Here is a 131239-nt window from a genome sequence, read left to right on the forward strand (position 1 = left end):
TACAACCTAAAGGAGAAAGCTAGGAGTTTTTCCATTATAAGCTTCTGACCAGATATAATGGAAGTAATGTAAAAATATTCTACATTGTCTTCATTCATAATTTCAATATGATATCCATTTTTGCGGATATCTTTAAAACTGAGCAAATTTCTTCTGGATTTGCTAAAATATAAAGCGTCATTTATATGGAATCTAGTTCCATTTGGCAACGTTATGTTTGCTATTCCAGAGTCTTCAACTAAGTTTGTAGTACCAGATATGGTACTTACATTAGCTTTTATTAATGTCAATTCGAGGAAATATCTTTTATCTCGAAGAATTGTGTGCGTGGTCGCATAGTCTACGAGACATACATCATCCTCATTCATCTTGAGACCAAATAACACATGGATTTCAGATATAACAAAAAAAAAAAACAAGGCATAATGTAAATAACAAAGAAAATCAGATGTAAATATAAAACATAATAATATATTATTTCATATAAAAGTAACATCAATCAATGTTAATTTTCTCATCATTTATCAAACGATCTGTTTTTTCATTGGAACCTCCAAAGAAATCAATGTCATAGTAGGTTAAATCCACTTCATCACCATTGGTAAAGTTCATCTCTATCTCCTTTTCTTTTGCTTTTATTGATGCTTGGTAAAGGTCGACCAAATGTTTGGGCGTACGACAGGTACGTGATCAATGTCCCTTCATACCACATCTATAACAATTATTCTCATGATTCTTAGGAGGTTTATCTTGTAAACGCTTCCCATTTTCTTGTTTTGTCTCAGTATTGTTCCACTTCTGGTGGTGCAATGAAGCTTTCATTTTCTGAGAATTATTACTATAAGAACCATGGTATTGGGGATTTCTTCCACGACCACGACCATGTCCTCATCCTCGTCCAAGTCCACGAGTTTGGGACGATATTGCATTCACTTCAGGGAATGGTTCAGATCCAGTTGGACGAGACTGGTGATTTCTCATCAAAAGCTCATTATTTTGTTCAGCAACAAGAAGACATGATATTAATTCAGAATATTTTGTAAATCTACGCTCTCGATATTGCTGCTGCAAGAGCACATTCGAGGCATGAAACGTAGTAAAAGTTTTCTCTAACATGTCTTCCTCTGTGATTTTTTCTCCACACAACTTTAATTGAGAGCTGATTTTGAAAAGTGCAGAGTTGTATTCACTAACAGTTTTAAAATCTTGCAACCTTAGGTGCATTCAATCATATCGAGCTTTTGGGAGAATCACAGTTTTTTGGTGGTCATATCTTTCCTTCAAATTACTCCATAGAGTAAAAGGGTCATTTACCGTAAGATACTCATTTTTTTAAACCTTCATGGAGGTGATGGTGAAGGAAAATCAATGTTTTTGCGCGATACTGCAGGGATGCTTGATTTCCTTGTTTGATCGTAGCTCCAAGGTTCATTGCATCAAGATGTAATTCAGCATCAAGGATTCAAGATAGATAGTTCTTTTCCGAAATGTCAAGTGCCACAAATTCGAGTTTTGTGATATTCGACATTCTCAAATAACTTCATATATATGACAAAACAATATTGTTAGAATCAGTTATAATAACTTGATAGCATTGGTATAACTTTGATTATAAACAAAATCAAATAATTTGTTTATAACTTTTAACAATATGTAACAAAACAAATCAACAATAATATAAATATGTAAAATTTCATTCTATATAAATAACTTCAAGTTTAAGATACGAGAATTACCTTCAGAATAATTCGAACTGATAACGTGTTGTAAAACAAGGACAAATATAAATCAAATCAAAGTAGTAGAGATAAAATATATCTTACTTTAATATATAATATGTAAGAATGAATCAAATAAGAGAATTGAGAAAGTGAAAGAAAGAGAGCAAGAGAATGAGAGGAGAAATTTTCTTTCTTTTCTCGGGATGTATATTATAGGAGACAGAAAGCCCTTTTATAAGCTTTCCAAATGGCTTCCATTAATATCCCCATTAATGAATATTAATGAAACTCATAAATAACATTAATGGTTTCCATTAATGAGTATTAATGGAAGTCATAAATAATACTTAATTAACATTAATGTGGTGACATTCATTACTACAATTATAACAATAAAATAATTTTAACTTTTATAAATCAGTTTTATCTTAATTTATTTAAAAAATATTTTAAAATACATGAACTTTTTCATAATTTAGATAATTATTTCTTTAAATGACATTTTATTTGTTAGGTTAATAACACAAATTGATATTTTTTCATGAGAACTAATTTGAAAACAATAAAATAAAAAATTTTAAAAATTTAAAATACAATTAAAACTAGAAAAAACTTTAAAGTTAAAAATATAAAAATAAAATATTAACTTTTACTTAGCTAAATCATACTAATAGAAAATATAGATTCCAAAAAGAGTTTGAAACACGATGAGAATCAATAGTTTATATTTTCAATTTGTAAATTTTTTGGATTTAATTGTATTTATTTTTTAATTTTTTAATTTTAATTGCATTTTATTTTTTAGTATTTGAGTTTTAGTTGTATTTTAAATTTTATATATTTCTTATTTTATTGTTGATGTCTATTAATAAAAAAATTATTCAATTTTATTAAAAGGAAAAAAAATGAGAAGATGAGTGAATTTATATAATACAGGATATAAAATTATTTTTAATTTGAGAATTATAAAGATTTTACTTATTAGTCGAGAAGCATGGAGAATTTTTGCAAAACGATTTGTATATCATACTATATAATAAAAAAAAATTATAATATATTTATTTGTAAGATACTTTTATCAAATTAAAATGATAAATTAATTTTTTGATCATTTAATTTAAAATTATCAAATAAAAGGGTATTTCAAGGAATTATTATAAAAGTATATATATTTTAAAATATTTTTAAATGAATGAAGATAAAACTGATGTATAAAAGTTGATGTTGCTTTTTTATATGTTTTCAAATTAGTGAATCAAAACCCGTTTTTCTCAGATTTATTGATTAAGAAGCAATTTTTCCACTTTTTTTTTTTTAAAAAGGAATATTGAAGATAATTTTATCCTTAAATATGTTTTCTTTATTATTTATAAATAAATTTGAGATTATCAATTATATGGGGCTCATATACGATGATAAGTACAGGAAATCAACTGTACATTTCTCAGGCTGGAAAAAATTGTTGTTCACTTTTGAACAATCAAGTGACTGTTTAAAATTTACTATTTTTTTTTCAAAAAAATTGAGATTTTTTAAAGAACCTTGTAAAAAAAATAATTTTCAATATCTCGTAAATAAAAATCATATCCTAATGTTATTATATCGTTTTATATATGGAACATACAATTAAAAACTTTCCAACCATGATAGAATGAATAATTATTTTTTATAAACAGTTAAGCACTCATCAATTGAATAATATATAAATATTATATTGACTAGCACACACCTATTAAATGGAATAATTCACAATTATTCATTGGGTAATATGGCATGTGAAAAAATTAAACAAAAATAAATTAAATTATGTTGTAATATATTGTAATGATAATATATTTATATTGTAAGTATAATGCATTTATGTCATACCTATATTTCATTACAAAAGTAATAATTCTAAAAATGTTTATTCATACCACATCATATCAATATATTAACAACATTCATTTAGTGCATTAAAAATATTTAATAATTTTTATAAAATAAAAAAAACTACTCGTGAATTCAAATTAGTATTTCATTTGGTTTCATAAATTATTTATGATATAGGTATGTTGTGAAATATGGTATGATCATACAAAATTATTATTTTTATAAAAAATTTAAAACTTTTTCTAATTAAGTTTTATTGTAATGTAAGTGCATTTATATTGTAATTATAACATATTTTTATTGTACCTGTATTTTATAATAAAAGTAATAATCTTGAAAATCACTTTTTATACCTTATTAATATTCAACATATCAAATATATTAACATCATTCACTCGATGCATTGAGAAATCTTTTTTTATGAAAATTAAGAAAAAAAAAACACTTTGCGAAGGAAAGAAAATCATATAAATTTTTTAAAATTATTTTATTAAAAAAATAAAAAATGATTAAACATTCTCCATCATTTTTTTTTTAGATAATCTGAATGAAAAATTAAACATTTTATCTTATAAAAACATAATTTATCAATTTAAAATTAATATATATATATGAAAAAAATCATCATTTTTAAAATTGATAAATTATGTTTTTTTCTTAATAAAATTAAAAATTAGAATAAAAAAAAATGTAAACAAAAACAATAAATGATATTTTGAAAATATTTTTGTTTTAAATAGTAAATTTAAATAATAAATTATATATAATTGTAAGGGTTAAACCAAAATTTTGATTTAAAATTTGAATGTCAATAATTACAATAAATGTGGGACCCATGCACCATAAATGTCTTGACAAATCAAGTGAAGTGCTTTAAATGTTTTGAATTTTAAAAGTTTTGGTTAAATGACAATTTTAGTATTTAAGTTTATTAAAGTCCTCCCCAAGAATTATTAGAAGAGACCACCCTTTTCGGTAATTATTCTAACTCAGCCCACCCTATTCGGTAATTTTTTTTTTTTTTTTTTTTTTTATGGTTGATTTAAAAATTGATGGGATAAATATGAAAGAATAATTGAAAAAAAAAATCATATATAAAATTTATTTTTAAAAACATAAAAAAAACCAAGTTGAAATCATTGCATATTTTGATAGGGACTTTTGTTTTAAAAAACATTAGAAAACTATTGTCAAAAATGGTTCTCAAATACTATTTTTTGAAAATGATTTTAAAAATTAATTTCTCAAAAGTATCCTTAAGTTATGTTTAGTTTTTGGAAAACATTAAATATATATAAAATTATCAAGAAAAGTTATTTTCCTATATTTGATTGTATTATGATTAAAATTAGTTAAATTTTTAAAAGTTAAAACAAATTAAATGAATTTGAAATAAGATATATAAATAATTAATTAATTTTAAATCTATTTTTTTATATTTTCTTTTCCCTTTTTCTTTATATTTTCTTTCAATTTTTTCGAAAACCATGCAATAAATTTTTTAAAAATCTAGAAAATTACTTTAAATGATCCCAAATTATCTCGGATAATTGGTGACTATTCAAAAAATCATTATTTATTTATTTATTTATTTTTTGTGATATAACACATTGATAACTGATTTGAAGTGTTTTTCTTAAAAGTACTTTATCACATTGACTTTACTGACAAAAGCATATTACAATCTAAAATCGCTTCAATCGTAATCATTCCTGATATGATTTGATGTTGAGAGGGTTGGTTTGAGGGGGCCAGAAGGGCATTTTGGGAAGAACAATTCGATGGTAAAGCTTTAGTCTTTCTTGTAGGGCATTAAAGTTGGGCGGCAGGCCGGCGGCTTAAATGATAATTAATTAGGGTTGGTTGTACCTAAATTAGGTAAATGTGATACCGTAGTTTATGGATAAGATGAATCTATAAATCACCATATAGTGGTAAAATATTACACGATATGCCACTACCGGTCTGTGAGAACTCTTTGCATTGACTAACACCTTATAATGGGGAAAAATAGGAAAAGTTAAAGGGGGAAAGACTTTTTTTTTTTTAATCGCATGTAGAGAATTCAATGGCTAAAAACTATTTTCGGGGGTAATATCATAAAATTATTTTTAAGAATAATTTTAAAAAAATTCAAATATGAAAATATTGAACTCTATTTGAAAATTGTTTTCGAAAATAATTTTATATTTTTTATGACAAAAAGTTAGGTTGACAACTAAAAAATATTTTCTAAAATTACCTTATTTTCTATTTGTTGAATATTGTTTTTTTTTATTTTGTATTACTCGATTGAATATCAATTGCTTCACTGATAGGCTCACTTATGTTAGGGGAACATTGCTTCTCAGTTCTTACCAACCTTCGGTGTGTAATCGACATGTTGTTAGCTTCAACTCGGTTGAATAAGAATCATTGATTCTTTCTATTGTTCATTTTTTATGCATTCAAGGCGCTCGATGGATGCTCCTTGATCAAACCAGAATTACTTTGAATATCAAGGAAGATAAGGGAAGACCACTTGAGCGAATCAATAGAAGGGACTTGACTTATCTGAACCAAACAATAGTAGCCTAAAGCTAAGCCTATGAACATAGGTGTTTTCAAAAAATATTTTTTAGATGTTTTCATTTGTTTTTTAAATATAGTTTTTAAAAATAATTATACAAGTACGTAGAATGATTAAAAATAAAATATTAAACATAAAAATTATTTTTAAAACATATTTAAAAATATTAAAAACAAGTTAAAAACATTTTATATTTCTAAATAAATTTTGATCTACAAAACATTATAGCTCTGTTTGGTTGCTGGTTTTGAAAATTGTTCTAGAAAACAATTTTTTGTGTTTTAAAAAAAAAAAATTGTGTTTAGGAACTGAATTCTGAAAAACAGTTTTTGTTCTCAAAAAAAAAAACATGTTTGGTTGAGTTAATTAAAAAGTTTTTTTAGAATAAGTAAAACAAAAAATATGTTTGGAAGTTATTATTTTTAATTAATAAAGTGTTTTCTTTCATTAACTTGATATTATAAATATATAAATAATTTTCATATGCACAATTCATTTAAATTTAAAAAAATATTCAAGTTTGAAATTTTTGCATCAGTTATAATTTTCTTAAACAAATGATGACTTTATCACCATATGTAAATATATTAATTTCAATAATTTAAGGAAGAAAAAAGGGTTTGCGGGTGAGGTTGTTTGGTTGAAGTTCACCTTTGTGGAAATGCAAAAAACAGCTAAGAAAACACAAAAAGAAGGAAGATAAAACACGAAAAACAATTTATTCTTTGAACAGTGAAAAAACAAGGAAAACATCTTTTTATTATTTTCAAAAAAGTGGTTTTTGAGAACACAGAAAACACATAAAACAAAAACACATCCCCTTCCCCAAACAAGTTTTTTGTATTTAAGAATAAAAAACAGTTCTTAAAAATAGGAACCAAACATGCTCTAAATATCAGTTCTCAAAAATTGTTTTTTTGAAACTATTCTCGTAAGTAGTCACCGAACAAAGTCATAGTCTTTTTGACATGTTTTTCATCAAAATAGTTATTTTTCATGAAAATACTATATATTTATGAAAATACAAAAGTTTTCTGAATATTCTTCATATTTTTCATTGTTGTTTATAACAATAAAAAAAAAACACCTGAAAATACCTAAAATTTATTCCAAAAAGTAACATGTTTTCATAACAAATCGGTAAAAAATAATATTTTATTCAAAAAAATATATGTATATTTTCAAAAATAGTTTTCAAACAAGTCATTTATTTTTGTATGATAGGTATCGCATCAAAGAAGAAAATATAAAAAGATGCCACACAAAATAGGTGGGAATTAAATTTCAAATTGAAACTAGCTTTTTCAAAGGCCTATCATCGTGTTCACATTATCAAAAGCACATCACATGTTTATTTGTAATCAGTGAGCTATCAACACTTGATGAAAATTGACATTGTTATAATCATTCTGGTGAGGGTATAACATCACAGCAATTGTCAGGCAGTTGGGTATAAGAAGTTAGAGAACTGATTTGATGAGAATTTCACCCCAATAGCATCATACTAATTGTTTTTAGGTAAGAATAAGACGATGATGGAAACCAATCAAGCATTAGTTGTGATAAGTCAAATTAGAAGTACATCATCTACACTAATTTATGGTCAGAAACATGGAGATGCACACAGAATCAATCTCCTTGTGGCGTGCTGATAGTGAAGTTTTGGTTCAATCCCAGGCCGAGCGTTGTATAACAGTATAAGATAGTCCAAAGTAGAAGTACATCACTTTCACTAATTTATGATCAGAGACATCAAGATGAGGGGCGATTGGGAAACTTTGGCTCAAGGCTAAGTCTTCATCTCCTTACTGCCTTTGCTTGTAGGTCAGGCTTAAGATGTCCGTATTCAATACCAACTACAGCTTACTCTTCAATGAAAGGCCATCAAGATGTGTCTTGTCTCATCTATTTTTTGTAGGCTGCACTATTTGGCCAACTTTTGGATTGAGCCATTCTAAGATTTTTAGAAATTTTAATAGTTTGGCTAACTTCTGTAAAAATTTCAACGAAAATCTGAATGGTTTTAGCCAAATGTTGTGAAACTAAGGCTATAATTTTCTCAATTCAGTTGGGTCCACCTGGGTTCTCTGTTCATCAAATACTTCTGAAATATTTGACAGATCTTAGAAACAGTGGCAGCAAGGAGGGTCTCCTCAGGTTTCCAGGGTGAAAGAAGAGGGTAAAATGTAACATTTCCAATTCAACAACCCCAACTAAAAGAAACCATGGTCTTAAGGTGGTTTCATCTACCTTATGTTCCTAAGGTGGAAGTCAAAGCAGTTGCTTTCTCAATTAAACACGTCCCACTATAAGTTAAGTGTGACATAGAGACCAACAGGTTCTTTATAGATACAGTTGAGAATAGCTTGGGCTGTGGCCCCTCAAATTAAATTCCCCAGCCCCACTCCCACACCCCACCTCCACACCCCTGCACATCCCCAAGGATAGAAAAAGGTCTGAACTGTTGCCTACTATATCGGCAGCCCACTGAATGTAAGTGAGGTCCTTTATAATTCTAGTTGAGAAGAGCTAGTGGTGGTTGGGAGGGTTGAATCTTCTTAAGATGGGGAGATAAAGAATCCAAAAACAGAGGAAGGAACAGTCTGGACTTACATAAACTAGTCACAATTTTGATAGAGATATGTGTAATTTTAGATTTTACTGACTTGGATGTCAAGTTATGGGCATCTCTGAACATGATACGTATGAAGTAGAATTTGAACATCATAAAGTATATGTAAATAGGAGAACATTCAAGAGACCGAGATAGATAAAGAAAGCAACCAGTTCTCATCTCTGTTTTCTTTTAATGATTATGATCATACATTAGTCTCATTGATAGCAAATTGTTTTGGACTGTAAGCTCTAGACTGGTCTTTTTTCAGTCGGAACATAATGGAGAGAGAGTTTGAATGCCGACAAAGATGGTTTTAATAATTTCTACTTTGCTATGTGTAAGAAAAATGATACTTACACCACTAGTATTAAGTCTCTTACACTTTTCTAGTAGGTGAAGAACAAGGAGGTAAGTTTTAAGTGATTATAGAGGATAGTAACATTTACAGCTCCAATGCCTATATTAGAAGTTCCACAGAACACACATCCACACTCTCCTCACACGCACACATGGAGCTCCTCTTGGCAGTTTTTCTGCTTCCTCTATCCTATGCTATTATCCTCTTCTGTAAGAAGCTATTGGCATGGAGAGACCAACGGTGCTATATGGTGCACTATGAGTGCTTTAAAGCCAGTGAGGATACGAAGCTCAACACTGATACTTGTGCGGGTATAGTCCTGAGAAACAAGAATCTAGGACTTGAAGAATACAAGTTTCTCTTACAAACCATTGTCAGTTCAGGCATTGGTGAAGAAACTTACAGCCCGAAAATCGTCCTTGCAGGCCAAGAAGACTCTCCTTCTCTTAAAGATTCTCTTTCTGAGATAGAAGAAATCATGTATGATACACTCGATAAGCTATTCGCGAAGACAGGAGTCTCTCCATCAGAGATCGACGTACTGGTCGTGAATGTGTCCTTGCTCTCCCCCTCTCCATCTCTAGCAGCTCGAATAATAAACCGTTACAAGATGAAGGAGGATATTAAGTCCTATAATCTCTCGGGAATGGGATGCAGCGCAAGCCTTCTCGCCATTGATATCGCCCGCAACATCTTTAAGTTTCACAAGGATGCATTTGCAGTCGTTGTGAGTACAGAATCCATGGGTCCAAATTGGTACTGTGGTAGAGAAAAATCCATGATGCTCTCCAATTGCTTATTCCGCGTAGGTGGCTGTTCAATGCTCTTAACAAACAAAAGATCTATGAAGCATCGAGCACTTTTCAAATTGAACACTCTAGTACGGACCCATCTTGGCTCCAACGACGAAGCATATAATTGTTGCATCCAAATAGAAGACAGTCTTGGCTACCGAGGCTTCTGCCTCACCAAAAAACTCACAAAGGCCGCAGCTTTATCTTTCACCGAAAATCTAAAAGCGCTAGTACCTAAAGTGCTACCACTATGGCAACTACTTCGGTATGTAATATCATCTCGCTTTGGGAAAAAGAACGACACCCCCGTTCTAGAATTAGTGGCAGCAGGTTTGGATTTTAAGACTGGGGTTGAACACTTCTGTATTCACCCTGGTGGAAGGGCTGTTATTGATGGAGTGGGCAAGAGTTTAGGACTCACTGAGTATGATCTTGAACCAGCAAGGATGGCGCTTCACCGGTTTGGTAACACCTCGGCTGGTGGCCTCTGGTATGTTTTAGGTTACATGGAAGCAAAGAAGAGACTCAAGAAGGGCGACAGAATTCTGATGATCAGCTTTGGAGCAGGTTTTAAATGCAACAACTGTGTTTGGCAGGTAATGAAGGACTTGGAGGATGCTAACGTCTGGGAAGACTGCATAGCCTCTTATCCTCCAAAATCCATAGTCAACCCCTTCATAGAGAAGTATGGTTGGATCAATGATCCAAGTGCAAGCTTTGTTAAATTGGACTGGAACTGAAGTTCTGGCCATCTCTTATTTTGAAGCTTTTTTTCTTTTCTAGTTTTCAGACTTCCATAGGAGTATTGATTTCAAACTTATTTATCTGGACGTCTATTATTGTGGCAAGTGTGCAAAAGCTCCATGTATTTCATAGACGCATATTATATTTACTCCATTTAGTGCTTGGATAAGGTACCTGTAATCTCTGCATGATTCTGATTTGTACTCGATCTGGTTATCAATAATCTACAGTCTCTAAATTAGCCTTTCATTCATTGCCCTCTTGCTTGCAGCAATCGACTTTTGATTCGTGTCAAACATACCAACCTAGTCCACATGTACACCAAGTTAATATTGCTGGCAACCAATTCATCATGACATGGAAGGACACAGTCCGAACTTCACAATCAATGGTCATGATGCACTGACCTTTTTTTTTTAATACGTTTTACTCTTTGACATTTTCCAGCAACCAAACGGGGCCTAAAGAAACAAGAAACAAGGAAAACAATTCATACCATACAACCTCTCCGTTCCATATTCCACCAACTTAAAGGTCTTAGAAGTTGGCACATTTATGGAATGCATTAATCATGAAAGTGCCATGTCTGGTGCGCAATCAATCGTCACTACAGAAACCACCAAAGATTCCCAAGTGTTGGCCCAGCTAAAGATATGGATCAAAGCTTCAGGTGTGAACCAGCTAAAATATTGCTGGACCTAAAATTGAAATGTCGGGGGCTCCTGTATGCTCTACTTATCCCAAAATTCAATCAAAAGAATGCCTAGAAGGAAAAAAGAAATAATAACAGCAGAAAATGAAAACAAAAAATCCAAGCCTAAGACAGATTAGACAACCTCAATCCAAAAGGCCAGTCTTGTTTGGGGTTTGTACTTGGCTTTCTACACAATCTTTTACATGATGCCCTTTGTGGCTCATGCTAGGCCCAACCCGATAGTTCCTTTTCGGGCTTGTACTAGGCTTTCTACACGATCTTTTATATGATGCCCTGTGTGGCTCATGCTAGGCCCAAACCCCTACATACCCCTTGCTATCCTACATTATCAATCAGCCCTAGAGTCGATGATTTAAGAATTTGGTTCTTGGAGGAAGACTCATGCGTGATCCCCTAAGATTTTTCTTAACGTGCTTTCTGGAATGGCATGCCAAACATACTGACCGGAATTTATGGTCACTAAAAGATCAAACATCTACCTCCACTTGCAGTTCTGGGTGGGCTTGGGCTCTCCCACACCCCCTCCTCCCCCCACGCTTCAATATCTTGAAAACCTCATTTGGAACTCTTTTGATAATGTGTCATCAGTTCCTCCAAATTCTTTTTAGACATATTTTACAAGTATCCTTTTATAGAAATAATCTATCCACATCAGCCCCCAGAAACCTCACCACCCCAAGTAGAGCTTTGACAGGATTTCAATGCATTGAAGAAGGGACTTGGACCAATTATTTATGAATTAACTTTACCAGACCTATAATACATCAAAGCCTCATGTTTCTTAGGCCTCATATTCCATATCAAAACCAAGCAAGCAGCTATTGTCTACTAGGGCATACTATAAATCTCATATTTACTATATAGAGGTTATATACGATGATAAGGAAGAAAATGAATGACCAAATCTGACTTTCAGAAAATTCTTTGTTTAGTATAACAGCAGCTAGAAAGACTCTAGTTTGAGCAATATTTTGCAATAACAACTTGACATTGCTAACATTTCAAAAGGATCAGAAACCTTTTAGCAGAAACTTGATGTCTCTACATCCAATAACCTATACCATGGAATTCTAACATGGATGATACCATAGCAGCCAAAAAAACATGTGTAGGTAACAAGTTGTTAATAGTTTCCACAAGAACAAGTCAAGTCTTTAAAATGGTGGGACAATGAAATATCCCACATTGGTTTCCCATTCCATTCCATTGCGAGTAAAATGTACTTTAGTCTTGTCATGGTAACACTGCAAGCCCAAATGTTCTTTTGGTTATATATGGAAGCACTCGGGCTTGTATTTAGTTCAAAGGCAATAGTCAAGTTCCCAGATGGTATTAAGCAGTTTTTTCATCTTTTACACAAACTTTCAATTGGTGCAATGTACTTAGTGTTGATATAGCAAACAATACTCGATACTTAGCTCCTCTTAATCTAGTTTAAAGAGTGAGGCACCAAAAACACTAATCTCCCAGCTCAACATTCATCTTTTTGAACAAAATCCCAAGTCACGTTGAGCCAGCCAACTCAATAAAGAAGGTTAGTCGCGGTCCCATGATGGCTAACTTAGCAATATCAACCAACTTATCCAACACTCCTCAGAAACAGTAATTGATCATTAAAATCTATATTGGACGTACCCATCAATCACTGATTGCTATGAAATTAATCAACTAGTCGTCTATTAACCCAATCAGAGTCCCAACATTCCAGAGTGAAAAGAAAAGAAAGTATATTCACAAATGACTCAATCACTCTAACCAATTCTCATTGCATATCCACAAATCAATTCTCATGCACTCCATGTCTACATAGGCATAATTGTAATCATCATCATCATCAACATCAAATCAGGCCTCTAGAGTTTCCTTCACATCTATAAAATCAACTCCTATACTCATGTCAAGAACATCAAAACATAATCAAACCAAATCTCTCTCAAGCATTTTTAGCAAACATCTTACATGCATTACCATTCACCTACCAAGTGTCAACCGCGTCATCCCAAACGCATTGCGCATAGATGACACACCCATTAGAGATCAACTGGCCATGAATCTTATTCCTCATTCCAAATCCCAAAGCCATGTTCCTCATGATGAGAGGAACAATATGGTGCAAATTTTCACGGATGAAAAGAGGCCAACAGGTGTAAGATTGTGAAAGAAGGAAAGGGATGCTTTAGTTTAGTGGAAGATGAGAGTGGTGGAGCAAGAGGGTGGAGAAGTTAGAATATTTATTTGTGTGATGAAAAAATTGCAAAGAAGTTCATGATTTGAGGTAAGAATGTTTTATTTTATTTTATGCAACTATAAAGTTATAAATGAAAAAAATTATATTTTATTTAAATTTAGTAAAAGAGTAAGTGCAATTTATTTTATGTTATTTCATGGAAATATTAAGTTCTAACTCAAAGATTATGTAAAAAATAAAAAATAAAAGTTCAATAGAGTGTTTACTAATAAAAATTAGAATATTAATTCATTTATTTATTTAAAACAGCATTATTAATTTCTTTGATTAAAATTAAAGAAATACATTTGATTGTAATTATGTTGTTAATATTTATTTTATTTAATATATATTTCAATTTTTATATGGAGAGGGTCGGGTGAAATAAGTATTTTTTTTAACTAGCAAAACATTACAATATTAAAATAAATTTGACTATAGATAAAAATGTTAAAAAGTAAAAATGTGAAAATATTTTTTTAGCATGTGAAAATATTTTTTTTAGCGTATGAAAATTATAGGAAAAATAAATAAAAAGTATAAGTAAAATTTATGATTACAGTAAAAAAAATATAAAGAAGATATGAAAAATATGATGAACGTATAAATAAAAGTATAAAAAATATGAGAAATATATGAAAATAAAATAAATGTTAGTGTTAAAATATGGACGTATATATATGTAACACAATTCATGATTATGCTATTCGTCTTTTCTGTATTTGTTTTGTATCGGTTTTCTACAGTATGTGTCACCTTATGTGTAGAGCCTAATGTCATCACGGGCCTTAGATGATGAGCCTAAGACTCGTAAGGCCCGATAGTCAAAGGGTATGATCCATAAGGTAAGAGGGTATAAAACCAAAAGAAAAATAGTTGTTATGGATGATCAGAACTTTTGAAAACAAAACTTGAATCTGTTCTCTCCCACTTCCCATTGTTAGAGAGAAACAAAAGAAAGGCGATGTCCTCCACAACCTTAAAAGATCCATACATCTTTATCAAATACATAAAATGGATTCGGGTATGTTCCATAAAATTAAGGCTTCCACGCTTCCAACATCACTAGTCGATTCCTACTCTCACATTATAACTTCCATTACTTGCTTGGAACATACACTTCGAACCTTATTATTGACCTAGAGTCCCCAAAGGTCACAATCCCTTCAATCCCACGTTTTGGGGTAACATCACCCGCAAGCTCGATTAGGTAGACATGGGTTAAAATTTTTGTTCCAATATTATTAATCTATTTGCATGACAGAATGTTGGGACTTGGTTTGGAAGCAAGAGAAGGTTGCCATGAGCCATGAGAGGTCCAATGTACCCAACACCTTGTCCCACATTGAAAAAGAGAAGAGAATTCCAACCTTCGCACTCTTATATATTGGAAAACCAGCCATTCTTCCAACCGTGGAGCCATGCGGTGAGCACACAGCGAACTATTCTTTCGCCTTTTACTAAAGAATACCGTGTGCTCGCCGTTATATGTGGCATACGCCAGTTTTTGGAGGGGTTGATGTGTAATTAGCCCCCTACCATCGATAGTTCTAATTATTTATCTTTCTTTTACTAGCTGCATCATTCATTGTACCTTTTTCTGACCGCCCATATGCCGATTGAGTCATAACGTTATCTTTTAGGGCAAGCTACGCCGGTGCTAGACTTCGTTGTCTACTTTATTTATTGAAGTAAAACCAAAAAAGCAGCCCAACAGATGTTATAATGACTTTAGGTACAGTGCTAAAATAAAGTTTTGTTAGGTTCAATTTTCCATTTTAATACCGAGGAACGTTGCAATTGGTCGTCAAAATAAAGGTTTGTTTGGTACAATTTTCCATTGTAATATTAAAAAATGTCTATTTCCTCCCCGTACGTACCATGGGTCAATTTCACTCACGATTTGATTAAATATATTTAATCTTTTAAAAATATTTTTTAAATATAAAAAACATGATTTATAATCAAAAACCATTTTTTTTATTTTTTATTTTTAAAAATAAAAATATAATATTTTCAAACAATATATTTTAGTTATTTAATTTATTATAATTTTTTTAAAAATAATTATATAAATATATAAAACGATTAAAAATAAAATATTAAATATTAATTTTATTTTTAAAAATTATTTTTTAGAATGATTTTTTTTTAAAGAAGAGGGGTGTAAATTATTTAGTAATGATGAATTTTGGACATAGTAGTAAATTATTACTTAAAAAAAAAAATAAAATAGGCAATAATCGTGGTCGAATGTCACAATCAAGTGATCAACATTATAGTAACCGTAATTATTTTCATGGTTAAATGTCATAATTAACACGTTTTCCTATTTGGTTTGACCTCATATACGGTCTAGACAGTGGTTGTAGTTCATTCGTGCACTTCTTTTCCTCCTCCATGGACTTCAAACTTGCAGAGGTCCTTTTGGTTTATTCTTATAAAGAAAAATGTAAGAGCCAAAATCGGGGCGGGAAAATTAAAAATAATAATAATAATAAAAAATTATTTTAATTCTTCTTTGTAAAAATATAGAATTTTTAATTATTTAATTATTTACAAAATTTTCATATTAAAATCAAATATAATATATATATATATATATATATATATATATATATATATATATTTTTTTTTTTTTTTTTTTTTTTTTTCAAACAAAACATAGAACCACATATTCAAAGTTCAGTCCACGTGGAAGGCATATCATGTGGGGAATAATTTGAAACAAAAATCCACACACCTTTTTCCGCCAAACCAGCGGCCTTCGCTGCAGCTTCCTTTTCATTTGTCGTTTTCTATTATTCTTTTTAACTTTAATTTTAATTTTTTTAAAAATCATCGTCATCATTCCATCTACACAAATCTGAGTTCTCACTCCTCACCGAAATGATTTTTTAGGTTTTCACGCCTGTTCTGGCTAACCAAACATGGCTTCACCTGTAACTGTAAAAGAAGGTACTCTCTCAGTCTCGGTTTGTTTGGCTACCGTGGAAATTGAGGAAACTTTCTTAAAAAGTATTTCTGATGCTTTCTGTTCATTTGTCTAACTGATTCAATTTCTAGAAGAAAGTTTCAAGATTGGGGATTTTGATTTATTTATTTTATTTTTTTTAACTAATCTTGACTTTGATCGGTTTGTTCAGAGATGGAGAGGGACTTGGAAAAGGGACTGGTTACGCCAGCACCGAACCAGAACCCTCTGGCAGAGCCATCGCCGTCGCCGTCTCCGTCGTCGACTGCCTCAGCTCCGGCGCTGGTGCTTTCGAGCTCCAGCAAACGGATCGATCAGGCGGGGAAGAAGAAGTATGTGAAGCAAGTGACCGGCCGTCACAACGACACAGAACTCCATCTAGCGGCGCAGCGCGGCGATTTGGCTGCCGTGAAGCAGATTCTGGACGATATTCATTCGCAGATCGGTGATACCATGAGCGGTGCCGAGTTCGAAGCTGAGGTTGCTGAGGTGAGAACTTTGATGGTGAATGAAGTGAATGAGTTGGGAGAGACGGCGCTGTTCACTGCAGCGGAGAAAGGGCATATTGATGTCGTGAAGGAATTGTTGAAGTATTCAAATAGAGAGGGTATATCGAGGAAGAACCGGTCGCAGTTCGGTCCTTTGCATATAGCTGCTGCTCAGGGACACCATGGTAATATTTTTATGTATTATGTATTACCATCTTTGACTGCTTAATTTCTTAAAGAGAAAATTGAGGTAATGAGAAGGAAAATTCAATGCATTTAATAGCTGCATAGATTAGATAGAATTATGTTTGGTTTGATCTTAAAGAATACTAAATTCAACATCTTAAATTCTTTTCTTTTTATATGTTTCCACAGAAAATGAAGTGCAAATTACAATTCTGAATATTGCTGATTGTGTTGAGATTCTCTTTATGCTTGGAAGATTGACATTGGTTTCTATGGTGATTGGGGGTGTTGGAGATGTAGCATAATTTAGGTGTGCTTCATAGTATAATTGTAATGAATTGTGATGCCTTTGATATGTTAACTGCCTTTATCTTAGGTTGATTTTTTCTTTCTTTTTCTGAGTCATTTACAAAGTTTTTTGAGGCCTGTGCAAGGTAACTGCTTAAGTAAATGTGTTTATTAGGTATTCAAAGGGGTAAAATTTTGTACTGAAATTGATTAACCTCTAGTCCAACCGTGCATTCAAAAGGCAAGTTAATAGTTTTTTTTCACAAGTATATATTTTCAAGATTATGAGACTTATACTGGGGAATCTGCCAGCAGAATGCACATAGGTGGAGAAAGATATGTATATATTAATAGTAAAAGAAACATTACACCAAAGTAGAAGAACATATGCATTAGGCATGAAAGGCCAATCTATAAAATCAGTCAAAGGCATTGAGCCTTCTCTTATGTACATGCTAACCCAAGCTGAAAGGTTACAAATGAACAAATGTTTCAACTTTTGATCAATCTATTCCTTGTTTTCAAATGCTCTTCAATTTATCTCTTATCATAAAACCTATTATTGTAAATTATATGGATTAATGTAATCTAGCTTGTCCGCATGCAAACATGATGCACGTGGGCCTAAAATTATATGGCTTAGCTTATGGGAACAGTAAGCAGGTTGTTCAGTTATGAGTTTTGATAAGAAGCTTACAGCTTGATGCAGTATGGATTCCAAGTCAAAAGCAACAAATGTTTGTGCTTGATGGTTTTGGCTAAATTTTGACTTATGCTTGGAGAAGGGATTAACTTGAAAGAGGTGCAAAGTGCTTATTTTTAGGCCATAAATCCATATGTTTTTAAGTAGCTGCTGGTATCTCTGGAATTGGAGTTACATTTTTTATTTCTTATACATGGTAAGAACTTCACAATTAGTACCTATATTAACATGCTTAGTGACTTGACTCCCATCATACATTGTGATCATGGGTAGCATGCTAGATATCAATGGGCTACAAGGGCCCGTGGTGTCATTCTTGGTGTTGTTTATTTTGTCCCTTGCTTAGCTTCAAAACTTTTTAATGTTTCTAAATTCCTTTTGGTTTGCTAAGGTACATGCAAGACAAAAGTTGAAGTTTGGTTAGGGTTTTTGCTAAACTCTGAAAATGAATTGGTAACATAATAGGCTCTCATGCTTGTGGATGGGGGTGCAGAAAATGATATTCAACGATTCCTTTCATCTATCAAAGGAAAACAATGTCAAAGTTTATGAGTTGGTAACATAATAGGTTCTCTTGCTTGTGGATGGGGGTGTAGAAAATGATACTCGGCGATTCCTTTCATCTATCAAAGGGAAACAATGTCAAAGATCTATTACTTCTAGGGTTTCAAGATATCAAACTTCCATCTTATTCTGCTTTAAATTTTGTTGGTCAAAACTCCATAGATTTAAAGTAAATCTCATGACAGGCTTGCCACGTTACTTCTTTTAGATATGTTCAGTCACATAATTTCATGGTAAGCTAATTATATTTCTACAAAGAAAAGGACTAGAATATTCATCATCACTCTTTTTGTTACAGCCATTGTCCAAGTTCTGTTAGACTATGACCCAGAGCTGAGCAAAACAATTGGGCCATCAAATGCAACCCCCCTAGTTTCTGCTGCATCAAGAGGGCATACAGCAGTAGTTATTGAACTGTTGTCAAAGGATTGTAGCTTGTTAGAGATTGCCAAATCCAATGGGAAAAATGCATTACATTTGGCTGCTCGACAGGGTCACGTTGACATTGTAGAAGCATTACTGGAAAAAGATCCACAGTTGGCACGAAGAACTGACAAGAAAGGACAAACTGCATTACACATGGCTGTAAAAGGGGTGAGCTGTGAGGTGGTGAAATTACTTCTTAATGCAGATGCCGCTATTGTTATGCTCCCGGACAAGCAAGGTAATACAGCATTACATGTCGCCACCAGGAAAAAGCGAGCAGAGGTATGTCTTGTTTTTGTATCTTTTATCAGTTTTGTTTCTTTTTTTCTCTTTTCTTTTTAAGGATAGACATAGTAGTGATTGGTGATGATGCTCTTTTTCTTTAATTTTATACCTGTTGAATTGTCAGTGGCTTACATAGCTTTTGAGTGCTCAGTGTTTTAATTTCACTTTAGCATTGCATACCAATAGAAAATTTTTAATCAATTGGCAATAATTACTAAATTCTATCTTTGTTTGTCTTAATATGTGACATTCAATTAGAGTGCCTTCCACCCTTTCTTGCCATTTCCAAACAATACATTTTTGAAAGAACCTTAATTGGATCTGTGCATAACTTATTTGATTTATAAAGGTTGTAGCTTGACTATGGAGTTCAGTCAAAATTTTCTTCAGAACTACCTGTAAAGATTCTCTGGTGATATTTTTTATTGAAGGCTTCATCTAATATGGAGTAGCTATGAATCTACCGTGGGTGCTATTTTTTTATTTTATTTTTTTTTCTTGTTTCTTTTTGGTGGGGCATCTTATATCTGTAATCTTCCCCTTTAGATGCATTCTAATTTAATTTATATTTGCCTGTCCAAATTTTTTTTTTTTTTTTAAATCCTTAATTCAGATGATATTAAATTAGATGCAAAACAAAATAATCTATACTTCATTTTGGTAGTTTTCTAGTGTTCACTCTCAAATATTTTCCATTAAGCTTGGACATTTTGTTGTTCAACATTTTAATTGTTTTATCCTTTTAAAGTTTCGTTGTCCCAATGGTTGGCCACTTAAGGCTTGTAGCTGTCTGGTTTTAATATTTTCAAGGTGCATGATGTTAATCTTTGTCAGCTTCTCATGATGTACCATATCCATACATGTAAAATTTTGCTCTTGGATATAGCTATGTTTGAGATGAACTTCAACTTCTTACTGTCTCTTCTGGCTGTGAATGCAGTGTATCTAATCCTATTCTGTGATTGCATCAGCATTTATTTGGTTTCTTTAGGATGTATGCTTTGACTGTTACTGTTCCCTGCATATTTGTGCACCATTACAAAAAATGAGATTTATGGTGTTTTTACCATTAAACTTTTTTCTTATTCATATATGAATATTTTCTTTAGGCTATATTTGATTCTTGAAAAGTATTAAAGAAAGAAAAAAAATGATAAGTAAAATGATTTGCTCATGTTTAGTTTTACCACGGAAAACTAGAAGGAAAATCAAATATAGTTAAAAGTAGTTAGAAACTTATACATTTTTAAATTATTTAATTTTTATGTAGAAGAGGAAAAATAAGTAAAATAAGTTTGGAGTAACATGTAAAAATAATTTATTGTCTTTAAATCTAATTTTTATTTTTCTATATTTTTTCTTTCCTTCCATGTTTCCTTTCTATTTTGTTTTCCTCACATTTTCTCTCAATTTTTTTAGGAACCAAACATGGCCTTAGACTATGTTTGGTTTTAGAAAATTTGAGGGAAAGAAAACGAAAAGTAAAAATATAAGAAAAGAAAAAAGTAAGGAAAATTTATAAAATTTTTTCTTATTTGTTTGCCTATAGAAAAGTTGAAAGAAAGAAAATTGAGTCTTGTTTGGTAATTTTTTTTTAAAACAGTTTTCTATTTTTCATAACAAAACATAGGAAAACGTGATTGGCAATTAGAAAACATGATGTTTTCACAAAACGTTTTTTAGTTGTTTTGAATTGTTTTCACTTATTTTTTTAGGGTTATTTTTAAAAATAATTATATAAATATGGGGAATGATTAAAAATGAAGCATTACATATAAAAATTATTTTAACATATTTAAAAACATAGAAAACAGGTTATAAATATTTTAGGTTCCCAAACATACTTTTATTCTATAAAACATAAAAGAATAATTTTTGAAACCTGTTCTTAAAAAGTGTTCTTCAAAATTATTTTGGACAACACTTTCGAATCAGATCCTTAAATTGCTGAAGAACGTACTTTTCTTAAACTTTCCTCACTCTTAAATAAGAAAAATCTTTCAACATTTTCCCAACTCTTTTCCTTAGTTTTTTTTTTCCTCACAATTTTCTATGTCATCTGAATATGAGAAAATCATTTTCTTTAACATTTATTTTCCCTTTCCTCCGTGCTTCCAAGAAACAAACATGGTTTTCCTGAAATTTAATATATCACAAATATTTCTGATTTCTGTGTGGCTGTCTGTATTCTTAGTTTTCTGTTTTCTTGGAGTCTGCAGGTTTACTGCTCATGTAGTTTGCCCCTTGCTGTTGATTATTTTCACATACCATATAATCTATTAGGATTATAGCTGGAACAAGAGTATTGAACCTTCCTTTTTCCTTTGCAGATAGTGAATGAATTGTTGCGCCTCCCTGACGCCAATGTTAACGCACTGAACAGAGACCACAAAACATCTCTTGATATAGCTGAAGACCTTCCCCACTCTGAAGAAGCTTCAGATATAAAGAACTGCCTTATTCGCTATGGTGCTATCAAAGCTAATGAACTAAACCAACCAAGAGACGAGTTGAGGAATACCGTGACTCAGATCAAGAGAGATGTCCACACTCAACTTGAACAAACCAGGAGAACAAACAAAAATGTCTATAACATTTCTAAAGAGCTCAGAAAACTCCACCGAGAAGGGATCAACAATGCCACCAACTCAGTGACTGTGGTGGCTGTTCTATTTGCAACAGTTGCCTTTGCCGCCATTTTCACTGTGCCTGGTGGAGATAACAACAAGGATGGGACAGGGGTGGCAGTGAAGAGTGCTTCTTTTAAAATCTTCTTCATCTTCAATGCCTTAGCACTTTTCACATCCTTGGCTGTTGTGGTAGTTCAAATTACTTTGGTCAGAGGGGAGACAAAAGCAGAGAGAAACGTGGTGGTGGTGATCAACAAGTTGATGTGGTTGGCTTCTGTGTGTACGTCAGTGGCTTTTATTGCCTCCTCTTATATAGTGGTTGGCAGGCATAACGAATGGGCTGCGATTTTCGTTACAGTTGTAGGAGGAGTAATAATGGCCGGGGTCCTTGGCACCATGACTTACTATGTGGTTAAATCAAAGAGGATAAGAGCAGTGAGGAGGAAAGACAAGAATGCAAGGAGGAGCGGATCCAACTCCTGGCATCACTCCGAGTTCTCCGATTCAGAAATTGATAGGATTTATGCCCTCTGATGCAGAACCTATCAGAATTTGTAGAATCGTAGAGAAAGAAGAAGAACAACTGATGCAGGATAGCGAGGTGTTTGGTTGCACTTCCCCAAAAGCCCTGAAGCTCCAGGAATTAACAAGGATACAATTGACAGCAAGCGTTCTGCAGGGGTTGGCTGGCATGTTGTCTATATTCCTGCCATTGGACTGTAAGTCTGTAACAAACTGAAACTCTTTGACCTTAGGCCTGTTCTATTGATGCCCTTGTTTAGCTAAATATGAAAACGGAAAAGGGGAGGTTGCTTTTTTGAGCGTTGGTTCTGTACATATACAATCCAGAAACTAAAAGGATTTCATGATTCGAGCAAGAGATGGTGAGAAACATGGGGGACTTGAGTTCTCCAATTCTGGGAAGAGGGACAGAGAAGGTAGTGAGCTTGAGCTTGAGCTTGCTATGATTCAAAATTGGTTGGATAATTTATCCTTAAGAGCCAAAAACTGAATAGCATGAAATGGCATTAAGCCTCTCTATGTTGGTCCGTGGGGTCACACTCGTGAAGTCGGTTCAGTTTTAGTTGCAACAACAATTTTAGAAGGGTAAAATCGGAAGTGAAAAAGAGCACTGAGTTTTGAAAAAATAGATTTCAGAACTTACCAGGGCTGTTAAGGAAAGTTTCAAAAGTAGTTCTCATGTTTAAAAACAATTTCAATTGATTTTAGAAATAATTTTTTAGGTTTTATTAAAATTTTCAAAGCATTCTTTTTTTTTTTTTTTTTAATTCTCGTTTGGAATATTCTATAAAAAAAAATAGTTGGTCTTAAACCCGAAAGATGGGAAATTTGCAAGACACTGCTCCTTATATCTAATTATCTAGAAATCAAATAATTAGATATTCTTAAATTCATGAGACTAGGGGTCGGATCGAACCAAGCCAGAGGGCCTGGGCTGGGCGGTTTACCCTTTACATGCCCTATGACCGATTCACCCGTTCTTTGCCAACTCAATTTTCTCCGGGTCGGGGTATGTTTGATTGATTGGAATAACATTGAAATAAGATAAGATAAAATTAAATAAATTATTTCATTATTTATCATATCTTCAATTAAACATAAGATAAGAGAGATGGTGAAATATTTTATTTATTTATTTATTTATATTTTTTCTAAATGAAATATATTAATTTGAAGTTAAAATATAAGATATATATATATATCATGTATCATAATTCATTTTTTAATTAATTTTTTTTATATAACTTATTTGGTAAAATAAAAAAAAATTATAAAATTAAATTTATGTTTAAAAAAGAATTCAAAAAATATTTATAAGATATATTATAAAATAATAGTAATATATGTGTTATTCAAAATATATAAATTATTTGTATATATTGAATAACATAATATAAAAAAATTATTTATAAAATTTAAATATTTTAATCATAAATATTATTAAATATAAGAAAATTTTTATATTTTTTAATAACAAAAAATAGTAAAATATAATATAATTTTTACTTTAAATATTAAAATATAACATATGGTTTATTTTATTTTATAAATTAAATATAAGTATGACATAACATATTCCCGTAAATACGCTTCTTTAAGATATCACATATATTAAATTTAATATTTAAGAATATCATATTTAATTAAAAATAATATTGACATTTTTATCCAATAAAATATGATATTTTAGAATATACATATGTCATCTTTTATCTTATCTTGTCAACAAGTTTAAGGTAATGTTTGTTTTTTGGTTGAAAAAAAAAGTTAAAACATTTGATTTTTTTTATTTAGTTAAAAGTAACTCATTGACATCAACCAACATAATTAAATTAAACTTATTGATAACAAGTTCTCTTCAATTATGTTTTTTAATATCAATAAAATACCTTTAATTGAATGAAAAAAAATCAAATATTTTAATTTTTTCTATTCAACCAAAAAACAAACATCATCTAAGTCGTCATAATTAGTGCACTTTTATCTCTTCTTCAAGTTTTTTTTTTTTTTTTAAAGTTAAACCTATCATATTTTTGTTAGTTCTTCCGTTTTACGTCTTTTTTCCCATTTTCTCCGTCCCTTCTTAAAACGACATCGTTTGCCTCTTGCTGTGTTGTTGCGCGTCTTGTGACTCGGGAGTTGTGAGCTCCCTCCTTCAATTGTTAATTCTGTAATCTTATTCCTTTCAAAATGAAGTTTTCTCTTGGAGTCCTACTTCTTTTTTTCATTCTTCATTTTTTTTACCTCATATTTCTCGGTAACCAAACAGAGACGCCTGGTGGTTTGTCTCTAGACTCTCTCTAGAGGTACGCTTATGTTTCCATTTTTGAGATTTAGTGTGTTGACTGTTGGTAAATTTTTGTACACTGCTTGTATTTTCTTTATCCTCTGTTTGGTCACTGAGAAATTTCGAAAATGAAAGAAAGTAAATTTATGAATATTGAAGTTTTCATTTTTCCTACTCAACTGAGCCTACTACAACATGAGAACATGAGATTCCAAATTTGAATTCTGAACTATCAAAAGACTTCATGGATTTCAAGAGGACCGTGAAAATCTTAGTTAGGTAGATAGAGTTGAGGTTTAGAAGTTACCTGCAACCTTTGAATATCTCATTGCTGAGTCAGCACAATCTGGCTAAAGATTGTGAGTAGAACATTTTATTTAAATACAGCAGTGCTCACATCTTCTTCGGGAATTTCTTTAATGCTTATTGGATTTCAGGAATTTGGCTCCCTTTCAACTCTATAGTGAGTCCAGTCATCAGTTCCATACCTCTTGATTCTATTCAATTATTTCTTGTAATTATTATTGTTTATAGTTTTAGTCTGGAGACTGAAGGGCCTAAATTTTGGTCATTCTAGTTTTTGAACCATTTAGATGTCTAAGATGGGCTGCATTTATTGTCGATGCCTTCTCTTTAATTGAAGAATACTTTTATAAAAATGGATTATATAGGCCATGTTTGGTTACCGAAAATTTTGAGGGAAAGCGTGAGGGAAAGAAAATCGAGAGGAAAATCCGAAGGAAAGAAAAAGGGAAGGAAAATGATTTAAATTCAATAAATTATTTTTATATACTACTGCAAACTCATTTAACTTATTTTAACTTTTCTATATAAAGATTAAATGATTTGAAGATATATAAGTTTTTAACTAATTTTAATTATATTTGTTTTTCTTTTCTATTTTTCATAGTGAAATCAAATATGAGAATATCGTTTTCTTTAACAATTTTTTTTTTTTCTTTTCTTAGTACTTTCTTGGAACCAAACATAGCATAGAGTTCCAACTCAATGTATAGTTTCCGAAAACTGTTTTAAGACTAAATAGCTTTCCAATGTATCCTGCAATTATTAATCTGGGGAGATATATAGATGAACCCTGCCTAGATCTGTGTTTAATTGCCAACATGAGGAACTATGGCTGTGGTTCAAGAATTTAGAGTTGGCATCTCAGAGTCAATTTGGTTGGAACTCCTTTTCATCTGCCTTTTTTGGCTAACAAATTGTTGTTTCTAATACTTTGGAGGCATTATCTTGAGATTGATATCCAAAGTTTCATATACACACATTGCACGGTTTAGGAAAATGGATGAAACTCATGCTATTACACTTGTTGGACTTAGAATTTCTTTAACTCAGTTTTGGTGGGCAGGGAAAGAACTTACAATGAATAGACAGTCGTGTGATTATATTGTAGAAAAAAAAAAAAAATGAGCCATTTATAATTTATATTGTCTGATATTCTTTTTGGGGAAGAGATTGTATATCAGTCTAATGATGGATGTGGATTGTAATGTGTATGGTCACCTGATTCTCTGCTTGCATAAATTTCTTGAGAGTAACAGTTATTTCAGACTGATGAAGATGGATTATCTGTTACATACTTACATGAAGGTACTCCACTCTCAAGCAATTCATTATTCTAATGCTTGCCTACTAATATGTAATGTAACCTCCTTGTTTTTTTACCTTGCTGGTGTATCGACCCAAAGAAGACTAGGGGTACAATAACAAACCTGTGCTGTACTTAGTAAAGCCAAGCCCTCTCCTCAGGATTCCTTTGTTTTTATTTATTTTGTTTTTTGTCATTAGTTTTTAGTTTTAAGCAATTTGAGAAGGAAAAGATTTTGACTTGTGTGCGTGTGTCTACCATATCCATCTATAAACATAAGAACAGGAGAGACTCCAAGGCATTCATCCCTAACAACAAATGGGCTGGGTTTTGATTTGGGTGGCAATTTCTCTGACAAACGAGTACACTAATTGAGGATTCAAGTGTTCATTTTCTTTCTATATGCTTAGACAGCATCAGGAGCAATCATCCATCCTGTCAGACTACTGGGCCTGTAGACACAGTAGATTCACTTCCTTCACTTTAACAATATTACAAACAAAGCTCCAAGCAATAGTTTTTTATCATGTTTTTTGGAGCATGTTAGAACATAGTTTAAAAATAAATTGGCCTGTGGACTCCCATTTCCAGGCTCTTCTATCTACCAAATAGTTTGCTAACCCTTGCTTCTTCTAGCCCATCCAAGAATGTGGCTCAAATTCTAAGAGTTGACAAAGAGGAGGAAAATATAAACAGAATGTTTAGTTTCAATTTGAGACACATGGAGTTCTTTTCTGAGTCTTTTGGCCCAATGTCTGAATGGACACTCTGGGTCATGTAATTTATCCTCAAAGCTATTTTTTATAAAATGATTATATTAATATTCTGAAGAAATATGTCTGAGTATATCCATGAGCCAAAGCCCACAATTCTACTGCAGTACAATTGTGAAAATCAGTGACTGCAACATGTGGGAGATACTCTCGAAAGATTACAAGTGCATTAGCTATGTATGGTGCTACATATATGGTCTCAAACAAGCCAAAGGGTAGACCTGTTGATAATGTATCCTTCTGCTTTTTCTGCAATCTTTTGGGACCATCTTGAAAATTTAAATAACAAAGATAGGATGATTTAGATGCAGTAATTAAAAAATTCCAGGATTACCAGCTGGTGTAGAAGCTTTCCTTTTTCCTTCTTTCTCCCCACAATCCGCGGAAGTTGAGTGGGGAAAAGGTTTCTTGTTACATGGTTATCAGTAATTTGTAGTGCTTAGTGACATCAGAGAAGTCATTTGCTGACTTTAATCTGTCATAATCCTGGCTGACATGTTCATCTAGTTTAAGAATTAGTACATCCACTTAGAAAATTAAAAGAAGCAAAAGATCCACCTGGAAGGCTATTTGCCCACACTCGGAGATTTCATGTACTGTATTTTTATTGTTTATTCAGAATCATCTTGTCTTAGAGGAAAGTTTTTAGCATACTAATATATGCAGGTGTCTCTTAGAGGCTCTTAAGAGGCAGACAGGTGGGTATTTGCAATCATACTCATGATTAGTTCTGTTATTAGATGATTGGATGGGACATTTTGATATTCTTTTTGCCAAAAATATGTCCTTACACAATTTTCTATCCTTCAAGTTTTGGTGAAACTGGCTCATAGTATTCATGGTCCAAAAATTAAGAGTGAAGGAAGCAGTGTTCAATTAGTAATATTTTGTGATGAGATGACTTTTTTTACATTTTTCTAGTCAACATTCAAAAACATAGCCTACAAACTGAAACTCCTCAAGACCCTCTATCTATAGTCTTTAGAATTGCATTATGAGAGCTTTGGGGGATTGTTAGATCCTTAGATTTGGGTACACAAACACAGATCTTTCTGATTTTTCTTTTTGTTTTGGTTCTTGCCTAATGAAAAGTTAAAAGATTGTATTCCTCACTGCCTTGAAAGAAAATATATGTATATATATATATCTTCACTTTAACAGTCAGAATCTGATCCACATCATTCTTAGTTATGTTTAGATGGGTGAATAAAACTTTATATTTGCCTAAAACCTATATCAGGGTATGAACAGGGCAATAAAACACTGTATAGGTACCAGAATATCTACATGTGCAATATACCAGAAAGATGGAACTTGATGGCCAAGTATTGTATTGTTTAAGAGCAGTAATTTTTAAAATTCTTTTTGTCCTGGTTTTTTTATTTCAAATGCTGTATGCTCCTTAAAAATTGTGTTTTGATAAATAATAGTTTCTTGAAAGTTGTAATCAATGATCATGACATTTGAATTTTGCTAGCTAATTGAACCTTAATCAGGATTTAAATTAGAAAAACAACTGGGAAAAGGAGTGAGTTTTCTTAAGAGAATGCCTAAATTGGCTTTTGAATAAATGGAGCTACGATATTCTTGTAACTTGGAAATTATTGTTAACGATTGACAAAGCGGATATCAATGTGAAAATTGTCAGTCAACTGTCATTTTGATCATGAATACCAACTTCTTTTTTGTTTAAGAGAGAATTTTATTCTGCATTTTCATGAAATTTTCATATGATGAACAGGTCTATCAGTACAGGAGAGCCATGCATAGTTCTGATCTTGTACTGAATCAGAGCATGCTAATCATCAAAATTTTGAAAGGATAAAAAAGGAACACAATATACCAATCAAACTTCGTACTTTGTCCTTGTTGTCCTCTCTCTCTCCGTCTCTCTTCTCTTCAGCCTCGGCAAAGAACTGGTCTTTCTTGGTCATCACAAACTGCAATCCTGGAAGCTGACAATGTGCAAAACCCAACTTCACTAACAGTCTTTCTTGATAGGAACAGCTGCTGAGACTGTTTGCAATGAGCGATTGCTCCCTGAATTGAGCACTCAAACTCTGAGTTTGCGCTGCTACTTCTCTTGAGAAACTGGAACTCATGAGACCCATTTGCATTACTTGAGCATGAGGACGAAGAAGATCCAGATGAAGATAAAGAAGATGAAGACTTGGTTATTAAATGCCGTTTGAAAGCTCCTGAGAATGACCTTCTATGGTGACCCCCATCCTCATTGATCTTTTCTTTGTTAGAGCTCCTTGTGTCACTAGTTGACATCTGGTAACTGTCCTTCTGAAGTCCAAATGGGTTTTTCTTTGCCTTCATGTACTTACTTAAGGACTCCTTGGCTTTTGAACCTGAAGCTTCATCTACCGTCCTTGCAGGTGCCACACAGGACTCATCTGAGCAGCCGGGTTTACCAAACAAGGACTTGAGATAAGCCCGGGAAGCCTTCAACTTCAGACCAAATGAGGACTGCTTGATGAGCTTAAACTTTTTCATCCAGGACTTTTTTGGGTTGTCACTGATGAAACTGCTCATATCAGTTGAGTACTCCAAGAAATACTCATCTGGATTGAGTTCTCCACTAACCCGGCAAGATTCTGAAGGTGAGATATTGCAGGATTCGAATGGGGTACTGGTTGTAGTCGGTGTGGTGGCAGTGGTGGTTAATGGAGTGCTATAGAAGTCTCTGAAGGTATCAGTGTTGTCATGGAAAGCAGAGTTGGAGTTCTGGAGGAGTGTTTCCACCATTTGCAAGCGTGGAGGAAGGTGAAGAGGAAGGAGCTTCCCTTTGTAGAAGAGCTCATCAGCTGGGGAAGTTGTGATTTCTCTCTCAAGAGAGCTTGATGACATGTGGAACTCAAACTCTCTGGGGTGTGGAGGAGAGCTAATGGAGTGACAGAGGAAGTTGGAGTATGAACTGACTTCCATGTCTATGTAGTCTTCATCTGCATCATCACATAAATGAAAGTCTATGGCCATTTCTGATATCTCTCTCTCACACTCTCTCTCTCTGGAGTAGCTTATGGGGAGCTGAGCTCTGTGAAGAGGGGAGGAAGGGAAGACCATCCTTTAAGAAGTGGCGATGCTGCCAAGTCATGAAAAGAAGCAACTGTTGGAAAATGTCAGAATTTTGGAAATTCTTGAATCTTCCAAATATAAAATTCAGAACATTATGGAGGAGTTTTTTTTTTTGCCCCAATGGCCCAGCACTGACCCATGTCTGTATTGTTTTCCTGAACTAAATATTTTTTGTGGTTCATTTCTCATTGCCTTTCGTCTTTCACATTTGAATTACAGGAGTCCTGTCTTTTTCTTTTGCTCTCTTTTTTCTAACAAGAACAAACTAAAAGAGAATCATTACTGATTCTAGGTGGATTACACAGTAATGCTATCATCTCTCTTTTGGTGGTGCAGGTTCTCTACAGAGCTTTATGTTTGACATCATTAAGAGTTAATTGTCTGGTGGGTGGGCCAATATGCTGATCCAATGATCTGATGCATTCTAACCCGAACACCCCACAAGTTGGATGATTAGGATCTCGATGGCAGAAAGGATTATACGGCTGATTCCAGGTAATTGAGACTTTTAGATAAAAGCTTTGATTTGTTGATTTGTCTTAGAAATCAAAGTTTTCAATGCTGGAACATACATTGATGGAACATTTTAGTTTGCAAAATATCCCATATTTTGGACATACATATAAGTGTATATAAATATATACTGACACACATATATAAGGAAAAAATGCACTAGAAATAGGGATTGAAATAAATAAAATATCTGATATGGTTAACAATGTATCTCAGTGGGAGTAAAGGGATAAAACCCCACCGGCACCACCTCCTTTTGATCTCTCTCTCTCTCTCTCTGTAGTGAAATAAATATGAATAAATAAAAGCATGTATGTGCATAATAAATAAATAGGTATGCAATTTTCTGTCTCCTCTTATTTGAAACCAGCACATATCCCCATATCTCAAAACCTGGTTCTCTGCACTCACAATATATTAATTCATGTATATAGCTCTCTCCCCACAGCTCTCTTTCTCCACACCCTAACTAAACCAACCATTGCCTATCAAAAAAACTAATGAACCAACCTTGAAAGGAAGCTCCCAAGCTAAATAAAATATTAGTTAGAGATAAAGAATCACTTTATATACTTTACTGGTTTTACTCCTTTTACTGGATTCCTGGGTTTTTTTTCACTTTCTTTTCTGATTTTTTTATAGAGAATTTCTCCACGGCTTTTTCATGGTTGTCTATTTCTTTAATGAACTGATCTACATGTCTGCATCTTCTCTCATCTTTCATCTTTATCTTTATCTTCGCCACAGTTGTTAAATTTTGTTTTCTTTTCTTTACTTACAATGATTCAAAAAGAGTTAAGAGACAGGGGGAAGACAGAGAGTTGACCTCACTATTATTTGATAACCAACACTTGATCCGACATTTCATTGTGGGAAAACGAAATTCTGGAAATGATGCCTGGGATGCTCGAGATTTTTGTTTGCCCCCATCTTCTTTTTAATGATACCCCATGTTTTTTTAACTCTGTTTTCTCTTTTTTAAACCACTAGCAAAGCTATAAGACTGATACTTCCTTTTCCAAAATCTAAAGCAAGTTAATTATAGGCTTATAGCTACTTTGTTTTGATACAAAGACCATTAGAAAAATCATATCCTCTATTATTCCTTGCCAAGCAAGTCTTTCCTGTCATGTTCAAGCCATCGTCAGGTCTATTGTTCTGGTTGCAAGTTGCCTTCTGCTGCAATCCATGAATGGCCACACAAGGTCCACTAGGAAAAGATGATTCTTCAATCCCTTAAATTTAGAATTACTAGTAATTGGATCATCGTGTTTGGATGCAATAAGGAACATATCATAGCTAGGGTCCGAGAAAATTACAAGATAACCATACTTGCCTAGGTGTAAACATGTGATTTTGAAGTTACAAAACCTTATTGTGGGTTCATAAGGTTAGGTATTTCTGGATTTGTGAAGTTACCGACAAATAGGCACAATATCATTAAGAAGGAAGTTACAAGGAACCACATCTATGGTGACTCTACACAACAAGACTAAGATTATGGGAGACAGTTTCTTCCAGCAAATCAAGCAATAGGTGAGAAAGGATAGCCATAAATGTATCCATCTGAATGACCCGTGAATTCAGAAAATCAGGAAGCCAGAGTTTTTTTATTGGCTCACATAGAGACGGGTGAGGGGTCTCCGGTCTGAGGAGAGGGGCACCGGTGCCGGGTATACCGCCGGCAACCCATTAAAGTAGAAAAATACAACAGCAGCTAAACAGTTCGGAGAAAGCCTTTTGGTAGTCATTTTAGAAACTAGCTTTTGAAGAAGAGGTTTGGGGTGGGGGGGCTTCAATTCCACTACCATCTGTTCCCTGGAGTTGAAAGCCTGGCCGGGTCCTGCAAAATGATGATGCCTCTCAAAAGATGAAACAAATTGGTATTTCTATATGTGGAAACCTTTTCAGTCCATCAACATAAACAAAGATCTCAAAACCCCACCTTCCTCCTGTCGGCTCCTCCATTTCTTAGATAAGGAAGCATGAGGGCTCCCTTTCAGAATCAACTTTTGGTGCAAAGAAATATCATAGAGTCCACATATTTCTCTTCCAAAACTAGGGCTGTGTTCTGGGATCACACTCTCATTGTTTCAAAACCTCTTTTTATTACATCCAAACAGAGTCTCTCCCCTACATCTGTTTTTATCATTGTCATATTACATCATTCAGACAAGTATGAGAATTTACACAAGAATAAATAAATTGAACTCCCCCATCCATGTTACAGAGAAAAGCTCCTGATCTTTAAATGAAGCTATGAGAGAGGTCGGAAACTGTAACATCATCCTACTTAGTATAAATTCGGGCTTGGTTATTAGACATGTATAATAACAGCGTATAATAGGGCAGTATAATAGGGCAGACGTGTGGTGGTTCGTTTTTTATTTGCTGGGAGCTGTATCACCAGATCTCAACTCCCTCTCTAGCTCATCAAATTCCCAATCCCCAATCTCCTCTGCTGAGTAATCTCGACTAACGTTCCCAAACTCTGACTCCAGCTTTGCCAGTTCTGCCTCAGGGTCTAGCACCTGCTCTGTCTTCACTGCAGGTGACTTGGGATGCTCATCTGTCACGGCATTCTGTGTCTCCGCAACCTGCACTGTGGATTGGGATAAACTTCCCTGCAGCTTGGCACCTGATGGAGACTCTGGCCCCCTTGGGGTTGGAGTCTCTATTTCTAGAATTGGTCTCTCAATGGATTCGAATTCTGCTCTTAACTTCTCAAGATCATCAAACAGCCCCTTCACCCTTGGATCATTTTTTCTGGATTAAGAGGGGTCAAAATGTTGGAATAGATCTACACAAAGCAAGAAGTAATACTGTTTAGGAAAAGAAATACATAATGACATAACCAGAACACCAGACCTGGAAATTTTCCCTTGTTGAGCATAAAATTGCTCTTTCATGTTATCAACTACACTGAAGGTGGTTATTATCTGCAAAAAGGGAAAAAAAAAAAATCACTAATCATCGGTCATGCCAATAGGTAAGACAATAGAATTTGTGTATTGCTATGTGTTGAATAGAATTAACAAATTAGTTTATTAAAGAATCATGAGAAAAAAAAGATTGAGAAGGTGGGGATTAGAATCCTTTTTTTAATAGGACATGGTAATATGGTCACCTAGAAATATTGGAACTAAACACATACCTTGGCTTCATGATCCTGGTACTGCTGTTCGAGACTTTTCCTTGGATTCAAGTCCTCATTATCTGCAGCAGCTTCTGTCTCTGACCTGTCGTATGACACGGAAAAAATATCAGAAACCTTTTTTGATATGGGGTAAAATAGAAACTTGGCTGTAACCATCAAGTGCTACAAACTACATTACCCCTGGCTTAAGCTCTTTAGATTCTCCACAAATTTCCCAATACGACTGATGGAAGGCTCTAGCTCTTTCTGTAAAATATAAAAGGTTGCATCCCAGATTGAACAGGAAGTAAGGCAAATTTAAATCATAGCATACAGCATGGAACGCTATCTCCAAATTTAAGACACTGGAGAAAGAATGTAATTGACAGTTTGATACCTTGTAAGAAGAAAGGAGACCAATGGCCAAGTGTACAAAATAGTCCTCATGTTCCTCCAATTCATCACTTAAAAAAAGAATAAAAATAAATTAGGAAAGAAAGAAAATAGAAAAAAAAAAGGCAGTCAGCAAAAACCACTCCAGGGAATATAACTACCAATACGGAAGTATTGGAAAGTACTGGCAAGTGAGGAGAATTGAGGGGCAAAATGGCACTTGTGGTCAAGGTTATACCGTGTGGACACTGTTCATTGTAACCAAACAGATGCTGAAGCTCGCATATTTCAGTCTAATATGAATAGTTATACAACTTCTTTGTTAATTTAAAACTAACAATGATTTTTTGAAAACATTAACTCATCTAAATTATTAAAAGAAAAAAAAAATTATTTTTAACTTTTTATTTAGATATATGTTGAATTTTAAATTTTCTAAAATTTTAATTTTGATATATTAAATTTTAGAATTTATGTCACCTTGATTTTTTAAAATTTTATTTATCTAAATTCAAAGAATTTATTTTAAATTATTTTTATACTTATTTTTTAAAAGATAAATGCTGAATTTTAATATTGTCTTTTTAGGATAAAAATTTAGATAAATACAAAGCACCGCATTATGCGATTTCTTTATTTTTTCAATGATGAACATGTTTTTAAAAACATAAAAGGCGCGTTTTCATGATGAAAATTGAAACCCCGTAAAGAAAAAGCGGCTTCGTTCTTTGATGAAAAGAAAAAATAAAAAAAATAAAGCCCATTGTTGTCAGCAGATATTTTGTATATTGAAAAACAACTTAACAAGGCCCATATCTTATACCATCTAGGGGCATTAGGTCTACTTGGACCTATGAATCAAGGGCAAAGGAACTAAGGGTATAGATAAAATGGAGAACCACTTACTCGACCTGCTTCTCCTTGATGTCTGCATAAGAGCATTGGAGGACCCAAGTATCTTCTAGAAAATTGATCCATGTATTCAGTACATCTGCTTCTACTTTGGATGAGGCAATGGTTTTCAACAGCTCATCTTCCTGTATTTAAATAATAGAACTTAAATGAAACAGTTCAGATGAAGATCCATATGTATCCAACAAAGCATGGAACAACATCGTATTAGAACTGAGAAAGAAACCAGGACCTTTGTTTTCAAGTGTGTGACAATCTGATTGCTAGCTTCATCAAACTGGGACCTCTCTTCCCTCATATTGTGAAGGCGTACATTGGCAGCAGCCAAGGAGATATTAACCTGTGTTTTAAGACAGTTGCAATCAGAGAATATATAAAAACACTACAGCTACAAAGAAAGAAAGAAAGAAAGGTCAAGCACGATACTACAATTGCAATGTCATTTTTAGGGGGGGAAATGTCAACTGTTAAGGAATTTAAGGACAGAAAGTGCCATAGAAAAATATACAACCATCACTGCAACAGAAGTCACAAGCCTAATCCCAAAGAGCTTCTCCAACCACATCATTCACAAGCTTCCTTGAAAACCACAGGCATAGGAGGTGATTTATCGTTATCCAATGTGCAACCAAACATGCTCATTCTTCAGATTACAAAGATTTGTCATGAAATATAAGCATCATATTTGTTAGGATATCAATCCCATAATAAAAGTTTTCAAGCAGATATTATTCCAGGAACTGTTCCACTTGTTGCCAGTTTTAGCCATCAGACTTAGAGGAATGCTTTTATAGGTTTTTTCTTTAAGTGGGGCTGTTGGAGCACGCTTTTTATGGACTGTTAACTTGTTTCAGTTTCTTTCAAAATAGTACATTTAAAGAGGGGGTAACAGCAAAGTTTCCAAAGAGGAAGTGCATTTTGATCAGTCTCTCAAATAGTTTTCCCTCAAAACTAGCTTGCTTTCATTTGTCCAAGACTCCTTGGGGTTTGGCAATCCTACTCTATCCTACTCTTTTGGATTTTTTGATGACTTGGACAAGTGCAATGGGGTATAGCCCATTGTGTTTTCTTTCCTATTCTTTCTTTCCTATTCTTTCTTTCCTTCGCCCTTTTGTATTCCCCACATATATCTTGTGTACTTGTGTTGCATCCTTTTTTTGTTAGGTGCTCGTAATCTATTATTTTTCTTATAAATGTACACTTTTTCCAAAGAACACTGAATATTTTAAATTTCAAATCAAGGCAAAAATAAACATTTCTAGAACCTGCATCCACATTGTATTAATCATATGAATGAGCACCTTCCAACTGAGCCTGTTTTATCTCTCCACCTCCACATTCTTGGAGGTGTTTTTGTTTTATTCAATAACTGAGCCCTAATCTTGATAAATTTTCTCATTGTGCATTTTAATTTAAGTGTCTATCAAAGGTGTTATCATATTCGTAAGGGTTTTATGTATTTGTAATTCTCAATTTTATTGTTATATTACTTCCCACCAATATTATATTTTAAGATACTTTTTGTGTCTCCTGATATTTTTTAGAATGGGAAGAATCTTCACTCTCTACTATTCCTTGACCCATAGATGGTAAATACTAAAGGGTCTCAACCGAAACCTCTTCAAAAATCATCTATGGTGACCCACAACAACTACGAGAGAACCTGCTCCCCTTCATCATAGATATCGATCTTCATCTTTGTTTGAGATTACTTGAAAAAGAACTGAAATCAAATTAAACAATGGCAACCACGGCATACAAGAATGCCTTAGGGTCACAATGTCACTGGTTGGATGTGCACTCCCTCATATGATATTGGCTGTGTAGACATTATTATTAGTTTTTCACATCTAAAGGTTTCAGAGTAGGTACTCTGCATGACGCATCCTTCGAAAAAGTTATCAATAACGTAGCATCTAGAATTCTGGAGAAGAAAAGGAAAGAAGGAACTAAATATTTCATAGGACAATCTGGAAGGAAAGGAATTTGTTAGCATTTGGTGATGAGGAGCTTTCACTCCAAAGATTGAAAAATTCTTTTATATGTAATCTTTGGTCTTGGGTTAGGGTATCTATAGTTTTGAGCCCTTCTTCACTTGTAAGTTTCTTTGATTGGTTAGGCTCTAAGTAAGGACAGGTGATGTTTTTTGTATCTATCCCTTCCCCTTCAGTTTGAGCCTTTGGGCTTCTTTTGTATACTTCCTGTATACTCTGAGGGCACTGCTTTTGGTGCTTCCTCTTTTCTTTTTTTACGTCTTTTTTATCTATCAAAAAAATATTTCATAGGAATACTAATTGGAAATAAACTATCTGCACAGATCTACATTTCATAATAATTAAAAAAATGGAGGAGAAATACCCTTTTCAGTTCAGCTTCAAGTTCATCTCTTTGTTTCTGCAATCCTTCAATCTCAGTTATTAAATCCTGGAAATAGATAATAGAAGCAAAACTCAAATTTCCCACTTGAATCAATGGAGACTCAAAAATGTTTTGTGCATGCTTAAAGTAAACAGGCAACTATTCAACCATGAAAATAAAAACAACTTGTCATGGGGTGTAGTTCAGATGGTAGAGCAATCGCTTAGCATTCAAGAGGTATGGGGAGCGATACCCCACATCTCCATTACATTTCATTATTTATCACAAAAAAAAAAAACACAACTTACAGAGATCAAAAACCAAAAAGAAAGGCATTTCTTGTAATTGATAGAGCACATGGCAATCTCATTAATAAGAGACAAATTTCTATATTACATACAACCCTATAGCACCATTAGCATGAATATTAGGGAAGGCATCATTAGCATGAATATTAGGGAAGGCACCATTACCATGAATATTAGGGAAGTAAAAAAAAAAAAAAATCTCCTGACATTCTAATTGATTTGAAACATAAGTGATGAGCAAAAAAATTTCTTGAATGGTTTCATTAAATGTACAAACTGCCCCAGGGTCCCTCTGCCAAACTTATAAAATGGGAAAGCCATGGTGAAAGTGACTGCCAAGGGCAAGAAGAATTTGAAGATATTAGTTACAGTATGTAATTTGAATTTGCCATGCACATGAAAAGATTATAGAGTTGAAGAACCTCACAACCACATAAGTCACCAAATGTATAGGAAGTAAAATTGAGAAGTTAACTTTGAAGATATTAGTTACAGTAGTTAATTTGAAGATATTAGTTACAGTATGTAATTTGAATTTGCCATAGCCATTTGGCATACTTTTCTTACAATACAACCAGCTCGAATTTCATATAAAAATGCATAGGTTATAAGGAAGTTAGTAGTACATGAGAAAAGCAAAAGTGTTCCTTTTTTTTTTTTTCTCTAAATTTACACAGATTTAGCATTAAGTTTATAATTGCAATAGAATATAGGATCACACAAAGAAGACTATTGCTTTTACTAGAAGCATAATACCTTTTCCACTTCACTAACTTCACTTGCTTTAGAAACCCGAAATTTTAATGCCTCCTCTTTTTGAGATCTGCCAAAACAAGGAATGGGATTATTCTACAACCTAACATCAGCCCAATCAACACTTTTATGAAGTTAAAAAGTACAGAAGTTGTTGAGCAAAAACATATTTTATACAACTTAACACCATTGATAATTATTGAGACAGTAGGCATGTCAACATTTCTTCATTGGAAGTGGTTCCAAAGAGGATTGCTAAACAAGTTAACATATATTTCTTGGTAATTCCATAAATAAGGATTTCATAAGTGTGCATTGAGAAGTTGTGGTTTGACAACTAACTGTTAAAAAAAAAAAAAAAAAAGAAAAGAAAACCATCAATAATTTTCTCAGAGTTACCCACTCAATAAATACAGACAAGAAAATCTTAGAGTCTCCTTTTCAACAATGATCATTTCCATCGCCTTTCCTCAAACTAATTTTGTTTGAGGAGCCAAAGCTCATCCTTAGGTCAAACCTTTGGCTAGCAAAGATTAGAGTCTCCTAACAGAAGCTTTTGTAAGGGATATCCTTCACTTTTGAGTGATTATTGAATAAAACTCTGGGGGCTCTCCCCCTGGTTCCTTGGTTTGCACTTATTATCACATTTGGTTTCAAGGATAGCTCATCCTTGAATCCCTTTTATCTTTTTGGCCATGAAATGTTTGTTTCCTATTAAGAAAAACCTTAGAGTTCCAAACAAGTTCAATTCAAATCTCCTAAGATGTTGAATCACAACTTTGCATGAGGCACAATGATGTAGTGGAAAAAAAATTAAGTCGACTAGATAGATTCTGCTTAGGTAGAGGGAGTTTAATATCTATGCCTATATAATGCCCCTGATGAAACTATGCTCCTAATTGTTGCACAATCACTCTAGTAATTTGGACAATCTAAACTAAAATTTATCTCAAACATTATACATTGAAAAACAAAAGAAGATTTGAAAAGGGCAAGAAATAAATTGCTGAATCCCACTATCTTATCTCAGGTACATGAAGCCGAGAACCCTACTTATCTTATGAACTATGATTTGACTCCACATCCAAACAGGAGGGAAATGTAAAACGAAAGAGAGCATTAAAATGTTTTAACTGCAGTACTTTCAAAGACTCCCAGTTTAGAACTAATAAATACTTTAACACAAGATGGCATCAGGCACAAGGGAAAAAAAAACTAAGTGACTTTTTCAGAGACTACTTGAAGTCGAAGACTTGGATCTCTTAGAATAAAATAACCGGCTGATTAGAGAATGTCAAATATAGGAAACAAAAAAGACAAAACATTTCTTAGCTTTAGATTCATACCTATGATCTGCAATGCGCTTTTCAGCTTTTGTGGAGGAGTTAGCAAGAGATTCTGACAAAACCTTCAACTTATCAACCTGCTTATTTTATACATATATAAAGATGGCATTAATAATCAAAAGTTCTACAGCTCTAAGGCAACTCAAAATAAACTGATTGAAAACCCAGAGAAACCTCATTTAAAAAAGAAACCTTTTGTCTATAACTTGAAGTAGGAACTAGTAAATGAGGACAAAAACAAATTATGCTTATTAAGAAACTAACAGTTTGAATAATTGGTGTTGATGTATTAATTGGCAGTTCTGGTAATTAAGACAAGAATTTTCAAATAGGATGTTCAGCAGGACTGTAATCCTCATAAGTTCCAATTTTTTTAGTTTCACAATCCCCATCTCTTTTCTTTTCTTCCTCTGAATTCTTGTGATCCAGAAACATTGACAATTGGATCAGCAAAGGCATGACCCTGGATCTGAATTCAACAAATAAAAGGAGTGTCTGACAACTGCTGATGTGATCAACAGCCTGCGTGAAGTGTGATGCCACATTCTCAGGCTCTCTACTCAGATTTATTAGAGAATTCTGTGTGGATTGGAATTAATTAGATGCATTTCAAATAAATTCCATAACAGCGGCAAAGATAGGACCTCCAATGATTTCCTGATGGTTTCAAGCCACAGAAGGATCTTCGCCACTGTGATTATATTAGTCTATCTGAAATTTGATTGCTCCTTCTTATGGGGTGTTTAGAGAGACCAATATAAGAATCACATGGTTTTGATAACCTTTTTCACGTATATACGTTGGCAGCAATGTTTTGGCATTATAACAAACCTACAGCAATGTTCTTAACCTTCTTTGAATGTAACAAAGAGCATCACCAATACAAAGATGCCTTCATAATATGTAACAAAGGAACAACTCGACAGTAAGAGAGAAACATACCTTTTGAGCATGAACTTCCGGTGAGTCTCCACTATTTAGAAATTTCTTCTTCAGTAAAAGCCCTTCCAATCTGGAACAAACTCGAATTTGTACAATTGCTTCTTTTAAAGCCTGCTGGAAGAATTGGGTGATCAGATTCATATTCTTACCCTTCCACTTGGTGCCTGGCTGATAAGTTGAAACACTTTTGAAAACCCTTACCAGTATCAACAGCAGTCTCCCATGTCAAAATTTTCTATATTTTACCAGTTACGGCTCCAAATTTTAGTCTCAAATGAACATTAGAAGTTCAACAGCAAAGTTAAGGCATACATTTAAATTTTCTTGTCTCCCAGAATTAAATGCACATGCTATATTATATATTTATAGACAAACATGTGGATTAGCACATTGAAGAAAGCTAGAGACCTCTTAAAACTTTGAAAGCTTAAAAAAGTATTCCAGCGCCAATTCTGAAAACTTAAGTTATAGCTGTTACTCCCTATGATGAGAGCTGAAAACGTAGACATCAGTTTATGAAGAAAAGGTAAAAATATATGAGTTAATTTTTAAATTTCCAGTCTCACTTCAGATTTTGAAGAGTTGTTGAGGTGAATATGTATTGAGTCTCAGACAAGTAACAACTTCAATACACCTATGTCTGTACCAATATTTCCTTGTTTCCATAAGCAAATTAATCCACTAATAAAAAAACAATGGCTACATTGTTAAGAAAAAATTTAGAAAACAAGGGGCTATACTCCGCTTCAAAGTTGGAAACCAGTAGCACACATGACCTCCTCACATTTACAGAAATTTGGGGAAGCACATTTATAATTATTCCAACACATTTATCAAACAGAATTAACCTCAATGATACAAAACAAAGTTATCCTCTTGTTATTTTTTATTGTGTTTTTCCTTCCTTTTACATTGTATTGCCCATGTCCTTTTGGAACTCTAACATTCATTTTCCATAAAATGAATTTGTTAATGTCCATTTGCGTACACTTCTTGTTTTTTGTTTTTAAAATCAGAAAATAGTAATATCTTTTCCATAGGATACAAGAATTCTTAAAAGACTTTCATTGAAAAGATAAGGGTTTTAAAAACTTTAAAAAAAAAATTGAGGTATCAAAAAATTTTTACTACCTCAAATTTTAAAATTTTTTGAAGTGATTTTTAAAGACATAAAGTAAAACTATACTTTTTGTATCAGAGGTTCCACTTTTTATATAAAATTTATAATTATTTTCTACTTTTTTTAAAAAAAAAAGATGTGTATCCATACAGATACTTGGTTTCTAATTTTAAAATAATAAAAAAATAAAAAGATAGAAGGAAGAGAAAAAAACAGAAATCAAAAGGAATAAAATCAATGTTTTCTATTCGGCCCTGCCTCAAAGCTAACTGAGTCAGCACATACATAATATAAATTTTCTGTCCTCGGTGACTGAAATATCCACGACATCCAAATAATCACAAAAACCACGAAACCCAGTAATATTTGAAACCAAAATCATTAAAATAACCAAGCTCACCTCTATTGTTGCAATAGTTGTTTCTTCAGATGTTTCTAAATGACCTTCACTTGAAGGCTTCCCAGACAGAGACATTCCATCAAGTTTTTTCTTTAGACTAGAGGCTTCAGCGTCTATTCTGTGGCCAGAAAACAGATCACAAAATGGGTGAAACATCTAACAAGCACTTCAGATATCTATCTGAATAAAAATTTATGTAGGAAGATATGTGATCAATGGCAGCACAACACCCAAGAGAGCATGGAAGTTTGTTTCCTATGTTTACCAAAGCTAAAATTTAACTTGATTATGGAACCGGCCAGTTAACCTACTCTAAAGTTGTTGGTTTTTTTTTATTTTTTATTTTTTTTGGTTCATGGGGTAAGAGGAAGGACGTGTAGACAGAGCAAGTTAGCCATTTACAAAATTGCTGATAAAGCAGAGCTAGTCCTCTACAACTCCATTATCACAAATTGACCTTAGGGGTCTCTCTCAAAGAGGGGTGGCAGGAAGGACTTGTGCAACTTTAAAGAGACAATCCATTTACCCATGTGGTAGTGTACTCATATGTAGGTTCATTAAATACACATCAGCATTGCCCTTACCTACAATGCATTTAGGGTTCTAAAAGTTCGTAAGTTAGAAACCTTGTATTTTGGTCAAACAAAGGAAAAGCAGTGACAGGTAAAAGGATTCATGAGGCCAACCACAAACCTTATTCTCTACCAGGTTTTTTAGTTTTTATTTTATTTCTTATTTGTTTGAGTCAGATAATCTCTGCAAAATTTTAAGGTTCAAGCATAAAAATTAAAAACCCACCTTCCAAGGTCAGCATTAATTTTCAACCCTGTTATGGCACCTTGTGCAAATTGGAGCAATTCCTCTCGCTTCACCTGGAAGGAAAAGATTACCACTTGTTAATAAACAAAAAAGCTTTCATAGCAACAAGTTTGGCACAATCAATAGATAAATTGTATCCTATCTATACTCTTAAGCTTAGAGAATCATCATGGAGAGGAATCCTTGTTCAAATGTAGAACTCCACAAACAACCTAAGTAGCTAGAGCATGGAACAGTAATCTAAGCACAAGTGAGAGGTGCAAGTTGATGCACAAGTGGGAGCATGAGCACAAGTGTCACAGATAATTCAGAACACAAGACATACATATAACCGCAAGATATGCTTGTGTGTGTGTTTGTGTGTGTGTGTGTGTGTGCGAGAGAGAGACAAAGAGAGAGCATGATAGTTTAAAAGAAAGAAGAACGGTTGCTCTCTTTCTTTTTTTGCCTTTTTGAGTACCCTATTTTCATCAAACAATAATGTATTTCATTAGAACTATAATCCCTTGAGTGTATCTATTACATTGATGAGCTTAGTAGATAAGAAGTTTAGAAAAAAGTTAGAATAAAGATGTTTCCATTTTGAAAAAACCTAACACATTTGATGGTGGTTCCTGTGAGAAATGAATCTCTTAGAGATGAATCACCACACTAGATATCATGCCAAACCTTCACCATCTACTATTAACCACATTGAAAGAGGTTCTTCTGCTAATGAAGCCTCACCCACTCCTAATGGCCTTCCACAACCCAACTCTATAACCATCCCTACTTTCCCTAGTATACCATCCCCTCTCCTCCTCCCCATACTTCCTAACAATAATCCTCTTCCAAAGGGACTCATTTTCATATGCAAACCTCCGCAACCACTTTCCTAGAAGTGCCTTAGAGAATGGAAAGCTTTCTAATACCAAGATCTCCATCAAATTTATTCCGTACAAGCAATATCCCTTTTTAGGGGTTTTTTCCCACTTCTTTGAGATCTTTATATTTGGTTCCGTACAACCATCTCACTAGATACAGTTTTTTCTTCGAAGAACCCCCACTCAACAAGAAATCCCTTTGAAAATTTCCCAAGCCTTAAGCTTACTCTTTTTGCACAAGACAAAAGGAGACATTTGACGAATAGAAACCTTGAGAAAGTGCTTTTTATAAGAGTAAGCCTCCCACCTTTAAAAAGATACTATCTTTTCTACATGACCAACCTCTTGTAGACTCTCTTTTCTATTGAATGGCAACACATCATTGATTTTTTTTTTTTTGATAGGTAACACATCATTCATTTATAAGACACCCTTGAAGAGAGCCTCAAACACACAATAGGAAGCATCCCCTTCCTATAACCCATCTCAATCACTCTATCATCCACATTAGGAATATATTGCCCATCAGAATTAACTTGCACTTCTCCAAAATTAACCTTTAACCTTAATAAGGCTTCATATAAAGATTCACCTAAAGTAAACTACTTGATCATGGTTCGCTTCGCAAAAAATAAGTGTGTCATCTGTGAATAAAAGGTGAGACACCTCATCTCCTTCACCTCCCCTACTAATTATCTTAAACCCTGAAATAAAACCTCCCCCCTTTGCTTTCTTCAACAAAACATTGAGTCCTTCCATAGCTAAAACAAAAAGAGAATCCCCTTCCTTAAACCCCTAAAGCTCCGAAAGAACCCAGTTGAAGTACTGTTCACCAACACCAAAAAGCTAGTTGTAGAAATGCAACAAATGATCCAACCAATCCAGTTTTTGCTAAAACCCATTTTTTCAGGGATTCTAGCAAATAGGCCCAATTAATATGGTCATAAGCCTTTTTATCTGTTTATATCTTCTATTGATGTGACAGCAAGCTTTGAATATTGAATGATACTTTAGCAAGACCATTCTCTTTATTTTCTATATATACAGCCAGTTATTGGAGTAATGTATAGGTTCATCTCACCATGTGATATGAGTTGTTTAATTCCTATCTATAGTATAAGGTTATCAGTTGGTGAATCTTTCTTGTTATTTGTAGTTGATTGCTATGCCAGTATCTAATAATGCTACTGAGACAATGCAGGTATATAATTTTAATCCACACAAAAATTTTCTCATGTATACCATAGAAAATGCGGTGGATAAGGTTGTAATAACAATGAAAAGTGCAAAATTCCATAGTGAAAGAAGACATTCCAAAACCCATGGAGGATTGGCAAACTTTTCCTCTCTTGCATATGATTGTGTATGAATTGGGGTTGGGGAGAGGGGGATGAGAGGAGAGAATGGAGGGAGTCAGGAAATTTGCATGGCCAGCCATTCAACAAGTAGATATCTCTTGCAGACTTCTATTTAAGTGTTGAGTGAGAGAAAAAATAGTGTCTTATTCTTCAAGGAAAGGGTACAAAGCATATATATTTTTACAAAAAAAAAAAAAAATTATTAAACTACCCCTTACTAAATAACTACTAAGAACTCTTTAACAATATGATTATTCCCTTTTGAAAGAACAACATAACATTATTGCATCCTCAGCAATTTAATCTTGGCTGGGGTATTCAAGTTTGAGCATTTGTTAATGAAATCTTAAAAGTGTAGTCATGAGGTTCGCATCTTTACCAGTACTTCATCTTCATATCTTGAAAAAGCCTTTCCAAGGTCCTGTATACTGCTCACTATGGCATTATGAACTTCTTTTCCTCCAGTAAGACAAAGCCTGCATGTATCAAATTGAAAGAAGAGGAAAAGATACGATTCAAATTGAGCCAAACTATTAGCTGCTCACAACATATATCTTCTTTGGAAAAAGGAACCTGATAATTTTCTCTCACAAGAGTATCAAGGAAGTAGCTCAACACCCAACGTGATTTAATAGAACCTATAACTATACATAGGCACTCAAAGACTATTATTTTTGTCTCAGTAGATCAAAAGAGATCTTCAAGAAGATGCAAACAAACTCAAAAATAAGATAAAATATACTCCAGCATCACATTGAAACTAACTAATCCCAAACTTCCCATCTAGAATTGTCCACAACAATAGAAAGCAATGAAGTTCATTCCATCAAAACTCCACAGGCAATATGATACTTTCAACCACCATCAGGTATTATACAGAATTATTCTAGCAACCAAACTTACTCAAACATCTCCAGGAGAAGAGAAACTTCTTCCTCGTTTGGTGCTTCAAGAATCTGAGTCACAGAAAAAGTTAACCTGCGGTTAAACTTCATGATCAGCAATTACAAATGCAAATGAAAAGTTCATTTAATATCACAGCATTGTCAAAGGTTGAAAGAAAGCATACTTCCATTTCAAAATACGATCCAAATATACAAGTTCTGTCAAGATAACACTCTTAATTTGATTCAATTTTATTTTAAAGATTGAAACACATAATAGGCACAGAAAGCCAATCATATTACAAAAATGTGAACATAATCAAATATTAAATCCTAGTAGCACAATTTATAGGTTTAAATCATAGCATTTGGAAATAAATCAATTTCAACTGGCATTATTCTTTACAAAATAAATGACTTGAAGTTTCAATCATGCTTTTGGAACTAAATCTCCTTCTTTTCTTTTTTTTCTTTCTACTCATGAGTCATTTGAGAACTTAACAGAAATAAATGATCTTAACCTACCATCCTTTTTTCATTTTTTTTGGTGATAAGAAACATAAACTTGATGGACATTAAGGAAACCTAAAATCAAGGATGAGTTGCCCTTCAAGGTAACCAAATATAAAGATCTCAAAGAAGTGGGAAAAAACCCCTAAAAAGGGATCAACAAGGAAAAATAAGGGAAAAAAAAACAAAAGGGAAAAAAAACAATAAGCTCAGCGGGGCAGAGTCCAATGATAATTTTAGTGAAATATATGACTGTATCATACTTGAGGTACCATATCATAGGCAACTCATTTCCTATCAAAAAAGGCAGAACTGTGAAAATTTTCAGAAGCTGTCAAGTATGATTCCATTATAGTAACCTATCAAAAAAAAAAATTTTTAAATGATTCAAATATAGTAACAGTAACTAAGCCAAAAGGGAGAATGCACCTAAAAGGAAAATGCTCCATGCTGAAAATGGAACAAGAATGGCAGCCAATAGGAATATCAAGGACATCAGAAATAACTACAATACATTCATAAGAACATTGTTAGGACTGCCTGATGAGTACTGGGTAGCATGCTCCTAAGTAAGAGGCCTCATGCATGCTGAAGAAGGATCGTACAAAAATTTATCTTAAAAGAGAAAAAAGGTGTTACACATGCAAAATTTGTTCTTCATTTTTAAGATCTTGAGAGCTACGCCTTTCACTTTGGCTCAATAAATAACTCACCTCAAACTTATGCTTTCAGAAACACTGATGAGAAACTACACGTTCAACACATGTACATCAATCATAGCATAAATAATGGAGTTCTGGAATGGAAATAAATATGTTGTACTTCAACTAGTTGAAAATTAGAAGTTAAATGTCCGCACAAATAAGAGATTAGTTTAACATACCATAGACAAAGTTATGCCCTCGAGAGCTTGACTGTGAAGAAACACATCACGAAAATTCACTGGTCCACCCCCCATATCAGAGTCATAATACAAAACCTATCAATAAAGCCAAATGATTAGACTATTGATGCACTACCGCCTAGAAAGTAGCGAGAGCGCTTCCCTTTATAGAAGTCTAACACTGATAAAAACTTCCATTAACATATCAAGGCATTCAAACAAAAATCCATGCGGATCAGGCATAAGTAAGGATTTAGACTCAATTGTGTAACTGAAGCATGAGAATATATATATAAATATAATTTTTTTTATCAGAAAAGGATGAGGAAATAGTTGAGAAATGTGTTTTCTCACCATAGATGATTTTTTTGGATTATCCCTCGCTTCATCAGTTGTGGCTTGTTGCTCAGAGTTCTTTTCTTTATCTTCAAAGGGCGCTCCAGATAATTTCTCGATTTCTTTAAGCACAGCCAACCATCTTTTCAGCAACTGAATTCTCTCAGGCCCCCTGCAAGAAACAGCAGCCTCCTCCAATCTTTTAACCGTCAGCCTAAAGCTTCTGTAACTCCGAGCTCCCTATCAATATACGCCATTGAAACAAGTCAAAATAATGTGACACATAATAGGGGAAATTCTATTAGGCTAGACCAGCATTTTCATTTTCCTCCCCTTTTCCTTCTTTCTTTCTCCCTTCCCTTTTCCCAATAACCAACGGAACCTAAATGAAATTAAGGAACCATTCCAACTGAGATTAGCACGAATACTCCCAATTACAGCAGAAAACATCTCAAGAAATTCCAAATTAGTCCAAATTTCCGGTTCAAAATCAAAGAGAAGCACAGAAATAACGCAAATTACAATGCGATCTTGAAGAATTTTGGCGCCCTCAGCAACGGCCTGACCGGCATGTTGGACGACAGAGTCGGCGTAGTTCTTAACGGTGCGAGTGAGGTTGTTCTTGTTGCCCACCTCCACGGCTTTGCTCACTGCAGATCTCAACCACGACATTTTCCTCCTTCGATTCCCAAGAAAATCGAGGCCAATGAAAACGAGAAATCCAGAGACAGAGAGTGGAGAAATCGCGCTAGGGTTTTCGTTTTGGAGAGCACGCAGACGATTGGAAAATTGGAGAGAGTGGAACGGAGGTAGTCAACTTCTTGAGCTGTGTGACAACTGACAAGAGATTGAATGCCCGATGGACTCAATACGGCGTCGTTTAAGCTTTTGACGGAACCAACCTAACAGTCCACGTTTGTCCTCACATACTTGTTCATTTAGGAGTCTTAAGACCTTTAGACCCATGTAATTCATGTAATTGATTTTAATTTTGGAATGAAAGTTGCATAAATTTAAATCTAGTTTTAAATTACATTTTATTTATAAAAAAAATTTAAAAACATTTACGGTTTATTTGGTAACTGTTTTAAAAAATAATATTTGAAAACTATTCTCTTATTTTTTTTAAATAAAAATCTATTTAAAAACTTTAAAATGTTTGTAATATATTTTTAAATATGTTTTAAAGTATTTTTTATATCTAGTATTATATTTTTAATTATTTTATATTTTTTATAATTGTTTCTTAAAACAATCTTTGAAAAATAAATAAAAATATTATAAAATAATTAAAAAATGTTTTCTAAAAACACTATTTTTATGTTTTTAATAATGGAAAACATAAAAAGTTTTTTTTATTGTAAAACGTGTTTTGTTTTTTGTTTTTAAAAACAAAAAACTATTTTAAAAAATAATTCCCAAACAAATCCTTAATTTTTATTTCTACTATCAATTTTTGGAAACAAAAGGTAAAAATATATTTTGATTACAATAATTTTAAAATTTTTAATTATAAAAAATATATTTGCTATAATCAGTTTATTATATAGTATAAATATATGATTCAGATATTTGATTTTACAAATAAATCAAATCATGTCCTCATCAAGCAAGTTCTCATTATCTAAATTAAAATTTATATTATTAAAATTTCAAAATTTGCTTATAATTTTGATTAATTCAGTGAGAAATTACAAGTTACAAGTGCCATTTTAAGCTCAAGCCCAGCATAGTTCTGGGACCGGCCCACCTCCAGGGCCTGATATATCTCCAACTTCCTAGGTGTTTGGCGACGGGGGAGAAAGTAAAATCAAAATATTCAAAACTCCAATCCAATCATCCTTGGAAAATATTGTTTTTTATTTGAAGTTTCAATTTTTTTAATAGAAATTAATGAAAAATTGTTATTCACATAAAAGTTATAAATTTTTTAAATTTATAAATGTTTTAGAAAATACTTTCCAAGATCTTAGCTCTAATCATCATCCAATTTAAAATTAAGTCTCTCTTAAAAATGATATTATCCTTAAAATCCAAACAAACCTTTTAAAAAACACACCTTAATAATTTTTCAAAACCTAAAATTTAAAATAAAATCTTACCTTAATAATTACTCATATGTTTTTAATCACCTTGTAGTCTACGTGTCATACCAAGATTGGTTACTAAAATTGACATGATCCAATCTCTACCAACCAAAAATTGAATAGAGATAAATGTTTGGGAGTTAAAAACGATGTTTAGATAGCAATTAGAACCCAATTTTGAGGAAACACCATTCTAGAAATATATTTATAGAGAATAAAATAATTTTTTTTTTTATAAAGTCGTATAATTATATAGATAAATATTATAAAGAAGGAAAAGTAACCAAAAAAAATAATTTTGGTTCACCTTGAAAAATTTGAGGAAAAATAATTTAATTATTAAAAAAATATTTCCCTCCACTTTTTTTTGGTGAAAAATGAGAAGAAAATAATTTACTACTTTTATAAGGACTACCTACTCATAATTATGTAGATATACATACACTAGTCATGAGACAAAATAAACTCCTACATTTAGATAGAAAATCGTCTTTAATACTATTTATAACGACTTGATTCTAATTGTATAAATATTATTCATTTTGAGTTCAAATATGTCTTCACAATATTAAAGTACATCTACATGGTTTAAAAAAGTTTATACTTACATAACATTAGAAGCTTTCTATTTTATTTGATGTGAGGCATGATAATTATTTTTGGTATAGACATAACATTTTTATTATGTCTTATGAGATTATAGGATCAAATAAATAGATACTTCTTATGGGCTCAAACAAATCTCAATATTGGGGTCACGAATCGAATTTGATACAATTTTATAACAATCTATAATTAATCATATAAATGTGTTTTAAAGTTATAAGAGCTTTTTTGGACTCGGAGCAGATAATATCTATAAGGTTGAGTGCGATCATTATATATTATTTTTAAAGTTTTTTAGTATTTTAAATGATATTCTAATTAGAAAAGTATTTTTTCTACAATTTTGTTTTGAATTGTATTATAAGATTGTGGAATATTTTATTGGATTTAAAAGACCATGTAAAAATGCGAAATTTTATTTAAATAAATATTTAATAATTTGAAATGCCCTGAAAGTTAAAAACATCCTTAAAAAGCGCGTTAAATCTTGGAACGAGAAGCCAAAATTCTTCGAACGGAAGGAAGAGTGATGATTGGAGGGGTTCAGAGTAGTGGGGCCAGTGGACCAAAAATCATCGTCTTTTAAGTGAACAAAGTCTTGGTTCTTTGATTAGGTCCTTGGTAAACTCCACGCATCTTGTCATTTCCGCCCAGATCTCACTAGAACCACGGCCGTCGGGGCCAGGTCCGCCACCGATCTGCGATCAAGCCACCGCTTCAGAATGGCTAGGACCATGGAGAATCTCCTCGTCGCCGTGACGTTCCTCTCTCTCATGGTCGCCTCCGTCGCGGAAATTAAAAACCTAAAAATCACATCCGACGCCCGCCACATGATTTTGTTCGAGAAATTCGGCTTTACCCACACCGGCCAAGTCTCAATCGCCGTTTCCGGCGTGTCCGTCGAAGCCACCTCCGCCGCCACAGGTACCCCCGCCAACTCCCGCATCGGATTTTTCCTCCTCTCCGACGAGTCCCTCCTCCAAGTCGTCCAAGAATCCACTCAAAACCCTAATTTCTGCGTCCTTGACTCCCAATTCACCATCCACCTCTTCACCTTCCTAGACCTCACCCCCAATCGGATCGCCTTCAACCACACCTACCCCGTCAAAATCCCCAATGAATACAGCCTCTACTTCGCCAATTGTAATCCCGAATCTCTGGTCACCATGTCGGTTCATACCGAAATCTATAACCTTGACAACGGCGTTAAGGACTATCTCTCCGCCGGCCAAACCCAATTGCCGGCGCTCTTCTTTCTCTTCTCCCTTGCGTATTTCGTTTTTCTAGGGTATTGGAGCTACTACTGTTCCAAGAACAAGAGGTCTGTGCATCGGATTCACCTGCTCATGACCGCGTTGGTGCTCATGAAGGCGTTGAATCTGTTATTCGCAGCAGAGGACAAGCACTATGTGAAGGTCACCGGAACGCCACACGGTTGGGATGTATTGTTCTATATATTCCAATTTATTAGGGTTACCCTGTTGTTCACTGTGATTGTGTTGGTTGGGACTGGGTGGTCGTTTTTGAAGCCCTTCTTACAGGAGAAGGAGAAGAAGGTACTGATGATTGTGATCCCACTTCAGGTATTGGCTAATGTAGCATCTGTGGTGATTGGTGAAACCGGACCCTTTATTAAGGATTGGGTTACTTGGCAACAGGTGTTCTTATTGGTGGACATCATATGTTGTTGTGCAATTCTCTTTCCTATTGTGTGGTCAATTAGGTCACTGAGGGAAACATCGAAGACAGATGGGAAGGCTGCTAGGAATTTGGCAAAGTTGACCCTTTTTAGGCAGTTTTACGTTGTTGTTATTGGATACTTGTACTTTACTAGAATTGTCGTGTTTGCGCTCAGGACAATTGCAGCATACAAGTATCAGTGGGTGAGTAATGCAGCTGAGGAGATTGCTAGTTTGGCTTTCTACTTGGTGATGTTTTATATGTTCAGGCCAGTTGAGAAGAATGAGTACTTTGTTCTGGATGAGGAGGAAGAAGAGGTTGCTTTGGCCACCCTTCGTGATGAAGAGTTTGATCTTTGAAGTTTCACATTGTCTGTACACTTCTTTGGCTGCAGGAATTTTCGGGAGTTTGCCCTTTTGGCTTCTAGGTAAACTGCTTGGATAGCTTCTCCCATTTACTTCTTACTCGTAATAAGGACAATTGTTTTTGGAATTTAATACTTGAATTGTGGTAATTTTGAATTAGTGTAATATGTTGCTGCTATACCAATTTTAAGTTACAAAGTAGATTTTGAACTTGTTCTGTTTTTGTATTTGCTGTACCTGGTTTTGCTGCAACTTATGAATTGTACTCTTTAGCATTACGGGATACTTTTGTGATTGATTCTAATGTTCTGTATGATTCATTATTCATTCTTATAAAATGGTTTGTTGTGTATAACTGTCCAAATTATGTGCTTGGTTTAGGCTGTTGATGTAACTGTTTAACCTAACTAGGTAGTTGGTTGAATAGTGGGGGAGAGTTTTGTGCATTTTTTGGAGGCATAGGGCATATTGTATAGGTGAGGTTGGCTTTCCTTTTCTAGTTTCTGTTTGTAAAGTCCTTTCTCCATGGCATGCATTGTGCTTTACTCGTTGAGGCGGGTGGGTTACTCCTTTGATCCAATTTTAACTTGTTCCAAACTTTTATAACTTGGGAATGTTCTTGTTTGATTTTCGAGTTTCAGTGGACCAAGTTGCACCACAAGCCTCCAGCTTGTATGATTGCATGGTAAAAATAGGTGTATGGAGATAGGACATGATTCTTCAGTAGTTAGACCATTAGATAAGTTTTTTGTCATTAAAGAATTAGTTGCTCGATAAGAATAATTAGGAATTAATAGTATCCTTTCACTGCTTGGTGGCATTGGTGATATAGTTGAGTTTGAGAATTCTACAACCTTTTTTTTTGGGGTGACTAATGAGAATATATTTGGTATAAGATATCATTTTGTCATCAATTTTGTATGGGAAAAGTTGTTGGACATTTACAATATTAGTAGTCATTCTCTGTGCATGAGAAATTGATGTTATAACTGATTCACTAAATTTTATGTGAGGATAATATTGAAAGAAAATAAATACTGTGGTGCAGTATCCTTGTAAATATGGTACTTTTTGATATTCCATTTTTTTTTTTTTTGATAACCAAGGAACCTTCTATAACCAAGCCCTTAGGACTCTTCATGGGGGCCCAAACCTCAGGGTGCTAACCACCCCGCCCATAGACATTTGTCATTCTTATAGTTTTCTTTTAATGTTCAATAATTCTGTTGCTTTATTATTTGTTTTCATTGATGTAGAGTGGCCATCTTTTTAAGGTTAATCACTAGTGCTGGTGAAAAATTAAATGAAGATTTTCATTCTTGAATGAATACATTACTTAGATGAGGTTCATTCATTTTACAACTCAATCAATGAGGTCTATTTATTGGGGAAGGGCTGCTTTCCCTTTTTGCTTAAGCATGGGTTTTTTTTAACTCCTTTGTATGGTGCAAATTTCTTTTCTTTGTTAGCAATTTGGACACATATCTAGGATGGCAAATCCACTGGCTTTTTTTTTTTTTTTTTGGTGGTTTGGTTTTCTATTTTGACATGGTTTAAGGCCATGAAATTGTTGTCTCTGATACAAGTATTAGGAAGTAATAGTTGTGGCAAATAGCTTTTTTCACTCCACGGGATGTGGCATGTGACTTAATTTTTAACTGAGTTGAGGGTTCATCTTGAATCCCTGCATCTTCTCACTGTTCTTCCTCAGTAGACTAAATCGTGTCATCTTTCAAGGATGTTAATTTTTACACCATGGCATTTTTCATTCAAAGATTTAGTCAGCATGAGCTGCTGCACCATCCACAATTCAGATGTATTTGTTTCACAAAAGGACATTGTTGTATAAATAAATGCTAAAGAAACTGTCCGTGCATCAATGTAGACGATGTAGGATTCCAGAACCATGGTATTGAGGCTTTGATGCATTCGGCTTATGAACCAAATATAGATTTATTTAGTTCATGAACTTTGGGTGAAACACATGTTGTGAGTGATATTGGTTGTCACCTGTCTCCCATGTGGGATAAAGGCTAGGTTTAGTTGAGTGCAAGTTCAACTTGAGTTTCTATCCCCCCTCTGAAACTCGAATGTGCCTGCTAAGTATACTCCATTTAGTGGCAACAATAGATTTCCTTTTGTTGATAGTGTACGATTTGCTACTCTCGAGGATCTCTCTACTCACCTACAAAGACAAAACCATTTGGATATTTTCAATTCTTTCATTTTTCTTCTCAGATACTCTAAAAAAAATGTGCTAACCTTTTTTTTTTTCTTCTTCTTTGATAGGTATGCTAACTTGTTTTCTTTTGGGATAGTCATTATGTTTATAGTAGTTTTTAGCATGTGTGGCATCAGTGGTAAGTTGAGTAATTACCCAAAGTGGACTTGGGATGGAGCACTGGACCAAGTCTTTGCATTTGGGATTTTGGTTGAATCTGAAGCTTCCCTTGTAGTTCAAACCTAAGCCATTCATGGATTTGGTAACCTTAGCCTGCATTATCTAGATTGCCTTTTTAACCAGGCTGCATTCCACTTGCACCAAATCTGAATTATTAATGTTAGAAAGGTTGGAAATGTCATCTTGTCTTGCCTTTGGGACAATGATAAAAGTAATTATATACTAAAGTTTGTTGGGTATCCAAGTGTGTCATTAGGTATAGGTATCCATTACGTGCCACCATATACGTGTTGCGGAAGATTTGGGACTTGTGATGCAGGGAGATTGCCTCTTTTCTCCTCAATGTAGGGTTGGGTTGGACTATGCGATCCTTATATTTGAGCTTGGTCCGTATAGTTCAATTTGGGGTTTTAGTGATAACCATTGTTTAGAAACACAAACAATGAAACTAGATCGTACCCTCAACCATCAGATTCCCAAAAAAACCTTTTCAGGGATAATCACGGTCTTCAATATGTTGAGCATAATGAAAATTTAAAATTGAACAATTGGCTAGTTTATTCAAGACCTAATGGATGATATCCATGTAATAATGAAAAGCTCTAAGACATCCCTTCTGTTTTTCATGTATGTTGTTCTTATATATTCTTCCTATCAAAGAAGATAAAATGAGTTAGATGGGCAAATATCTCCTCCTATAAGCATCTGCCCACAATATCAGGGAAACTGAATGGATCTTATTTAAATTTTACATTTTTCTGATAATGAGCTATTAAATATTATTTCCTTATACCTAAATAAGAGAGTTTAAATCACACAAATTGTGGTGGTAAGCCCTCTAAAAATGGGACGGTAAATCCTCTAAAAATTACATTATAACATGTGGTAAGTTATAAGATGAAGAAATTTTCTTATGCGCCGATTGATTTTATGGAATGTACATTGATCCATGTCATTCTTCATAAAACCAAATGAATAATTAGCATTCATTACCTGTTAACCAAGTGATTGTTCCCATTTGTGATAAACCTTTTGGTTTTTTCATGTAAACCTCTTTCCGTAGGTCTCCATCGAGGGAGTGTGTTGATATCTATTTGATGTAGCTCTATATCAAAATAAGCCACTAATGTCATGAATATTGAATCATTCCTTGAAGCAAGGGAGGGCATAACACAATATTAAATTCCTTCTTTTTGAGTGAATCCTTTAGTTACAAGTCTTGTTTTGCAGAGTCTTTTTTAGTTTTAAAGACTCATTTACGGTTGATGATTTTTACTCCTATGGGCAATTCAATGAGATTCTAGACTTGATTATTAGCATTGAATCTATCTCATCTAAATTTTATTAGAGATCTAATTTTTTTTTTAAATAAAAATTAGAGCGCTTATTTGAATTACTGTAAAATAGAATCTTAATGACACGTTATTTAATCGGTATACACCAGCCTCACATCGAGGCTTCAACTACACCTAGCTAGTGACCCATGAATACACTACGTAGCTTGTGTTGTTTGGATGATGTGTTCTTGGCACACGGAAAGTGATGTCCAATCAACATCGACACCCAATCACCATTGAAAATGTGGTAAAAAAAAGTTGTTGGTATTTTGAAAGCGGTTCCGGTTTCTATTTTCTTTTTAATCTACTCTTATTTCTTTGTTTTTAGCAGCCATGCCTATGTATTATTGTCTTTCTTAACTCTAATTTCCATATTTAATAATAAACATTAAGGTTCTAATTCAAAGGCTTCAGTCCTAGCTTAGCCTTAACCGGCTCCACCTGCCAATCCGCTTGATGATGAGGAGAGGTAAAAGGATATGACGCATTCAATGGTGCGGCCGCAAGTAGATCATTGATTAACGTTTCTACATAGATGACAATATCTGACGTTAAAAACAAAAACCGGGCAAAACCCTTTGTTTTTCCCTACTTGGGCGTACAACCGCAATAGACGCCGCGTCACCGTCGGTCCCCGTTTCTCTTCCACTTCACCCGCCTGTACGGCCGTATCAATAAGTGCTTATGAGGACGGCACCAAAGCACATCCAGGCCCAACGAATGGTCTTTTGTTGATTCACAAACCCAGAAAGCCAAGAATGGTGCTACGGGATAAGCTGTGGGACACCACTTTGACTGCATGTCATGAAACCAATTTTAATTTCATGGATAAACCTAACATTATTTTGTTCAATAATAGACGCAAAAATTAATATATCAAAGCCATATGAATGGGATTTGTTAGCTGAAAGCTGCTCCAATAATGTTTCCAAGTCAATTTGCCACCAACCCATTGTAAATAATAATGGAAGACAAATAGTCAAATAAAATATATTTGATTTCAATTATGGATTAGTTGGGATTTTGAAGCTTTGAGTATCCAGCTTTTTAATAGGTCAAAAAATGAAAAAGAAAGATGAGCATGCCCCGGATATGGCCTTAACACGAGGCTATGCATTTACTTTTGTACGTACATGTTGTCTAGAGGGGTTTGGACCTAAGAAACTGTTGTGCAGTCGTACAAACAAGACAATTTATGGGTTGAGTTGATAACTCAATTGGATTTCTTTTTAGCAAATTAGATTTTTCATCGAGTTATAACCTTGTTTGTTTTCAAAGAAAAATGATCGCCAAAAAAGAAGGGGAGACCCTTTCTTTTTCAAAGCCAATTTGCCACCAACCTATTGTGAATCATATCGAATAAAGTATATTGACTTTACATCAAAGTGGGTTGGTTTAAAATATCAAGCTCTGACTCTTCTTCGGAGGCCTCAACTCGAGTCCATTCATCTACTCCTACTCCCGTACGTGTATTTGGGCCAAGCCGACCTTGTGGACTGCCGGTACCCTGAGGCAGACATCACATCGAAGAATGGGATTGCTATTAATTATTTTTCTATTTATATTTTTATAATTTTTTCCGAATTGCAAAATTTGGTGAAAAGATCTACTGACTTTTTTTTATCATCGTCGGTTTCCACAATTCAATACCAAATGTTCAATCTCGACTGTGGGTTGGCTCATGGAGAAGGTGGCTCCACGCTAACCTCTCAATCCACAACGTGCCCCCATCTACCCTTTCCTACCTGGGAAATTACTCAATTACGCATACCTACCACCGTTTCTTCCATCCTCATTTTCCTCCTATAAAACGTCGCTGTCCCTTCTCTTCCATTTAACTACGATTTCTTCCTCGTTTCTCTGCAGCCATATCCCCGAAGATGTCTCCAGTGCCATCAGTCACCGCAGTTCAGGTAGAGAACGTCCTATTTCCGCCGTCGGTGAAGCCGCCGGGCTCCACCAACGACCTCTTCCTCGGCGGTGCAGGGGTTAGTCTCCGGCGCCAAACATTTTCGTTTCATTTCTTTTCCTTTGTTTTGGTCGGGTTTGCTGATTTGATCCGGTCAGGGGTGAGAGGTTTGGAGATCCAAGGGAAGTTCGTGAAGTTCACAGCCATCGGAGTGTACTTGGAGAGCAGCGCCGTTCCTACGCTCGCCGTCAAGTGGAAGGGCAAGACTGTGGAGGAGTTAGCGGATTCGGTTGACTTTTTCCGAGATGTCGTCACAGGTAATGGAAAAAAATATTTATTTATTAATTTCACTGGATTTTGGCGAGATTTTCCGTAGTGGGTTACACGTGGACAAATGCAAATCTGCCAACAACTATTTTCGGAATGAAAAAGGAGAAAAAATTGGTAAAAATCTCAGGGAAATGGTAAATTTCAGCATATAGGTTGGACACGTAATCGTCATTAATTTTTTTTAATGAGCCATATTAGTATTTTAATAGATCAGTATTAACAAATATTTTTAAAAATCTAAAAAACAAATATTTTTAAAAATCTAAATAATTACTTATGAAATCATTTATAATATTTTTTTTTAGGATTATTTTCAAAAATTACTTTCACTTGTGAGGAGTAGTCGAGTGTTTTATTCATACTGTCAATTAAAAAAAAAGAAGTCCAGACATAATAATTGAGAATGAAATTGAATTCTTGTTCTCGTTCTCTATTCCAATTTGGTTTGAGAGATAGATTGATATCTTGTCCTGATTTGATATTTAAGAATGGATATGAGAGTAGTAGTTGGAAGATCGAAGGATATAATTTTCATGTTTCCAATCACAATTTCCGCTATATATTGATAGGCCCCTTTGAGAAATTCACAAACGTAACAACGATTTTGCCTTTGACGGGTCGCCAGTATTCAGACAAGGTGTCAGAGAATTGTGTTGCCTTCTGGAAATCTGTTGGAATTTACACTGACGCAGAAGCTAAAGCCATTGAGAAATTCAATGAGGTCTTGAAGGATGAAACCTTCCCACCAGGCAACTCCATTCTTTTCACTCATTCTCCCCTTGGAGCTTTAACGGTTAGTCTCACGGTCTTGCCTTCTACTACCTTATGCTTCGATGATCTTTTCCATGTCTTTCTAGGAAGTTATCAAATAAAGTACTGAAAAAGGATAATTGCCACTCTTTGCCTGGCTACAGATGAGCTTCTCCAAAGATGGGTCCCTACCAGAAGTTGGGAATGCAGTGATAGAGAATAAATTATTGACGGAGGCGGTACTGGAGTCCATCATCGGCAAGCATGGTGTTTCCCCTGAAGCGAAGAAGAGCTTGGCAGCAAGATTATCGGAATTATTCTGCAAGGAGGCTGGGGATGAGAAAATTGAAGCTGAGAAGGTTGCTCCGGTGGCTTGTTAAGGCGGTTGAAGGAGAGATGGGAAGAAACCATGAAAGATAGGGGAGAGTATTGACCCTTTCATGATGCTGAAGTTTATTTGTGTTGGTTCCTCTTGTTCCTGTATGTTTTTGATGAAATAAAACACGTGTGACAATTTATAAGGTAATTCAGAGACTTTTATTTGTAGTGTTGTTGGTGCACTCCATTCCGAATGAGATTTGTCTGCCCACAATCAATTCTTCTCTTTTCTTTTAGGGTAACACTGAAAATAAACGGCCAAGTTTGGACAAGGGTGCACTCTTCATCCACAGATGTGGCTCCCATATACTATGAAGCCATTTATCCTACTCCAGCAGGATTCTTTAATTTTTGTTTGGCGCAAACCAAGGATGAAGAGGTTCTGTCGGTGTGGTGTATTTTGCATCCAAAGATGGAAGAAAATGCATCCTTTTATCTAGTCACTAGGACCCATATGGGTGGCCCTCGACTCAGGTGCGTCACACTTGTTTAGCCCTCAAGAATATGATCAGGGTCCCAACATCAGACAAAGGAAAAGGGAGGTTCCTCTTTGGCAACTTTTTTCACAAAATAATCTAGAAAACAAGTTTGAAAACAAAAAGAAAAAAATATAGGATATTTTCAAATAATATTTTACATATTTTTCACTTATTTTAAAAATAATTATATAAAATATAGAATAATTAAAAATAAAGTACTAGATATAAAAATTATTTTAAAAACATATTTTAAAATATTAAAAATATTTTATATTTTCAAATATACTTTTATTATATAAAACATTATAAAACAATTTTCAAAAATTGTTATAAAAAACTTTTTTTAGAATTGTTTTTGAAAATACTAACCAAATAGGGCCTTAATACTACTTTTTAAAAAATAATTTTTATTTTTAATGTTTTTTTGAATTTAAATAATTATTTTTACAAATGGTTATAAAAAAATAAGTAAAAACAATTAAAATATGTTCGATGAATACATCCAATTTTTTATTTTTAAGAAAAAAAATTGTTTTTTATTTTCTAATGGTCAAACACGTTATTTATTTATTTATTTTTTAAAATTTTGGAGAGTAGAAATTTATTTTAAAATACAGTTATCTAACGAGACCTTACTACTCTCCATTCCTTTCAAGTTGCATAAAAAATGACATGCCTATCTGAGTCTGTGACCCATAGTTCACCAGTTAATCGAGCAGCCTTAGGCCCATTAAAAAAAAGGGGAAGGAAGGATAATGCTCAGCTAGCCCATTGATGAAGGGGAAAACAAATAAAGGATAATATTATTCTTGTAGGATGGTAAGAGGATGAGTTTTTTTGATACATGTATTGCCCTACTTTTTTTTTTAAGAGTTATTTTAAAAAGTAATTATACAAATATTGAGAATAATCGAAAATAAAGCGTTACATATAAAAACTATTCTAAAGAAATATTTGATAACATAAAAAATATATTCAAAACATTTCGAATTTTAAGCATACTTTTATTTGAAAAAAATAATCCGACAACTGTCTTTAGAGCTTGTTATTAAGAACTATTTTTTGATAATTATTTTCCAACATGGTATCCAAATAATCGCTTAATGTTGATTGTTCAAGACTTCCAATCATTCAAAAAGCCAATTAGTATATACTTTAAAGCAAAGTACAGATAAATAAAAAAACAAAATATCAATCAATATAATTAAAGTGAACTTGTCGTTAATAAGTTTAGTTTTGTTATATTAGTTGATATCAATAAATTACTTATAACCGAATAGAAAAAGCAAAAGTTATTTGACTTTTTCTATTCAACTAAAAAACAAACAACACTTGAGACTTGTCATGCCTATAACTTCGAAATAAAAATAATTTAATATCCTAAATGTGACTCACAAGAATAATTCTAACATAGAAGTATATATCATATAATGTCATTTTGTATTGATTCAACTTGAAACCTTGAGTACATAGAAACATCATAGACAATACCGGTTGTATAATCATACGTTTTATCACGTGCCCTGTGAATGATATTAAATTCCTTTGAATGGATCCCCTTTCAATTATTTCTCCAATTGGATTAGCAAACTCTTACTCATTAAAAGCTGTTGGTGAAGCTTACAAAGGCACCTCCGTCGATTTCGTCTAAGCCTGCCATCTCCTTGTTTGTCAAAACACTTACATATATATAAACCTGCTGATCAATTCTTCTCTATCCCTTTCTGGCTCCCTCTTTCCATGGAGAAGCTAGTGCCTGTACTGCTGGTTTTCTTGGCCTTTCACTTCCTTAAAGCTGCCTCCCAAGGTACGTAAAACTTCAGATGCCATATTTCATATATAAGACTTCTATTAATGCTTGATTCCTAAGAGACGCACCCCTAATGATCTATTAATTGTTTCTCAGATGTTACTTACTGGTGGAATATCGATTGTGGTAGCGAAGAACGTCGTGATGATTACAACCGTTCAATGACGTGGTTCCCCGACGTCTGGTTCATCAAAACTGGCTTGAACAAGAAGGTTCCGCAGAAACAACCTATCGAAGAAATGAACACGCTTCGGTTCTTCCCTAATGGGTCGACAGAGCAAAGCTGTTATCTTGTAGAATTGATACCTCAATTCACAAGCTACATTGTTCGAGCCGGGTTCTACTATGGTAACTATGATGGTCTCTCTCGCCCGCCCACCTTTGATCTCACGATTAACGGCAAAAATTGGACCACGGTGAACACTACTTCGTCGATGGGTGGGGGGCCGATATACCATGAAACCATATATGTGTATCATGAATATGGTATGAATGTTTGCTTGGTACAAACCAGGGAAGGCGAGGTACCCTTCATTTCTTCGATGGAGTTCATGGAAATAGAGAATCCCCTGTATACACAGATGGTGCCATTCCCTTTAACATCAGAAAATGACCCTAATGCCGCCTTCCATCTCGTCACTCGGACCAATTTCGGTGGCCCTGAAGTGAGGTGAGCTTAGGTTTAAAGTCTCTTTGAAAAAAGAGCGAACCAAGTATAAAAAAAATTTCTGAAAAAAGCAATTTTTGTTATAAAAAAAAAAAAAACCAGGTAGCTAAAATTGAAATTTCTGAATTTCTTTTACTTAGATTCAATTTTTCTTGTTTGCAAGGATTGCAATGGATAATTACAGTGATTCCTACAATCGCATATGGACGAGCGGATCAACACCAAAAGGCTGTGAGAATGTTTCCACCTTGCCACACCTCATCGAGCCATTAGAAAACGCTCCACCCACTGCAGTCTTGGCTGACTCCATCGCATCCATCAACGCTTCTGATCCCATCCTCCTAATCGTTGATCTTCCTCCTCTCGATGGCACACATCCAGCATACTTCATATTCTACTTCTCTAATCCAGCCCCCCAATCCCAGCTCAGCGGCATCATCGGTACCAGGGCTACCCAAATTTACATCAACGGTCAGCTGAAGTCCAACATTACATTCGAGTGGGGCAAGTCCCGGGTTGTTACCATACAGCCCGTGGATGTTATGGGTCTCACTATCAATATAACCCTAGCCCCTGATCCTGATTCCAACTTACCAACCATGATCAGCGGCTTGGAAGTGTTTACAAGGCATTACGTAACGTATGAGGCGCCGGCTCCTCCACCACAGGGGGGTGGCAGAGTGCCTGATTTTGCACCGCCACCCTCCGCAGCCACACCTCTCCTTCTCATATCTGTGTACATTATTTTAGCTCATGTTCTCTATTTGGTAGTTGTATTATAATTCATAATTTCAGAAATATTGTAACTCATACTATTAATTAAGCATGAAATAATGGAAGCGGAATGAAAGAAAAGCAGTACTCCAAGTGCTTTTCTTACCTTTTAAAAGGGTTTTTAAGATTCTTGTGGTGCACTTTCACACATTAATTAGAAGGCTTTTGTTCTTATTATATGCATTAATCACAAATAGGTTTTTTTCTCTCTCTCTAAATATCTCTAGATTTTGATATATATATATATATATATATATATATATATATATCAAATTTTAAATTGAAATTCAAACTTTTTTACTTTTTATGTTTTAAATAAATGTCTTAAAATAAGATTTTCTTGAAAATAATTTTAGACAATTTCTAACTCAAATATATATATATATATATATATATATATATATAAACTTTTGCTAAAAAATGAATTTTGGTTAAGAATTTGTTTTGAAAATAGGTTGTTTTTTAAAATAAATTTTAAATATTTTTCATTGTATTTTATAGAGTATTCTAAGCAACAATTGAAAATTATAGGTAGAATATTTTGTGAACTTTTAGTTATATATAAATACATAATACCTTTGTAAAAATTAAGTAAAAAAAAAATCATTTTTTATATTTAAGGTTTTCGAACTTTGTTGTCGAGGACATACCTTCTATAAAAACCATTTTTAAAACTGTAGAACTATTTTTTAAATTATTTTCAAATGGATATTTAAAATTTATTAAGACACATAAAGGACAACTTCTTTTAAGTAATCGGAAACTAAAATCTAAAATTTTCAAACACTTGTTTATATATTTTTAATACTTAATATATATATAAAATATTAAAAAAATAAATAACTTAATATTTAACATTATTAAGTTTTAAATTCTATTTAGTATTTAATAAAAAATCACAAACACCACTTAATACTTATCTTATTTTAGAAATCATACAAACAACTTCAAAACAAATATATATAAATGATGCCATTGTATATTGATTCAACTTGAAACCTTGAGTGTATAGAACACTATCAAACTCTTACTCATTAAAAGCTGTTGGTGAAGCTTACAAAGGCCCCTCTCCAACGATTTCATCTAAGCCGGCCATCTCCTTGCTTGTCAAAACACCCATATATATATATATATAAGCCTGCTCAATTCTTCTCTATCCCTCCCTGGCTTCCTCTTTCCATGGAGAAACTGGTGCCTGTACTGCTGGTTTTCTTGGCCTTTCACTTTCTTAAAGCTGCCTCCCAAGGTATGTAAAACTTCCATTAACCCATGCCACATTTCATGTATGAAACTTCTATATATTGATGCTTGATTCCTAAGGGACGGCCTAATGATGATCTATTAATTGTTTCTCAGATTTTATTGACTGGTGGAATATCGATTGTGGTAGCGAACTACCTCGTGTTAACAACCATTCAATGCCCTGGTACACCGACTATGGGCTCATCACAACTGGCTTGAATAAGCAGGTTCCGCAGAAACAACCTATCGAAGAAATGAACACACTTCGGTTCTTCCCTAATGGGACAGAGCCAAACTGTTATAGTATATTCTTCACATCTTACATCTCTGGCTACATTGTTCGAGCCGGGTTCTACCATGGTAACTATGATGGTCTCTCTCGGCCGCCGACCTTTGATCTCAATAGTAACGGCAAAAATTGGACGACGGTGAACACTACTTCGTCGATGGGTGGGGTCCGATATACCATGAAGCCATCTATGTGTCTCATGAATTTCAAAATTATGTTTGCTTGGTGCAAACCAGGGAAGGCGAGGTGCCCTTCATTTCTTCACTGGAGTTCATGCCAATAAAGACTCCCCTGTATACACAGATGGTTACATTCCCTTTAACATCAGACAATGACCCTAACGCCGCCTTCCATCTCGTCACTCGGACCAACTTTGGTGGCCCCGAAGTGAGGTGAGTTAAGAATTTTGATCATTTTGGATGTGGTTATCCTTATATAGTCTAATTAGAGGTTGAAGTGAATATACTCTGACCTTGTTTGCCAAACACCTTTTGTTTAAAAAAAAAAAATACGTTTTAGCCTAAAAACATCTCATAAAATCATTATCAAATATATTCTTAATTTTACAATAACAAATTAAAATACCATATTACTTTATATTATTTTTATTTATTCCGAGCAATATCTATTGCCAAACACCTTGGTCTCTCCTTCCTTAGTTTTTTTTTACTCAACACCAAGAATGCTTTCCTCATCTTCACTTAACCCTTCTTCTTTTGAAGTCTCATTGCAAGAGACTATATGAGTTGATATTATCACCTTTTTATCAAAGAATCTTAAGGGGAAGTATTCCCCTAGGATGATAGGGGTGATGAGTTTCTGGATCAAAAGGTCGTCTATTTGTACAATCGCTTGTTTTCTTTCAGGATTCTTTTTTTCTTTCTTCTTTAGATGTTGACGAGTATTCCACTCATGTCGTCTCTTCCTAGGAAGGTTAGGGTATGAATGCAACACTTGCTTCTTACGAGGTTTTTTTCATGTCACCAATGTCCAATCTTCTTTGTCATATAACATTAATTTATTATCATAACAAAGGCGAAGAAAGTTATCATGACATGACACTTGTATTTGCTTTGGTTTCAGTGACTTGCATTGAATAGTACCGGCAGATGCCCCCAATGTCTTAGGTGGAACATGTAACGAACAAGATCGAGGGACCCAAATGTGACTGTAGCATAATTTGACTCTACTATTTCATCCAGATCCAGATGGATTTTTCCTTGTTTTGCAAGTTTCATTATGAGATCTTTTAAGATGAAACATTTCTTCACTAGGTGGCTGACTATTCGATGGTAATGGCAATAATTCGGATCATTAACACGACCAATTTCTTCTGGACGCTTGCACTCAGGTAGCTCAATAACCATTTTCTGGAGCAGGTCTTCAAACATGCTAAGCACATCAGAGTCAGGAAAATGATACTTCTTCTCTTCTAATTCCTTCAAGGTGAACTGACACCTTTCATTTTCTGGGTTGGTCTAACCTCTTTTACTTTCTTCTTTTTATCTCGCGCTGAGACTTTGATAGGAGTTGCATTTACCGTCATTGACTCTTGGATGAGTTTTATTGAATTCTTATCACTTGTTTTCCCATTGTGTCTTTCTCTTTGCTGGTCAATGATAAGGTCATTTTTAGCACCATGGTTGGCTATGTTGAGCTCCATGTCATGTGCTCGAGTAGCTAATTCTTCAAAGGTACGGGGGGTCGTATCCCTTGGAGGATTTATAGGAGACCCCAATGCATTCCTTGTATGCACATCTCCACGACTGATATCTCAGATAATCTATCTTTGCAACCAAGTCTTAAGGAACGCCAACGGTTGATATAATCTACAACCGACTCGTCTTTCCAATGCTTAGTGTTAAGAAGTTCCATCATACTTACAGTTCGTTGGGTGCTATAGAAACGGTTGAGGAATTCACATGCTATTTGGTCCTAACTATTGATACACTCAGATGTAAGGTCTATGTACTAATCGAAAGCATTCCCTCAGAGAGAACAGACGAATTGTTTAACCAATAAGTCACCATCTATACCTGCATTGTTACAAGTTTCAACGAAATAGGCTACATGTTGTTTTGGATTTCATTTCTCGTCAAATGATTGAAATTTTGGAGGTTGATAACCCACAGACATACGTAGGTTATCAATCATCTTAATGTAAGGTTTAGAGTACATGAGCGCACTCTGTGAGGGTCCACCGTACTGCACCCTAATGGTGTTAGTTATCATGTCTTGAAGTTGTTGGACAGATAATGATGCCATTGAGGCAGATTCCACCATTTGTCTCTCAACTTGCATTGTCCTATATGTATGTGGTGCATCATCGAGAGGAGATGCAACATTCAGAAGATGGTTGAGTCCTTGACTAGACTCACCCGTATTTTGTACTTGTGCCTCAACCTTTTTTATGAGGGAGGTTATCTGCATATTCTTCTCCTCATCCTTCTTGGTGAGTTTGGCAATGGCGTGAGCCATCTCTATTAATTGTTTCTTTACGGATGTAGTGTCGGTTGCCATTACCGGCATAGTCATCGAGAAAGGAGAAGTAAAAGAGTCGAAACGATTAGAGTAGTTTTTCTCCTTTGACATTCCAGTTGGCGATTCGGAGTGTAAGTCGATGCTAGAGTTAGCATCGATAATAGAGCAAGGAGATTTATCCCCAAAGTCCTATAGTGTTGAAGGGAGTTTTCCCCTGCTACGAGGACTATGACTCTTTGTTCCCAAAGAAACCAAAGTGATGAGTGGTTGGTGCTCATCATGCGTTCTTACCGGTTTTAGCAAACAAGTAGATTCACTTGTTTGTTTTGTTAAGAGTGAAGATGTTGATTTTGCTTTGCTACGTGTCATGGGGCCCGTAGCAGCATCGTGTGTCGATTATGCAATGACGATCTTGTCATTGCCCTTGTTGACATGCATAACTTGAGTTCTTTTGGATGTCGTCGACGTAGTAGAGATCAATCTTCTAACAAAAGAGATGAGAGGCAAAAATGTCCCACCGGGCATACTAGAAATTTGTACGCACAAATTTCGTAAATTTTGTCCTGCAAAAATTAGTAAAACAAATAGGAAAATAAATGCGAACAAAATATTTATTGAAATTAAAAATATTGTGGGTACAATCTAAAAAATAATATTCTTTTCAAAAGAATATTTTCCCTTCGATTCTTTTGCCTTGATCATACTTTGAAAAACGATGATGATGTGTTCTTGATTTTGAAGATCAATTGAGGGTCACAAGTGACTTATTCCCGAATGACCTTGTTGGATGGTGAAGAAAGCGTGTAACAGTTTTTTTGCTGTTTACCGAACTTGTAGGGATATTTGATGAAATTCTTTCTTTTGTTGTAAAGCCCTTTTTCCGGTATGAAGTTACCTTTGGATTTTCTTCCCAAGATTTTCCTTTCTGGATTTTTTTTTTATTTCCTCAATTTTCCTCCAATTTTTTGGAAGACACCTCTATTTATAGGTGAAAATAGGGAATTTGAATTTTAGTAAATTTTCTTCTCAGGAGGTTTTACCAACAAGATAATAATAATAATATTTTTCTTATTATTATTATTATTCTTTTTATAGTTGGAGATTAGGTAAACTTATTCATAAGAGGATTTTTTTTTTTTTTTTTTGTTTAAAATTTATTCATTTTGAAGACCAAATTAGTGGTAATATATCTACACATTCCTTTCGAGTCTGATAAAAAATGACATGCCTATGTGACCCATAGTTCCACGGTTAATCAAGCAACCTTAGGCTCATTAAAAATGGGGAAGGAAGGATAACTCTCATCTAGCCCACTGATGAAGGGGAAAACAAATAAAAGATAATATCATTCTTGTAGAATGGCTATAAGATGAGTTTTTTTGGTACATGTCTTGCTCTACCTATATAAGATGACATTAGGATAAATATAAATGAGTTTAGGATGAGTTTGAGAAATGTTTTAAAACTCTGGACGTCTTTGGATATGATTTTATTCCATCGCACCTTACCCCATTATATATAATAATATTAAATAAAAATGTATTTTTATTGATTTTTTTTTTCATTTTCAACTTTTTTTAATATATATTGTTTTTCATTAAAATAATTTATAAATATGTATAATATTTATTTAATTATAAATTTTGTTTATTTTTAATAGAATTTAATATTTTATAAGTAAAAACATTTAAAATTTTGAAAAAAAAAAATTATTCAGGGAGGCGGGTGGGTCGAATATGGGAATTGCTATACTCTCTTTTTCCTTTCTTGTCCCGTTTAAATTTTTATTATTAGTGAGGATAAAAATTAATTTAAATAAATAGAATGATGTTAGGATAAGATGACTTGTCCCAAACCCGTTGGGTTGTTATCCCTCCCTAAATGTAAGGAAGGGTGGGTATAATTCTAATGCCATAGTAGGGTAATATCTCCATACTATAAGATCAAATTTATTTATCCATTATCTCTTGTTCCAAAATTTATTAGAAGAAAATTAAATGCATCATTACCCTTTTATTATTTGTTAACATAATTGTAAAAGCCATTTAGATATTTGGAAATCTGCATGATCTGCGGCTGTAGATACTCTCCAGCAAGCTGTCTTTAATTGACACGCTTAAACCAAGAAAATCTGTGTCGGTGAACCCAACAAAAGGATCTTCCATCTATGACCTCTTGACCATCTCATTTTGTTTGATTCAACACACCTAATAATTTTAAAGATACTTTGTTTTGAGAATGACTCCAAGACTTGATTATAACTTACTTGTCACATAAAAACAAATATGTATTATAACATCTGTCAAGCTCGATAATAATTTATAAAAATTAATAACATATTTATTAAAATACTCGGATAATCTAATTGGTCAAGATGAACACCGAAAAGTGTAGTTGCATAGTCAATGATAATATCCTAAATTTACCTAGTATTAGTTGTTGCCGGTATGATTTTATATTTTTAACAATTATTGAAATCAAATTTGAAAAACAAAAAAATAAAAATACATTTAGTTATCACTTGTTTCCAACATAGGTTTTTAAGAATTGTTTTAAAACTGGTGTTTTTTTTAGAATACATTTTAATTATTTTGAGTTGCTTTCACTTGTTTTTAAGAGTTATTTTAAAAAGTAATTATACAAATATGAGAATACTTGAAAATAAAACATTATAGATAAAAACTATTTTAAAGAAATATTTGATAAAAAAAAATATATTGAAAACATTCTAAATTCTAAACATACTTTTATTTGAAAAAAAAAATCCGACAACTGTCTTTAGAACTTGTTATTAAGAACTATTTTTTGATAATTATTTTCCAACATGGTATCCAATAGTAGCTGAATGTTGATTGCTCAAGACTTCCAATCATTCAAAAAGCCAATTAGTACATACTTCAAAGCAAAGTGCAAATAAATAGAAAAATCAAATATCAACTAATATAATTAAAGTGAACTTATCATTAATAAATTTAATTTTATTATAGTAGTCGATATTAATAGATTATTTATAACTGAATAAAAAAAGCAAAAATATTTTAATTTTTTTATTTAACTAAAAAACAAACACTGTTTAAGACTTGTCATGCCTATAACTTCGAAATAAAAATAATTTAATATCCTAAATGTGACTCACAAGAATAATTCTAACATAGAAGTATATATCATATAATGTCATTGTGTATTGATTCAACTTGAAACCTTGAGTACATAGAAACATCATAGACAATACCTGTTGTATAACCATACATTTTATCACATGCCCTGTGAATGATATTAAATTCCTTTGAATGGATCCCCTTTCAATTGTTTCTCCGATTGGATTAGCAAACTCTTACTCATTAAAATTGAAGTTGTTGGTGAAGCTTACAAAGGCCCCTCCGTCGATTTCATCTAAGCCTGCTATCTCCTTGTTTGTCAAAACACTTACATGTGTATAAACCTGCTGATCAATTCCTCTCTATCCCTTCCTGGCTCCCTCTTTCCATGGAGAAGCTAGTGCCTGTACTGCTGGTTTTCTTGGCCTTTCACTTCCTTAAAGCTGCCTCCCAAGGTACGTAGAACTTCAGATGCCATATTTCATATATAACACTTCTATTAATGCTTGAGTCCTAAGAGACGCACCCCTAATGATCTATTCATTGTTTCTCAGAATTTACTTACTGGTGGAATATCGATTGTGGTAGTGAACAACGTCGTGTTGATTACAACCGTTCAATGTGGTTGCCCGACATCTGGTCCATCACAACTGGCTTGAACAAGCAGGTTCCGCAGAAACAACCTATCGAAGAAATGAACACACTTCGGTTCTTCCCTAATGGGTCGAGAGAGCAAAGCTGTTATCTTGTAGAGTTGACACCTTACTTCACAAGCTACATTGTTCGAGCCGGGTTCTACTATGGTAACTATGATGGTCTCTCTCGCCCGCCCACCTTTGATCTCACGATTAACGGCAAAAATTGGACCACGGTGAACACTACTTCGTCGATGGGTGGGGGGCCAATATACCATGAAACCATATATGTGTATCATGAATATGGTATGAAAGTTTGCTTGGTACAAACCAGGGAAGGCGAGGTGCCCTTCATTTCTTCGATGGAGTTCATGGAAATAGAGAATCCTCTGTATACACAGATGGTGCCACTCCCTTTAACATCAGACAATGACCCTAATGCCGCCTTCCATCTCGTCACTCGGACCAATTTCGGTGGCCCTGAAGTGAGGTGAGCTTAGGTTTAAAATCTATTTGACAAAAGAGTGAACAAGTACAAAAAAAATTCTCAAAAGTAATTTTTGTTAAAAAAAAAAAAAAAAAAAAAAAAAAAAAAAAAAAAACAGGTAGCTAAAATTGAAATTTCTGAATTTCTTTTTCTTAGATTCAATTTTTCTTGTTTGCAAGGTTTGCAATGGATAATTACAGTGATTCCTACAATCGCATATGGACGAGCGGATCAACACCAAAAGGCTGTGAGAATATTTCCACCTTGCCACAACTCATCGAGCCATTAGAAAACGCTCCACCCGCTGCAGTCTTGGCTGACTCCATCGCATCCATCAACGCTTCCGATCCCATCATCCTAACCATTGATCTTCCTCCCCTCGATGGCCCACATCCAGCATACTTCATATTCTACTTTTCTAATCCAGCCCCGCAATCTCCGGTCAGCGGCATCATCGGTACCAGGGCTACCCACATCTACATCAACGGTCAGCTGAAGTCCAACATTACATTCGAGTGGGGCAAGTCCCGGGTTGTTACCATAGACCCCGTGGATGTTATGGGTCCCACTATCAATATAACCCTAGCCCCTGATCCCGATTCTAACTTACCAACCATGATCAGCGGCTTGGAAGTGTTTACAAGGCATTATGTAAAGTATGAGGCGCCGGATCCTCCACGGGTTCGCATAGTGCCTAATTTTGGACCGCCACCCTCCGCAGCCACACCTCTCCTTCTCATATCTGTGTACATTATTTTAGCTCATGTTCTCTTGGTAGTTGTATTATAATTCATAATTTCATAAATATTGTAACTTATACTATTAATTAAGCATGAAATAATGGAAGCAGAATGAAAGAAAAGCAGTACTCCAAGTGCTTTTCTTACCTCTTAAAAGTGTTTTTAAAATTCTTGTGGTTCACTTTCACACATTAATTAGAAGGCTTTTGTTCTTGTTATAAGCATTAATCACAAATAGGTTTTTTTTTTGTTTCTAAATATCTCTAGATTTTGATAAATATTCATACAAAAATATTATGTATATATCAAATTTTAAATTGAAATTCAAAATTTTTACTTTTTATGTTTTAAATAAATATCCTAAAATAAGATTTTCTTGAAAATAATTTTAGACAATTTCTAACTCAAAAATATATATATATATATATATATATATCATTTAATAAACTTTTGCTAAAAAATGATTTTCTTTTAAGAATTTGTTTTGATAATAGATTGTTTTAAAAATAAATTTTAAATATTTTTCATTGTATTTTATAGAGTATTCTAAGCAAGTAGAATATTTTGTAAACTTTTACGTTATATATAAATACATAATACCTTTGTAAAAATTAAGTAAAAAAATAAACATTTTTTATATTTAAGTTCCTCGAACTTGTCGCGGATACCTTTTATAAAACCCATTTTTAAAATAGTAGAACTTTTTTTAAAATTATTCTCAAATGGATATTTAAAATTTATTAAGATAAATAAACTAACTTCTCTTAGGTATCTCAAAAACTAAAATCCAAAATTTTAAAACACTTGTTTATATATTTTTAATACTTATATATATATATATATATATATAAAATATTAAAAAAATTAAGTAACTTCACACTTAACATTATTAAGTTTTAAATTCTATTTAGTATTAAGTAAAAAAACACAAGCGCCACTTAATACTTATCTTATTTTAGAAATCATACAAACAACTTCAAAACAAATATATATATGATGCCATTGTAGATTGATTCAACTTGAAACCTCGAGTGTATAGAACATTAATATCAAACTCTTACTCATTAAAAGCTGTTGGTGAAGCTTACAAAGGCCCCTCTCCATCGATTCCATCTAAGCCGGCTATTTCCTTGCTTGTCAAAACACCCATATATATATATATGTAAGCCTGCTCAATTCTTCTCATCCCTCCCTGGCTTCCTCTTTCCATGGAGAAACTAGTGCCTGTACTGCTGGTTTTCTTGGCCTTTCACTTTCTTAAAGCTGCCTCCCAAGGTATGTAAAACTTCCATTAACCCATGCCACATTTCATGTATAAAACTTCTATATATTAATGCTTGATTACTAAGGGACGGCCTAATGATGATCTATTAATTGTTTCTCAGATTTTATTGACTGGTGGAATATCGATTGTGGTAGCGAACGACCTAGTGTTGACGGCTATTCAATGCCCTGGTACACCGACTATGGGTTCGTCACAACTGGCTTGAACAAGCAGGTTCCGCAGAAACAACCTATCGAAGAAATGAACACACTTCGGTTCTTCCCTAATGGGACAGAGTCAAACTGTTATAGTATATTCTTCATATCTTACGTCTCTGTCTACATTGTTCGAGCCGGGTTCTACTATGGTAACTATGATGGTCTCTCTCGGCCGCCGACCTTTGATCTCACTAGTAACGGCAAAAATTGGACGACGGTGAACACTACTTCGTCGATGGATGGGGGCCCGATATACCATGAAGCCATCTATGTGTCTCGTGATCAATCTCAAAATCATGTTTGCTTGGTGCAAACCAGGGAAGGCGAGGTGCCCTTCATTTCTTCACTGGAGTTCATGCCAATAACGACTCCCCAGTATACACAGATGGTTCCATTCCCTGTAACATCAGACAATGACCCTAACGCCGCCTTCCATCTCGTCACTCGGACCAACTTTGGTGGCCCCGAAGTGAGGTGAGTTAAGAATTTTGATCATTTTGGATATGGTTATCCTTATATAGTCTAATTAGAGGTTGAAGTGAATATATTAAAAAAAAAAATTATATTTTCTATTTTAGAAAAAGAAGTGTTTTATCTTGCCTGCTAAAATTGAAATTTATGAATTTCTTTTTCTTAGATTCAATTTTTCTTGTCTGCAAGGTTTGCAATGGATGATAGCAACGATTCCTACAATCGCATATGGGCGAGTGGATCAACACCAAAAGGCTGTGAGAATGTTTCCACCATGCCAGACCTCATCGAGCCATTACAAAATGCCCCACCCACTGCAGTCTTGGCTGACTCCATCGCATCCATCAACGCTTCTGATCCCATCCTCCTAATCGTTGATCTTCCTCCTCTCGATGGCCCACATCCAGCATACTTCATATTCTACTTCTCTAATCCAGCCCCCCAATCCCAGCTCAGCGGCATCATCGGTACCAGGGCTACCCAAATTTACATCAACGGTCAGCTGAAGTCCAACATTACATTCGAGTGGGGCAAGTCCCGGGTTGTTACCATAGACCCCGTGGATGTTATGGGTCCCACTATCAACATAACCCTGGCCCCTGATCCAGATTCCAACTTACCAACCATGATCAGCGGCTTGGAAGTGTTTACAAGGCATTCTGAGAAGTATGAGGTGCCGGCTTTTCCACCACCCTCCGCAGCCACACCTCTCCTTCTCATATTTGTGTACATTATTTTATCTCATATTCTCTATTTGGTAGTTGTATTATAATTCATGACTTCATCAATATTGTAACTCAGACTGTTAAGCATGAAAGAATGGAAGAATAATGAAAGGAAAGCATTACTCCAAGTGCTTTTCTTACCTTTCAAAAGCGCTTTTAAAAATCTTGTGGGGCATTTTCAATCATTAGTTAGAAGACTTTGTTCTTGTTATAAACATCAATCACAAATAGACTTTTTTTTTTCTAAATATGTCTACATTTTGATAAATATCCATACAAAAATATTATGTGTATACTCCTCTTTAAATTCTAAATTGAAATTTAAACTTTTTACTTTTTATATTTTAGATAAATATTTAAAAATAGGACTTCCTTGAAAATAATTTTCGAGTCTTTAAAATAGACAATTCTTTTTAACTCAAAATATATCATTTAACAATTTGAAAATAGATTGTTTTTAAAAATAAATTTTAAATATTTTTTATTATTTTTTATAAAGTATAAATTATAAGTAGAATATTTCGAAAACTTATAAATACATAATAAATTTGTGAAAAATAAGTTGTGAAAACTATTTTTTATACTTAAGAACTTCTCTAATTTTGTTGTCTAAAATCCTTTTTATAAAAACAGTTATTAAATACTCTTTTCAAATAACATTTTTAAAAATTATTCCCGAGTATAAATAAATTAACCGCAACTTAGTTAACGTAATTTAGAAACTAAAATCCAAAATTTTCAAACACTTGTTTATATATTTTGTCTCAGTCAGAATCATGAAACACTAACCCATCAAAAGTTACGTTTGGTGAAGCTTACAAAGGAGCCCTCCATCGATTTCCTCTAGGCACATCTCCTTGTTGGACTCCACCCCCATTGATCACCATCAAAATATATATGACTCCCTACAAATATGAAACAGCAGCTAAACGTACCCTCTCCATGGAGAAACTCCAACAGATTCTGCTGCTCTTCCTGGCCTTTCACTTCCTCAAAGCTGGTTCTCAAGGTATGTATTTTGTAACTTCCAACCATAGAAATGAATCCATCAATTTGATATCAAAGCTCGACTTAATCAATATTTTGTCTGATCTTATTAGTTTTCGATACAACGGGCTGGTTGAGTATTGACTGTGGTGCCGAGTATCCTCGCCTTAGCAACAACTTAATTGTATGGGAACCGGACGGGAGATTAATCAAAACGGGCTTCAACAGGAAGGTTCAGGAGAAGCAAGACCTCGAAGAAATGAACACGCTACGATCCTTCCATGATGTTCTGTCAGAAGAACATTGTTACAAACTTCCAGTATATAAACTAACTCTAAGATACATTATACGCGCCGGGTTCTTCTATGGAAACTATGATGGTTTGTCCAGGCCGCCGACATTTAATCTTACAGTAGAGGGTAAGATGTGGACGACGGTGAACACTTCATCGATGGATGGGTCGCCGGTATACCATGAGATCAGTTATATGAGTCATAGGTCAGGAGAAATTAGTGTGTGTTTGGTACAGACTAGGGAAGGAGAAGCGCCCTTCATTTCTTCACTAGAGGCCGTGCCCATGTGGGTGAAATTGTTTCCCAAGTTGACGTCCAATGCGACCATCCATCTAGTCACTAGGACTAACTTTGGTGGCCCTGAAGTGAGGTGAGTTGAATTAACTTGGTTGCTTTTGTGCATTCATGGTTTCATTCCTCTCCTCGGTTCTAGGACGACCACTACACATACGAGATTAAATATTATTATATTTAATTTTCTCACATATTTTATAATAAGCTAAATAAAAAAAAATGTAAATTCCTTGGTATCTTTTCACTTTTGCTAATATTTTTCATTGACTCTATTTGTGGAGGACAGATTCACGTCAGGGTTACATGGGGATATGTTCAACCGCATATGGACACGAGGGGCAACACCACCCAACTGCCGGGAGGTTTCCACCATGCCAGCAGATACTACGTTAGAGATAGAAAACAGGCCACCTATGGCGGCTGTCGGAGACTCCATTGAACCAATCAATCCCTCCGATCCCATAATCTTGTCAATTCCCCTTCCTCCATTGATCCCACAAGTAGCACGCTTTGTCTTCTACTTCTCAGATCATTCGTGTCAAGTACATGAGGGCAGTAATACTAGGACTGCTCCAAGGATAACTCAGATTTACATCAATGGCAGTCCGCAAAGCGACCCTGTGAAGTTCAAAAGCTGCTCATGCAAAGTTGCTTATTCACAGCGTATTAATGTTAAAGCTGGGTCCGTCGTTAATGTAACTTTGGCGGCCACGTATGAGTCCAAATTGCCACCTATGCTTAGTGCCATGGAAATGTTTACATGGGAAGATATGGAGGATCATAGAGGAGCATCCTCCATCACTGCATGTGAGAGTTTCTTTACTTTGTGTATTATTTTGATTCAAGCTTTATATGTCCTTGCTTTAGAGATATAATTTTTTATTTATTTTTTACGTTTATATTTTTAAGTTTATTGGTGGGGGTACTGTTGTTATATCTGTGTTCTAAATTTATTTTGCCTTCTTCTTTGCTTTGATGTAAACATATTAAAGAAATAATACAAAAATAAAACAAACCACACAAACAAGAGAGAACATTCAATTATATGATAGAAATAGAAAAGAGTTGGATACAATTATTGAATTCCTTTGTATCTTCAGCTTGAACCACAAATCCTCCTTTTGCTCCACTAAGTATCTCTTACTCTTCCTCGCATTTACACCTCTACCCAATGACTCACTCTTCCTCACATCTCTATCTTATCTCTCTCTTCCTTATTCTAAATGGGAATTTGATACACATTCTTAACATTTTAATTAATTTGTGAAACTCAATTTAATATTAATTTATCATATTGGACGTATTTAACAATATTTTCTATCTTGAGGTTATGTTACTGAATTCTCGCAAAATGAAAAGCTCTACCTCAGTGTACAATGTCCAATTATGAAAATATTATTCTTGCCTTCTTCGGGCACTTTACCTAAAATTTGCCGAAAAGCAAGGCCTTTCTTTCACTATTACTATTATATACAAGTAGTAGAATACTAACCGGTTGCAGCAAGATAAAGGGCAAAAGCCGGTTGTAGACAAAGCCTTTAGCACAGTTAGCAAGCTTTGTTTCCTGTATTGGTTGGATATCAAAGCTGAAGCAGCAATCCAATGAGAGATGACAAAGTGCCATACGCAAGAGTGCAAGTGATATCAGCATATTTAACTGCTCAAGTTTTAATGTGCTACATTCAATACCTCTTATTGTTCCAAAACAACTGGAAGCATCAAAGATTGGAAGAAAGAGAAATCAAAAAGGACAATAACTAACTTAGTTTGCAACAAAATTCCAGTACTTTGATTAGAACTAGCTCCGACAGACCTAGCCAAAAATTTTATTAACTTAAATCATCCAGGTAGTAGTTTCCCTCACAGTCCTGTTCCATTCTATGCCAGGAAATTCATCTGGCGGACTCAATAGCAACTTGGATATAAAAATGGCAAGAAAGAAACCGGATTTGGACCTTTTTTTATAAGGGCACCATCTACAGAGGACCTGGAAAGGTGCCATTCTCCCTTTGTTCGTTCCATCTCTCTACCTGCAACCATAACCAATCAAACAAAGTCAGCTTAGACGGCAATTCTTAAAGAGCTAAGTTGAATGAAAAAAAGTACAGAAATTGGCTGCATCCTCAAACAAGAAAATATAATCTACATAAAGAAGAAAGATTTATAGTTCATGATCATGATTCACGGGTTACCATGCAAGAACTCCATAACAACATTGTGTCAAATTTTGCTTCACCTGGAGTAGAATTAAAGCAGTTACCAGTTATACTCTATAACAAAGAACACATAATTTTTTTCATCAATCATCACTTTTAGGGATATGACAATAGTTCCCCTGCTCCCTATTATGAATTTCCGGATACAAGGAGATAGAGATTATCAAATGATTTAGGCTTAAAATAATACTGTAATTCTTCATAGTATGCAATATTGGCTTTCAATAGTTTTTGGAATGTGAGCATTTGTGGTTTCTCTTCAGTACCCAGCTGCTGTGAGATACTGAGATTTTTGGATAAATATGTTCATGCAATTAGATCATCCAGTCAGTGTTATACAAGATAAACAACTATTGCTTCATGATTGAATGTGTTCAAAAGATTTTAGTTCTGCCTGAACATATGGTTTCTGGTGCTGCCCTTAAGATAGCTTTTCTAGGATAATAGGCACATCACTATGCGAATCTAATAAGCTAAAGAAGAATGCTTCTGGCAGTGATTTGAGATATAAGAACCTAATCGAGGATCATTAGCAGGTCACTAGATGAATCTAACAAGCTAAGGGAATAATGCTTCCAGCAGTTCTTTCAGGAATAATCAATCACCTAACCCAAAAAAAACAATTTTTTTTTTTATAGGCAAAGAAAGGTATGTATAATATAATAACAAAAAAGTTATGCAAAGTACATAAAGAGCCACCTTAGAGAAAGGTGATGTAGGGCAAGCATAAGATGGTTGCCCACACTTAAGTAGGTGGACTAAGGTTTTTATTTAAAGGATGTAAGGAGAGCAAAATGAATAAGTTTATGAGAGAAAAAATAAATAAAAAATAGAGAGAAAGAAGATATGATGAAGAAGAGTTGAAAACCTTAAAGAATCTCATTAAGGCAATTTAGGAGTCTCACCTAGAAGAAAATCAATAGAGTCTCACAATTGAGGATTGCAAGAAGTGCAATTAAAAAACATAATATTATTAACATCAATCAATTTATTACTTTGATTTACATCGATTAGCTTTATTTATAGGCTTCTCTAAAAAATCCAAAGTTTACTAGGATACTAATAACCTATTATGCCTCTAATTTTAATTATCTTATAACCTAATTAGCTAATCCTAATTTAACTCTAACAAATACTAATCATAATTTAATTCTAACTAATATTAATCCCACTTAAGGTTTATTTATGTCTTTCTTTAAGTTTCCTTTCCTTCTTGAATAGACTTTAAAAGACTTTCCCTCATCAAAAGGCCTCAAAAAAGAAGCCACCAAATAACCCCACCTAATGTACAAAATCAATTAAAGGCATCAGTCTCCACTCGCGTACATGCTAACCCAAGCTGAGAGATTGCAATGGAACAAAAGTTTTAACTTTTGAGTAGTCTTTTCCTTATTTTCAAATGCTCTTCGATTTTGTACCCACCAAATTGTTAAAAAAATGCAGAGGAGTGCTTTCCATGCCTTATTTTTTTTCCTCCCTACAAAGGAGTCATATCAATTTAATCGAGTTTCTTTCAACAAAGAGGGAATCACCTAAACTACATTGAATAAGGAGAACAAAAGATGGTATAGAATTCTTGCCTTGATACACTAAAGTAAAATATGATCAATAGGTTCCCCCTTAAATTTACAAAGAAAACATCTATTCACTAGCGGCCACCATCTTTTCTGAAGATGATTTGATGTCAAAACTCCCCCCCAACTAGATTCCCAAGCAAAAAAGCTTGCTTTGGAGAGGACTCATGGATTACAAATGACATTGTTCGAAAGGAGATTGACCTCTTGAGTTCCAAGACCAAATAGAAAGATTTAACTAAAGACACGCCCTTCTAAGAATCTTTACAGATCACCCGTTAGCAATCTAGAGAAGAAAGTCTCAACAATGTCCAGCTCCCAATTGTTGAAGTGCCTAGAGAAACACAGATTCTAATGACCCCGCACTTCTAAATCTTCCCATAAATCAGGCACCCAAGCCTCTTGAGACAAAGTCATCGCATATAAGGAGAGGAAGGAAATACACAAGGGCTCTTCGCCACATCATTTGTCCTTCTAAAACTCAACCCTCCTACCATTATCTACTTCAAAGGAGGCTCTAGTAAAGAAAAGATCATACTCCTTCCTTATAGGTTTTCATACTCCAACATCGTAATCATCTATCTCTCACTTCGCAAGAGTGTTGAACGCACTTCCTTCATCTTGTACTTCCCCTTTATAATCTACTTCCAAAAACCATTCCCTTTAGAAACATATTCCCAACTCCACTCACCAAAGAGAGCTCGATTTAGAAGAGAGAGACATGTACTACCCAATCTCCCATTCCTCCTCTCAATGCAAACAAACAACCATCTTACTAGATGAGGCTTTTTCTCCAAAGTCCTACCTCCACAAAGAAAATCCTTTTAAATCTTCTCTAACCTCAATTTGGCCTTTCTAGGAATTACAAGCAACGACATGTAATAGATTGGTAGGTTGCACAAGGTAGTACATCTAATCAATTTAAGTGTCCCCTCTATAGAAATATATTATCTCTCTTCAACTGAAATAATACGTTTGGCTTGTAAACCTCCTTGTATGCAACATCTCTTCCCAAGACCATCCAACTCTTGAAGATTCCCAAGCAAGGGTGGAGCCTCCAATTTAGTTTTTGTTGGAAGCTTCTCCCCTTTGACTTTTGTTTTCTCTTCCTTGGATCTTTTAGTTTATCTATGTTTTTTTACAAGACAATTGCCTCCCCTCTTTAGTGTAGCTCTTTGCTTGTACTTACTAAAGTTTTATTTAAAAATAATTAATATACCTAAAGTAAAAATATTAGGTCTTGTTTAGAGTAACTTTTAAGAAATTAAAAGCTCTTTTTTAAGTGTAATAAAAGTTTCTATGCTTGTTTGGCTAATTTTGTTCAAAGAGCTTATGACTTAAAAAATAGTTTAATATGAAAGTCAGAAAAATGTTACTTCTTCTAGAAGCTTTATTTTGTTACATGTAAAAAGTTCTTTAATTTTTAATAAAATTTTTACAATACCAACATTGCCTTTTAAAAATTGTGACTTTAACTTCAACTCCCAACTAAAAAAAATAAAAATAGAAAGCTATCCTAAACGAGCTATTAGATGTGCTCCATATCCGATGCACCCACTAGAACATCTACAATGCTCCACTGCACATAGTGTTCAAAATTTGTACTTACTACAACTTATGTGAGTCAAAAGGAATAATGCAAGCTTTTTTCAGGAAGTAGTTGGTAAGGAATGAGTGGTCAAATCAATGATGGGAAGCCTTATTTTTGTTAAAATTGAGGCTACAAAATAGGATTGCACCCTTGAATAGTTTTTCACGTGCTTATAAATCCTTATTAACTATGTGGAATGGTAAATGGATTGGACTGTAATAAAGATTTCTAGCATTATGTCAATCGAGGCTAGGATCTCATAGATCATAAATTCAATCTAATAGTTAGTGTTGATTGCCTCTCCCAATTGTCACCAAGCTAGTGAATCAGACTACAACCATTGGAGTTTTAATGCCATAATATGAAGGATAATTTTATTTTTTTTATCAACTACATTTTCAAATAAAAATGATTGATATACATTATTGGTGAATTACTTATTGTTCAATTCAGCAATCAAAATAATCATGAATGCTTCAATCATGAAATTAATAGACATAACAAGCCAACATAACCACAAAACAAGGAATCTAAGAAATCCACCATAGAGAAGCTCTCCATTTGCAACAAAACCTAGGACCACTCCAAAAGGACTTTAATGAAAACTATCTTCAACCAGATTTTAGGCACTCTTTATTACATCCCTTATACTTTGGTTCATCGTCTTTTGGCGTCTTAAATATATTTGCATTATTTGCTTATGAAAAAAAAAAAAAAAAAAAAAATTGAAGACCACCTTCAACCTTTGCTCTAAGAGCTCTTCTTCATTGAATATCCTTCAGTTACGCTCTAACCATATACAATAAAACAAACAAATGGGCGCTATATGCCAAACAATTCTTCTTTCATCCAATCCCTTAATTTCCACTCAAAGAGAAGACTTCTCATTGAAGTTGGAAACACCCAAGATTCAAGCTAAAGACTACTAAGAGAAACACCCAAAACAATCCTCTTTTCACAATGGATCAAGATACTTTGTTGTCTTTACAAAGGTTGCATCTATTAACCATTGTACAACCCCCCTTCATTAAAATATCTACAATTAAGGTCATTCTTCAAACAATTTCTCATTCATAAAAACACGTTCTTGGAGGAGCTTAAGACCCTCATATCTCTTTGGTTGGGAATACTATATTAGTCTCATCACATAAAGAGTTGTAACACAGCTTTACACTGAAATTTCCCCTCCTAGTCTCTTTCCACAGTACAGTGTCATCTCCTTGCACTCTCACAAGGAAAATGAGAGCCAGAAATTTGGACACCTCCTCTAACTCCGAATCTTGGAAGAGTCTTCTAAATTGAACCCACCAATGGCCTCCACTCCTTTCTTAGAATAAATTATCCTAAAAAGCACAGGGAAAGCATCTTTTGACCAATTCTCCCCTATCCATTTAAATCACCAGAATTTTGTACATCTACCATTTCTTATTCGGATAGCAAGCTTGAGACTAAAATCTCCATACCCTTTACTGATGTCTTTCATGGACTCAACCTCCCAACTCCCTTTCTCCAACTCCTCGAATTTAGCTTGGATAACCTTTCTCCACAAGCTCTATTGCTCAATAGCAAACCTCCACAACCACTTGCACAGTAAGGCTTGATTAAGACCTATCTCCTAATTCCCAATCCTCTAAACCTCTTATCCTTGCAAACCTTTGAAGATGCATCTTTTTTCTTTTCCCAAGATCACCTTATAATAAGTCTCTTTAAATTTTCTCTGATCTAGTCTTCACTTTTCTAGGGATTGCAAAGAAAGACATAAAATAGATTGGGAAACTTGAGAGAGTACTCTTTATAAGGACTAATATTCCTCCTTTGAATAAGAACTATTTTTTCCAAGAAGTCAATCTCCTTCTATATCTCTCCTCTACTGCATCCCACACAACACGAGTTATGAAGTGCCCTCAGAGGTAAACCAAGGTAAGAAGTAGAAAATCTCCCTACCTGAGATTTTGTCAACTAAAATATGAGTGACTTGAGAATTACTTTCTTACAGCTGAAATGCAATTTGAAAACTTCATGCATTTCAAATTGCATGATGGTTATGAAAGTTAAATCATTTAAAAGATGACTTAATTTTGAGAATTATACATCAATAGACTTAAAATCTAAAACCTGAACATACAAATCAGTCACATAGGAGATAAAAGAGCTATAAGATACCGAAAAAGAGGAAAGTTAGCATATTAGGGATATTATTTTCCATCAAAAATTCAGTTCACACATCCATCTATAATTGAATCAATGATCATGTATACAAAAGGTCACAGTTAGATGTTTTCATAAATACAACTAGAGTTCACGCCCTTCCTTGTCCATAATGGGTTGTTTAGAAAGTGCATCTAGCAACAGTGTGCAATATGAATTGATCAGCAATGTGTCTGATAAAAAGCTAATTATTGGCATGCCGAAAGAATCACATTATCATTTCCTTCAAGTGTCAATTTTGAAGGTTCAATAAATAATTTCCTTCTACTCTGAAAGGTTTTAGTAATTTTGGTGTTGTTTGGATACCTTATTGTTTTCCATTTAAGAAAAATAAAAAATGATAGTAACTCCTATATAAAATGTAAGAGAGGAGTAGTTCTGTGGCAAAACGTGTGTATAGCTTTAATTTGGGTTGTGTGGCGGGAAAAAAATGTTAGGATATTTGAGGACAAAGCTAGGAATTCAAAGAATCTTTGGGATTCCATTCATTTCCTTGTGTCCTTTTGGGCTTTTTGTTCAGCGGGTTTTAAGGCCACCCCCCTTAACGTATTTCAACTTGATTGGCTAGCAGTGGGTGGTTCCAATAGTGCCAATGGGACGGCCTAGTGTATTGTTATTTTTTCATGTTGTTTAGTTTTACTTTTGGCGGGAGGATTCATCATCCTTCTTTTGTATTTCTTTTTCTATCAATATATTCACGCGTGGTTTCCTATCAAAAAAAAAAAAAATGTAAGAACTATTTTCTAGCGATTTGCTCCTAACCATGTAGTTATTGTTTGCTCTAGGCTCAAAGGGCTCTCACGATTTAAAATGTGTCTACATCGTTGAGAGAAGTCCATACATATGTTGCGTCAAAAACATTTTATCCAATTCGATGTAGGATATCACAATCACCCCTCCATGCAGGCATAAAGCCCAAGTTGTGTCCTACAGGATTTAGGGATCAAATAGACAGACATCTCTCATGGGGTCAAACAAACTCCCATACGAGATCAGGATCAACTTTGATACCATTTGTAATGATTCGCACAAAATCATGTAGATATTATCCGCTTTGACCTCAAATAGCCTTCATGGATTTAAACCATGTCTACTTTGTTAAGAAGAACTCATATATATAGTGTCAAAAACATTTTCTGAATCCGATGTGGAATGTCACAATATTTAAGAAATACCTTAAAAGATAGTAGCTTTTAAAAAGGGTATAAAAATTGAAGTATTAAAAAAATTTTACTTCCTCGAATTTTAAAGGATAGGGCATAATTCATATTTTTTATATAAGAGTTACTATATTTTATATAATAACAATTACTATTTACTATTAAAAAAAAACAGATGAAGTGTATCCAAACGAGCATTTAGTAATTTAATATACTTTTCCTTTGGGCAGAAAAATGAACAAAAAATATAGCTAATGCCATGGATACAATTATAAAATTTCCTAAGAAGAAAGCAAGTATGGTTCTATTAACATGCAAAAGCATGAATATACATACCCATTCAGCAGGACAAAGAGAACGATAAAATTTTGCAAACTTATCACACTCAGAAGCCCCTTCCCCCTTTGCAGCAGTGCACCTGAACAGATAAGTACAAAGAAAATTTGTCTAATTAATAAATGCGGGAGTGAAGTTTAAGAGAAAGGAAATCAAAAAAACACTTTTGACTTACCGATGATATTCAATGTAACGGGTAAAGCAATGCCTTGTTTGGTTGGTACTCGGGAAACGGAAATCTGCTGGTGCTGTCTCAAGCTGAAATCCAGTAACAGTACACAATAGAACAAACAGGAAATCAAAAGATGGAGCAAGAACAGCAGGAACATTAGGCGAAGGAGCTAGCACATGCAGTCAAGAAGTTTGAAGGATAAATTATTTATTCATACTGACTTTTATTTCCGATGTGTGTTCAACTTCTTGATCACCCGAGTTTTCCTCTTCAACATTGTTGCTGCTTTCTTCAGCAGCATCTGGGGTAGCTTCACTGATGTCTTTGGCAGCAGGAGAAGCTTCATGACTTGCAGCAGAGGTGACCTCAATAATTTCTTCTGCTGCAGTCGGAGCAGCTTCTGTGGCTTCTTTTGTAACAGCAGGTGTTTCCTCGGTCTTCTCAGTTACAACATTCTCAGAAGCCGAATCTACTGGGATCTTAACTTCACTTTTTTCCACACTCTCGATTCCTCTCCCATCGCCCAACATATAGTGCTGCATGTCAAAGTATGATATGAAAAAGTTTCCAGCCAAAACCAATTCATAATATGATCAAACAGAAAAGGAGATAATTATTGGAAATGCTAAAATGCAGAGGGCCACTATATGTTCTCATCCTCCAAAAAACTGCAATGTAACCATAACCATGTTAGTAAAGAAATATCCATTCAGGATATGTCCTTGCAATAACAAACTCTATACTAACAGATATCACCAACAACATTTCAAAACATGCATTAAGGCTTCAACCCTGTAAAGGACAAAAGCTTTACTCATGTTTACACTCCATTGATCACCCACTCTGCATCCATTATGGGCCCTAATGATATTACACCACAACTATGAACATGGCTTGACCTTTGAAGCTGATTTTAGTAGACTGTGAAGTTATGTAATCCACTGGCCCAATGAAATAATCCAAAGCCTAACTCTTACTTTTGATGGTTTGAAGACTCCCCCCCTCCTCCTCCTTTGCCTTCCTTGTCGCGCACACACTTCCTTTCCATTCTCTTGCAAGTTATTTACATACAATTCATCGTTTACAGTTTGTTGGGGATCCTATTTCAGAAAATTTGAAAAAAGAAACCAAGCCCACTATGGGACACAATCCCTTAATTTTTTATTTCACCCATCTAGTTGTCTGGAAGACCTGTTTTCAGATGCAATACAGTTTCTAACTTTTTTTTTTGATCAATAAGTGTATAATTGTATTGCAAAGAGGCGCTAAAATAGCGACCCACAGTTTCTAACTATTAATGCACATTGTCCAAGTCTAGGGAGAAGTCTCTTGATCGTAGTTTGGTTAGAGAACAGAAAACACAGCCAATGACCAAAGAACAATTTCTTTGGATCAAATTAACCAGAAATAAGTAGAAAGGCTACCCTGATGCAGTTATTAGCACTTTCATACAAACTCAAATGACAATTGTGAATTGAACCCATGGTGATTATAAGAAGCAAATTTATAAAAATAAAAAATAAAAAATAAAATTATCCCCTATGATTTTTCAGCAACTACCTGCATAGTTTTTAATGTTAGCAGACAACATAGGCTTGGGTGGCGAAAACAAAAACTCATCATTGTTTTATAGGTATCAAAATCAGGTCATTTTGGATAAATAAAATGTTGGGGGTGAGCCCGGGATGGGTCACCCAAATGATGGTGGTTGGATGCCATACTGATCCAAAAAAAAAGCATTCAAAAAAGTTCAACTTCTTCACAGCACAAGAACTATGTCTACTCCATGTCCAACTGTTACAATATTTCATAACAAAAATTAGTATTCATTAGGGTTTTAAATAAACGATACCAAAACTTGTAAATTCGGATCTTCATTATTGTTCCAAAATAACAAATAAATAAAAACCCACCCAAACCGCATCATCAACATTAGAACAAATTACTCACTGATATCTCATTTCCCCTCTTCAACAGCATATCCACTCAAATCAAAGTCAAGGAGGAGAACACAAAAGATTGAAACTAGTGTCAACCCAAATTTCACAGAATAGACCCAATTTACCAATATATCTCAATGAAAATCCAGCAAACTCAAAGAAATAAAAGAAACAGAGACTGATTGGGCATAAACATTTGAAATCATGGAAAAAGAATCAGTACCTCATGCAGACTGACATTTTGTCCAACATCGGCTGAAGCCATTGATGTTAAGTTCTTCAACTGCAGAGAGGCGACCAAGTACAAAAGAGAGAAATGTGAGGGGTTGGTCACAACAGTGGAGTCATGCAATCAGGTCATTATTAAAGCATTTTTTCCCATTGTCAGATTTGAGTGCACATATTTTGACTCCCAATTGTGTACTCATGAATTTATGAGAAATAGGAAAGATAGTGGAGACTTCAGATTTTGATTTCAAGAGATAAACACGTGGAACAAGTGCAATCATGGATAAATATAATGACTCATCAAAAATTTAAATTATTTGTAACACGAGAAGAACCTCAAACATCTGAATGCATCAAACAAAATGGAGAGAGACGTTTAGGATTTTTTACTGGAAATGAGTAAAGGTGGTGCTTAGCAAGAACACAAACTTCCCAATGAAAATCAAGACAATTAATGTTTTCAGACAAAGATGGGAACACTTTTTTCAATAATCAAAATGAAGGATCTCCTAGAAGACTATGCCAAAGCCAAATTAGACAACTTTTGGAGAAGAGATAGAGACCAAGCCTGGAGACCTTAAAACACCAGTCTTCCAATTAGTATCTTGGTACTACAATCCATTTTTTTTCCTTCGCATGTCCAATCATACTCATTACGAAGTCGTGAAAAATGCAATCAAAAGAAGTGGATATAACTGAACTCCTCAAATCTTTAGTGATTTTTCCTATAGACAAAAGGCTATAGGAAAGATCAGGAACACCCAACATGGATTTTAGAGACAAAGTTGGGTTGATTTTGATTGTGCGTTGATCAACTATAAAGGAAAAAGATCCATCAACAATCTCTATTTTTTTGTTTTTGAAAGTGTGAAGTAAATGGAAAATAATTTAGAAAAACTATATGATTTGATACACCTAAATCCAAGATTCAAGTGCTAGAAATGCATATGCAATTTTGCTCCTTACACAAGCACAAAAAAAAAAAAAAAAAAAAAAAAAAAAAATCAACCATATTTTTAGTTTTAATCTTTTTGGCTTCCTTCTTTTTTCTATTTTGATGGTTGGGATCATGAAGAGGGATAAAATATTATCTTCAAACAAACTCTCTTCTTGATCCCAACCATCAAAACAGAAATTATTGACCATAAGAAGACCACACCATGTTAATAATGTTTTACAATAAGATAAATAGCACTAGCATTAGATACCTCTTCCTAACATGAAGTTATAATCATTACATTTTGAAGATAATAGTTTCTCCTTTAAAATGAACCCTCTTCTTGAGCCAACCATCAAAACAAAAACAAAAACCAAATATACATACAAGGGAAAGATCCATCGCCACAAAGGGAAATTTTCAATCACCACCATTTCTTAAAATTCATAAAGATGAGAAAGAATGTTTGTAATATATAGGACTAATTTTAAAATGTCATGGGGTATAAAAAGATTCATTTACAAGATGTTTTTTTAAAATTTAATAGGTAAACAAAATACCTTATTCAAGGACCAAGGTTAAAAAAATAAAGAGAAACAAACTATTGTAGTGCTTGTGATCAAAAGAACAAACACTTGTAACTTCAAATTAGATCCAACCACAAGCACCAATTATACAAAACTTATGTGAAAACAAAATGACAACTCAATTTTCATAAAGAAACAAAGGAATAACACATATTCTAACAAATAGATAATCTAAACCCTAAAACCTATAAATCTTATGGCTTAAACTCTAAGCTCTAAACTCTAAAACCTATAAATCATAAACCTTGATTTCCCTAGAACAAAATTGGAAACACAATTTATAAAGAAACAATTCAAATTAGACACTGTCTAATGGATACCAAATTTTAAAATCTAATATCAATAGAAAGAAATAAAAACTATATTCCAAACTCTCTTTTCTTTTTCCTTTTTTTATTTTATTTATTTATTTATTTATTTATTTTCAATTATTCAAGAACTAACTAGATTGTAAAAAAGTATAAGAAAGAAATCAAAATATTGAAATCAATTAGTGTAATCCTATGTTCTTTAAGTAAAAAGCACTCCAGGATCTTCAGCCAAAGTTATTCCCCAAGCAACATTTTAAACTTTGCTCATAAAAAAATAGTAAAATGAAAGAAAACATCTAAAGAAGTTCAAATTTCAGAAACTAATGCCAAGAAAACCAAAAGCATATTAAATAAAACAGAACATCAAACTTCAGAAACTAATATCAAGGGAATCAAATTCAAGATTCGGATGCATCACACCCATTTTGGCTCAAATGCAAGTGTCATTGAAAGAAAAGGGCAATTCTAAATTTTCTTAAACAAATTGTACAAATTAAAGAAAAAAGTCTCAATAAAATTAAATTTTCAGAAACTAATTCAATTTTCTTACATTGTTCAGAAATTCATCCTCAAAACATACATTCCTAACCACAAATCAAATCAAATACCTTATAAATCAAACCCCAACCCTAAAACAAATCAATGAGAGATGAAATCAAATCCCTAAAAGTCCCTAGTTTTATTTCACTTTTCTTCCTGCTTTTCCCCACTTCATCAACCAAACACAAGCCAGATCCAAAAATATCAAAATGCACTCCTAAAAACAAAACTATAAAAAATGAAATTAAAACCCCAAAAATCCAACTCCACCAAAGACCAGATTCCCAAGTTTTATTCAACCTTTCGCTACCAATTCATGAGCAAAACTAAACCCCAATCCGAAAACCAAATCAACGAGAAATAATCAAAACCCCAAAATCCAATCCATCGAGGGTGGATTTCAGATTTTGTTCGCACTCTTCCTCAAATCCCCCACCCTCGTGAAATACACCACCAAAACACAACCCAGATCCAAAGAAACCAAAAAATTCAAACCCGAGCCCTAAAGGACCTCCCAAAAAAATCCAATTCAGAAAGAAAACAACTCAATCAACGGAGCAGAAATCGAACCTGAGAAAAAAAGAGAGATTACCAGAAGCGAAACGGCAAAATCTCCGTCGTCGGCGTACTCCAAAGGTCGACTCCAGAGGGGCGCTCTCTCGCTCTGCCTCTCTTGCTATCTCCTTCTCTCTCCCAATTTTTAACTTAAAAAGTAAGCCATTTTTTCCATAAATTTTCTCCCATATTTTGATTATTTAACATGAGGGCATTTTTGTCCAAAACAAATCTTTTTAGGGTTAAAAAAAAAAGTGAATGGAATTGAGGGATATAATTTTATCATTTTAATAAAATATTCTATAAAAATTCCACAAAAAATTGAAATAAAAATAAAAATTAAAAATTAGAAAAATAAATTTACCCGTAAATAAACCTAATTTATCAATTACAAGTTACAACTAATCCTATATGTCAGGGACATTACCCATTATAATTTCACATTACCTATTACAACAAATCATAAGTACTGAGAGCAAGCATTTGAGTGTTAGCCCATTATCTTAGATCCATTGGGGGTGCCCCTCAAAAGAGCAGATTTCTTGTCCCTTGTAGCTAGAGTACAAAAAGTAAGTTTGATTTGTTCCAGGAAGGCTAATCAAGGTAGGCCCTTCAAGTTAAGTCTAGTTGTAATAGGTGTTCTCACAGGATGTCTGTCCTTGCTGGGGATTGGGGTCTCCCTCTTCTTCACCTCTCTTCAAACCAGGCCTTTCTTTTACTATTTATATAAGTAGTAGAAGACTAACCAGTTGCAGCAGGATAAAGGGCAAAAGGCACACTTAGAAAGCTTTGTTTCCCGTATCGGTTGCATGTCAAAGAGGAAGAAGCAATCGGATGAAAGACAATAAAAGTGCCTTATGCAAGAAAGCAAGTTATATCAGCATATTTAACTGCTAGAGTTTTATTCGGTTACATTCAGGACCTCTTGCTGTTCCAAAACAGCTGGAAGCATATCGAAGATTGGAAGAAAGAGACGTCAAATTACAAATAGCTCCAACAGACCTAGCCAAAATTTTTATTAAATTGAATCATTCAGGTAGCAGTTTCCCTCGTCCTGTTCCATTCTATACCAGGAAATTCATCTGGCGGAATCAGGAGCAACTTGAATATTAAAATGGCAAGAAAGAAAAAGGATTTGGATTTTTTTTTGAAAGGGCACCATCTACAGAGGACCTGGAAAGGTGCCATTCTCCCTTTGTTCATTCCATCTCTCTACCTGCAACCATAAACAGTCGAATAAAGTCAGCTTAGATGGCAACTCTTAAAGAGCTAAGTTGAATGAAAAAAAATATAGAAATTGTCTGCAATCTCAAACATGAAAATATAATCTACATAAAGAAGAAAGATTTGTAGTTCATGATCATGATTCACGGGTTCCCATGTGAGAACTCCATAACAACATTGTGTCAAATTTTGCTTCACCTGGAGTAGGATTAATGCAGTTACAAATTTCAGGACATTGGCCATATATCAGAATTGACCCTTTATCTTACATGTGCCAGCCATACTCTATTACAAAGAACACATAAATGTTTTCATCGAGTCTTTTCTTATGGACATGCTAACCCAAGCTGAGGGATTGCAACGGAATGAAAGTTTGAACTTTTGAGTAGTCTTTTCCTCATTTTCAAATTCTCTTCAATTTCGTACCCAAAAAATTCTTCAAAAAATGCAAAGAGGAGTGCTCTACATGCCTTCTTTCTTTTCCTCCCTACAAAGGAATCATATCAACTTAACAGAGTTTCTTCCAACAAAGAAGGGATCACCTGAACTACATCGATTAAGGAGAACAAAAAATGTTATGGAATCCTTGCCTTGATACAGTGAAGTAGAATATGATCAATAGGTCCCCCCTCAAATTCACAAAGAAAACATCTATTCATTAGCGGCCACCATCTTTTCTGAAGTTGATTTGATGTCAACCCCCCCCCCCTCTCACAAAAAACCAGTTTCCCAAGCAAAAAAGCTCGCTTTGGATGGGACCCACGGATTACAAATGACATCTGTTTGAAAGGGGATTGACCTCCCGAGTTCCAAGACCAAATAGAAAGACTTTACCAAAAGCACACCCTTTTAAGAATCCTTTCGGATCATCCTATCATTCTCTTTCCTCCTAACTAACTTCACTAGCAATCTAGAGAAGAAAGTCTCAACAATGTCCAGCTCCCAATCGTTGTAGTGCCTACAAAAGCACAAATTCTAATGATCCCGCATTTCTGAATCTTCCCATAAATCAGCCACCCAAGCCTCCTGAGACAGTCATCGCATACAAGGAGAGGAAGGAAATACACAAGGGCTCTTTGCCACACCATTTGTCCTTCCAAAACTCAACCCTCCTACCATTACCTAGTTCAAAGGAGGTTGGTTCTAGTAACGAAAATATCAGACTCCTTCTCACCACACAAGAGTATCAAACACACTTCCTCCTTCCCATACTTTCCTTTTATAATTTGCTTCCAAAAACCATCCCCTTTAGAAACATATCCCCACACAAGAGTATCAAACACACTTCCTCCTTCCCATACTTTCCTTTTATAATTTGCTTCCAAAAACCACCCCCTTTAGAAACATATCCCCAACTCCACTTACCAAGGAGAGTTCGATTTAGAAGAAAGAGACTTGTACAACCCAATCTCCCATTCCTCATATCCATGCAAACAACAAACCATCTTACTAAATGAGGCTTTTTCTCCAGAGTCTCACGTCCACAAAGAAAATTCTTTTAAATCTTCTCTAGCATCAACTTGGCCTTTCTAGGGATTACAAGCAAGGACATCTAATAGATTGGTAGATTGGACAAGGTACTTCTAATCAATGCAAGTGTCCCCTCCGTAAAGATATATTATCTTTTCCACATCGATAGCCTTTTATGAAACCTCTCTTCAATTGAAATAAAACGTTTCACTTGTAAACCTCCTTATATGCAACATCTCTTCCCAAAAACATCCAACTCGTGAAGATTCCTAGGCAGGGTGGGGCCTCCAATTTAGTTTTTGTTGGAAGCATCTCCTCTTTGAATTTCATTTTCTCTTCCTTTGATCTTTTAGTTTATCTATGTTTTTTGACAAGTGAATTGCCTCCTCTCTTTAGTGCAGCTCTTTGCTTGTCCTTACTAAAGTTTTATTTAAAAATAGTTAACTTACCTAATGTAAAGAATATTAGGTCTTGTTTAGGATAACTTTTGAGAAATTAAAAGCTCTTTTTTAAGTGCAATAAAAGCTTCTATGCTTGTTTGGCTAATTTTGTTCAAAGAGCTTATGGCTTAAAAAATAATTTAATATGAAAGTAAAAAAAAATGTTGCTTCTTATAGAAGCTTTATTTTAATAATAAAATTTTTGTGATACCAATATTGCCCTTTTAAAAATTATGACCTTAGCCTCAACTCCCAACTAAAATAAAAAATAGGAAGCTATCCCAAACAAGCTATTAGATGTGCTCCACCTCCAAGGTACCCACTAGAACATCCACAATGCTCCACTGCACATAGTGTTCAAAATTTGGAGCTACTACAAATCATGGATTTACGTGAGTCAAAAGGCATGATGCAAGCCTTTTCCTAGAGGTAGTTGGCAAGGAATGAGTGGTCAAAGCAATAATGAGAAGCCTTTTTTATGTTAAGATTAAGACTACAAAATAGGATTGCACACTTGAACAGTTTTTTACATGCTTATTCCCAAGATCACCCCATAAAAAAGTCTATTTAAATTTTCTCTAATCAAATCCTCACTTTTCCAGGGATTGCAAAGAAAGACATAAAATAGATTGGGAGACTCAAGAGTACTCTACAGAAGGACTAATCTTCCTCCTTCGAATAAGTACTATTTTTTCCAAGAAATCAATCTCCTTTTATCTCTCTCCTCTAGTGCATCCCACACAACAGAGGAGTTATGAAGTGCCCTAAGAGGCAAACCAAGGTAAGGAGTAGAAAATCTCCCCACCTGAGATTTTGTAAACTGAAATGCAATTAGAAAACATGATGCATTTCAAACTACAATAGTTATGAAAGTAAATCATCTAAAAGATGACTTAATTTTGAGAATTATACATCAATGGCCTTAAAATCTAAAACCTGAACATACAAACCAGTCACATAGGAGATAAAAGAGCTATAAGATACTGAAAAAGGGGAATGTTAGCAGATTAGACACGTGATTTTCGATCAAAAATTCAGTTCACGTATGCATATACAATTGAACCAATGATCATGTTAACATATGGTTACAGTTAGATGTTTTCATAACTACAACTAGAGTTCGACCATCCCTCATCCTTGTCCATAATGGGTTGTTTAGAAAGTGCATTTAACAACAGTGTGCAGTTTAAATCGATCAGCAATGTATCTGATAAAAAGCTAATATAGTGGGATGCAAGAAGAATCACATTATCATTTCCTTCAAGTGTTAATTTTGAGCATTCAATAAACAATTCCCTTCTAAACTCTGAAAAGTTTTAGTAATTTAGTTGTTGTTTGGATACGCTTCTTGTTTTCCATTTTTGAAAACAGAAAATGACATTAACTCCTATATAAAATGTAAGAACTCTTTTGTAACGATTCGTGTCCAATTGTGTAGATATTGTTTGTTTTAAGCGCAAAGGACCCTCACAATTTAAAATGTGTCAACATAGTAAAAAAGAGTTTATACATATATAGAGTCATGAACTTTTTACCTTATCAGATGTGCAATATCACAATCACCCCTCTATGCAGACATAAAGTCCACATTGTGTCCCATAGGATTTCAAGGCAAAACAAACATGCATCCCTTATGGGGTCAAACAAACTCCCACACTGAGGTCGGGAATCAACTTTGAAACCATTTGTAACAATTCGCTCCCAACCATGTAGATATCATCCACTTTAGGCTCAAAGGATCCTCATGGATTTAAAACGTGTCTACATAGTTAAGAGGAGTCCATATATATATAGCAACAAAAACTATTTTCCCAATCCGATGTGGAATATCACAACCTTTAAGAAATACCTTAAAAAGACAGTGACTTCTAAAAATTGAAGTATTAAAAAAATTTTACCACCTCAAATTTGAAAAGATAGGACATAAGTTCATACTTTTTATATAAGAGATATTATATTTTATATAGTAGTAATTACTATTTACTATTTAAAAAACACATGAAGTGTATCCAAACAAGCATTTAGTAATTTAATATACCTTACCTTTGGGCAGAAAAATGAACAAAAAATATAGCTAATGCCATGGATACAATTATAAAATTTCCTAAGAAGAAAGCATGTATGGTTCTATTAACATGCAAAAGCATGAATATGCATACCCATTCAGCAGGACAAAGAGAACGATAAAATTTTGCAAACTTATCACACTCAGAAGCCCCTTCCCCCTTTGCAGCAGTGCACCGATGATACACAGATAAGTACAAAGAAAATTTGTCTAATTAATAAATTGGGGGAGTGAAGTTTAAGAGAAAAGAAATCACAAAAACACTTTGACTTACCGATGATATTCAATGTAACGGGTAAAGCAATGCCTTGTTTGGTTGGTACTCGGGAAACGGAAATCCGCTGGTGCTGTCTCAAGCTGCAATCCAGCAACAATACACAATAGAACAAACAGATTATCAAAAGATGGAGCAAGAACAGCAGGAACATTAGGCGAAGGAGCTAGCACATGCAGTCAAGAAGTTTGAAGGATAAATTATTTATTCATACTGACTTTTATTTCCGATGTGTGTTCAACTTCTTGATCACCCGAGTTTTCCTCTTCAACATTGTTGCTGCTTTCTTCAGCAGCATCTGGGGTAGCTTCACTGATGTCTTTGGCAGCAGGAGAAGCTTCATGACTTGCAGCAGAGGTGACCTCAATAATTTCTTCTGCTACAGTCGGAGCAGCTTCTGTGGCTTCTTTTGTAACAGCAGGTGTTTCCTCAGTCTTCTCAGTTACAACATTCTCAGAAGCCGAATCTACTGGGATCTTAATTTCACTTTTTTCCACACTCTCAATTCCCTTCCCATCGCCCAACATATAGTGCTGCATGTCAAAGTATGATATCAAAAAGTTTCCAGCCAAAACCAATTCATAATATGATCAAACAGAAAAGGAGATAATTATTGGAAATGCTAAAATGCAGAGGGCCACTATATGTTCTCATTCTCCAACAAACTGCAATGTAACCATAACCATGTTAGTGAAGAAATATCCATTCAGGATATGTCCTTGCAATAACAAACTCTATACTAAAAGATATCACCAACAACATTTCAAAACATGCATTAAGGCTTCAACCCTGTACAGGACAAAAGCTTTACTCATGTTTACACTCCATTGATCACCCACTCTGCATCCATTATGGGCCCTAATGATATTACACAACCATGAACATGGCTTGGCCTTTGAAGCTGATTTAGTACAGACTGTGAAGTTATGTAATACGCTGGCCTAATGAAACAATTCAAAGCCTAACTCTTACTTTTGATGGTTTGACCTCCCCCCCTTCCCTTGGCTTCCTTGTCACGCACACATTTCCTTTCCATTCTCTTGCAAGTTATTTAAATACAATTCATCGTTTACAGTTTGTTGGGGGTCCTATTTCAGAAAATTTGAAAAAAGAAACCAAGCCCACTATGGGACACAATCCCTTAATTTTTTATTTCACCCATCTAGTTGTCTGGAAGACCTGTTTTCAGATGCAATACGGTATCTAAATATGCACGCACATTGTCCAAGTCCAAGGAGAAATCCCTTGATCGTAGTTTGCTTAGAGAACAGAAAACACATCCAATGAGAAAAGAACAGTTTCAATGGATTAAATTAACTGACAAAAGGTAGAAAGGCTGCCCTGATGCAGTTATTAGCCCTTTCATACAGACTCAAATGACAATCTTGAATTGAACCCATGGTGATTATAAGAAGCAAATCTAAATAAATAAATAAATATTTATCCCCCATGATTTTTCTGCAACCACCTGCCTAGTTTTTAATGTTAGCAGACAACTACCTTGCATAGACTTGGGTGGTGAAAACAAAAATTCATCATTGTTTTATAGGTATCAGAATCAGGTCATTTTGGATAAATAAAATGTTTGGGTAAGCCCGGGATGGGTCACCCAAATGATGGTGGTTGAATGGCATACTAATTCAAGAAAAAGCATTCAAAAAAGTTCACTTTTTCGCAGCACAAGAACTATGTCTATTCCATGTCCAACTGTTACAATATTTCATAACAAAAAATAAGTATTCATTAAGGATCTAAAGAAACGATATCAAAACTTGTAAATTCAGATCATTCATTATTGTTCCAAAAATAACAAATAAAAATCCACACAACCCACATCATCAACATTAGAACTAATCACTCACTGATATCCCATTTCCCCAATGATTCCCCCCTCTACAACAGCAGATCCACTCAAATCAAAGATGAGGAGGAGAACACAAGAGATCCAAAACTCGTGTCAACACAAATTTCACGGAATACACCCAATTTACCAATATATCTAAATAAAAATCCAGCAAACTCGAAGAAATGAAAGAAATAGAGACTGACTGTGCATAAAAATTTGAAATCATGGAAAAAGAATTGCTACCTCGTGTAGAGTGACATCTTGTCCAACATTTGGTGAAGCCATTGACGTTATGTTCTTCAGCTGCAGAGAAGCAACCAAGTACAAAAGAGAGAAATGTGAGGGGTTGCTCACATAAACAGTGTAGCAATGCGATCAAGTCATTGTTAAAGTATTTTTCCCTGTTGTCAGATTTGAGTATATATATTTTGACTCCCAATTGTGTCCTCATAAATTTATGAAAAATAGGAAAGATAGTGGAGACTTCAGATTTTGATTTCAAGAGAAAAACCCAAGTGGAACAAGTGCAATCGTCAATAAATGTAACAAATCATCAAAAATCTAAATTATTTGTAACACGAGAAGAACCTCAAACATCTGAATGCATCAAACAAAATGCAGAGAGACGTTTCAGATTTTTTACTGGAAATGAGTAAAGGTGGTGCTTAGCAAGAACACACACTTCCCAATGAAAATCAAGGCAATTAATGTTTTCAAACAAAGATGGGAACACATTTTTCAATAATCAGAACGAAGGATGTCCTAGAAGACTATGCCAAAGCCAAATCAGATAACTTTTGGAGAAGAGGTAGGGACCAAGCCTGAAGACCATAAAACACCAGTCTTACAATTAGCATCTTGATACTACAATCCAATTTTTTCCTTCGCATGTCCAATCATACTCCCCATTACAAAGTCGTGAAAAATGCAATCAAAAGAAATGAATATAACTAAACAACTCAAATCTTTAGTGATTTTTCCTATAGACAAAAGGCTATAGGAAATATTAAGAACATCCAACATGGATTTTAGAGACAAAGTAGGGTTGATTTTGATTGTGTGTCAATCAATTATAGAGGAAAAAGATCCATCAACAATCTTTATTTTTTTTGTTTTTGAGAACGTGTGGAGTAAATGGAAAATAACTTTGAAAAACTATATGTTCCGATGCACCTGAATCAATGATTCAAGTGCTAGAAATGCATAAGCAGTTTTGCTCCTTAGAATCATAAACACAAAAGAAAAAGGGAAAAGACAAAATTCAACCGTATTTTTAGTTTTTTAGTCTTTTTGTCTTCCCTCTTTTTTCTGTTTTGATGGTTGGAATCCATAAGAGGGTTCATTTTAAAGGATAAAATATTATCTTCAAACAAACTCTCTTCTTGATCCCAACCATCAAAACAGAAATTATTGACCATAAGAAAACCACACCATGTTAATAATGTTTTACAATAAAAATAATAACACTAGCATTACATACCTCTTCCTAACATGAAGTTACAATCATAACATTTTGAAGATAATAGTCTCCCCTTGAAAATAAACCTTCTTCTTGATCCAACCATCAAAACAAAAACAAAAACCAAATATATATACAAGGGAAAGATCCATCGCCACAAAGGGAAATTTTCAATCACCACCATTTCTTAAAATTCATAAAGATTAGAAAGAATGTCAATAATATGTAGGATTAATTTAAAAATGTAATGGGGTATAAAAAGATTCATTTACAATATGTTTTTTCTAATTTAATAGGTAAACAAAATAACTTATTCAAAGGAATACCTTAATCAAAGGAAAACCTTATTCAAGGACCAAGGTAAAAAAAAAAAAAGAGAGAGAGAAACAAACTAATGTAGTGGTTGTGACCAAAATAACACACACTTGTAACTTCTAATCAGATCTAACCATAAGCACCAATTATACAAAACTTTTGTGAAAACAAAATGAAAACTCAATTTTCATAAAGATACAAAGGCTATTACACATATTCTAACAAATAGATAATCTAAACCCTAAAACCCATAAACCTTATGGCTTAAACTCTAAGCTCTAAACTCTAAAACCTATAAATCATAAACCCTAATTTCCCTATAACAAAATTGGAAACAAAATTTATAAATAATTCAAAAACACATTGTCTAATGGATACCAAATTTTAGAATCTAATAGCAATAGAATGAAATGAAAACTAGATTCCAAGCTCTCTATTTTTTTCTTTTTCTTTTTTTTCTTTTTTTTTCTTTTTTTGTCAATTATTCAAGAACTAACTAGATTGTAAAAAAGTATAGAAAAGAAATCAAAATATTGAAATCAATTAGTGTAATCCTATGTTCTTAAGTAAAAAGCACTCCAGGATCTTCAACCAAAGTTATTCCCCAAACAACATTTTAAACTTTGCTCATAAACAAATAGTACAACGAAGGAAAACATCTAAAGAAGTTCAAATTTCAGAAATTAATACCAAGAAAACTAAAAGCATATTAAATAAAACAGTTCAAGAACATCAAGCTTCAGAAACTAACATCAGTGGAACCCAATTCAATATTCGGATGCATCACACCTATTTTGGCTCTAATGCAAGTAATTGAAAGAAAAAGAAAAGGGCAATACTAAATTTTCTTAAACAATTGTACAAATTAAAGAAAAAAATCTCAAGAAAATTAAATTTTCAGAAACTAATGAGAAAATCTATTTCAATTTTCTTACATTCTTCAGCAATTCATCCTCAAAACATACATTCCTAACCACAAATCAAATCAAATGCCTTATAAATCAAAACCCAACCCTAAAACAAATCAATGGGAAACGAAATTAAAACCCCTAAAGTCCCTAATTTTATTTCGCTTTTCTTCCTGCTTTTCCCACACTTCATCAACCAAACACAAGCCAGATCCAGAAATATCAAAATGTGCTCCTAAAAACAAATCTTTAAAAGATGAAATTAAAACCCAAAAAATCCAATCCTCCAAGGCCAGATTCCCAAGCTTTATTCAACCCCTCTCTTCAAATTTTCAACCAATTCACGAGCAAAACTCAAACCCCAATCCGAAAACCTAATCAACGGGAAATAATCAAAACTCCAAAGTCCAATCCATCCAGGGTGGATTTCAGATTTTGTTCGCACTCTTCCCACCCCCCACCCTCGTGCAAGACACCACCAAAACACAACCCAGATCCAAAGAAACCAAAAATGCAAACCCGAGCCTAAAGAACCTCCCATAAAAATCCAATTCAGAAAGAAAACAACACAATCAGTGGAGGAGAAATTGGAACCTGAGAAAAAGAAGAGATTACCAGAAAAGAACACGGCAAAATCTCCCTCGTCGCGTACGCCAGAGGTCGACTCCAGAGGGGCGCTCTCTCGCTGTGCTTCTCCTGCTATCTCCTTCTCTCTTCCATTTTTCAACTTAAAAAAGTAAGCTATTTTTTCCGCAAGCGTTGTCCCATATTTCGATTATTTAACATGAGGACATTTTTATCCAAAATAAATATTTTTAGGGCAAAAAAAAAGTGAATGGAAATGGGATATAATTTCATCCTTTTAATCAAATATTCTATTAAAATTCCACAAAAAAAAAATTAATATAAAAATTTAAGAAAAATAAATTTATCTATAAGTTGATTTTGAGTTTCACAAACTTAATAAATAATTTATCTTTTTAAATTTATACAGATTACATTCATCAATAAATTAATTTTTTAATTAATTAATTAAGTATACCTCAAAATGATTTAGAGTACTGATGTTATATCAAATTTACACCGTTTTATTTACTAGACTAATATCTCCATTTCAGCCTCTTTATATAATTTTTTTTTGGATGTAAAATATTTTTATAATATTATATTTATATTCCAAAATACTTAATGGGTTTTTTTTTTTATTTTTATGATCTTAATTCTAAAATAATTATGTAGTAGTGTGGACCCCGCATTTCCGGCTCATGCGTTTCTCACTCGATGACGAGCTCGATTTTTATTCAAAAAATGATTTTTATTGATTAAGAAAATGACTTGAAGTCGCCACTTATTTTTGTTTTATTTTTAAAGGATAAACAAAATAAGAAATAAAAACCCTAAGTGTGACTCCTTATTTTGGAAAATGCGGTCTGTGAAAAACCGGATCGGGTTCGGGAGTCAGGTTACTTATCGGGAAGGTACGGTAAAGACCGTAACACCCCTCTAAGTCCCTAAAATCGGGTTTCTACTAATAAAATGAAGCAATCCTGGCATCTAATAAGAAAAACGATGAATACCCGGAACTATCATGCACATATGAGAATCAAAACATGTATATAAAGTGACCAAAGTGAAAATAGGTGCGTACCTAGGCAACGAGCCGTTATGCGCTATCAAGAGAGGGGGTTAGTGCACAATTAAAGAATAATCTCATGCATGTCATAGAGAATAATAAAATCAATCATGTATGATAAACGGATCAATCAATCAATCAATCAATTATAAATTCACTTATGTGGGGCCCTCACCAAAGCCCGTTTATTTTTGTATGAATTAATTCCATAAATTCCATTATTCGGAATTACAGAATTTTATTCTAGCTTATTTTAAAACATTTTGAAAATCTGAGGAGTTGTGAAAATTGCTTGTCAGGGAGAAAAATGACAGCAAATTTTTATTGAGAAAAATGATATTTAGACTTAAGAAAAATACTAAAGATGAAGAAATTTGATGATTTGAAGTTGTTTTGAAACAATCTGAAATGGAGAAATCATTTACAAAACTAGACTTAGGGACATGGTTTATTTAAAAACAAAGGATGAGGGGGTAGTCAATGACACGTGGCCTCAAGAGTGATCATGCAAAATGTGTGATCTTTTGTAGCTTCAAATGTTGCGAGTGGCTCCTTGATGCTTGCATGTGACTTCCAGGCTCGAGTTGTTCCCTACTAGTCTTATATGAATACCCTCTCATCTCTCTTTCTAACAGTGAGTATTAGACCCCTGCATGCATGAGAATCAAGGTGCGGGTATGGATGATTGGCTTAAGAGAGCCTGGTGAGTAGAGGTGTAAGTGATGGGTATATATTGGGGGCATGTATGATTAAGGATTGAATGAAGTGGAGCAAAATGATGGAGAATAGGCTTAAAACACACTTAGGAAATGGGGTATGAAGAGTGATGATAGGGAACGGGGGTATGGGATGAGATAAATGTGAGCGAGGTGGCAGGCTAGGCATGGGAACGAGATTCAAAGAGAGGTAAAGTGATGAATTTAGCAATGGTGGGAATAGAAAAGAAGATAGGGAAAATGGGTCAATGAAGGTGATACCAAAAACATTGTCTGCTTCCACAAGTCGAAATGGTATTGGCAGATTTTGGATAATGAAAATCTCAGAGACTGCATCACCATTAAACCCCCACACTACTGCCTCAAAACACCTCAATCACAGTTGCACTTATTTCGCCACAAGAACAGGTGATTGCAACAAGGAGGTCACATCAATGCATCGAGACAAGGAGATGTAAGATGACAAAGGGCCATGCATGTACGCCTGCAATCCCCACTCGGAGCGCGCCACACTTCTAACCACCTGAAGACTTAGCTTCTTTCCACCGTTCAAACGTCATCCTCTGCTTTTAGTCCTCCCTTAATTGCTTATCATCTTCTCCATAAAATCTCCATATATTATTATCAAGCTGCCATCTCACACTACAATGATTCCATCAACGATGCCAGCTACATCAGAGGCCATCAAATGAGCAAAAAATCGGAGACTCTTAACAACAAGAGCATCACAAGTCTGAATGAACTCAGAAAAATCCACTGAAAGCCCTCGTGTAGCTTCTTCAGGTGGAGGTGAGGGAGTAGATATGTGCCATAGAAGAATACCAAGAACAGAAGAAGACATCCAAAACAGAGTATAATAAATGGGAACTAAAAAAAAATCCATGCGAGCCTCATTTCATGTATTTATCAATGGGCTCAGATGTTAGAGTGGGTCAAAACAGTTTTTCCAATGAGTTTTAAAACCAAATCAGAATATGAACATCAATATTTCCCATAAAATCCCAAAAGCAGAAGGTACATAACCGGTTAGAAATCAAGGATGTATCAAATGAGCAACCAACAGTGAGCACATTCAAACACCGAAACTCATTAATATTCAGATAACCTAAGCAGAAAGCATTGTAGACCCCCATTTTGGGAGGTAATTGTTGTAGCAAATTTTGCCAGGTGGAGCAGCTTTAGGAGGCCGCGTGGTGCCTCTTAACAGGCTGCTGAAGGATCAAGTAGTGGATTTGAGAGGCAAACCAGGTGGTGACACCTGTAAAGTGATTCTTCAGGCAGTTATGAGATATTTTTGAGGACTGCCAACTGTAGGGAGGTGTCTGGGAGGTGACAGCTGCAGGAAGGTGGTCTGGGCTGCCGTTGGGTGATTTTGGGAGGGAGACAGAGGATTCGATAGCTGGATGGGGGATATTTTGGAGGGTCTCTGGGCATTGCTAGGGGGAAAGGAGAGTAGGATATTTTTAGAGAGGGAGAGACTCTGTGGAGGACGAGAATGAATACGCAGGAGAAGAGTTTTGGAGGAAGAAGGTTCAGGTATCATCTCTATAGGTTTTAGTTTTTTTTTTTTATGTTCATGCTTTCTGTTTAGGTTATCTGAATATTAATGAGTTTCGGTGTTTGAATGAGCTCACTGTTGGTTGCTCATTTGATACATCCTTGATTTCTAACCGGTTATGTACCCTCTGTCTTTGGGATTTTATGGGAAATATTGATGTTCATATTCTAATTTGGATTTAAAACTCATTGGAAAAACTGTTTTGACCCACTCTAACATCTGAGCCCATTGATAAATACATGAAATAAGGCTCGCATGGATTTTTTTTAGTTCCCATTTATTATACTTTGTTTTGGATGTCTTCTTCTGTTCTTGGTATTCTTCTATGGCACATATCTGCTCCCTCACCTTCGCTTGAAGAAGCTACACGAGGGCTTTCAATGGATTTTTCTGAGTTCATTCAGACTTGTGATGCTCTTGTTGTTAAGAGTCTCCAATTTCTGGCTCATTTGATGGCCTCTGATGTAGCTGGCATCGTTGATGGAATCATTGTAGTATGAGATGGTAGCTTGATAATAATATATAGAGATTTTATGGAGAAGATGATAAGCAATTAAGGGAGGACTAAAAGCAGAGGATGGCGTTTGAACTGTGGAAAGAAGCTAAGTCTTCAGGTGGTCAGAAGTGTGGCGCGCTCCGAGTAGGGATTGCAGGCGTACATGCATGGCCCTTTGTCATCTTACATCTCCTTGTCTCGATGCATTGATGTGATCTCCTTGTTGCAATCACCTATTCTTGTGGTGAAATAAGTGCAACTGTGCCTTGAGGTGTTTTGAGGCAGTAGTATGGGGGTTTAATGGTGATGCAGTCTCTGAGATTTTCATTATCCAAAATCTGTCAATACCATTTCGACCTGTGGAAGCAGATAATGTTTTTGGTATGACCCTCATTGACCCATTTTCCCTATCCTCTTTTCTATTCCCACCATTGCTAAATTCATCACTTTACCTCTCTTTGAATCTCGTTCCCATGCCTAGCCTGCCACCTCGCTCACATTTATCTCATCCCATACCCCCATTCCCTATCATCACTCTTCATACCCATTTCCTAAGTGTGTTTTAAGCCTATTCTCCATCATTTTGCTCCACTTCATTCAATCCTTAATCATACATGCCCCCAATATATACCCATCACTTACACCTCTACTCACCAGGCTCTCTTAAGCCAATCATCCATACCCGCACCTTGATTCTCATGCATGCAGGGGTCTAATACTCACTGTTAGAAAGAGAGATGAGAGGGTATTCATATAAGACCAGTAGGGAACAACTCGAACCTGGAAGTCACATGCAAGCATCAAGGAGCCACTCGCAACATTTGAAGCTACAAAAGATCACACATTTTGCATGATCACTCTTGAGGCCACGTGTCATTGACTACCCCCTCATCCTTTGTTTTTAAATAAATCATGTCCCTAAGTCTAGTTTTGTAAATTATTTCTCCATTTCAGATTGTTTCAAAACAACTTCAAATCATCAAATTTCCTCATCTTTAGTATTTTTCTTAGGTCCTAAATATCATTTTTCTCAATAAAAATTTGTTGTCATTTTTCTCCCTAACAAGCAATTTTCACAACTCCTCAGATTTTCAAAATGTTTTAAAATAAGCTAGAATAAAATTCCGTAATTCCGAATAATGGAATTTATGGAATTAATTCATACAAAAATAAATGGGCTTTGGTGAGGGCCCCACATAAGTGAATTTATAATTGATTGATTGATTGATTGATCCGTTTATCATACATGATTGATTTTATTATTCTCTATGACATGCATGAGATTATTCTTTAATTGTGCGCTAACCCCCTCTCTTGATAGCGCATAACGGCTCGTTGTCTAGGTACGCACCTATTCTCACTCTGGTCACTTTATATACATGTTTTGATTCTCATATGTGCATTATAGTTCCGGGTATTCATCGTTTTCCTTATTAGATGTCAGGATTGCTTCATTTTATTAGTAGAGACCCGACTTTAGGGACTTAGAGGGGTGCTACGGTCTTTACCGTACCTTCTCGATAAGTACCTGACCCCCGAACCCGATCCAGTTTTTCACAGACCGCCTTTTCCAAAATAAGGAGTCACACTTAGGGTTTTTCTTTCTTATTTTGTTTACCCTTTAAAAATAAAACAAAAATAAGTGGCGACTCCAAGTCATTTTCTTAATCAATAAAAATCATTTTCCGAATAAAAATCGAGCTCGTCATCGAGTGGGAAACGCATGAGCCGGGTCCACAAGTAGTAAGTATCTTTTTTTTATATTTTTATATCTCATACTCACTAGAAATATTTAACTTTTAATTTAAATCAATTGATAATGTATTCTCTATCATTCAATTTGTATTTATTAATTTCTTATTAAAATTAAAATATTATTTAATTATATTCATCTCATTTTTTAAATATTGCATTTATATTACAAAAATTACCTTTTAGGGAAAATTCCAATAAAAATGTTAGCTTCGTTAATAGAGCCTTTCTCTTATAGGAGGTCGGAAAGATAACAAACAAATAAATAAACAAATACGGATTTACCTTTTGATGTGGAAAAATTTTGAATAAAATTAGATAATTATATATTTGTCCGATTTTATTTTTAATTTTTATAAATTGAAATTTATTTAAACTATAATCTATAATTTTTTATTTATTTTTTTTGTAATTTTATATTCTTATACGTGTGCCTAGTCATTCATATACATACATATATATATATATATATATATATATATATAAAAAATAATTATTGGTATCTAAATGGTAACATTGTCGATCTAATCATATAGATATGTCTAAAGAATGTTGAAAATGAAGAATTTGCTTCGAGTTTGACATCAAATTTTGGCAGGCCTCCAAGCTTTGAAATCTTCCCAATCATTTGAACTAATAATACTAATATAAGAGTATTATTAGATAAGAAAAAGACGAACTCCATCATCTAAGATTGTTGAAGGTTGAATCGTTTTGAATGCTGAATGCTTTTCCTTACTAACAAAAGCAATAGACAAAGAGATGCATACATACACACGGATGACACGTTCCCCAGCTGTATATTCATCTGGGTATGTCATATGTTCTTGCTGGTGAAGCTTAATTACAAGGCGGGCGATTGCTTCTAGGCGTATCTTCTTGTTTGATTCAACACCCGTTAATCACCAGTACATATATATATATACGTACGACTTCCCACTATAATTAAACATCCGCGCGCTTCTCTCTCTCAGAGCCTCTGTCCCATGGAGAAACCAGTACAGATACTGCTTGTTTTCCTGGCTTTTCATTTGCTTGGAGCTGCTTCCGAAGAAGGTATATGCATATAACTCCCAGGTCCCAAACACTCCCACATTTCACAAAATTAAAATCCATTTTTTGATATCAAAATTCAGCTTCTAGAACAAAGAATTGTATGCAATATTAATCATCCAGGTGAGCTTGATGACAGGCTGGTGGAGTATCGATTGCGGCAGCAGCAGTTCTCGCGTTGTCGACGGCTCAATTTCATGGGAAATCGACACCAATTACACCAAAGCCGGCTCCAACATGCGCGTTCCACGGAACCAAGCGCTTGAAGAAATGAACACCCTCCGCTTCTTGTTATTTGCACGTTAAAATTAAGTGGGTGGCCACTAACCTAGCGTTTTAATTATTTTATCCACTTACAAAAGTTTTTAGCCAATTAAAAGAATGCCCAAAATATTAAGGATATTTACCCTTTGATGGAGTGGGTGCATTAAAATAATAATAATATTATTAATAGGAATAAAACAATTATTTGAATAACACGTTCAGAATGATTTTGAACGTGTAGTCATGACCCTCTTCTCCTATCAATAAGAGATATATATAGAAACCCTTTATGTGTAGTGAGTTTGCTCTTCCATCAATTACAGAAAACAATTCTATGTATTAAAGTTTGATAAGGAGAAGAAGAGATCAAGGATTTAAGATTTATAAATTGAAGGGAATCTCTCGATTTAACATGGTTGTGTGTTCTTCAAACAGTATGTAATCTATTTTTAATTTTTTTTAGATGGGTTGAATTCAATGATCTTGAATTTTGTGTGTTAATTTTCGTATTAAATACCAATAATTGGGATCAGAGCAAGGTTGAATTCAAATATTCAAAATCATTGTTTTTTAAATTCTGAAATTTTATTTGCGATTAATTCTCATCTCACCAAAACGAATAAAAAAATAAAATAAAATAAACAAAATAAAGACCAGTCTCAGCGCGTAGAAGGAAAACATAGTGCCTTCCTTACAACACCGACGGGAGCGATGCCGGTGAGGGGCACTGTTTTGGCGTCAATCCGGTGGTCAGAAGAAGGCACACAACAGCAGTGCTGTTTGCAGGCGCCATCTCCAGTCTTCAGGCGCCAGTCCAGGCGCCATTGGAGGAGCCGTTTACAACGCCGTTCCAAGTGCGCTTTAGGTGCCATGTCAGGCGCACTCCAAAAGCGCCAATTCAGGCGCTACACCAAGCGTTATTTAAGGCGGGCCTCAGCCACCATTTAGGCGCCATAGGAGACGCCCTTGGAAGCGCCATTTCAGGCGTTGTTCACAACAGCCGGACAACACCTGTGAGGCTTTTCCTATGGCTACAGGTGTTGGAAGGTTGTCTCGGTGTGGTGCAGCCGATGTTGATGCAGGAATTTGTGAATTTGTGATTTATTATAGACTCGATTATAGCAGCCCCGTTTTAACATCTTAGTAATAAGGATTATATGTCTATTTTAATATTTGAAACATAGGTTCATTGGTCATATGAACCTTCTTTATATGCATGTGCACTGTGCTCTCTTTTTATTGAAGTTCTAGACGATACGAAACATTATCCCATTCACATGAATGTTTCAAAATTGTTGAGCTTTGAATATACTGTACATATATCACAAACACGTCATTCACTCTAGACATATTAGGAGAATGATATCCAGAGAGTCTTTTATGTTGTTGTCACCTGTTAATTTCATCTTGTGAATATTTTATCTAAAGACAATTTATAAATGTAAGGTTAACTAGTTTAGATAGTTGCCAAAGTAACCTAAATTAGTGAGCCTTGTATTTATTAAATTGCATAAAAGAATAAAGGGAGACTTGTAAAATTCTTAATAATTCTCTTTATAATTAAGAGAATGAGACTAACCCAAAGGAGAGTCAATTTCTGCTAATTATTAATTAATGGTTTTATTTTGTGTTGCTTAGAAAGGTAAAATGGATACCCAAAGGTAACATATAAATGACACAAAATAGTAAAGTATTTTAAGCTCCCTTCAAGTGAACACAGGATATGTTAAAATTTACCTAAAGGAGAATTTTAACGATATCAATAGTTCATTGTTATTTATTTTATACTTGAGGCCTTATTGTGAGCATTGTTCTATTTTGTACAGTTCCCACTTCGTTACACTCTCTTGCATCTGGAATGGCTGTTTTTGATGGGTCGAACTTTTTTGAATGGTATGAAAGGGTTCAATTCTCACTGGGCATATTGGATCTTGACCTGACTTTAATAACTGATAAACCTCTTGAAGCTACGGATGATAGTACTTCGGAGCAGGTGGAACAATCAAAAGCTTGGGAGAAATCAAACAGACTCAGTTTGATGTTTATGAGAATGACTATTGCCAATAATATCAAGACCTCTCTCCCTCAAATCGAGTTTGTCTCGGAATTTCTGAAATATGTTGAGGAGCGCTTCAAACGTGCTGATAAGTCCCTTGCAGGCACATTGATGGCTGAATTGACTACCATGAAATATGATGGTCAGAAAGGTATTCAGCAACATATTTTAAACATGATTGAAAATGTTGTAAAGCTTAAGGCACTAGGCATGAGCATGGATGAGTCCTTCTTGGTACAGTTTGTCCTTAACTCACTTCCATCACAGTTTGCTCCATTCAAAATCCACTATAATACTAACAGCGATCAGTGGAACTTGAATGAGCTCACCAATAAATGCATACAAGAGGAAGTGAGATTAAGACAAGAATGACATAATCTTACCCTTACTGTAACTCATGGAGTCACGAAGAAGAAAGGAAAATTCAGAAAAGGAAAGAAATTTCCACCTAAGAAAAGCAAACCTAGGGAAGGTAGCCAGAGTCATGATGGAAAATTCACGGTAAGTTGCTACTTTTGTGGCAAGAAAGGGCATGTGAAGAAGGACTGTAACAAGCGCAAGGCTTGGTTCGAAAAGAGAGGTATAAATCTTTCTTTTGTATGTTATGAATCCAATCTTGCTGAAGTTCCTTCAAATACTTGGTGGATTGATTTTGGAGCCACAACTCATGTGACTAATTTAATGCAGGGATTCCTTACAACCAGGAAACCAAAGGAAAGTGAAAAGTTCCTCTATATGGGAAACCGTCTCAAGGTTGAAGTGGTAGTTGTGGCACCTATCGCTTACTATTAGAGACGGGTCATCAGATGGATCTTTTAAACACTTTTTATGTACTTTCTATCTCTAGGAATTTAGTTTCCTTGTCCAAATTAGATGCTACTGGATATTCTGTTTTATTCAGTTCTGGACAATTAAGTTTGTTGTTAAATTCTATTACAGTTGGTTCTAGTATTTTATGTGAGGGTTTATATAAAATTTCCTTGAATCATGAATTTACACAAGCTTTGATAACCCTGCATTCAAATGTTGGTTCAAAACATGGCTTAATTAATGAAAATTCTTCAATCTTGTGGCACAAAAGACTAAGGCACATCTCTAGGGAAAGAATTGAGAGATTAGTGAAGGAAGGAATTTTACAAAATCTTGACTTCACTGATTTTCATGTATGCGTGGATTGCATAAAAGGAAAGCAAGCTAAACATACAAAGAAAGGTGCCACAAGAAGTAATGAGCTTATTGAGATAATTCATATGGATATTTGTGGACCACTCTCTGTTCCATGTTTTATAGGAGAGAAATATTTTATCACATTTATAGATGATCTATCTCGTTATGGTTATGTTTATCTAATGCATGAAAAGTCTCAGGCCATTGACATCTTCGAGATGTTCATAACAGAGGTCGAGAGACAATTAGATAAAAGATTAAAATTGTGAGATCACCTTGAGGTGGTGAATATATGGCAGATATGATGAATCAGGACAAAATCTTGGTCCTTTTGCCAAATTCCTTGAAAAGCGTGGCATTCGTGCTCAGTACACAATGTCTGGTACACCATAGCAGAATGGTGTTGCTGAAAGGCGTAATCACACATTAATGGAAATGGTTAGGAGTATGATGAGTTACTCTTTTGTACCTATTTCATTGTGGGGTGAAGCCTTAAAAACCGCAATGTATATCTTGAATAGAGTTCCTCGTAAGGCAGTTCCAAAAACTCCTTTCGAGTTATGGACTGGTAGGAAACCTAGTTTGAGACATATACATATATGGGGTTGTCCAGCGGAGGCAAGAATCTATAACCCACATGAGAAAAAGCTTGATTCGAGAACGATATCTGGATATTTCATTGGCTATCCGGATAAATCGAAAGGGTATAGATTTTACTGTCCTAACCACAGTGTGAGAATAGTTGAAACCAGTAATGCCAGATTCTTAGAGAATGGCGAAATCAGTGGGAGTAATGAACCGAGAAATGTAGATATTGAGGAAATAAGAGTGGATATCCCACCACTTTTTTTTACCTCAATAAATTATTGCCCCTTAACCTGTTCAACAAGTTGAGGAACATGAGCAACATAATAGATTCATTACCACCAAAAAATATTGCCATTGAAAATGCTGTAGAGCCACCACAACTGACACCTTTGAGGAGATCTCAAAGAGAAAGGAGACCTGCCATTACAGATGATTATGTGGTGTATCTACATGAATATGATTTTGATATTGGGATAAGGAAGGATCCGGTTTCATTTTCACAAGCCATGGAAAGTGATGATTATAGTAAATGGATGGAAGTTATGAATGAAGAGTTGAAATCTATGGCCCATAATGGTGTCTGGGATCTCATCGAATCGCCTAATAGTTGTAAACCCATCGGCCGTAAACGGGTCTTTAAGACAAAGCGCAATGCTAAAGGCAATATCGAACGATTTAAGGCCAAACTTGTGGCCAAAGGTTTCACTCAAAAGGAAGGTATCGATTACAGAGATACCTTCTATCCAATTTCCAAGAAAGATTTGCTTAGAATCATCATGGCACTTATAACTCATTTTGATTTAGAGCTACATCAAATGGATGTAAAAACTGCATTCTTAAATGGGAATTTGGATGAAGATATCTACATGGAACAACTTGAAGGGTTCGCAAAGAAATGAAATGAACACCTAGTTTGCAAATTAAAGAAATCCATTTACGGTCTTAAACAAGCTTCTAGACAATGGTATATTAAGTTCAATAAAACCATTACATCTTTCGGATTTAAAGAGAACATTGTTGATCAATGTATATATCTGAAAGTTAGTGGGAGCAAGTTTATATTTCTGATACTGTATGTGGATGATATTTTGCTTGCTAGCAGTGATATTGGTTTATTACGTGAAACCAAGGAACATCTCTCTAAAAACTTTCATATGGTTGATATGGGTGAGGCAAACTATGTTATTGGCATCGAGATCTTTAGGGATCAATCTCGAGGAGTGCTAGGTTTATCTCAGAAAGGATATATTGATCGAGTTTTAGAGAGATTTAATATGTAGTCATGTTCATCGAGTATTGCACCTATATTGAAAGGTGACAAATTAAGTAAAATGCAGTGCCCAAAGAATAACATGGAAAGGGAGCAAATGAAAAAAATTCCTTATGCATCAGCTGTGGAGAGTTTGATGTACGCTCAAACATGTACATAACCGGATATCAGCTTTGCTGTAGGCATGTTAGGAAGATACCAAAGTGATTCAGGATTCGAACACTGGAAAGCTGCAAAGAAGGTGATGAGGTACTTACAAGGGACAAAGGATTTTATGTTCACATACAAAAGATCAGAACAATTAGAGGTTGCCAGTTACTCGGATTCTGATTATGGTGGTTGTCTCGATAGCTTAAAGTCAACTTCAGGATTTGTCTTTATGCTGGCAAATGGGGCAATATCGTGGAAGAGTGAAAAACAATCAATTATTGTTTCATCCACGATGGAGGTTGAGTTTGTTGTTTGTTTTGAAGCTTCAAGTCATGCTCTATGGTTGAGGAATTTTATCTCAGGGCTTGATGTTGTCGACTCTATTGCTAAACCTTTGAGAATATATTGTGATAACACCGCAGTTGTTTTCTTCTCTAAGAATGGAAAATTTTCTAGTGGATCGAAACACATGGATTTAAAGTATTTAGTTGTTAAAGAAAGAGTCCAGAAACAACAAGTGTCAATTGAACATATTAGGACCACACTTATGGTTGTTGATCCATTAACTAAAGAATTACCTCCAAAGGCATATTTGGAACATGTTATGAGGATGGCTCTTTTGAGTATTCCATAATATGTATGATAATGAATGGTGGTTATGTAATTGACAATTTGCGCATTAAAAAATTGTTTCTGTTTATTCTTGTTTTCAATTATGGGTGCACGTTTTATTGTTTGATAAATAAGAATTGTCCTGACAAGACAAATTACAGGGGTTGTTTGGCATTAAGGACTGGGTTAGTAAGGGTTATTGATGTGTGGTGCATGGAAGGAAACATGACATTATGGTTATGTGACTGCCATGACTCGCATTTATGATCTAAACTAATTTAGTATTATGGTATATGATTTTGGAAGTATTGGCTAAGTTTATTGAAATCGTGATCACGTGTCAAATTTATTTTCCAGTATATATTTTATATATAAAAGTAAATATATTATAGTTTTCATAATTGGTTTAGTGGGCCCAGTGGAAGAATGTTATTTCCACGTTAAAATTAAGTGGGTGACCCACTAACCTAGTGTTTTAATTATTTTATCCACTCATAAAAGTTTTTAGCCAATTAAAAGAATGCCCAAAATATTTAAACTATTATAAGGATATTTACCCTTTGATGAAGTGGGTAAATTAAAATAATAATAATAATATTAATAGGAATAAAACAGTTATTCGAATAACACGTTCAGAACGGTTTTGAACGTGTATTCTTGGCCCTATTCTCTTATCAATATGAGATATATACAGAAACCCTTCATGTGTAGTGAGTTCGTTTTTCCATCAATTACAAAAAATAATTATGTGTATTAAAGTTTGATAAGGAGAAGAAGAGATCAAGGATTTAAGATTTATAAATTAAAGGAAATATCTCGATTTAACATGACTGCGTGTTCTTCAAACGGTATGTAATCTATTCTTAATTTTTTTTTAGATGGGTTGAATTCAATGATCTTGAATTTTGTGTGTTAATTTCCGCGTAAAATGCCAACACTTCTTCCCTAACCAGACTGACAACAATTGTTACATTATACCCCTAAAATTTCCAGGATACAACTATATCGTTCGCACTGGATTCTACTATAGCAACTACAACGGTCTGTCTAAGCCCCCCACCTTCGATCTAAAACTAGATAAGGAAAATTGGACGACAGTCAACACTTCATCGTTGGTGGATGGAAGGCTTCCCATATACCATGAGGCCATCTATTTGACACGTTCAGGCAACCTTACTATGTGCTTAGTACAAACCAGGGATGGAGAGGTTCCCTTCATTTCTTCCTTGGAGGGCGTGCCTATAACGAATTTGTATGAGGAGGTATTGGATACTACCACTGCAACTTTACATCTAGTGGCTAGAACCAACTTCGATGGGTCTGAAGTGATCAAGTGAGTTCCATGGAATTTGGTGTTCTTAATTTGGATGTCATTTGGGTGAGTCTAACTTTTAACAGTCACATACCTCGACTTGGGTTCAGTGAGTTTGGCGATGATTTTAGAAAATACTTCTAATTTTTCTAATACTTGAATCACCACCAAACGCACCCTCAAATAATTTAATCTAAAATCGATCGAATGCACTATTTGGATTAAAATCGAATTGTCGTGCAAATGTTAAATTAGAGTTTTAACATATATTAAATTCATATGTTGATTTGCAAATGACATATTTCCAAATGATTCGCACAATCGTGTATGGATGCGTGGAGCAATACCACCAAACTGTCATGCTAATGTTTCCATCCCAATAGCTTACTCCATTGATATAGAAAATGACCCACCTATTTCAATGTTGCTTAACTATATTGTGTCAGTGAATGTTTCTTATCCAATAACATTAGATGTTAATCTTCCTCTCCAATATTCAACTCCATTGCCAGCCTACTTTGTGTTCTACTTTGCAGATCTAATGCCCACACGTGTTCGGGGTGATATCAGGACCATGCAAATCTACATCAATGGTCAAGAAAAGACCACAATAACTCTTCAAGGTGAATCAATGAAGGGCATCGCCATTTACCCCATGGATGTTATGGGTTCCACTATTAATATAACCATAATCCCCACAAACCAATCTACCTTGCCACCTATGATTAATGGAATGGAAATATTTACAAGACACGATTTGACAGCTCAATTAGCACCTCCAATGGGACCATACCCTAATGACATTTCTAAATGTTTGCCTTCGTTACTTGTTGTTGTGATTCATACAATATGTTTTGTAGCTTTATTCATTTGAAATGAATGAAATAAACATTTGATGATAGTAAATGATATAAATTAAAATACAAGAGTGTGGACCGCACATTTCGGCTCATGCGTTTCCCACTCGATGGCAAGCTCGATTTTTATTTTGAAAAAAAATGATTTTATTTATTAAGAAAATGACTTTGAGTCGCCACTTATTTTTGTTTTATTTTTAAAGGGTAAACAAAATAAGAAAGAAAACCCTAAGTGTGACTTCTTGTTTTGGAAAAAGTGGTCTGTGGAAAACTGAATCTAGTTCGAGGGTCAGGTTACTTATTGGGAAGGTACGATAAAGACCGTAACACCCCTCTAAGTCCCTAAAAACGGGTCTCTACTAATAAAATGAAGCTAACATGGCAATTGACGAGGAAATCAATGAATACCCAGAGTGATCATGCACATGTGAGAATCAAAACACTCAATAAATAACGACCGAAATGAGAGCGGGGCATACCTTGGCATCAAACGATCAATGCGCTATCAAAAGAAAGGGTTAGTACACAATTAAGGAATAATCTCATGCATGTCATAGAGCAAAATAAATTGATCATGCATGACAATCAAATCAATCAATCAATCAATCAATTATAAAATCACTTATGTCGGGCTCCCACCAAAACCCGATTTATTTTGCATGAATCAATTTCAATAACTCCATTATTCGGAATTACGAAATTTAATTCTTACTTATTTTTAAAACATTTAAAAAGATCATGAAAGATTTAAAAATTGCTTGCCGAATAGAAAGTGGAAGCAAGTTTTATTAAAAAGAGATTTTATTGACATTAAGATTACTAAAAAAAATAAAAATGAGAATAAAATAAGTAAAATAAAGTAAAAATAAAATGATAAATAAAATAATAAAATAAAATAATGAGAAACTGCTTGAAAATCAGATTTTTAAAAATCAATTTTTGGAAGTGGAGACGGAGAATTTAAGAAATGAAATATCCACCTGTTTCAAGAATGGCTCACCAAAGGTGGCCATGCATCTCATGAGAGAAAGAGAGTGGGTCCCACGGTCAGATTTTGTCTTCCTCGCCATTTTGACACTTGCATGCAGCCTATTGCATCCGATAGTCGAGAACGGCAAATGCAGAGTTTGTTGAATGTTCCAATAGTAGCCTCCTTGTTTCCAACCTTCACATATGCAACAGTCAAAGGGTCCAAGAAACCACATCTCTGTTCAGCATTGCATCTAATACCCAACATTGTTCATTGCTTCATAAGCTTGCCCTACAGTCATGGCTCCACTGTAGAGGAACTCAAGAAAAGAGTCAAGCTCTTCATGGTTTAATTCTGGGAGTGTTATGGTATTACTTGGTGCAGCTTTACATCCACCTGTGTCCAGCATGTTCTTGAAGATCTTTGACCTTACTGCCAATAATGCTCTATGTGCAAATAGAGAAGGTCCATTGTGGCCTGGCTTGACTTCATTATCAGTGTGAACTTGGTCTCTGAAAGCAGCAGCCAATCCTCCAAGAAAACTCAATTTCTCGTTAAGTTCCTCTTCTAAAAGTGACCTGACTGACATCTTATCTCCATTAAAAAAAAACTGAATTATAGGATGCCCCTAGTTGGTCTGCAAGCTGTCTTTATGATCCAACCCGAGATCTCTTAGCCAGTCTGTTGATCTTGCTTCTCTTATATGCATGGACCCAACATCACAGTCTCCATCTTCAAATTCCACTAGAAGTGACAGCCAGTATGTGGTGAAAATCATCACTTGTCCGCCTGATGGTTTCGGTGCTCACATCGAAAACCTCCAAGGTAAGATTCTTCTGCTCCGTTGATTAGTAGTTGTTCAACCAGTAGGTGCGAGTCGGACACTGCTCATGCTTCTTAGCCTTCCCTTGCCCAGGTGATGCTCACAAAGAGAGTAGCCCACAATCTCCCGCTTGACCATTAACACGACTGCGCTTGGATCTCTTCATGCGAACACCACCTCTGAACTTCTTCTTTGCACCGGAGGCGGCGGCGATCGACGTGGTGATGGAGCTATTAAATCCCTGTTTGGTTTCGCTTTCTAATCCTTGCTTTGCATCATCGTTTGGATTGTCTTGCAGTCTATCATCAAGACTAAAAGCGAGAGCGGTGACGGTCTATGAGTCACTTTCGGTAACAGACCTGATTGAAGCATTGGAGGAGTACGCGACTTTGATGGCATCGTCGCAGGCGCAGACAATGAAGGAGCTGTCAGAAGCGACGATGAAGGGGTCGCCTGTGTAGAACCGCTGCAGCGCCGGTGTGGACCTGTAGTTCTTCTTCAACGTGGGAGATGCCATGAGAGATAAAGGGTGATGAGATTGTATGAGTTCAGTGATTTCATGGATAGATGCAGTGGAAGACTGAGGGCGGCCACGACAAGGTGTAGGAAATGAGTATGAAATGGGCTTAGAGAGAGAAAAATGGGTGTATCGGTGTGGAATGGAAAAGGTTTAATGGACTTAGAAAAAAATGGTGGCATGCATGGCATGGGAAATGAGTGTATACGTGGGTAAGGATGACCTGGGTGAGAACGTGATGATGAACGGTAGGTATGATATGGTAATGAGAGGGTAGGCACAGAAATGGGTGTGAAGAGGTTAATGAGAAATGGGTATAGGAATGATGACCAAGTTTGCATGGTTCCCATGCACGTGGGTGAATGAATTTGGAACCTCAATGAAGCCTATGGATGAATTTTAGGGACATGTCAGGTGCAAGAGACGGGCTATGGGTTGATAGAACAAGTAGTGGGGGTTAGCTTGGCCATGTGTGGCCATGCAAAGGTGGAAGAAACGGGTCCAGGGTGATTGGAAAATGGCACGTGGTGTATATGAAAAGAATAGGTTGTAGGTGGTGGCCAAATGGAAAAAGACATGGAGGATAGTGAGCGGATGTGAGATAGACGATGGTGTGGATGTGAGATGAGCACTATAGCTGAAAATGAGGATGTGATGCACCAGTCGGCACTTCGAAATATCAACTTATTTCACCCATACAACAGCTCAAATGTACTGTGGAGCCCACCTCTGGATTCTCATTCTTCATTGCAGAACTCTAACACGCATTTGGAATGGCAGAATGCTAACAACTGTAGCAAAATTCATCGTTATTCCCTCCAATCTCATTTCATCTGAGACATCCGATTTGTCAGAACCATGTGACATAGACGCATGTTTTGGCTTTTTCAAGGTATCTTTCTCTGACTTGGGAGGTGCTTTGGAACCAGTCAGTTGCAATGCTTCAGTGTCGACAGCCGCAAGTGCATCTGATTGAGTTGAAAGGCTTGTTCCAACTGAAATAGAACCCCAGTTGCCTTCCAAACTATCAGTTTGGCTACCTGAATCAATTGAAACATCAAGTGGCAAAACACCAAGCTGTCTATCGATAATGTTGTTATCACCTTCCACTTGCAATATCTCTGACTTAACACCAGAACCATTCCCACCAAGCACTTTAGTTTGATCATCCTCAATTGCTGTCGTTGACCTTTGAACAAAAGATTCAGCATCAACAGACGAAAGCTTTGGCTCTTTTGTTGATAAACTAATACCAGAGGCGGCCCAGCAAGCAATCTGGTGCAATCATCTTCAACAGCAACTAAACTCTGAACAGAAGATTCAGCATCTCTAGATGAAAGCATGGGCTCTTTCATTGATGAACTAATACCAGAAGCTTCCCCACCAAGCATTTGAGTATGGTCCTCTTCAACAGTGGTCAAACATTGAACAGAGGATTCAAAATCTCCAGTCTTCTGCATTGACAGGTTTTTTTGCATTTTGTGTTAATTTCTCGCCATCAAGATTTGACTCAGCAACTCCACAGACTGCACCCAAACATTGTACTTTTACCTCATCATGCTTACTGATATCAAGCCTTTGAGAACATTTATCCTGGTTTTGAAGGCAAGAATGTGTTTATGTTATATTGATTTCAACTCTGCTTGGATCTAAAAGTTCATACAAATCCTTGTTTTAAGTTTCAGGTAAGTTCCTCGCGAGCACATTCATATCATCCTCTGCAGCAACCTGAGATTCAGATAGACTGCTTGCAAATTCAGGGGTACTCATCACAATATTTTCCTCTCCTCTAAGACATAACACCTTCATAGGAATACATAACTTCTGCGCGCAAAGCAAGGGATAGCACCAGTTCACACAATCTTCTTCAATTTAACACCACTTCTCATTTGAGACAAAAATGGGCAAACACCTTCATTAGCAATTCATTCATAGCGAACAGTAGTCGTCATTGCCTTGTGAGCAGGACTGTCAAAGTCCTTATTCTCCATAATAACTCTCCAGACATTTCATGACACCTCAATATATTCTCACTGTTGTTGCATCGGGTTCATGAAGAGGCTATAATGGGCCTGCATGATTCGGGGCGACCAAGAAGGATGAAGATACAAGGTGTTCAATCAGCATCTAGGTATTGCTACTCACACCAGTGGGAAATCCAGTGCTCTGTAATGATGTAGTTTAGTGAAGAAACCCATTGAACGTTTCTTCAAACCATGATCTATTCCCATCGTATTGGCTGCCTTTAAAGATAACACTGAAGAAGTCAAAGTGTTGAGTCATCTGAAGGCTTTTCTAATTGATTTTGTTCTTCCATGTCATCTTTTGAGAACATGTATCCTTGCCACAGTTTGCAGTCAAGCCCATATTTCCCCTCTCACAGTCCATGCATTGAACACGGTCCAGGAACAAAGAGTAGCCACAACAAGGAAGAAATCATGGAACAGAGCATAAAAAAAAAATAACAGATGAAAATATCCTCAAACGAGGCTTCACTCATGGGTCATCAGTGAGCCCTCCGATTAGGTGAAAATAAACACATCAAATACAACTATTGGCATGATTGTGAAGTTTTTCACAATAGAAGCATGGCATATTAAAATTGACAGCATCAAACATGAGTTCAGAATCATATCTCAACAAGCAACAAGTGGCCTTCATTATCCACCCCAAGCAAACCAACAAATATTCACATCAACAAGAGATATAGAAGAGTGATAAACAGCCAAAAACCATCAATAAGCCTATAGCAATCATACCTGTGGAAGTCTTTCTCCAGCAAAGACCAACAGGACTCCAAGTTTTACTCTAGAAAATCAGTCTGCTACCCTGCTTCCGGCCAAAACTTCCTCCTCGAACTCAGAGAACCTCTCTGAAATCTCTCGGCAACAGCCTAGAAAATTTTGATCACCTCATCTCCTCTATCTTGACCTCCAAGCCAAAGGAATGCTCTCGAAAATATCCCTCACTCCCTCCAAACTGAATACTTTCTCTGTAGATATCCTCTACTTCCTCCAAACGCCCCCCTGTGACTTGTTTTTCCTCAGCTAAAGAACACTCACACCTCACCTCTTACCCTCGTTTCTCTCTACCTCCCTGTTTTTCCTAGCTTCCTTCTCCCGAAAGAAAACTCCTGCTCAAAATATCTCATCCCAGTACCCGTCCCCCAAACACACCTCTACCTCTGCCCCAATATCCTCTCTCTCATCCGCTCCTCATAACGGGCTGCAATGCCAAAAGAACCTCCTTCCAGAATGTTCCTTCCACGTATCATCCATCCTCGTATTCGTCTCCTAAAAAGCAATGTTGATTCTCTCATGGCCACTAAGAGGCGACACGTGGCTTGCTGGTAGTGACACCTAGCTAAAAAAAGAATGTAACCTGTAGAAATGTGAGAGAAAAAAATGACCCCCATATGGGGGTCTACAAAGAGTGAAGCCAACTTGTTAGGAAGCGTTTTTATGTTTGTTTTTCTTTTGTGTTATATTTTAGATTGTGGTTATTAATATATTATTACGGTCATTAGAAATTTGGGTTCGTATATTAAAAGTGAAATAAATTGAGAAATAAAGTTTACATATCATGTTAATAGGATAATACTATTAGAGAGAAAATTAGGTAGTACCTTACAAATTTGGCCTTCTAGTCGTGTGGTTAGACACTTAAATTGAGTTATTGAAATGTTGAATGAAATTCTCCAATAATTAACGAATTATATAATTGAACTCAACCCTTTGGTAGGATTATCTAAATAATGTAACAAAATACACAACTTAACCTTCAATTATAATTACAAATAAGATAACTTTTATTCAAAGGTCACGAGGATTGTTATTGTTGTGACTTTACATATGGTCACCACGATCAAACTTTAGTGACCCTCAAGTCACGTGACATTCAATAATCATCTACAAGATGAATAGGTGCAAATAGTTAATAAAAATCATATAAAAGGAATATTATTTTTAACTTGAAATGATGTTTTCCTTAATTTAATTTTATCAAAATAGTTAGATAAAGAGCCAATAAAAGAGGTAACTTTTCTTTATTACATAATTGCCTCATCTTTGTCCAACCAACTTTTCTTGAAGAAGCATCATCAGGCATATCCTTAATAGGCTTAATGACCCTCAACCCATGAAAATTGTATTGGTATGCTTGCTTATTGTAATTTGAATATGTTAGAAGCTATATATGCTGCTCCAAAGTCAATCTCTTATTAAGTTGGAGGTTTTCAAGACTACGCTCCAATTCATCCTATTGAATTAAGGGAAAATGTTATTTTCTTTTTCAAATGTTTATATTTTGTAGCCATATCTTAATTACAATCACCTAAAACGGATTCTGAGTGTTGTAAAGAATTAAATCTTGCATTCAAATTTCAATGCTTGAATGAATAATCCCTTTGATTAAATTGTGGAATATTTTTCATTGATGTTTGTAAATCAATTGCATGTATCCTAAAATATTCTTTCACACCATAGCATAGAAATAGGTCAACTAACTTCTAGGTTATAGCCGATGGACTCCTAATATAAGGCATTCTAACCCATCAACGTGTTTAAGTCATGGGATGATTTGAACAATTGTATATGAAAGCCTAGAGCAACACTAATGTTGAAGTATTAGTGTAAGAACAAGACAAGAGATAAAATAATTCACATACAAAGTTAAACAAGGTTTTAACATATTTTGGCCAATCATATCTATATCCATAAATGTGATAAAATCATTTCATTATACAAAGGATAAAAAAATAAAAAAATAAAAGCTATAATTATTGAACCTTAACTATTCTCCTATCTCTAGATTCTCTACTCATCTCCTTTTCATAACTTCTTTTCCTTAATATCTAAAATATTTTTAGAGATATTCATAATAAGTTTCCTTATTCAATAAAAAAAATATAATATTATAATTATTTATTAATATAAGAAATTAGAAATCTGAAGCATTTTCCGGTTATCCCCATATATTAAATCAAATTTCATCAACTCAATCTCTTATCTCTTTATAATATAAGTTTTTAGGGAATGTGACTCTTCTAATATGTTATCATCAACTTCAAAATTTGTCTAAACCAACTCTTTAGTTCATGTCATAGATTTCTTGTGCGGGTACATAAACCATGATCCAGTCATGCATTATAGACACTCCTTGTTTGCCTTTTAGTATATCTTGATAAATTCAAATTGTTTATCTTTTTCACTATTTCCATTTTTCAAGATGCAACAAGGATATAGGGGAAACTACGCATATTTTAGATAGTTTGATTAACTATACTTAAATTGATTTATGAAAGAGAATGATGAGCTTTGACCCAAAATAGTGCATTTTAAAAAAAAATTCCAAAAAATAAAGTTGTTTTCAAAATAATGTCCGATCTAATGCGTTTATGTCACATAAGCTGCCATGTCATAAAACCGTAGTTGGTGACTACGGTTTTATTTTTCTAAAGTGGTTAGAAACTATAGTTACCAACCACGGTTTTAACTTCAAGTTTAAAGTCATAGTTAGTGACTACGGCTTTGACTTTTTTTAAAAATAGTCAAAGTCATAGTCACCAACTACGGTTTTAACTTTATATATATTTATATATAACTTTAATTTTTTTAATAAAAATATTATATTATTTTGATTTTAAATATATTTATTTCATTATTTTAAAAATAATAATATATGAAATTAAATAATTAATATTTTTAATTTGATATAAATATATTTTTAAATTTTATTAAAATAATATAAATTATTATATTAATTAATAATTTTTTATATACTATATGTAAGTGGTATATAATGTCACATGTATATAAGTTCAATTAAATTTAAAATTTATCATATTTTAATTTAAGTTCATAATATTATATCGATATGATAATAATTTATTTATATATTTAAATAAATATGCTAAATTTTAAACTTAAATTAAACTTTTATATATATATATATGTATGTATATATATATATATATATATATATATATATATATATATATATATATATATATATATATATATATATATATATATATATATATGTATGTAACTGTGTGTGATATTATATACTACTTACATATAATATATAAAAAAATTATTAATTAATATAATAATTTATATTACTTTTTTATTTTTCTAAATAGGTATTTATAATTTATTTATTTTAAATAAATATAATTTATTATTATTTTATTTTAATTAATTAATTATATTTATATTAAATATAGTGCCTATTGTTTTAATAAAATTTAAAAATATATTTTTATATCAAATTAAAAATATCAATTATTTAATTTCGTATATTATTATTTTTAAAATGAAATAAGTATATTTAAAATCAAAATAATATAATATTTTTATTAAAAAAATTAAAGTTATATATAAATATATATAAAATTAAAATCGCAGTTGGTGACTACGACTTTGACCATTTTAAAAAAAAGTCAAAGTCGTAGTCACCAACTACGGCTTTAAACTTAAAGTTAAAACCGTGGTTGGTAACTACGGTTTCTAACCACTTTAGAAAAATAAAACCGTAGTCACCAACTACGGTTTTATGACATGGTGGCACATACGCATTAGATCAGACATTATTTTGAAAACAACTTTATTTTTTGGAATTTTTTTTTAAAACGCACTATTTTGGGTCAAAGCTCGAGAATGATTCTATTATAGGATATAGAACATTAATATCAAGAACAATTTTTCCCCTTTTAATCAAGAATGGTTATTAAGATTTATAATAATTTTTCTTATTTTATAAGAACATTTTAGATAGTATTATTTATAGAAAGGAATATTCGCTATACGGGAATTTGAGAGTCTTTCCAATAATTTTTAACATAATTTTGAAAATTAATGAATATAGTGTTTTTTTGGAAAGATATAGTAGACAGAAGCTGGGTCAATGGCAGGCCTCAACCTTTGTCTCATTTGAACTAATATAATAATACGACTGTATCATATAAGAACAAAGACAATTTCGATCTATAATCTAAAGATTGTTGAAGGTTGAATTGTTTTGAATGCTGACTGTTTTTCCTCTATAACAAAAGCAAAGGACAAAGAGAAGCATTTATACACACAAATGTTCCCCATCTGGATATCATAATTGAATCGCCAAGTACTTAATCATATGCCATATATTCTTGTCCGTGAAGCTTACTACGTTTTGGGCGGTTGCCTCTAGGCATATCTTCTTGTTTGATTCAGCACCCATTAGTCACCAAAATATATAAGAGTTCCCACATCTCTCTCTCTGAGCCTATGTCCCATGGAGAAACCAGTACAGATACTGCTTCTTTCCTGGCTTTTCACTTGCTTGGAGCTGCTGTTTCTGATGAAGGTATATGCATATATAACTCCGAAGTCCCAACCACTCCCACATTTCACAAACTTAAAACCCTTTTTTGCATATCAAAATTCAACTTCTTCATCTTCACTTCTGTCCTCCTTCAACTTATTATTTCAAGTACAAAATCAATCATCCAGCACAACTTCCTGGGACCAATCATGTATTGTTTCTCATGGACATATATATTGGCGAGCTTGATGACAGGCTGGTGGAGTATTGACTGCGGCAGCAGCAGTTCTCGTGTTGTCGACGGCTCTATTTCATGGGAAATCGACACCAACTACACCAAAGCCGGTTCCAACATGCGGGTTCCACAGAACTAAGCAGTTGAAGAAATGAACACCCTCCGCTTCTTCCCTAACCAGACTGACAACAACTGTTACGTTATACCCCTAAAATTTCCAGGATTCAACATATCGTTCGCGCTGGATTCTACTATGGCAACTACGACGGTCTGTCTAAGCCCCCCACATTTGATCTAAAACTAGATAGGGAAAATTGGACGACAGTGAACACTTCATCGTCGGTGGATGGAGGGCTTCCGATATACCATGAGGCCATTTATTTGACACGCTCAGGCAACCTCACTGTGTGCTTAGTACAAACCAGGGATGGAGAGGTGCCCTTCATTTCTTCTCTGGAGGGTGTGCCGATAAGGAATAACTACGAGGAGGTATTGGACACTACTACTGCAACTTTACATTTAGTCGCTAGAACCAACTTTGGTGGCTCTGAAGTCAGGTGAGTTCCTGTCCTTCAATTTGATGTTCTTACTTTCGATGTTGTTGTGGCGATCCAATAATATTAACCATTGATCTTCCTCCTCTTCAATCAACTCCGTTGCCGGCCTACTTCGTGTTCTACTTTGCAGAATTCTCAAGTAACTGGAGTGATACTAGAACCATGCAAATCTACATCAATGGTCAAGAAAAATCAACTCTAACAGTTGAACATGGCTTATCAAAGGTAGTTAGCATTTACCCTATGGATATTATAGGTCTCAAAATTAATGTAACCCTAGTTGCCACAAACCAATCTACCTTGCCACCTATCCTCAATGGAATTGAAATATTTACAAGACATGATTTGACGGCTCAATTGACACCTCCAATAGGACCATACCCTAGTGACACGTCTAGGCATTTCCTTTCAATTTATGTTATTTTCATTCATACAATATGTTTGGTGGCTTTATTCCTATGAAAGCAATGAAATAGACATTTGATACTAATACTAAATGATGAAATGGAAGAGTGAAGTGAACTTTAAGTTTACTAATAACCTTAACACTTAAAAGTAAAAATAACTAATAAGATTTAAGTTAATAACTTAAAAATAATTTAACTTAAGTTTAACTTAAACTATTAAATAATAAGTATTTATTTTTATTAAACATCATCTTAGAATCTCTCTTTAAAATAATAACTCTCTCAAAGAGTATAATGAATTTTGAATCAAGATGATTTAAGAAGTAGCTTAACAAATATTAATATAATAGAAAAAGTAAGTAGTCTCAAGATACAATGAATGAGTTTTGTAATTTTGGGTATAAGTATACTCGACGCATACTTAAAATTAAAAATTTTGAACAATAGGATGATTTACAAGTGCTCAAATGAGGTTCAAGAGTTCTATGCTCAGCGCATATTAAAAATCGAAAAGTTTGAACAATATGATGATTTATAAGTGCTCAAATTAGGTTCAAAAGTTTTTTATATGAAATTTGTACATAATATAGTTGTTAAACATATTTTCATGATGAGTTAGTGGATTGAAATTCCCATTTTTCTCAAATTTATCAAACAAAATAAATTTTTTTGAAGACATCAACTTAATTCACTTTGATTTTTTAGTGTTTATCAATATAGACATAAAAAAAAAAATGATGGGTTAAATTACCACTAAACTGAGCATCAAAATTTCACTTCTTAGTTCAACAAAATTCAGGTTTAACAAGTGATGAGTTACATATATTGAACACATGTAATGTAATCCAAAATGTAATATGTGGCAAAATTTGGAAGGATACAAAATCAAGTCTTTAAAAATTAAATAATTAAAATCAAAAGGGAGTTAGAGATAATTTTTATTGACAAATTTTCTAAATAGATGAAATAAATTCCTCAATTGAAGTTACCATGAAATCATAAAGAAATATTTTCTTATTAATAAATTTCCAAAAAGAATGAGACAAATTGTTAAAACTAATATGTCAAATTCTTTGAATTGAACAATCAAATATTGATAATTTCAAATTTAATGCATATAAATAAAGGTGACTTCCTAGAATGGAGGAAGAGGAAGAAAATGGTTTCACTTGAAAAAGACTTCACAAAGAGAAAAATTGTTTCACAAGAAATTTCTGTGAGTCCAAGAAAGCACGTGTTCTTCACTTTTCTCAAAGTTCAAGCTCTCGATTGAACTTTACTTTTCACCTCCTCAAAGTTCAACAAAATTATTCTAGAACAAGTTACGCCAAACCCTTGATTGAATATCAACTTTATGAAAATACTCAAATCATCATCCCTTAAAATATGATCAAAGCAATTGAATTATAAAAAAAGATTTTTTTGTAAAGACTAATTATGTTTTGTCCCTATAAAATACTAAAGTAACAAAAAAAAAAAAATATTATGTTTAATTCTCAAAAAAATATAAAGAAAAATAAAGAATAATAATAAGAAAAATGATTTTTTTTATATTTGATTGTCTTATAAAAAATACTAAAAAAGTAAAATATTATTAAAACTACTAAGAAACTTATAAATTTTCAAATTAGTTAATATATATATATATATATATATGAGCTAAAATAAATAAAATGGATTTTAAACAACATATAAAAATTAATTTATTAATTTTAAATCTATTTTTTTTATTTCATTTCTTTTTTTCTTTCCTCCTACTTTTCTTCTCCATTTTCTTTTTCTTACATTTTCTCTCAATTAAAAACCAAACCCAACTTAAAAAAATAATTTTTTATATTTGGTTTCACAATAAAAATAAATAAAAGAAAATTAAATTTAATTAAAAATCTATACTTTTAATAAAAATAAATTAAACCAATTTAAAATAACATATAAAAATAATTTTTTTATTTCCTTCTTATTTTTTCTCATTATTTTCAATCCTTATATTTTTCATTGGCAACCAAAGGTAACCCATTACTACATTAAATTGTATCCACAAATTTCCTAATATAAATAATTTTATTCATATATATATATTTGAAATTTACACATCAGCTCATCCCTTACCAAACATGAGGAAAATGAGGAGAAATGTCATTTTCCATCTAGCTACTAATAGGCCCAACTAAATTTGGTGGCTCTCAAGTGCGATGAATTGAATTCGGACTCTTTGATATTCGTACATCTTTGTTTTTTCTTATATAAAGCATTTAAAATTTTATCCTTTCAAAAAAATTATTAAATTATTGTCAGTTCTATAATAAGTTGCGAGATGTTCAATAAGCTACCATCACCCCAAAAAATAAATGGAATTCAATGTAAATTTTAACGTTCGAAAATATTCGGCTTCAAATTTCAATTTTTTATATTTAAATTAAAATTTAAAATAATATTTCAACTATAATATTTTAAAAAATATTTTTTCAAAGTCAAAAATCTCTTGATTTGGTCTCATTGGACAAATTAAAATTTAATTTAATTTAGTGATTTAGAAAAAAACACACCATTTTCCAAAAAAAAATAAAAATAAATTATTATTATTATTATTATTATTATTATTTAAAAACCAGACATCTTGGAAAGTATATATTTTTAAAATTGTATGTAAAAAATAACTAAAAATATGTAAAAATTATATTTTTAAAATGATATATTTTTAGACTATATTTTTTTTAAAAAATAGTTTTCTAAAAATAATAAATTTTAAGAATAATTATTAAAAAAATTAAGATAATAAAGTTTGTCAAATATTATGATAAAAAATACTCAAAATAGTTTTAAATGGTATATTAATCTCTTCATATTTTATATCATTTTTATAAATTATGCAATTTTTATGAGTTAAATCTTAATTTTTGAGTCTAATCGAAACCAAAACACAATTGTCCCATTACTATATCACTCCGGTAGGTGACAAACCCATTTCAATGTTGCTTGACTATGTAGAGTCAATAAATGTTAGCGATCCAATAATATTAACCATTGATCTTCCTCCTCTTCCATCAACTCCGTCGCCGGCCTACTTCGTGTTCTACTTTGCAGCATTCTCAAGTAACTGGAGTGATACTAGAACCATGCAAATCTACATCAATGGTCAAGAAAAATCAACCCTAACAGTTGAACATGACTCATCAAAGGTAGTTAGCATTTACCCTATGGATATTATGGGTCTCAAAATTAATATAACCCTAGTTGCCACAAACCAATCTACCTTGCCACCTATCCTCAATGGAATTGAAATATTTACAAGACATGATTTGACGGCTCAATTGACACCTCCAATAGGACCACACCCTAGTGACACGTCTAAGCATTTCCTTTCAATTTATGTTATTTTGATTCATACGATATGTTTGGTGGTTTTATTCCTGTGAAAGCAATGAAATAGACATTGGATACTAATACTAAACGATGAAATGGAAGAGTGAAGTGAACTTTAAGTTTACTAATAACCTTAACACTTAAAAAGTAAAAATAAC

At 34.1% G+C, this 131239-nt stretch overlaps 14 protein-coding genes and 1 non-coding gene across 18 annotated transcripts; 10 read left to right on the top strand and 5 right to left on the bottom strand.

The window, feature by feature from the left end:
* Positions 1 to 9260: 9260 nt before the first annotated feature.
* LOC117927440 (3-ketoacyl-CoA synthase 19-like) lies at positions 9261 to 10928 on the top strand. Its single transcript, XM_034846921.1, has one exon. It carries the CDS (start codon positions 9289 to 9291, stop codon positions 10669 to 10671), a length of 1383 nt encoding a protein of 460 aa, XP_034702812.1. The 5' UTR covers positions 9261 to 9288; the 3' UTR covers positions 10672 to 10928.
* A 4106-nt stretch (positions 10929 to 15034) lies between these two features.
* LOC117929414 lies at positions 15035 to 15151 on the top strand. The gene has a single exon (XR_004653760.1). It is a non-coding gene; the product is annotated as a U5 spliceosomal RNA (small nuclear RNA).
* A 1314-nt stretch (positions 15152 to 16465) lies between these two features.
* LOC117928648 (ankyrin repeat-containing protein ITN1) lies at positions 16466 to 23039 on the top strand. 2 transcript variants are annotated; one of them, XM_034848595.1, is made up of 4 exons: positions 16466 to 16575; positions 16764 to 17264; positions 19119 to 19528; positions 21862 to 23039. In XM_034848595.1, the coding sequence occupies exons 1-4, from the start codon at positions 16548 to 16550 to the stop codon at positions 22693 to 22695; spliced, it is 1773 nt and encodes a 590-aa protein (XP_034704486.1). In that variant the 5' UTR covers positions 16466 to 16547; the 3' UTR covers positions 22696 to 23039. The 2 variants fall into 2 exon arrangements, with proteins under 2 accessions (XP_034704486.1, XP_034704485.1); XM_034848594.1 differs by having other exon boundaries at positions 16487 to 16635.
* A 6013-nt stretch (positions 23040 to 29052) lies between these two features.
* On the bottom strand, positions 29053 to 31011 carry LOC117928019 (probable membrane-associated kinase regulator 4). Its single transcript, XM_034847762.1, has one exon. It carries the CDS (start codon positions 30422 to 30424, stop codon positions 29252 to 29254), a length of 1173 nt encoding a protein of 390 aa, XP_034703653.1. The 5' UTR covers positions 30425 to 31011; the 3' UTR covers positions 29053 to 29251.
* Positions 31012 to 33037: 2026 nt separating this feature from the next.
* On the bottom strand, positions 33038 to 49102 carry LOC117928292 (protein MLP1). Its single transcript, XM_034848200.1, has 18 exons — positions 48793 to 49102; positions 48289 to 48510; positions 47935 to 48030; positions 46561 to 46613; positions 46037 to 46133; positions 43416 to 43489; positions 42618 to 42735; positions 41098 to 41208; positions 40156 to 40232; positions 38813 to 38879; positions 37749 to 37814; positions 35623 to 35730; positions 35385 to 35515; positions 34483 to 34549; positions 34285 to 34352; positions 34104 to 34188; positions 33818 to 33888; positions 33038 to 33715 (listed from the first exon to the last, which is right to left on the bottom strand). The coding sequence occupies exons 1-18, from the start codon at positions 48940 to 48942 to the stop codon at positions 33334 to 33336; spliced, it is 2043 nt and encodes a 680-aa protein (XP_034704091.1). The 5' UTR covers positions 48943 to 49102; the 3' UTR covers positions 33038 to 33333.
* A 2462-nt stretch (positions 49103 to 51564) lies between these two features.
* Positions 51565 to 53358, top strand: LOC117928036 (protein CANDIDATE G-PROTEIN COUPLED RECEPTOR 7-like). The gene has a single exon (XM_034847788.1). The coding sequence runs from the start codon at positions 51686 to 51688 to the stop codon at positions 53000 to 53002; it is 1317 nt and encodes a 438-aa protein (XP_034703679.1). The 5' UTR covers positions 51565 to 51685; the 3' UTR covers positions 53003 to 53358.
* Positions 53359 to 58569: 5211 nt separating this feature from the next.
* On the top strand, positions 58570 to 60327 carry LOC117928037 (chalcone--flavonone isomerase 2). Its single transcript, XM_034847789.1, has 4 exons — positions 58570 to 58734; positions 58816 to 58972; positions 59555 to 59778; positions 59900 to 60327. Exons 1-4 carry the CDS (start codon positions 58627 to 58629, stop codon positions 60113 to 60115), a joined length of 705 nt encoding a protein of 234 aa, XP_034703680.1. The 5' UTR covers positions 58570 to 58626; the 3' UTR covers positions 60116 to 60327.
* A 1513-nt stretch (positions 60328 to 61840) lies between these two features.
* LOC117928957 (uncharacterized protein At1g24485-like) lies at positions 61841 to 63958 on the top strand. Its single transcript, XM_034849108.1, has 3 exons — positions 61841 to 62399; positions 62499 to 63072; positions 63233 to 63958. The coding sequence occupies exons 1-3, from the start codon at positions 62333 to 62335 to the stop codon at positions 63849 to 63851; spliced, it is 1260 nt and encodes a 419-aa protein (XP_034704999.1). The 5' UTR covers positions 61841 to 62332; the 3' UTR covers positions 63852 to 63958.
* A 1064-nt stretch (positions 63959 to 65022) lies between these two features.
* On the top strand, positions 65023 to 65770 carry LOC117928487 (uncharacterized protein At1g24485-like). Its single transcript, XM_034848363.1, has 3 exons — positions 65023 to 65089; positions 65200 to 65540; positions 65678 to 65770. The coding sequence occupies exons 1-3, from the start codon at positions 65023 to 65025 to the stop codon at positions 65768 to 65770; spliced, it is 501 nt and encodes a 166-aa protein (XP_034704254.1).
* Positions 65771 to 71341: 5571 nt separating this feature from the next.
* On the top strand, positions 71342 to 72864 carry LOC117928488 (uncharacterized protein At1g24485-like). The gene is made up of 3 exons (XM_034848364.1): positions 71342 to 71408; positions 71508 to 72078; positions 72255 to 72864. The coding sequence occupies exons 1-3, from the start codon at positions 71342 to 71344 to the stop codon at positions 72862 to 72864; spliced, it is 1248 nt and encodes a 415-aa protein (XP_034704255.1).
* Positions 72865 to 74023: 1159 nt separating this feature from the next.
* Positions 74024 to 75573, top strand: LOC117928489 (uncharacterized protein At1g24485-like). The gene is made up of 3 exons (XM_034848365.1): positions 74024 to 74090; positions 74201 to 74771; positions 74958 to 75573. Exons 1-3 carry the CDS (start codon positions 74024 to 74026, stop codon positions 75538 to 75540), a joined length of 1221 nt encoding a protein of 406 aa, XP_034704256.1. The 3' UTR covers positions 75541 to 75573.
* Positions 75574 to 76390: 817 nt separating this feature from the next.
* LOC117928490 (receptor-like protein kinase At5g59670) lies at positions 76391 to 77942 on the top strand. The gene is made up of 3 exons (XM_034848366.1): positions 76391 to 76502; positions 76594 to 77143; positions 77354 to 77942. Exons 1-3 carry the CDS (start codon positions 76391 to 76393, stop codon positions 77940 to 77942), a joined length of 1251 nt encoding a protein of 416 aa, XP_034704257.1.
* Positions 77943 to 78690: 748 nt separating this feature from the next.
* Positions 78691 to 91566, bottom strand: LOC117928984 (cytochrome c oxidase subunit 6b-1-like). Of its 3 annotated transcripts, none has more exons than XM_034849152.1 (6): positions 91460 to 91566; positions 88488 to 88547; positions 86546 to 86860; positions 86328 to 86410; positions 86153 to 86234; positions 78691 to 79097 (listed from the first exon to the last, which is right to left on the bottom strand). In XM_034849152.1, the coding sequence occupies exons 2-6, from the start codon at positions 88527 to 88529 to the stop codon at positions 79044 to 79046; spliced, it is 576 nt and encodes a 191-aa protein (XP_034705043.1). In that variant the 5' UTR covers positions 88530 to 88547; positions 91460 to 91566; the 3' UTR covers positions 78691 to 79043. The 3 variants fall into 3 exon arrangements, with proteins under 3 accessions (XP_034705043.1, XP_034705044.1, XP_034705045.1); XM_034849153.1 differs by having other exon boundaries at positions 91438 to 91535; XM_034849154.1 differs by lacking the exon at positions 88488 to 88547 and having other exon boundaries at positions 91460 to 91540.
* Positions 91567 to 92259: 693 nt separating this feature from the next.
* On the bottom strand, positions 92260 to 102168 carry LOC117929232 (cytochrome c oxidase subunit 6b-1-like). The gene is made up of 6 exons (XM_034849504.1): positions 102039 to 102168; positions 98985 to 99044; positions 97114 to 97428; positions 96904 to 96978; positions 96716 to 96805; positions 92260 to 92638 (listed from the first exon to the last, which is right to left on the bottom strand). Exons 2-6 carry the CDS (start codon positions 99024 to 99026, stop codon positions 92585 to 92587), a joined length of 576 nt encoding a protein of 191 aa, XP_034705395.1. The 5' UTR covers positions 99027 to 99044; positions 102039 to 102168; the 3' UTR covers positions 92260 to 92584.
* Positions 102169 to 117996: 15828 nt separating this feature from the next.
* Positions 117997 to 118466, bottom strand: LOC117928491 (BTB/POZ domain-containing protein At1g01640-like). Its single transcript, XM_034848368.1, has 2 exons — positions 118138 to 118466; positions 117997 to 118072 (listed from the first exon to the last, which is right to left on the bottom strand). The coding sequence occupies exons 1-2, from the start codon at positions 118464 to 118466 to the stop codon at positions 117997 to 117999; spliced, it is 405 nt and encodes a 134-aa protein (XP_034704259.1).
* Between the last annotated feature and the right edge of the window lie 12773 nt (positions 118467 to 131239).

Source organism: Vitis riparia, chromosome 13 (assembly GCF_004353265.1).
Source record: "Vitis riparia cultivar Riparia Gloire de Montpellier isolate 1030 chromosome 13, EGFV_Vit.rip_1.0, whole genome shotgun sequence".
NCBI classification, from domain to species: Eukaryota; Viridiplantae; Streptophyta; class Magnoliopsida; order Vitales; family Vitaceae; genus Vitis; species Vitis riparia.

What these genes read in the sequence shown, in the direction of transcription:
- LOC117928957 (XM_034849108.1), top strand. Translation starts at nt 62,333, where the DNA reads ATGGAGAAGCTAGTGCCTGTACTGCTGGTTTTCTTGGCCTTTCACTTC. An exon ending in CCTTAAAGCTGCCTCCCAAG is followed by an intron (nt 62,400 to 62,498) that starts GTACGTAAAACT and finishes ATTGTTTCTCAG; the next exon opens with ATGTTACTTACTGGTGGAAT. An exon ending in TTCGGTGGCCCTGAAGTGAG is followed by an intron (nt 63,073 to 63,232) that starts GTGAGCTTAGGT and finishes CTTGTTTGCAAG; the next exon opens with GATTGCAATGGATAATTACA.
- LOC117928648 (XM_034848594.1), top strand. Translation starts at nt 16,548, where the DNA reads ATGGCTTCACCTGTAACTGTAAAAGAAGGTACTCTCTCAGTCTCGGTT. An exon ending in TGCTGCTCAGGGACACCATG is followed by an intron (nt 17,265 to 19,118) that starts GTAATATTTTTA and finishes TTTTTGTTACAG; the next exon opens with CCATTGTCCAAGTTCTGTTA. An exon ending in CCAGGAAAAAGCGAGCAGAG is followed by an intron (nt 19,529 to 21,861) that starts GTATGTCTTGTT and finishes TTTCCTTTGCAG; the next exon opens with ATAGTGAATGAATTGTTGCG.
- LOC117928036 (XM_034847788.1), top strand. Translation starts at nt 51,686, where the DNA reads ATGGCTAGGACCATGGAGAATCTCCTCGTCGCCGTGACGTTCCTCTCT.
- LOC117928487 (XM_034848363.1), top strand. Translation starts at nt 65,023, where the DNA reads ATGGAGAAACTGGTGCCTGTACTGCTGGTTTTCTTGGCCTTTCACTTT. An exon ending in TCTTAAAGCTGCCTCCCAAG is followed by an intron (nt 65,090 to 65,199) that starts GTATGTAAAACT and finishes ATTGTTTCTCAG; the next exon opens with ATTTTATTGACTGGTGGAAT. An exon ending in CTACTTCGTCGATGGGTGGG is followed by an intron (nt 65,541 to 65,677) that starts GTCCGATATACC and finishes CTGTATACACAG; the next exon opens with ATGGTTACATTCCCTTTAAC.
- LOC117928488 (XM_034848364.1), top strand. Translation starts at nt 71,342, where the DNA reads ATGGAGAAGCTAGTGCCTGTACTGCTGGTTTTCTTGGCCTTTCACTTC. An exon ending in CCTTAAAGCTGCCTCCCAAG is followed by an intron (nt 71,409 to 71,507) that starts GTACGTAGAACT and finishes ATTGTTTCTCAG; the next exon opens with AATTTACTTACTGGTGGAAT. An exon ending in TTCGGTGGCCCTGAAGTGAG is followed by an intron (nt 72,079 to 72,254) that starts GTGAGCTTAGGT and finishes CTTGTTTGCAAG; the next exon opens with GTTTGCAATGGATAATTACA.
- LOC117928037 (XM_034847789.1), top strand. Translation starts at nt 58,627, where the DNA reads ATGTCTCCAGTGCCATCAGTCACCGCAGTTCAGGTAGAGAACGTCCTA. An exon ending in TCTTCCTCGGCGGTGCAGGG is followed by an intron (nt 58,735 to 58,815) that starts GTTAGTCTCCGG and finishes ATCCGGTCAGGG; the next exon opens with GTGAGAGGTTTGGAGATCCA. An exon ending in TTTCCGAGATGTCGTCACAG is followed by an intron (nt 58,973 to 59,554) that starts GTAATGGAAAAA and finishes ATATATTGATAG; the next exon opens with GCCCCTTTGAGAAATTCACA.
- LOC117928019 (XM_034847762.1), bottom strand. Translation starts at nt 30,424, where the DNA reads ATGGTCTTCCCTTCCTCCCCTCTTCACAGAGCTCAGCTCCCCATAAGC.
- LOC117927440 (XM_034846921.1), top strand. Translation starts at nt 9,289, where the DNA reads ATGGAGCTCCTCTTGGCAGTTTTTCTGCTTCCTCTATCCTATGCTATT.
- LOC117928491 (XM_034848368.1), bottom strand. Translation starts at nt 118,466, where the DNA reads ATGTCAGTCAGGTCACTTTTAGAAGAGGAACTTAACGAGAAATTGAGT. An exon ending in GAAGCAATGAACAATGTTGG is followed by an intron (nt 118,073 to 118,137) that starts GTATTAGATGCA and finishes GCATATGTGAAG; the next exon opens with GTTGGAAACAAGGAGGCTAC.
- LOC117928490 (XM_034848366.1), top strand. Translation starts at nt 76,391, where the DNA reads ATGACTCCCTACAAATATGAAACAGCAGCTAAACGTACCCTCTCCATG. An exon ending in CCTCAAAGCTGGTTCTCAAG is followed by an intron (nt 76,503 to 76,593) that starts GTATGTATTTTG and finishes TGATCTTATTAG; the next exon opens with TTTTCGATACAACGGGCTGG. An exon ending in TTTGGTGGCCCTGAAGTGAG is followed by an intron (nt 77,144 to 77,353) that starts GTGAGTTGAATT and finishes TGTGGAGGACAG; the next exon opens with ATTCACGTCAGGGTTACATG.
- LOC117928984 (XM_034849152.1), bottom strand. Translation starts at nt 88,529, where the DNA reads ATGGCTTCAGCCGATGTTGGACAAAATGTCAGTCTGCATGAG. An exon ending in AACACACATCGGAAATAAAA is followed by an intron (nt 86,411 to 86,545) that starts GTCAGTATGAAT and finishes ACTGGATTTCAG; the next exon opens with CTTGAGACAGCACCAGCAGA. An exon ending in CGTTACATTGAATATCATCG is followed by an intron (nt 86,235 to 86,327) that starts GTAAGTCAAAAG and finishes TTATCTGTTCAG; the next exon opens with GTGCACTGCTGCAAAGGGGG.
- LOC117929232 (XM_034849504.1), bottom strand. Translation starts at nt 99,026, where the DNA reads ATGGCTTCACCAAATGTTGGACAAGATGTCACTCTACACGAG. An exon ending in GCTTTACCCGTTACATTGAA is followed by an intron (nt 96,806 to 96,903) that starts TATCATCGGTAA and finishes TACTTATCTGTG; the next exon opens with TATCATCGGTGCACTGCTGC. An exon ending in CTCTTTGTCCTGCTGAATGG is followed by an intron (nt 92,639 to 96,715) that starts GTATGCATATTC and finishes TTATGGTTGCAG; the next exon opens with GTAGAGAGATGGAATGAACA.
- LOC117928489 (XM_034848365.1), top strand. Translation starts at nt 74,024, where the DNA reads ATGGAGAAACTAGTGCCTGTACTGCTGGTTTTCTTGGCCTTTCACTTT. An exon ending in TCTTAAAGCTGCCTCCCAAG is followed by an intron (nt 74,091 to 74,200) that starts GTATGTAAAACT and finishes ATTGTTTCTCAG; the next exon opens with ATTTTATTGACTGGTGGAAT. An exon ending in TTTGGTGGCCCCGAAGTGAG is followed by an intron (nt 74,772 to 74,957) that starts GTGAGTTAAGAA and finishes CTTGTCTGCAAG; the next exon opens with GTTTGCAATGGATGATAGCA.
- LOC117928292 (XM_034848200.1), bottom strand. Translation starts at nt 48,942, where the DNA reads ATGTCGTGGTTGAGATCTGCAGTGAGCAAAGCCGTGGAGGTGGGCAAC. An exon ending in CTTCTCCTGGAGATGTTTGA is followed by an intron (nt 46,134 to 46,560) that starts GTAAGTTTGGTT and finishes TGATACATGCAG; the next exon opens with GCTTTGTCTTACTGGAGGAA. An exon ending in TTGAAGCTGAACTGAAAAGG is followed by an intron (nt 35,731 to 37,748) that starts GTATTTCTCCTC and finishes CTTAAAACACAG; the next exon opens with GTTAATATCTCCTTGGCTGC.